Below are 144,179 nucleotides of genomic sequence, written 5' to 3'. Positions count from 1 at the left end.
TTAACCATTCTTTCTTAATAACACAATTAAAATATCTAAGTGTGACAACGAAAACATTAATTACCAAAAGAGGGAAAATCAAAAAAAGATCATCTGATGGCAACTACATACTCTAATTATGTTTACTAATAAGTGCAGTCATTCGTATTTCAAATCCATGTCAACTACTAAACTGAACATTTACTATCTTGTACAAACCATTAAAATACTTAAATATAATTGTCATTTACAAGCTAAAATAGCTAGCATAATCAAAAGAGACCTTGGACTCTCAAACCTGCTCTTGGATCGCCATGTTTTTGCCCTCGTCCTTTGATTGTATGTCTATACATGGTAATGGGGTATGAGCTACACTAGCCAATGAATATTGTAAAATAATCATACTACATACTATCATATCACATGCATATTTTCAAAATAAATCTCCTTACAAATAGTAGTTAATGCAATTTCATAATAAAACAATTAGTCTCATAATATATGATCTAGAAAACCTTTCTAAAAATAAAATATTTGAACTATTTCAAAAAAAAAAAAAAAAAAATTCATTACATCCATAAGCACAGATCCATAGAGGATATACATCTCTCTAAACCACTAAAGTGGCTACCCCACCAAAGTGTGTCATTATCTAGGCATATGGCCATGTACATTCTCATAGTCTACTATCATTGGCTTGGACGCAGTTTCCACTTTGACTCCGGCCACAATGCCTAACAGGACTTACAAAGGTAGTGCTTGTCATACATTATATCTTGTATTCTATTTCAATCCTGCATTTATTAAACTTAGCATTTAAATTTAAAATGCAAGAATAATGAATAATCCATAATTAAAGAAATCCATTGGGTTATTTAATCATAACAAAAATCATAAAACTTATGCACATCTCATGCATAGAATAATTATATGTTGAATCAGTTGTTTACTCAATAAAATAATATTATATATGTCATCATGCATCAAAGTACATAAATCCATAAAATGAGTCATGAAGTTAAAAAAATACAATAAAATTGTACATAGCATGGATTGAGTTATAATACTCACAAATATGCCCATTTGTTTGTCTTTTTTTCAACCAAATGCTTCCCTTTACCAAATCCCCATTTTACCCCTACATCACCAAACATGCCAAAACCTAATCTATTCACAATAAGACATGTACAATTCACAATGGAGGGTCACTCTGTATGGTACCATATGCAACTGACCTTGACCGGCCAGATTCCATACTTACTAGTACTTCATCGGCTGTTTTGACCACTTTTAGTTCAGATCTAGGGTTTCTCACACACATAAGAAATGTACGTCTTTGAGTCCTCTTTCCAATTCCTCTTTAATCTCTTGATTTTGATGTGAAACAGAGAAATTACGATCAATTTTGTATGCAAAGGCAAGTATTTCAAAAGGCAGAATTGGCCGAACCAAACAACAACCCGGTTCCTAGTTAGGGATTCCCAATTCCACATACTAATCAAGTTACTAGGGAATTAAGAAACCATAAATTTGAGCAATCTAGGTTTAGAGAAATTTTACCTGCTGGGTGCCTGTTTTGGTATGAATAGGTCCCTAAATCTAAGTACAAAGACAATTCAGTATTTCTATAACCACTTTACAATTCAATATTTCTATAACCACTTTTGTAATTTTCACCTCTCTCTCTCCAAGGGCACGGGTATCCTTTTTCCATTCACCCCACCCCCTTATTTGTGGGTGAAGATATAAAATATTAAATTATTTTTACTAATGTATTTATAATTTTGTTTAACGAACTAATGACACATCACTATTTATTCTCCTCCAATTAACTATCTTTCTTCCACGTTACTCTTAATTAAATAATTAGTAGAATAAGCTTATGGGCTCACAGGCTCTCTTCAAATTTTCAATCCCACATAGGTAGGGGTGTAAATGGATAACCAAAATCCGCTTCCAAATTCGCATTGCATCTGTTTAGCAGTATCCGAATCCGCCTGATTATTAATAGGATGCAAAGGTGGTATACCCTTTCTTACCAATTCTTTTCCATCCGATTAAATTATCCGATTACGTTACTTATTTGGATTTATTTTTCTTATTTTTATAATTTTTACTTGAGATATATGACTATTTTTCTAGATTTTCTATTAAAATAATTACCAAAATTGTTAAATTCTTAAATTTTGAACCTAGCATTCACAAATAAAATGGTAAAGATGTCAACAGATAGTCGAAAACTTGTATCTAATCTGTATTCATGCCCATTTAGAAGAATCTATTTAAGAAAATAACTATCCGATTATCATCCGAATCTAACTAAATCTGTCTAAAGATCGATAGGATATTATCCGAATCCATCCAAATATAATAGGATGCGGATATGGTATTACCACTATCTGATCAAAATCCGATTCGTTTACACCCCTACACACAGGGATCTAACCATTAGTACCTCCAAGTACAGATAATTACTCTGGTCATTTCGTTGTCTTTGATTCAATCTAGTTCCACTGTATGAGAGACCGGAGGATAGAAATGCATTACGACTCGATTATGGATCAGTGATCCAAACGTCACTAATTATTTAATCAATCTAGGGTATTACGGTATACCAATACAATATTAAAATAATAACATAATGAGATGTGAAGCATCATATGAATACCTTATAGCTACTGAAAGCATGATGTCATAAAAAGATGTATAAAAAATAAAATACAACAAAAAGAAAATTCCAAGTACAAGAACATATCTTTTTCATATGGCATGTTCTTTGCACATAAATTTGCTATGGAATACATTGGAGTGCCAAGGTCTGCAACTAACCCAAGGGATCTAATGGTCAAGCTATTTCAGTTATCTTTGCATTGGCATATTGAGGAGTTTAATGCTTTTTGGGAGAAAGCAACAAAAACTCGTGGGGCTCTTTTGATGGTGAACATGTACCATGCTACACTATTGCTATTACGTCTAAGGAAAAAGAAGAACAACTGCTCTAAGGATAAAAGAAAAGATAAGTGTAATGTTGTTGTCATGTTTATTATGTGTCATTCTTCTTACGTTCTTCTCCTTAAATAGTCACAAAGGTGGTAAGTTACTACCATAACTCCCTTACAATTTGAATTCGAAAAAGGAAAAACCATCATAACTCCACAACTTCTATAACCAACATATCTTTTCAACCACATGTTGAACCAGGTTCATCTCTGGCCCAATCGGTTAGCCTTTCATGATACAATTAACCGAGGCCAATGTAGAAATGGTTTCGTCCCAAGTTCATTATTGAACCGGGCTATGGTAGGTAATTTTTTGGGAACCAATATTGCCCCTCATGATCGTTTAATTGAAAACGCTAGTTGTCTTGAAATCAAGTGGTCATACACATAATCTCCAAAAAATTGCCTTATCCAAATTTAAGGAGTGTTGGCTAGAGCAGTGCCTCGTGTCATACTATCTTGATGGACTTGTCCTCCAATGAGTGACCAAAGTTTGGTCAGCAAATTGACTAACTGTTCATTATATTGGTCATTTGCTTGTTACTGAATGTTTGTTGTAATAGTAGGTTATGTACCATTAATTGTTTGTTGTAATAGTCATCTATGTACTATTGACCATTTGTTGTTACAATCAATCAATTACTTCTTATGGTTTGTTGTAACAGTCAACCATTTCCAGTAATAGTTAGTTGCTCACTACTGATCGTCTTTTGTAACTGTCAATTCTTCACTGTTGATCATCTTCTATAGTAGTCAATCGAAAGCTATTGACCATTTGTTGTATCGGTCATCTACAAACTTTATGTTGCTTATTTTCCATGTCGATCGTTGGTCACCAATCCACTGTTGAATGAAGAAATCAATGCCACTCATCATAGAAGGGGTATAGCAAATCCTCTTGAATTTATGAGTGGCTTTATCCTAACACAACCATCAAAGATTGGTGGTTGAGAGCCCACTTCTCTCATTGTAGCACTATAACATACAAAAGTATAATTTTGGCCCCCTACTTCAATGATTAGTGGCTTTAAGTTTTATTTGTGTAGCCAACTTTAGATGATACTTTCGCAAGAAAGATTCCACTCTACGAGCTGCTATTCTCTTGGTCCTTATCTCCCGTCATCCCAAAATTTCAGCCTTATGACATGCTCCCATCATTGTCAAAATAGTGGTCAAAAGGCAACTTCCCATCACCACGAAAATGGAAGAATTTGTCATGATAAAAAGCCTTTTTTGCTCATAGCCCATTGAATCTCTATCATATGAAAAATTTGCAGCACTTGCCCCTTATTAAGGCACAAGGTTCTAAGATTTCATTCTAGATTGGGTCCCTCTTAGAAGCTCTTTACTTCTTTGGCATTTAATAATGCTCCTATGGCCATTGTTTTGCTTATCGTTTTCAACATGGCTAAATTTCTTGATTGTTTTCAGCCTAACAGCCACTGTTTTAGGTGGAAGGGCCTTCTTTTGAACACCACTCAATCTTTACAGTGGCATCGTATTAGGACAGCATTCAATGGTATCTATCAATAGAGATAGTCAATGTCGTTTTCCCCTGATTTGTCAGCATTTTGATCAATTAATGGCTGCTGATGCTGACCATTTACAGAATGATTTTTGGCATTTTTGTTGGTCACAAAATCTCGAGGTCCCCATAATGCCATAGTTTGCCAAGTACTCCTATCTTATGTAGATTTTTTGGCTTGTAATGGAACTTATTGATTGCCCCTTGTTAGAGGCTAATCCGTCAGCATTTGGACACTCTAATGACTACTGATGTTGACCGTTCACAGATTGATTGTTGACTTCCATTGATATTTTGCCTTCGACCTTCAACTTCTCCATAAACTTGGGAAGCAAAGTATCTTTTTCAGCCATCCAATCAACCATTTGTTGTGAGCGATCTTCATTAGAACACATTTGTCCCTTACCTCTTGAGCCAAACACTCATAGTTGGTAGAAGGCATTGCAATGCATTCTTCAGCCCTTTTTTTTGGAGAAGAAAACCCATTGATAGCGAGTGTCCCACTGGGTGTGCCAAAAATATGTTTGGGGATAAATTGTCTATGGAACACATTGGCGTGCGAGGGTCTGCAACTAACCAAAGGAATCTGACGATCAAACTATGTGAGTTCTCTCCACCTCAACGTGTTGAGGACTTTTATGCTTTTTAGGAGAAAGAAACAAAAAATCATGGGACTTTTTTAATTGTTAAACTGTACCATGCTACACCACTGCTACAAATAAGAAAGAAGAAGAAAAACTACTCTAAGGATATAGAGGAAAAAAAGGAAAGATCAATCTAATGTTGTTGTCATGTTGACTGTGTGTCTTACGTTCTTCTCATTAAATAGTCCCAAAGGTAGTTAATTACTACCATAACTCCCTTACAATTTGAATTTGAGAAAGGCAAACCACCATAACCTCCACAACTTCTAATAGCTACTCACTTTTATATTATGATGAACCTCCACAACTCCAATTAACTACCACAACTTCTATAACCACCCTATCTTATCAACCACATCCAAAATGTTGAACCGGGTTCATTTTTTGCCCAATTAGTCAACCTTTCATGATACTATTAATTGAGGCCAATATATGATTGGTTCTCATCCCAAGCTCATTGTTGAACCAGTCTACGATTAATTCTGTTGGGAACCAACACATGTACAACCTTCTTCTAGGGAAATTATATCATAGACATTCTTTTTATGATATATGAACAATAATGGGCAGAGTTGAGATGTATTGTCAGTACTTACTTCAAGGTGTTTAAAAGCCCCGATTTGTGCAATTTGGGCTGACCATATGTTTTCACTTCTAAGATCAATCAACCTTTCCATCACATTTAGTGCACTCTGAAATGTGATAGCTAAGGTGTGAAATCCCCTATGATCCTAACCTGAAAATTCATATTGTAGGTTTGAGAATCCAATATGCAAGTAAAAGGCAATTGTGGGCCATCCAGATATAGACCATTATATTGGAACCTGAACCAACGGAGGTGGATGGTGATGATGTTGAAGCTGAAGAGTTGTTGAAGCTCAAAAGAAGATCTAACTCAAACACTGACAGATATGGAAAGTGGATCAAGAATTCATTGACGGCACTTTTGGAAGGTCCTAGAAATCAGGTAATACCCCCAGGTGTAGGCTAAGTGTTGAAGAAGAACCAAGGGGAAAACCACCCTCAAAATTGCTCCTAGAGAAATTCCAAGGGTTTGGGTCTCCTCAGGGGACCCACTAGTGCCCGAGAGTGAAAAATGGCAGTTTTGGTATTTTATTGTTTTAGACCCCTTTTCTAATGATTTCTTCGACCTAAGAATCTCATACTGCCATAAATTTTGTTACAGTGCAAAGATACAACGTGCATGTAAATATACATATATAAACAAAAAATGAAGGCAATACCATTCACAGGTTTTTAGATCACATGATAGTTCCTCCACTTTGAATGCCATGATTTGCACTATTGCCGCTTCCAGATTCCTATGAGGAAGCCCCCTCTTCACCTCCATAAGTTGACTTCACATTTTCTCCCATCAAAGGACTGACAATCTAAGCAACAACCTCATGGAGTCTCTGCAGTCTAGTTTTCACCTTTTCAAAAAGGGTGGTGAATAATGTTGCATCTTCATCCAACCAATCCACCACAAACTAGCTCCAAAGAAGGAATCAACATCATCAATAGATAATACGTGCAAAGTACCTACAACACTTGATGACAAAAGAGGTTGCAAGTACTTACGACACTTGATGACATATTACCATCAATAGAATCTTAAATGCACAAGCTTCAATCAAGATTTTGTTGCAAAAATATTAATTGAACCTCATATACCACATGAAATATACCTTAATAGAAAGACCAAACCTTACCTGAGAGTATATGGTTTCAATCCAAATTACAAAAAAATAATAATGAGTAATAAATAAATAGTTAAATAACATATAGTTGGTGCCTTAATAATATTTAGAAGTCATAAAGCAACACTAATAGAGAAGAAAAAGAAAGCCAAGGACAAGTGAGAAGAGCAAATTGTTTGCAATGCATCAAGATGAGAAAACACTTTATTTTGAACAAAAATCAACAGCCTCAAACGGTAATAATTTGCAATATTAAACAGACCATATGGCATGTGAAAACCATTAGATGCACTTACCATAACTTTTGCACTTCCAATATCAAAAAGCTTCATTTAACACTCTAACTTGGGGATCAACCCACTACCCAAAAAAATCAGTATTAATAGCGGTTTTATCCGCGACTAATAATACCGATGCCGAAAACTGCTATTAATTAAATGGTATAAACTGCCACAAAATGCACCACAGCCATTTATTTCGGTATCGCACATGTAACAGGTAATAATATAAAACCGCCCCCCATTAATAGGAATAAACACCAAGGGGGATTAACTAAGCCTATTTAATGACAATTTTCTGAACCTGCCACTAATTTAGTTCACAGTTGGTGGCAGTGTAATGGGTACCGCCAACAATGAGATTGAATTTTTTTAACAAAAAATAATACTTATATTACTTTTAATGTAGTTAGTTCCACCAATTAGGTTAATTTTTTTTCTAAATCCCCCATATTTGTTTTTATTTCATTTATTTCTAGAAACAATACAAATACATGGATACAAAAAAAAATCCAAGAAATTAAACTAAAAGTATTTAAAGAACAAAATTTAAGGAAAAATAAATACAAAATACATATTAATCAAGTCAACTTGGGTAAGAATATACAAAAGCTACGAGTAGTACACTATTTGATGTTACATTGTTAATCTAAACACCAATAAGAGAGGAAAAAAAGAAGACACAAATTTGACACTCGGACGATCTAAATGTTGTACTCCCTTCTTGCTAACCTGCAAATTAAAACGCACATTATATGTAGAGATGATTTAGAAATAAAAAGAAGAAAATCATATTATGAATAAATATCAACTGAACTAGAGCAACAAGTGCAACCCCATGCCTTTACTTAATTAAATGCCAAAAGCAGAAAAAAAGAAATGAGAAAGCAAGACTGACCTTCTCAGGGTCACCACCTTTGTCAGGATGATTCTTTATGGCAGCTTTCCTATATGCTTTTTTAAGTTCATCTTTTTTTTTTTAAGTTTGTTGAAATTTATTAATTTGATTAATAAATTAAATGCCCAAGGGCAATATTGGAAACTCACTATTAGGGCGGTTACAAAATAGGGTTATATATTTTGGTAACCACCGCATTAGTGAGCAAGAAACTGAGTGATTCATTTGCACGAGCGAATCTCTGAGAAACGGCGGCTCTATTTCTCTCTCCCTCTCTCTTAGAATCGCAGGCTTAGAAATTCTTCTTTCCTAGTATTTGTGTCACACCCCACCCAGCCGGATCCGGTCATACCCGAATACCCGTGGGGGTGATACACCGCAAGATCTAGGTTCAGTGACAAATCCATACAAAACATGATATAGCATAATTAAATGGACAAGAATAAATCAAGTTTATCATACTAAGTTATCAAAACCGAAATAATGGTTACAGTCATCCATTACTTCAAAATAAAAGGTATAACATCAGAGTTTTGAAAAGAAAAGAGAGTAATTTTCAACGCAACGGAAAACTAAACTAGACTAGTTCTCTAATGGAATCCCACCCAAAAGAATAGTCTTGATACTGGCATGAAGCTCCATGTCCGTCCACTTCTTCTTCGATCACTCCTTCAAGAAGACATATTGGTAACGCATCCTCCATTTGGAAGAAGCCAAAGGAAACAATAGAAAAAGACATATAAAGGAGAGAAGGAAGGAGGAAAAAAAACAAAAGACACAAACAAAAAAAAAAAAAGAAAAGACAAGAAGAAGAAGAAGCCAACACGAAGAGGAGAAGGAAGCGGGAACCCGGGAGGGGGGGTGGAAAGGAAGAGGTTGGGATAGGTAAAAAAGAAAGAAGGAGGAAACAGGCCAGAAAGAAGAAAAGGGGAACCGGGGGAAACAGGGAACCCAGAGGAGGGACCAAAAGGAAAAAAGGAGGAGAGCAGGGAGGCAGAAGAGATAGGGGAGAAGAAAAAGAGGAAAGGAAAGGGAGAGAAGAGGAAACAAAACAGAAGCAAAAGAAAAGAAAAAGAGAAGGCAAAGAAAAAGAAAAGGAAAAAAAAAAACAAAGTCAAGGGAGGAACAAACAGTAGAAAAAAAGGTAGAAGAAAAAAAACTCCCAAAAACACCACAAAAACAAAAAGAAAAGCAAGGAGGAAGAAAAAAACAAAAAAGAAAAAAAAAGAAAAAAAAAAAGAAAAAGCAAAGACAAAAGAAAAGAGAACATAACATGTAATATAAAGTAAGAATCCACACAAAGAAAAAAAAATAGTGACAAAGAAATAACTATATGAAAAGAAAAAAAAAATAGAGAATGGGAAAGAACTAAAACTAAAAAAAAGAAACAAGTAAAAGGAGCAACCCACAGTGAAAGAAAAAAGTATAAGAAGAAGAAAACTAAGAAAAAAAGGATAGGGAAAATAAATGAAAAATCAAAAGCCAAAGGAAAAAGGGACGAGAACAAAATATAAAACGCAAGAGGAAAAGCAAAAAAAGGAAAAAAAAAGAAAAAAAGCACAGGACCAATATCCGACAAGAAGAGAAAGAAAAAACGAGAGACAAAAAAAAGGAAAAAAGAAAAAAAGATCAAAGGAAAGAGAAAAAAAAAAGGAGAAGAGAAGATAAAGAAAACAAGGAGAAGAGGAAAGAAGAGAAAGGCCAGCCGCTGGCCTCAAAAAGGAATGAGATAAAAATAAATAGGGTTAAAAAGAATCAAGCCCCAAAGGAAAAAGGTGGGGGGCACAAAGGAAACGCCAGGAAAGAAAGAGACTGGGTGGAAAGGGGAGAAATAGGAAGGACCCAAGACTAAGAATCCAAAAATAAAGAGAAACCTACTAACCAGGAGAGTTTTGAGTCATTATAAGGGTACCAAACAGTAACCAACCGGCAAGAAGGCAAGGAACAAGGGGGCAAAACCAGGAAAGGGAGAAACGGGGAAGAAAAAAAGGGGGAATACCCGGATGGGAAGGAAACTGGGGGAGAGAAGGGAAGAGGAAACAAGTAAGGAAGAACGGGATTTCCAAAAAGAAGAAACGGAGTAAAAGAAGAGGAGATTGTTCCCAGAAGAGGATCCAATGAGGAAGGAAAGAAACCATGGGAGAAGAAGGGGGAAACCTAAGATCGGATAAGTGGAGAGGAACCAAGAAGATGAGAAGATAACCAGGATAAAGAAAAGATGGGATCAGAGGATGATTTTGGGGAAAAAAGTGTTCGTTTGAAAAAAGAAGAAAAAGAAAAGGCGGAAGGGAGGGAGAGGGGCAAAGAGAGAGGAGAGGAGCGGAGGGAGGGGGAGGGAGGGGAGGCAGTGGGCAAAAGGGAGGAAGGGGAGGGTCTGGGAGATGAAGGAATGGGCGATGAATGTGTAACGGACAAAGGAAACGGGAGTTTGGGAGAGGGCCATTGGGGTAGTGGGAGCAATGAGGTAGAAGTGTCGGGAACCACCCAAGCAAAGATTGCATGTTTATTTTAATAAAACTATTTATTATGGGTCACAACATGTTCGCAGAAGAAGCTAGTGTATAAGCAGTGGGTTGCATGAGAATTGATGAATGTTTTTTAGCATCTCTTTGGTTAAGTGCTTATCCAAGGTTGACTATGCTAGTGTGATTTTGTTGCATGAGTTGTGTTTTATGCAGATTTATGAACCATCTGTATGTAATATCTCTAGAAAAAATGGTGCTACAAGAGCAGGGACACTAAAGGAGATAAGTGAATGAGAGGAAAGACCGGCAGAAAGGGAATATCGGAAGAGGGAAGGGAGACCAAAAGAAGAACAGAGGAAGGAAGAAGAGAGGACCGAATATACAATGCTTGGAAGAGGAAAGACGGAGGGGATACAAGAGCTCCATGAGGGATGACCTGATGCTTCGTTATGAGAAGCATAGGATGCAAAGTCTTTGTGGGAGGGGAAGTTCCAGATGGAGGGACTTCCACCACAAGAGGGCCAGCTAGGACTCACTTTGACGGTTATAAGATGCGTCAGGGTCACACCATGAGGCAGCATATAACCATCATGTCTAACATGATTAGTGAGTTGAGCGCATGTGGGCGCCAGAAGACTGATGAGGAGCAAGTCTCCGCAGTCATTAGGTCATTGCCAAAGACTTGGGAGCATATGAAGATCTTCTTGACTCATGCTGATGAGGTCAAGACTTTCGATCAAGCAGCCAAGCACCTTGAGCTTGATGAGGATCGGATGTTGGCCGATACCCCTCAAACTGATGTATTTGCTGCTGAAGCTAGCACTAGTAAGGGTGCAGGCTTCAAGCGCAAGAAGGAGAGAGCTCAACCTCAGTGGTCTAGGCAAAGTAACAGAGGTGGGAACAGAAACAAGAGTGGTTTATGAGACATGGTTTTAGAGTTGTGTTTAAAAACAATTCTTTGGTTTTGTATATGGGTGATACAGTTTATGGTTATGGTTTTCTTGATAATGGTTTCATTGTATTGGATACAATTGATTATTCATTTAATTCTAGTAATGCTTTTGTTTGCCAAAATACTGTGTGTATTGATTCTAATTTGTGGCATGCTAGACTAGGACATATTGGCTTAGATAGGATGAACAGGTTGGCAAGAGAAGGTCTCTTAGGCCAAGGTTCACTATCTGATTTGCCAACCTGTGAGTCATGTCTAGCAGGAAAAGCAACTAGAAAACCATTTAAAAAGGCTTTGAGAGCCTCTCTTCCTTTAGAACTTATCCATTCAGATGTGTGTGGACCCATGAATGTGCATACTAGAAAAGGACAGTCTTATTTCATCACATTCATAGATGACTATACAAGGTATGGTCACATTTATCTAATTTCTCATAAGTCAGAAGCTCTGGAATGTTTTAAGAAATTCATGAGCTTGGTTGAGAATCAGTTAGATAAAAGGATTAAAACTCTTAGAACGGATAGAGGAAGAGAGTATCTCTCCGATATGTTCAAAGGGTTATGTGATGAAAAGGGGATATCTAGACAACTTACTATTCCAAGGACTCCACAGCAAAATGGGGTTGCTGAGAGGAGGAATAGAACCTTGCTAGACATGGTGAGATCCATGATGGCGCAGGCAAATCTACCCATCTCTTATTGGGGAGATGCTTTGCTGACTGCGGCCTATATCCTCAACAGAGTTCCAACCAAATCGGTTCCTTCCACACCATATGAGTTGTGGACCGGAAGGAAGCCAGATTTGAGTTACTTGCGCGCATGGGGATGTGCAGCATATGTTCACTCTACTTCTCACCAATATGGAAAGCTTGGACCCAGAGGAAGAAAGTGTATCTTTGTGAGATATTCTGAACCCTCAAAGGGCCATGTCTTCAATGGACTAGATGAGAATGAGAGGAGAACGGAACTTGAGTCTAGGGATGCAACATTCTTGGAGAATGATTTTCCATCTCTTTCAGGAGTTAACAAAGACTCATCAGAATTCTTTGAGATACAAGGTAGTGGTCTTGTCACTCAAGGGATTCAGATTCTGGATAATGAACCTGGGGTTCGTCCAGAAGATCCTAGTGGGAGTGGGAGTGCAGATGTGATAGCTACCTTAGACAGTGAGCGATTTGACATGCACTTGCGCCGTAGTGGGCGCGGGCTAGTTCCTCGTCGACGTTTCGACATAGAGGATGAAGCCTACATGGTAACTCTTGAAGAGATCGACTGTGAGATGACTTCACTCGATGAGCATGAACCAAAGAGCGTGCAGAAAGCTCTTGCGGGGTCAAGCTCAAATGAATGGTTGAAAGCAATAAAGGAAGAGTTGGAGTCGATGAAAGTTAATCATGTCTGGGACTTGGTTGACTTGCCGCTAGGCCGAAAGGCAATTGGGAACAAGTGGGTCCTCAAGATCAAAAGAAAGGCGGATGGATCTATTGAGAGATTCAAGGCTCGTTTAGTGGCTAAGGGCTACACCCAACGAGAGGGCGTTGATTATGAGGAAACTTTTTCCCCGTGGTTAGGTTTGCCTCAACCCGCCTCATACTAGCCATTGTTGCTCAGTTGGACTTGGAGCTTTATCAGATGGATGTAAAAACTGCTTTTCTCAATGGAGAACTTGAGGAAGAGATCTATATGGATCAACCTCAAGGCTTTGAAGCACATGGACTTGAGCGCAAAGTGTGCAAGCTTAAGAAGTCCATATATGGCTTAAAGCAAGCATCTAGACAGTGGAATGTGCGCTTCCACCAAGCTATGATGGAAAATGGTTTTTCCATGCTTGAGGAAGACCACCGTGTTTACACCAAGAGATCGATAATAATTATGTCATTCGACACCGTACGTAGATGACATGCTTATGGCTAGCAATAGCAAGGAGCTATTGGAAACCATTAAGAAATGGTTGTCCTCCGTATTTGATATGAAAGACATGGGTGAAGCAAGCTATGTGCTTGGTGTCAAGATTGTCAGAAATAGGCAAAAGAGATTCTTGGGTTTATTTCAAGAGACCTATATTGACAATGTCTTGACGAGATACAGATGCACAACTGCAAACCAATTGATACTCCGGTGGAGAAGGGTTTGCATTTGAGCCTGATATGGGTCCCAAGACTCAGAGGAGAAAACCAAGATGGAAAGAGTTCCATATCCGTGCGGTGGGTAGCCTTATGTACGCTATGATGTGTACTAGGCCGGATATTTGTTATGCAGTGGGTTTGGTTAGTCGATACCAATCAAACCCAGGCATAGAGCACTGGAAAGTAGTCAAGAGGATATTGAGATATCTTAGAGGAACGAGTAACTACATGTTGTGTTACCAAGGATCGGATTTGTGGTTAGTTGGCTATAGTGATGCCGACTGGGCTGGAGACATCGATGAGCGCAAATCAACCTCCGGATATGCTTCTTGCGAATGGCGGGGCCATTTCGTGGTGTAGCAAGAAGCAGGCTGTATATCCTCTCACCATGGAAGCAGAGTATGTGGCATGCTCAGCTGCGGTTCAAGAGGCTGTTTGGTTGAGGAGATTCCTTCGACATACTGGATTGTGATGACATCCAAAGAGGCTGCCCTTGTCTACTGTGATAGTACGGCAGCTCTTAGCTATGTCAAGGACCCCAAGTATCATGGGAAGACCAAACATATACAGTTGAGATATCACTTTGTTAGAGACATTACATCAAGAAAGAAAGTTGTACTTAAGCACATATCTACTAGTTTGATGGTAGATGACCCTCTTACCAAACCTATAGCCAAGGATGTTTTTATTCTCATGTAAAATCCTTGGGCTTGCGTAGATTGTGACTTATTTTTGTCCGAGACTTTCTTATTAATGAATAATATGAGTTCATTCCAGCATTTTTTTATTATTCACTTTCTGTGTGATTGTGTTTCTTCTAGCATAAAACAACATATGTCAATAGGCAAGAGAATGGCTCACTCACACGAGCATTCGCCTCCGGCGCCTTGGAGGCGAGCGAGAGATGAGACGGATTGTGAATGACTTTGTGTAGGTCAATTCATAATCATGATGTCGCCTTGATTTGGAATCAAGATGAGTTTCTCTATTGTGAAGAGAATCGACATGAATGTTCCCACTATTCATGTTGCCTATAGGAGCATGCGAGTACTTTATGTGGCGCTAGGGTGGCGACAATAAAGAAACTCGGGTTAGGCGCAAGGGGTTGCGACCGGACTAAGACCTGTATGGTGTTGAGATGGACATACGTTCTATTGTATATAGAATGCTCCACCATAGCACATATATCATACTATGTGTGCAAGCGATCATTGGAAATGAGAGGATGGATCCCTGCTCCTCTCATTGTGTGAGTCCTGGACCTTATGGTCCATTAGTGTTCTTAGTGACTTTCGACGACATCATGAAATGAAGGGTTGATGTGGCTACTTTGGGGTGTTACCTATGGTCATGATTGATTCGACCTAAAGGGGCACTACCGGGAAAGGAGTCAATCCTAAGTGTAGTGATGGTCGGGGCGAAAGGAAAGGTTTGATTCAACCGCACCTAAAAAGTGTTTCCGGCGCCAACTGTATGTGTTACGGTAGTGAACATTTTAAGGACAAGAAGGTGATCTCTCGGAGGGATCGAGATACCTTTAGTCGGTGAGTTTGAATAAACCTAGGACACCGTGTTATACTAATGCTTATTTGATTTGTTTCTATGAGTGATGTGCCATTCGGCCTCGGGAAGGTTTCTAGTTTGGGGCTCACGTGTCGGGTATATCACCGGTCGCACAACCCATTTGCCAGTATGACTTGTGGATATTAGTGTCCGGGACACGGGTGGTCTATGTATCGGGATACATAGTGAAGAGATCAATATATATGTATATCCGGGATATGCATGTGTGTCGGGACACAAGAGGTCTATGTATCGGGATACATAGCGGAGAGATTGAATGTGTATATCGGGATATACAAGTGTGTCTAGGACACATTGAAAGATTAACACTTGCCCTTGTGCAAGTGGGAGCTGTTGGAATTTATTAATTTGATTAATAAATTAAATGCCCAAGGGCAATATTGGAAACTCACTATTAGGGCGGTTACAAAATAGGGTTATATATTTTGGTAACCACCGCATAGTGAGCAAGAAACTGAGTGATTCATTTGCACGAGCGAATCTCTGAGAAACGGCGGCTCTATCTCTCTCTCCCTCTCTCTTAGAATCGCAGGCTTAGAAATTCTTCTTTCCTAGTATTTGATCTTCATTCCATTAATCCACGGCATTTGGGTTGTGGATATTATTCCCTTTCCCTGTGATTGTGGAATCTCGCCGGTAAATCTTTGGTGGTGGAACGAGAACGTGGATCTAGACTTCCGTTGCGAATACTTCAAGTAAGGGAAAGTGAATCCAGGTAAGGATTTTTTTCCCCATCAATTAATTGAACTGAATTACTTTTGGAGTATTACCTACAAAGTTCATCTTGACTTCACTTTTTGAGACACCAAATATCTCATAGTATTTTGTGTTGTCACTCTTCCTTAGAGCACGGCCAAAAGAAAACACAAGATAAGGATGTACAGCTGTTCTACATTCTGCTCCCACTTCAGATCTGAAGAGGCTCTCAACACCACCAAACGATTTTACAGAAACTTGCCTCTGTTGAGTGTGTAGATGAGACCAATAATTTTGCACTTCCTTAGCAACAAAAAGGAAGGAAATAACGCATCATCTTGCTCTTTTACAAGGAGAGGTTGTGACCATCTCATCTTCTCTGGACCGCTTCAACATGCAGCTGCAAGTGAATTGTTTACCTGAGGTGACACTGGATGGGCTATGTTCTCTCTCTTGAGAACCTGAAAATACCCCAAAAGAACGCATTATTATTTAAACAGTGTGAACCAGTGAGGAAAATCTAAGCATCATCAGCTCATTCAATCAATTCAACAAAGCTATCATTAGCAATAGAAAACAAAATTGCAGAACCATGTAAAGTTTGGGTGGCAATAGATTGGACCTAAGTTTGTTTGACCCGTCTTTGTTTGCTTGACTAGATTTACATTCTCTAGCCATGACTTCCTTTTAACACCCAAGGCATTGCTCTTTAACTACTGGATCAACATGTTCCCCTGAAAAAATAACAGAAAATTGCTGATAAGGAAAATGTACAGGAACACTTACACAATTTTTGGGAACATGTACAGGAACACTCTTAAGCAAAGGAATAATACTGCAATCACAAGACGAGGATCCCTCATTAAAATCTCCTCTCCTGAAAGAACAATCCCAAGTTGAGGGGATGTTTTTTCAGCTCCAAAGCTACTAGGTTGATCCATAGCAAAATATCCAACTGCCTTAAGCCTTGATTTTGAGGCAGCAAATATTATAAGGTCCTCAAATTTAAACAAGGAAAAGAGGAGCATGGAGGTAATGCCTTGTTCTCAAAGGATTCCTACCTGTCAATCTCTTATAGAACAGTGTGAGGGAGGAGAGATCTTTTGGACCTTGACACCGCACACTTGTTGTCTGGTTTACAAATAATATTACAGGCAAGTTATGAACTCGACCGGACCCACCCCGCGGGAGCACGAGGCCCCCGACGGGCCCGACCACACAAACGGGGGCCCACGGGTAAAATTTAATTTTTTTTTTTTGGTGTTTTTCCAAAAAGTGTTTTTCACCGTGGGCCCCACTGCTTTGTGTGGTCAGAAACCGTCAGGGGAGCTGATCCAGACTTTGAACTCCATACCTAGAAAATACACTACAAATTCCAAAACAAATGTTTTCAGAGTAATAATAATCCAAACTACATGGCAGTAACAACAATAATAATGAGGGGAAAATATAATTTCCCTTAATTTCCTTGACATCCCAAATGTCAGATGAGAGGCAGTTAAGTGGGTTCCAAAACTCGGTTGAGACGTTTCTGTGTGTAAATCATTTATCAGTCTAGTGAATTCAGCCAAATCAAAATTTTCCACTTCAAGGCATGAAGCTCTAAGGATACTTGCAAATTCATCCTTCCAACTTTAAGGCTATTTTTGTCCAAACATGAAAATAAAGAGTAAAATTCATATCATGGGAGGCCATACAGCAGAGATGGGATGGGAAACTTAATACGTGGTTTGAAGGCTTTACATCCAAACTATCAGAGCTATGACAACAGCAGTGAATATTAAAAGCAGCATAAATCATCAAGTATCCAAGTTTTGGAATCTAAGTGGAGGTTTAACCAACCAACTGTTGGACTCACCATAACAGCCCTACACTGGCTCAGGCTTTGGAAGTACATCAAAATATCTGCCCAGATTAACACCATTATTGATAATGTTGGTAATAACTCCAGTTATCTCAATTCGATTAATTGATGGGAAAGATCCTTACCTGGATTCCCTTTCCTAAATAATGAAGTATACGAAGCGGAAGTAAATCTGGATCCACATTCTCTTTCCACCACCAAAGCTCTACCGGGGTGATTTCACAATTACTAGCATAGGGAATAATTTCCACAACCCAAATGCCGTGTGGAAAGAAGGATGGATGAGTGATCTAAAGCAAAGGAAGGAAACCTCCAATGAGTTTCTCCTTCCTGCATTTCTAGGAGAGGAGAGAGAGATGGAGCCGTCTTTTCTGGAAAAACTTACGTAATGTAATCACCCTCAATTATGCGGTGGTTACCAAAATATATAACCCTATTTTGTAACCGCCCTAATAGTGAGTTTCCAAATTTGCCCTTGGGCATTTAATTTATTAATTATATTAATAAATTCCAACATCTCCCACTTGCACAAGGGCAAGTGTTAATCTCTCAATGTGTCTCACACACATGTATATCCCAGATATACACATTCAATCTCTCTATTATGTATCTCAGATACATAGACCTCTTGTGTCCCAGACACACATGCATATCCCAGATATACATATATATTGATCTCTTTGCTATGTATCCTAGATACATAGACCACCTGTGTCCCAGACACTAACAACCACAAGTCATACTGGAAAAAATGGGTTGTGCGACCGGTGATATACCTACATGCGTGAGCCCCAAACTAGAAACCTTCCCAGAAGGCTAGAATGGCACATCACTCAAAGAAACATATCAAATAAGTATTAGTATACCACAGTGTCCTATGTTTATTCAAACTCACCAGACTAAAGGTAGCTCAATCCCTCTGAGAGATCACCTTCTTGTCCTTAAAATGTTCACTACTGTAACACATACAGTTGGCGCCAGCAAACACTTTTAGGGTGCACTTGAATCAAACATTTCCTTTCGCCCTAGACCATCACTACACTTAGGATTAACTCCTTTCCCGGTAGTGCCCCTTTAGGTCGAATCAATCATGACCATAGGTAACACCCCAAAGTAGCCACACCAACCCTTTGTTTCATGATGTCATCGAAAGTTACTAAGAACACTTACGGACCATAAAGTCCAGGACTCACACAATGAGAGGAGCAGGGATCCATCCTCTCATTTCCAATGATCGCTAAGCACACATAGTATGATATACGTGCTATGGTGGACCATTCTATATACAATAGAACGTATGTCCATCTCAACACCATACAGGTCTTAGTCTAGTCGCAACCTCTTGCGCCTAACCCGAGTTTCTTTATTGTCGCCACCCTAGCGCCACATAAAGTACTCCAACCTGGCTCCTATAGGCAACATGAATAGTGGGAACATTCATGTCGATTCTCTTCACAATAGAGAAACTCATCTTGATTCCAAATCAAGGTGACATCATCATTATGCATTGACCTACACAAAGTCATTCACAATCCGTCTCATCTCCGCTCACCTCCAAGGTGCTAGAGGCGAATGCTCGTGTGAGTGAGCCATTCTCTTGCCTATTGACATATCTTGTTTTATGCTAGAAGAAACACAATTACACAGAAAGTGAATAAAATAAATGCTAGAATGAACTTATATCACTCAATAATAAGAAAGTTTCAGTACAAAAGAAAGTCACAATCTACGCAAGCCCAAGGATTTTACATGAGAAATAAAAACATCCTTGGCTATAGGTTTGGTAAGAGGGTCAGCTACCATCTGACTAGTAGATATGTGCTTAAGTACAACTTTCTTCCTTGATATAATGTCTCTAACAAAGTGATATCTCAACTGTATATGTTTGGTCTTCCCATGATACTTGGGGTCCTTGACATAGCTAAGAGCTTCCGTACTATCACAGTTGACAAGGGCAACCTCTTTGGACATCATCACAATTCCAGTATGTCAAAGGAATCTCCTCAACCAAATAGCCTCTTGAACCGTAACTGAGCATGCCACATACTCTGCTTCCATGGTCGAGAGGGATATACAAGCCTGCTTCTTGCTACACCACAAAATGGCCCCGCCATTCAGCAAGAAAGCATATCTAGATGTTGATTTGCGCTCATCGATGTCTCCAGCCCAGTCGGCATCGCTATAGCCAACTAACCGCAAATCCAATCCTTGGTAACACAGCATGTAGTTACTCGTTCCTCTGAGATATCTCAATATCCTCTTGACTGCTTTTCAGTGCTCTATGCCTGGGTTTGATTGGTATTGACTAACCAAACCCACTGCATAACAAATATCCGGCCTAGTACACATCATAGCGTACATAAGGCTACCCACTGCACTGGAATATGGAGCTCTTTCCATCTTGGTTTTCTCCTCTGGAGTCTTAGGACCCATATCAAGGCTCAAATACAAACCCTTCTCCACTGGAGTATCAATTGGTTTGCAATTGTGCATCTGGTATCTAGTCAAGACATTGTCAATATACGTCTCTTGAAATAAACCCAGTAATCTCTTTTGCCTATTTTTGACAATCTTGACACCAAGCACATAGCTTGCTTCACCCATGTCCTTCATATCAAATACGGAGGACAACCATTTCTTAATGGTTTCCAATAGCTCCTTGCTATTGCTAGCCATAAGTATGTCATCTACGTACAGTGTCAGAATGACATAATTACCATCAGATCTCTTGGTGTAAACACAGTGGTCTTCCTCAAGCATGGAAAAACCATTTTCCATCATAGCTTGGTGGAAGCGCACATTCCACTATCTAGATGCTTGCTTTAAGCCATATATGGACTTCTTAAGCTTGCACACTTTGCGCTCAAGTCCATTTGCTTGAAAGCCTTGAGGTTGATCCATATAGATCTCTTCCTCAAAGTTCTCCATTGAGAAAAGCAGTTTTTACATCCATCTAATAAAGCTCCAAGTCCAACTGAGCAACAATGGCTAGTATGAGACGAATTGAGGCAAACCTAACCACAAGGGAAAAATTTTCCTCATAATCAACGCCCTCTCGTTGGGTGTAGCCCTTAGCCACTAAACGAGTCTTGAATCTCTCAATAGATCCATCCGCCTTTCTCTTGATCTTAAGAACCCACTTGTTCCCAATTGCCTTTCGGCCTGGCGGCAAGTCAACCAAGTCCCAGACATGATTAACTTTCATCGACTCCAACTCTTCCTTTGTTGCTTTCAACCATTCCTTTGAGCTTGACCCCGCAAGAGCTTCCTGCATGCTCTTCGGTTCATGCTCATCGACTGAAGTCACTCACAGTCGATCTCTTCAGGAGTGACCATGTAGGCTTCATCCTCTATGTTGAAACGTCGACGAGGAACTTGCCAGCGCCCACTATGGCGCAAGTGCATGTCAGATTGCTCACCCTCTGAGGTAGCTATCACATCTGCACTCCCACTCCCACTAGGATCTTCTAGATGAACCCCAGGTTCATTATTCAGAATCTGAATCCCTGGAGTGACAAGACCACTATCTTGTATCTCAAAGAATTCCGATGATTCTTTGTTAACTCCTGAAAGAGATGGAAAATCATTCTCCAAGAATGTTGCATCCCTAGACTCAAGTTCCGTTCTCCTCTCACTCTCATCTAGTCCAATAAAGACATGGCCCTTTGAGGGTTCAGAATATCTCACAAAGATACTCTTTCTTCCTTTAGGTCCAAGCTTTCCATATTGGTGAGAAGTAGAGTGAACATATGTTGCACATCCCCATGCGCACAAGTAACTCAAATTTGGCTTCCTTCCGGTCCACAACTCATATGGTGTGGAAGGAACCAATTTGGTTGGAACTCTGTTGAGGATATAAGCCGCAGTCAGCAAAGCATCTCCCCAATAAGAGATGGGTAGATTTCCTGCGCCATCATGGATCTCACCATGTCTAGTAAGGTTCTATTCCTCCTCTCAGCAACTCCATTTTGTTGTGGAGTCCTTGGAATAGTTAGTTGTTTAGATATCCCCTTTTCATCACACAACCCTTTGAACATATCGGAGAGATACTCTCTACCTCTATCCGTTCTAAGAGTTTTAATCCTTTTATCTAACTGATTCTCAACTAAGCTCATGAATTTCTTAAAGCATTCTAGAGCTTCTGACTTATGAGAAATTAGATAAATGTCACCATACCGTGTATAGTCATCTATGAATGTGATGAAATAAGCCTATCCTTTTCTAGTATGCACATTCATGGGTCCACATACATCTGAATGGATAAGTTCTAAAGGAAGAGAGGCTCTCAAAGCCTTTTTAAATGGTTTTCTAGTTGCTTTTCCTACTAGACATGACTCACAGGTTGGCAAATCAGATAGTGAACCTTGGCCTAAGAGACCTTCTCTTGCCAACCTATTCATTCTATCTAAGCCAATATGTCCTAGTCTAGCATGCCACAAATTAGAATCAATACACACAGTATTTTGGCAAAAAAAAGCACTACTAGAATTAAATGAATAATATGTATCCAATACAATGAAACCATTCTAAAGAAAACCATAACCATAAACTGTATCACCTAAATACAAAACCAAAGAATTGTTTTCAAATACAACTCTAAAACCATGTCTCATAAACCACTCTTGTTTATGGTCCCACCTCTATTACTTTTCCTAGACCACTGAGGTTGAGCTCTCTCATTCTTGCGCTCGAAGCCTGCACCCTTACTAGTGCTAGCTTCAGCAGCAAATACTTTAGTTTGAGGGGCATCGGCCAACATCCGATCCTCATCTAGCTCAAGGTGCTTGGCAGCTTGATCAAAAGTCTTGACTTCATCAGCATAAGTCAAGAAGATCTTTATATGCTCCCAAGTCTTTGGCAATGACCTGATGACTACAAAGACTTGCTCCTCATCAGTCTTTTGGCGCCCACATGCGCTCAACTCACTAATCATGTTAGACATGATGATTATATATTGCCTCATGGTGTGACCCTGACGAATTTTATAACCATCAAAGGTGAGTCCAAGCTAGCAGCCTCTTGTGGTGGAAGTTCCCTCCGTACTGGAACTTCACAGCCTCCCACAAAGACTTTGCAGTCCTATGCTTCTCAAACCGAAGCATCAGGTCATCCCTTATGGAGCTTAGGATACTAATCCTAGCTACCCGGTCCTTCCTCTTCCAGGCATTGTAAAGCTCAAGGTCCCTGCGATATTGTGCAGTGGTACCTTCCTCAGGTGGGGACATGGTCTAGTTTATGGTTTCCAACATGTTCTGTTCTTCTAGGAGATACTGCACCTTTCGGTGCCAGAGGTCATAATTCCTCTCATTCAATTTATCTCCTTTCGCGAAGTCAGCAACAATGTTCTTGGTAGCAGTTATTTATTCTAGAGACATTACATACAATGATGAGTTCAACTATTCTAGCATAAAACACAACTCATGCAACAGCAAATCATACTAGCATAGTCAACCTACGGGATAAGCATTTAAACCAAAAGAGATGCTAACAAACATTTAATCAAATTCTCATGCAAACCCACATAGACTTATATACTAGTTTCATTATGTGCAAGAAACATGATTGATAGACCCATAATTAAAAACAGTTTTAATAAAATAAAACATGCAATCATGTTAATGCTATGAGGAGGTTCATGCAAAACACTTCTACCTCATTAGCTCCCACTAGGCCCCATTAGGCCCTCAATGCTCAAACATCACATAGATTGTGAGCCATTGATGTCCAGTAAATAGAAACACATTCAAAACTGGACAAAAAATCAAACGGATTCTGAGACAGCTCTCCGTCTGGGAATCCATCTGGATTTCTGCAACTAGACGGTCGTCCACAATGACCAAAAAATAGCGTTTTTCTGATTTTTTTTCTTGAACAAAATTTTTTCCAAAAACAAGTTTTTTTTTTTTTTCTCCCAAAAAATCATCCAAAAACACATGAAAAAATCCAGCAATTAATCTTAAACAAAATAATTATCTTGGATTATGAATTCATGCAAAACTTCATTAGAGAAATACTTAAGGATCTTCCACTCGGATCCGAACAAAAAATAAGGGTTTCCAAAAATCCTATCAATTCTCCCATTGGTTTCATATTAAACCATGGATTCTCCATGGGTTACTATAAACCCTTGATCCTCCCATTGGATCCATACAATCAAATGAAACAATGGGGAGGAACAAAGAACTATGGAAACCAATGGCTTTGATGCCAATGTTGGTAATAACTCTAGTTATCTCAATTCGATTAATTGATGGGAAAGATCCTTACCTGGATTCGCTTTCCTAAATAATGAAGTATACGCAGCGGAAGTAAATTTGGATCCACGTTCTCATTCCACCACCAAAGCTCTACCGGGGTGATTTCACAATCACTAGGATAGGGAATAATTTCCACAACCCAAATGCCATGTGGAAAGAAAGATGGATGAGTGATCTAAAGCAAAGAAACGAAACCTCCAATGAGTTTCTCCTTCCTGCATTTCTAGGAGAGAAGGAGAGAGAGATGGGAGCCACCGTTTCTAGAAAAACTTACTTAATGTAATCACCCTCAATTATGCGATGGTTATCAAAATATATAACCCTATTTTGTAACCGCCCTAATAGTGAGTTTCCAAATTTGCCATTGGGCATTTAATTTATTAATTATATTAACAAATTCCAACAGATAATATATAAATTACACAAATCATGAAATGTTAGGCTTTGGAGAAGCAACGAAACCAACCGAGAAATCACACATCGTAGTTTAGAGTTTAAGATATCTCAAGTCCAGATATACTCACCAAAAACAGTAACAATATGAACCACAACCATTGAACTTAAGTTCATCAGAGTCAAGCAGTTGGGAAAAGAATCATCACTTCCAACCATTGAACTTAAGTTCAAAGAGCAGATTTATCCAAGGATATCAAAGTAGCATTGACCATTGGAGAAGTTATATATAGCATTGACCATTGGAGACGCAAGTATTTCAAAGAAGTAGAGCATAGGTCAGAGACATTAAGTGCACTTGAATCCACCATATCCTGTTTTAAACAAATGCAACATTACCTTGAATAGATGGATTAGATGAACCTGTGAAGTTCTCAAAACACTCCTGTTTTGGGACAGACAGAACTTTGCATGGTCTAAAGTTGTTGCAAATCACTAAGTGATGAAATCACAACCTCTCATTTAAAGTAGTAAATATTTACTCCCAGAACACACTTTCAAATAACAATAATAAGAAAAATGCAACATTTAGATCAAAAGATTAATTTGTTTAACATAAACATCAAAACAAATAAGGAAAACCCACAAGAGGAAGAATAATAAAAGAAAAGAATGCAAGATTCTCCACGTGAATATTATATCTCCAAAAAGACCCACAAGAACAATAATTCTTTTAAAAATAAAAACCACGTGAAAAGTAATTCATCCCATAATTGTTAATATGGAAGATGGAGCATGTGGCAATGCCAACACCAAAATTTCTGAGCAAGAGATCTATTCCCTGCAATGAAAATGCATCAATTAGTAAAATAAAGCAACTAATAAATTAATTTATGCAAGTTAAATAAGCATAAAAAATAACTATGAATAATGTCTTACCAAACAATAACTGCAAGAACTGTGATTACTTATGTGCAACATACACTCCTATTTAATTTGATTAGCTGTTGGTCAATTACAACATAAATAAAAGTTAATTTTCAAATCAGTTATACTTGCATGGTTCTTAGCTAAATTATACATTGGTCAAATGAAATATAATAGTTTATCATTATCTAATACAGGATTCCTGTCCAATAACAATTTTGTTAATAAGTCCACTTTTTCCTGCAATGCATTATACTTCTAAGCAACTAATTTCCTTTCTTCTTCTCTTTGTCTCTTTTCCTCTTCTCTTCGTTTCTTTTCCTTCTCTTTCTTATTCCACTTGTTAGTGTTTTAGTCAACTTTGAAGTTTGCCATCCAACCATAGTTGTCAAGGCATCGCCTTGGCGTCCTGGCGGTCTTTGTGGAGATGAGGTGACAACCACCTCATATGAAGGCCATAAAGCGGTCGCCTTAGGCTCTGTGGCATCGCCTATGTGTCGCCTCAGACGCATCAGACCCATAGGAGACGCCTTTGTGGGTTTTAAAAACCATCATATTTTTTATTCCAAATCAAAGGTAAAATATGAATTAGAAATTAGATTCCAATTGGAAATCATCTAATGGTTGAGTGCATATATAAGTTTTACATGAGATACATGGGATCATTCTAACAATAAATTATTAACCAAAAAAAAAAAACCATCCCAATTGTTTGCGAGCCTAACTCTCTGCTCTCGTCGTCTCTGTCTCTCGGCCCTCACCCTTTGCTACTCTCTTCATCAACGACGAAGGTCAACAACTCCGATGACAGCTAAAAGTATCACCGGCGACAGCCAGAAGGCCCAGAACTCTCTTCAGCTTTTCATTTCTTGATTTCTTCTATCACGATTCACGCCTGGTACTATCTTCCTCTGCTACTCTCTTCAGTTCCACTCGATCGACAATAGCAGCCAACGACTCCAACGACAACCAGAAATATCACCGGCGACACACTATATTGTCTTTTTCAGTTTCGAAGGTCCAAAATTGATCAACTTCTGCTGCTAGCCTGCTACTCTCTTACTTCTGCTTCTTCTTCTTTCTTTTTCCCTCATAGGCTCATACGAAAGCCACCGTAGTTGCAACGACCAAGTTCCAGCGGCTTCGATCACCATCTCAGGCGACGGTATGTTGCCGGATTTTTTTTTCTGCGTTGTAACAATGTTATAAGTTGCTTTTTCTTTTCTTTTCTTCTGGTTTGGTTTGCATTCTTGAGATATATTACTTGGTGTATGCACTGTGTACATGGGATTCCTTTGAACTGCAATTCTTTTGATATTATGTGCTTTTATTTATTTATCCATTGCATTTCATGGTGCTTGTATCTTGGTTCTTGTTAATGATAGTATGATACTTGAAATTTATTTAGTACCTATTGTGTGGTTTGTAGTATGTTGGATGACTTGAGGTAGGCTAAATGGCTAATATTAGTTTTTTTATTATATATAAGATATGTTTATAATGAATTAGTGTATGAGATGTACACTAAAAAGTAAAAATTTCACTTAAAACGTCTCGACCGCCTCAAAAGCGCCTTGGATGGCGCCTTGTCGACTCATCGCCCCAACTAGCTAAAACCGCCTCATCGCTATGACAAGTATGCATCCAACACCTTGTTTTATTGGGTTTTTGTTAACCCAAAATCCTTTGGATTTACTCCTACTCCTCGCAAACGCACCCGACCATGGGTATCTAGTCCCAAATGAGTAGTGAAGATACTTTCAAGGATTGGAACATCATTTCGATTATCTTCAGGTAAATTGGCCAATTCTTCATTTATCGCACTCTGATCATTAAACATTTCTCAACCAAGTTAGCCCACTAAATACTACAATATCACATCATTCATATATACATTAATCTTATAAATAAATGCATACCATTACTTTAGCAGAAGTAGGATCAACAAGAGTTTCATCATTCCTTGTATGTGTTTCAAAAAACATATCTATCCTTGTAAGGTCCAAACCTTTAGGATGCTCCTTTTTCTAAAGAAATCCAACCCAAAAATAAATAAATAAATAAACCCAAAGAAGAAAATGTTAACTAATAATTTGCATACATGTTCTCAATAATTTAAATAGAGTAACATTTTAGAAACGTGCTTTCATGCGAAAACGTTGTGCATAGCTTCTTTGGCCACAAATATGAGTCATCTTTTGGAGTGTTTTGATGTCGATATTAACATGACGCATTTTCTACATATTAACAAAACAAATAAAAGATTAGCATTATTTAACCTTGACTCTTACTTATAAAATGTATTTTCACAAATAAATAACATTTTACCATGTTCTTTTCACTACTCCATGTCTATTAGATCCTTCAAGTGATTTAATGGAATCACCGCTAGACAATTATTGATTGCCTCATAAATATTATCAACATCATCAAAAAGATTATTTTCTTATATCCGTTTTAAAAGTCTTACATTGCAGCCCCATTTTGACATATACCCATTTCTTACCCAAAACATCAATTTGATATCTCTTCTGCAAGAAAAAAAAATCATTTATCAAAAAAAATATATATATTAGTTGTAAATACTAATGCAACTAAGATTACTAATCATTTTACCTGGATTTTATTTCATAATGCTTCCTTGTATGAGTGGGTACTTTCCTCCAATCGTGATAATTATAAAGAGGTTCACAACCATTTATTACCAATATCCCCAAGTAACATAAACATCATCTCCTTGTCCATATTCATTAACCATCACGTCTTACCTCATTTGGTTTCATCATTTGCGTCTTCAAAGACACATTTCACTACAACAAATAAGGGCCTTTGCCACGAAAAATTATCGTGGCAAAAGCCCAGGTACCGTAGCAAATACTGTGACCGAAGGTAACTTTCCGTCGGAATTCCGTCAGTTAGAAAGCCGTCGTAAACATTTGCAACATAAATTAGCATGGGTCGATTCTATTAGCTTTAGCCACGGTAATTAGTTACCATGACAAAAACTCAAGTATATGCGACGGTATTTACCGTGGCAAATAACTAAGTGTATGTTATGGTAAATACCGTGGCAACTTAGTTCAATATATGCTACGGTATTAAGTTACCATATCAAATATTTTGTTTAGAGGGTCCCACGCCTTTGTCTATTTGTTAGGGAATTTTCCTACCGTTGCAAATACCTTTTTTATTTTTTATTTATTTTTATTTATTTATAATAGTATTCTCATTTTCACATCCTCTCTCTCCTAGACCTAGTAAGATGATATGTCATCTGATGAAAAGTATGTAATAACATTCATAAATTTGAAAATTATCAGATTTTGTCATTAACAGTCTCAGCAGATATCCTTGTGCAATTATACAATAAAAATAATTGTGCATTGTTTTAAAAGACAGGAATCAGATCATTGAATCAGTTGTGCTTGTTCCACATGCTCGATCCACACTCCCAAGTGCTAGAAACTTTTCTGTTTTTGGATCTGCATGCCTGGGGATCCTGAAGGTTAATTCCTTTTACAATTCCACACTGTATCTCTTACACTTACACTTCCTGCTTCCAATAAGACCATGAAGATCCAACAGCAATGAAAGAGAGAGCAAACAGAACAAATTACTAATTTGGTTTGTAGAAACTTATAACAGGAATTATCTCTCTCAAAAAAAAAGGGGGAAAAAAAGAAGAAGCTGTACTAGGAAGAGTAACCAAATATCAGGATGTAAAAAGAATGATGAGAATTAATGCTATTTTGTATAAAGAATATTACATCATTGAAATTCTCTGGGCTGTGGCAGAATATTCAAACCAGTGGCACCATAAAAAACTAAAAGGATCTGTGGCAATATAGTGAATCCAAGACTTATAGTAATATGAATCAGTATCAGGGCTTCACATCAATTCTGAAAAGTCCAAAGTACTCTTTAGTCCTGCCACTCTCCCCACCACCAGAATCGAGGTAATCTCTACACTGGATATCCAGGAGGTAGACTCACATGGCATCTATCTAGGACTTCCTACTACCTTTGGTAAGTCAAAATCTCGTACTTTTTCATTCATTCTAGATAGACTTAGTTCTAAGTTATCTGGTTGGAGGGAGAGACATCTTACCCAAGCAGGGAAAGAAATTCTCATTAAAGCTGTGGCTTGTGCTTTACCCATGTATGCTATGTCATGTTTTTTGATGCCTCAGGATCTTTGTAATAAACTCCATCGGAAAATCAAATAATTTTGGTGGAAAAACAATCGGGGGAAGGGGACATTGGATCAAATGGGAGATATTATGTAAAAGGAAAATGGATGGGGGTTTGGGATTTAGGGACCTTAATTGCTTTAACAAGGCTTTGTTGGCCAAGCAGGCCCGGAGGTTTATTACCACCCCCGACTCCCTCGGGCTAGGGTCATGTCTGCCAAATACCTTAGAAACCAAGATTTTCTAAGAGTGGGACTACCAAGAAGTGGCTCCTGGGGTTGGAAAAGTGTCCTCGGAGGGGAGGGACTTGTTGCTTTCGGGATTGGGAAGGAAAGTGGGTAATGGCACAAATACACTCATTTACCTTGATCCCCGGATTCCCTCCCTTCCTTGTAAAACTATAGTGAGCCATCCCGCCCTAATGGACCAAATTATGTTAGTGAGCTCATAAATTGGAATGAAAATTCATGGAACAAACCTCTTGAATTCCCTCTTCCCCACGGAAGTGGAAGAGATTATGATGCTACCTATACTATCACAATTACCCCCGACTCTTGGTATTGGACAAAGCTAGTACAAGCAAATTCACGGGAGGTCAACTTATTTTCTATGCCTTTCACAGTTCCTAATACTAGTTCTATGGCCTCCCCCCTCATCATCAGTTGGAAGGAGATCCGGAACATCCCCAATCTCCCAAAAATCAAACACTATATGGAGAGCCGCTAGTGAAGCCATTCCCACTAGTGAAAATTTATTTCACAGCAAAGTTGTCTTCTCCTTTATGTCTCTTGTGTGATCAAGCTATTGAATCTACAATGCATGCTCTCATCGTGATTTTCACAACACCGGCATGCTCCCCACTTAGACAGAATATCGGGTCATCTATCATGATTGGATAGCCTTACATGCCAAATTTAAGAACACATATGATTTATCATCTATTGACATATATGGAGTCCCTTGCTGGATTATTTGGAGAGCTCGGAATGAATGCCTATTTGAAGGGAAGCGACCCTCTTTGAAGGCTCCTAAGAGCATTTTGGACTCTCTATAATGATGTGACTTTATATACATCCAATCCTCCCGGAGAGATACTTGATACAACCCCTTCTTCCCTAATCCTCCAATACTGAATTTCATTTCAAGTTTATGTTGATGGAGCTGGGATAAACATAGCGAAAGGGAGGACGAGGATGTATTATTTGGGATTTCATGAAATTTGGCAGCAAAATCATGTCATGGTTTGAACCCTCGGCAATGGTGGAGTTGGAAGCGCGGGATGGTTTGCTACTTGCTAGAGAATTGCAAATTACTAAGTTAGTTCTACATTCGGACTGCAAGAGTGTGATTGATGCCATTAATGGTAGTGACCACTCTTTGGATTGGGCATGTTGTTACTTGATAGATGAAATTCTTAGACTTAAAAACTCCTTTATTTCGGTCTTTTTTAGCTTTGTTAATAGAGATTGTAATATTTATGCTGACTTTTTAGCCCGTGAGACTAAAATGTTTAACTTATTTAGGGTCTGGTGGCACTGTCCACCTTTGTTCATGTTGGATCATAACTTTGTTGGCTTCAAGGTCGTTTCCTTGGAGTATCTAATATAAATCTTCTATTGGACGAAAAAAAGAGTTACAGTAATATCCCGAGGGCAAGGTTTAAACTCAAAAAAGCACATTGTGATAACATGAAACAAGAAAAATTTAAAGCTACAAAACATCTTAAAGCACCCTGAGAAAATCAGAGTTATACTTGAGCAGTTGAGCTACACAGCCTACCCAATTCTGTAATCCTCACGAACTTCAAGAACAGCAAGCAGATGTACATATGTGTTAACATCATTCTGTAACTGACCCTGTGCAATCTGCAGTTTAGCTTTGGTCCGTAGTAAATCTCCCTTATCCAACTCTCCAGTTTCATTCAAACCAGTATCTATGGCCGCTTCAGCATCCGTGTATCTCTTTTGAGCAGAGAATAGTCAAGCCAATAAGATCCATCCTTTGATGTTAGAATTAGCTTCCAAATCCAGAAACTGCATTGCATAGAGAACAGCAGTATATCCCTTCTCCTGGAAAATTTTTAAATTCTGTGACATTTTTCTGGTTTTGGTTGAATGGAACAACCAATGCTAAGTGAAACCATCTTTGTAGGCTGTGTAGTTATAATGCAGCAGGAATCATTGCAAGACTTAATGCTACTGACACTACAACTGCAAAAATCAAGAAACCCAGAAATCAGAAGAGACTTCAACAATGGAGGTTTAGTAGAATATGTTGAATTGAGTAACTTATTACTGACATGGGGTGTAGAACTTTGTACAATCATCTATGAGTCTTTGTGTTCTGGATTTGTTATTTTGGGCCTCTTCTAGCCATCTTGGCTACCACACATTCTTCAGCCAATGTGTGGTTTTCACATTAATGTAACCTACAAAGAATAACAAAAAGGAAAATTTAGAGTCAATTAAATAGTGACAGCAGTGTTGGAACTACATAAAGTATATGGAGACAAGGGGAGGAAAGATGACCATTTAGGTTTATTGTGCCAGCCCAAACATTAGAATCTTTCTGCTTTGAAACTGGAGTTGATTCACCTGTTAATGTCTTCTCGTCCACTTTACACACCCCTTCAACAACGATTCCATTAATAGGAATTACTTCTCCGGCCTTGACCGCGAGGATCATGTTCACCTTCACATCTTTTGCATCAATGATAGCTCCATTATCAGCTAAGGTGGCTTGCTGAGGGGCCATGCTCAACAAAGAGGTCATAGCTGCTGTAGCCTATGACAAAAAGTCATTCTCATAAAGATTATTATTTTTAACCTATGTCTTTGGTATAGGAATGTTACATTTTAATGGAGAGAGAGAGAGAGAGAGAGAGAGAGGACCTTGAAACTGTATAACCCATCAGGACAATGGAGTTCTGGTGGAAGTTTGGTGACAGATTTGGTGGAACTCAACACTCTAATTTCCTTCTCAAAAGCAGCCCTGCATGAAAAGAGAAAATCCAAAATTGCCGAATTAGAAAGACTTCCTACCTCCTCTTAAAACAAACTAGATATTTAGCTGATGTTTTCATATGTAAACTAAGCCCTCATTACAAGCCGTTAAGAGGTCTATTTCAATGATGTAGAAAAACCAACCCTTGGCATATTTTAAGGAAAATAAGCCCATACGGACCGGACCTGCATCACCTCATTTACAAATCGATGGACCTAGGCACCTAAATCACATAGTGGAGATGCATTTCATTAATAAATATGGGACTGAAGGGGAAATTAATACCTGGCTCATTTGACCACTTATAGGGATAGCCCTTAACCCAAGATTTCTGAGAAGCAAAGCCAGAAGCCTAGTTTGCTCACATGTACAAGTAAAAACCATGAATGTACTTCCTCCGTAAGGATATAGATGAGATAACAGTCCTGCAGTCATTGGTGAAACAAGATGTTAACAGACACACAGTCAGACAACATATATTGTGTAAATAAAGACTAACCATAGAATTTTGACATAACATTAAGAAAACAGAGATAAGACATAAACTATAATACATTTTGACATAACATTATATAACACCAAAAATACAAGCAAGCAGCAAATAATATATAAACATCGTAATGAAAACAAGGCATATGTTAAACAAGGTCTATCCAATATGCCATACCAAAAAAACTAAATTTATAGCCTAACAATACACGAAGCGTTAAAGCAAGCTTTGTTTGATCAATCAGAGTGAGCCCAAGAGTCCAGGACTGAAACAATGTAAGTAGTGTATTGGACAAGCTTAACTCCTAGGAAGGGGTAAACCCTCGGTTAAAGGTGTATCAGAGGATGTTTTCAGGTTAGGGGAAGCTTTGTAGTGCCAATTTGCCTTGGTCATTTCACAGTTGCTAAGATTAATTGAAATAGCCACCCATAATGTTCCTTCAACCTCTGTTTATACCAGCCATCGCTGTCTGCGTGTTAGGGTTGTGAACAAGATTGGCTTCAGGGTCTGGAGTGGTTGCCAGAATTGGGGTCTTATGAACGTGGTTTCAGAGCTGTTCTGATCCTAGGGAATGGTTGGAGTAGAGGGGAGGGGAGGGGAGAGTAGATAAGCTTGGAACAATTGTGAGGAATTTGCAGGGGCAGATGTCAGCACATGGAGAAGGAAGAGCAGAGTAACGAAGATTTCCAAAATGATTTATGTGCTTATCTGAAGCACGGGAAAGCAGCGGAAGTGAAATCGCAGTTGCCGGAACTCACTACAGATAGGGCTCCAGGGCAGCTCGAGCCAATGGTAGGGGGCAACCTTTAGAGACGGTTTCTGAGCCAGCAGCTAGATGTCAATGATAATGCATGATTGACAAAGGCACCCAAAGATGAAGCGTAAGGACATTCTATCTATGGAACTTGAACCTAAAGATAATGTTTCAACTAGAGAAAAATCAAAACCAAGAATAGGGATCAAGCAAGGATATTGAAAGTAAGAACCATACTCACCTCAAGTACGTCGTTCTTGCATTAGGAACTCTATGTCAGCCCTGAGCGAAGAGTAGCCACCCTGGAGCGAAGATATCTCTTTAGCCTGACTAGCAATCTCTTTAGCCTGACTAGCTAGCTCTTTAGCCTGACTAGCTATCTCTTCAGCCTGTGCCGATGTTGTTGCCTCTAATGTGTGTATCTTAGCCCGCAATTGTGTATTCTCTTTAACATATGACTTGTTGAGCTCTCTTGCTGTCCCATGTACTTGTGTTCAAGTTATTCCAACTCCACACATTCATACTCCACAATGGACATCTTCACCTACACAATCTCTAAAAACTTCGTCTTGCACGGCAGGGTCCCCTTGCTTTTCTTCAGGCAGTTTATTGAGTTTTTTTTTCCATATTGGCCTACATTGAAACACAAAAATCAGTTACAATATATATGAATTGAAGCTATAAAATGGTAGTACCTCATTTATGATTTTATAACTTACAATGATCACATTAGCAACCTCGTCCGAAGGGTCACGTGTAATCTTGAACATTTCCATACGAGTGGGAGGTTCTTTATCTGGGTGCTCTTGATGCTAAACAATTAAGAAAACAATAAAATATTATAACATGTGAACTTCCATAAACAACATTTATACTTCAAATAACATCATATACCTTCTCCTCTTGAATTACAACAATAGAAGTCTTTCCTATGTTGTGTAAGGATTTTAAATTTTTCCTATTGTCAATATTGCGGGCTGACACAACCTAAAAAAATTTTGAAAACACAAAATTAGATTAGAAATATAATTGCTAACATAATTTACTATTTTGTCACAAAATGAGCTAAATTCTAAGCATCATACCTGACTAGCCTCTTGGCTCCATGTCTCAAGGAGTATATTCCATTGCTCTAATGGAACACGCTTATCTAAATGGGCTAACCTCTCCTCATGTGTTCCGTACTTGTTGAACACATTTACCTTAAGCTCATACTTAAAATCCTTCCATCTTTAATTGAGCTTAATTTCCACCCATCTCCTTAAACCATTAGGGAGATTGAATTTTTCCTACAAATATAATATGGTAACAGTTAGTATAGCTTTAGGCAATATATGAATACAAAAATCTAAATATAGGTAAGAAATATGATTTGGGAAATATATCTTACATATATCTTATTCACCGCGTCATCTTTCAAAGGTTGTGGGATTTTCCTCCAATCAAAATAGGATACAGGAAATAGGTGTGCATCCCTTGCTTTAACTCCAACCCAAGTCATTAACTTTGAAGTTGATTTGCTGATAGGTTGACATTTTCATCAATTAGTACATCAATTTTGACCCCTACGAGTTCTTCAATCGCCTTCCCTCGAGCCAGCCCTCTTCCAGATTTCTTGCCACCTAAAAATATTCAATTCTTGTGAGATACACATATTAACTATTAGTTAAACCAACATAAATTTGCTAAAGATGTTTAATCTCTAACTTGTAGACCCTGAACTCGAAGATGGAGCAGAGAACTCACTGTCACTCATGTTTGGCAACAATCTGCATGAAGTAGCAAAGTTTGAATCAACCAAATGAAAGAAAACTATAACAATAAAACAATTCAGTCTAATACAAGGTTAATCAACATGAAAATCAAATAAATCAATCAATTTTTCTTCATCTAAAGGCATTGTCTGCTGCTTGGTGAACCTGGTCTTCGATTGCAGCACTCAACCAGCATAGGCAAGTCTTTAAAATCTTATCACTATTTACCATCCATTCTCACATTGTGCTGTTAATTTGGTCATCACTGTATTGTAAGTTCGTTCTCATGCTTGGAACTGTAGTAACAATAATTAACAGTCGTGTGTAGTTAAATTTTTTAAACTATTAATGTTTGAAGAAGGTTTACACTACACATTCTTATCAGTAGAGCTCTTTATCCATCAAATACATATTGGCTTGAGAATCATATCTATGTTTTAATACTAATCCCAGCTGACAATTAAGTAGCAGAGTTTCCAAGACTTCTTGTTGTTGCAGCTATCCTTTGGCAGTTTATCTGATTGTTATAATCTTAAAGTTTATCTGAGACCAAATACTGAACCTGGGAATAACCAGTAGCTTCGAGGGCAATAGAGGATTCCCAACTGAGATAGTTTCATTTATGTGTGATAGATGAGAAAACTACTCCAGCTTGGAGACCAAGGAAAAAGGGGATGAAGATGTTAACTAGATCTAAAAAGGCTAAAGTGTTTAGTAAACCGAACTAGAAAATTTTACATGATCATATCACTGCTGTAATTAGTTTCTTATAATTATATGACTGCTGTAGTTCTTTAATTACAGTAGTACTTGTTCTTATTATTCAATTGTTATTTCAGTTATGAATGATTATATGTTGTATTATCAATTGTGCTTGTAAATGATTGATTGGGAATGTGATTGCTTAGGTTGTGATTGGGGAATGGGGAATGCCCTTTTGGTGTTCCTGCCTTTGGACACCAGTGGAGGTAGTATGGGACATTTTCCTATGGTGCCCCTTGGCGCTTTCTCTGATTACTAGTTGACATACCTAAGGCATGTTTAGAAGTGTTTGGCTAGGATGTCCCTGTTATATCAGACCCGATCGGAAAGGGAATTGAGTCCGAGCAACCCGTAGTTGCAATGCTGATTTGTGGATACTTAATAGCGGTGCATAATACCCGTGAGGAGGACATGAATCACATTGTGGACAATCAATACCGATGCGTAATATCTGTGAGAGGCCATTCATTGGTACGGTTGCAGAAGTGGAACGTGGGCCCCTGAAATCAAGACCGATGAAATGATCCATGAGAGGAAACGGGAACTACCCGTTGGCTTGATGTAACTGACCAATAGGGTTGATGAGTCCGTAGTCTGACTTAATGCCTATCATAAAGATACACTGACTCTAGGGAGAAGGATACCAAAAGGCTCACGTGATGGGAAGAATGGAGGTATCCGGATCTATGTTGATATAAAATAAGTAGAAGACTTGCATTTGGCTATGTTTAACCCTAACACGCGCCAATACTCATACCAATGGAGGCGTGAGAGAGTGTTGACCTAAACCCCATCCATGGAATGTCCGTGAGGGATGCCTTAACTCAATTGCCGCGGAGAACCCAATAGACGTGCATCAGAGCCGTGAGGAAAGAGTGACTTAGACAACCCAGAGGAGTATGGTGTTCTATCTTAATGTGTGTCTACCAATAGAGACCAGCATACATAGAGTTAGAAGCATATCTGCATGATCCGTTTCATATCATTTTGCATACTGTATGGTTTGCTTCCATGTGTTATTATGTTATTATGGATTGAACTGTCTTGCTGAGTTCTTTTGAACTCACTCCTTTTTGCAATATCTTCTGTTAGACTTCTCTGTATGTAATATTACTACTGTTGACTATAGTGGTCAGTACTTTGAAGACCAAGTTGATGACTCATACTATACTGACTATGGTGACTATGTTGGCGAAGACTATCAGTACGAGACTGATACTTATCAGGAGTAGTTCGGCTTTAGCACTTGAGTGCTAGCAATGGGATATCGTTCCATCATTCTTTTGACGTTTATTAGCTTCGCTGAGACTTTAGTTGTTCGTTCCCTTTTTCTTTTGGGAACCGTTTGTAACCCTTTTTATCTACTTTTCCGCTGCTGCTGTGGAATGTATTTCCACCTCATTTTACATTTTGATTTATTCTATTGCTATCATTTTCCGCACTGATTGTATTCTTGAATCTTATCTTGACATTTTAATTAATAAAGTTAACATTTGATTTAATCTTGTTCTTGATTATATTATTGTAAATGTGGGAGGATAATTTCTACAAATACTAGATCTTCGGGACTGTGGATCACACACTCGGGTTCCAGATAGGGTACCTGCTGGGTGGATGTGACAGTTGTCTTCTTCAACATTTACCTAATTGTCTACTCTTGAACTCATATTTGCAAATTCTTCCCCATAGAAACACCAAATTGTATAGTTCCATAGAATTCCATCACATATCAAATGTTCAAATATTTCAGCCCGTGTTCTTGGCAATCGATTATTGCAATTTATACATGGACATACAACCTTCTCTAAAGTGGGTACTTGTGAAAATGCAAACTCCAAGAATTGCTTGACACCCTCTTTATATTCCTTTTTTACACGTATCCAAGGTCCCGTGACTGTGTAATCCAATGCCTATCCATTTAATAAAACTAGCATAAAATATGAATATCTCAAAAAAAAGGGCGTACCCAATGTCGAAGCTCCCACACTGTGGGGTCTGGGGAAGGGACTTTCTAGGCAGTCTTACCCCTGCTTTTTGCAGAGAGGCTATAACTTTAAAATATGAATATCTCAAATATGTACAAATAGGAACCTGTACATGTATACTATAACTTTATCATTAAACATTCAATTGTGAAGCATTGAAGTTGACATATAACCAAAAGACCTCAGAGAAAGTATATCTTATATTTATCACATCTAGTTCCTAAAGATAGCATCCCAAATTTAAAGTTGACATATAACCAAGAGATCTCATGCACACTAAAAAACCAAGACACCAACATAACACAACAAGTACATACCAAAAAGTGATGGCTTCTAATGAATTCTAAAGACCCTTCTTCTCCCCGTTTTCCTTCTTATTTTCTTGACGTTCTTAATCTATCTTCAACCTAAAGAGTAGTGACACAACCTTACCTGTCAGGGGAACTAAAATGATAAAAGATCAAAAGAAACATTTAAGACAAATTTGCAGCACACAGTTCATATGTTCCAGACACAAGTCAACTATAACTCTGCACTTTTGCCACTATTCATACTATGACATATATTCTGCTTATTTAAATACATAGATATAAGATGGTTGTTATTACTTCAACTGCTAGAATCATAGATAAATAAATATTATAGCATAAATATCCTGCTATATAAGGGACATGAGTGTATATATAGACTAATATATGTTATCTGCTCCTCCACCTAATATATCTATGATCATCTATAGATCACATCTCCATCTTTAGAATGTTAGGAGCTTCTAAGGTGCCTGCCAAAATCATCAATTAACATATTAGATACACTTTACTCGGATTCTAAGTCTATGCAAATAAAGTTGATATCAATGTTTAATGAGAGGTAATTAATGAATTCATCAATGTTTTCCTCCACTTGCAATAAAACAATCAATACACTACTTTTTTCCTCTCTCTTCTTTCTTTCCAACCCCACTGTCCCTGCTTTTCTCCTTTTAAATGTCCAAGTAAATTGAAAGTTGAGATTCGGATTTGGAAACCTTTACTCAAGCCTTTTCATCTACTTTGTTCTCTTTTTTTCTGCATTTTCTGAACTTACAATTTACCAATACCAACTACTCAAAGTAAACAGCAGACCAACCATGAATGATGAATATATTCACTCAGTTTCCAGTTTGGGTAAACAAACAGGTTCATCTGACACCTATGCAGTAATGTTGAATATTATTTCTTTCTTTCTTTCCCATTGTAAGTATTAATGGGTGAATTCTGGGTCCCTTTCTCTTGCAAAACACCATTGAAGCCCTGTGGTGAAACTGCAAAGCTTGTCTGTTCACCTGACACCTATGCAGTAGAGTGAGTTATTTATTTCTGTTTCTTTTTTTTTCCCCCTACAAGGTTCTAACATTCTATGCTGAATCTTGGGTCACTTTCTCTAGGCACTAAACCAAAAGCTTTAGGTGGGGAACTCTGAAGCTTTTCAATTAATTTCTAAGATAAGAGTAATAGAAAACCTTCAAATTTAATTAATGAGGTGTTTATGAAAGTGGGTGTGTGTAATTATGGTTGCTGCTTCCCTCCCCAGTCGTAGTTTTGCATTGGTTTTGAATAGAGTTAGTGATGTTTTAGTTGTTTTCTGCTTGGTTGGTGGTATTTGCTAAACTACAATAAACCAAACAAAATATCAGTTGGCCACAAAAACACAAGGACCTGTTTTTCTTTTTCCTTTCTCTTTTGGTAGAACATAGAATAAATACCAGTTGACTTTGCCCATGTTTTGCCTTTTCAATCCTGTTACTGTTGCTGTCCATTTAGGATTTGTGCAGGGTGTTGATTGAGTTCCCTTTTGTGATTAAGTTCTGGTTTGGTTACTAGTGGGGGGTTGAGAAGAATTGAATGATGGTGATATTGTTGTTGAATTGGTTTTGTTTCAAGGGTGTGGGACAAGGTTGGCGAGTACAGGCTACAGTGTGGTAGGTATGGACTAGACTATGAAGGGCACAGCAGGTCTATGGGGTCCCGTTGTTACATCAAGAGGTTTGGTGATATGGACTCTGATTGCAGCAACTTCTTCAAGTCTGTGTGTGGTAAGCCAACCCCCCATCAGCCTTTTCTTCTCTTGGAAATATCGATTTAATTTTCTCAGAAAAATATGGATTGAATCGGTTGACTTGGATAAGACCCAAGTTGGCTCAGCCAATTCTCTTCTAATTCAGGATTGGAAGTTGGAACATGTTTCTGATAGTCTAATATTTGTCTTTGATTTTGATGCAAAGGAAGAAGAGCACAGAGGGAAACGGAGATTTTTGTATGGAGAGTCGATGGGGGGAGCGGTGGCACTTCTCCTTCACAAGGACTCAACCTTCTGGCACGGCGCTGTACTCGTGGCAAAAATAAGAAGCAACTAAGAATCATATCTGTGTTTTCCTTTAATATTATCAAGTTCAGCAATGAATCGAGCAAAGCATCACACTCCATTACCATACATCTGGATAAATGAAGAAATTGTGAAAGGAATGATGAACAAATGGACATTAGTGTGTATGATCAAGTTAGAATTTTGGACATAAAACTTGCAAGTGAATAAAGAGATATACAAATGCATCCTAACAACCAAAAACTACTAATAACAAGCATTATAAACAGAATTACGATCACAGGGCTTCACAGCTTGCTCAGGAGTAACTTTAGGCTCCATAGAATCTCGATTATCAATCTATTGAAACCCTTTTCCATATATCACAAGCAATACAAAGAAGAGAAATTGTTAAACACAGAGGGAAAACAGAAACAAGGCAATGGATATTGCAAACAAAAGTTATCACTAAGATGAAATCGCTCCCAAGCCATGGTAAAAAATCAAAATCAAAATCTTACAAAGACCTCTCAACACTAAATATTGTTACTGAGCAACTAGGACCGTTAAAATTCAAATTGAGTTTTTAATATGACCATATTACAACCCCCCCCCCAACACACAAATGGGATAAAATGTCCATAATGCCCACACTATAAATTCCTATTTTCAAAGTTGTACTCAATGCTCAGCCCTCATCCCTCCCAAAGCACATTCAACATAGATGACAACCACCACAACCTTCCCACTCAAAGCTCAGCGGCACCACCAGAAGAGATGCAGCAGCCAACATCTCAGCCAGGATTGGTAGTTCCGGTGCAAATGTCATGGGGGGTGACATTACTGATTTTATTCTTTATTCTATTATATAACACAATAACCCAATGGAAGAAGAAAAAAATCATAATCTGAGAGGGTTGATTTCTACTAATTACTGTTCTATCAAATCATATACTTAAAACAGCTGAAGTCCACTTCCCTCTATGGAGAATGGATGTCAGACCAATAGTCACTACAATAAGATTCTGGTTACCATTACTTAAATAACATTAGCTTCGAGCTTCCACTACAATTTGTGAAAAGAAGTGACAATGAATTGTCTTTTTCCATTAATTGTCTATGAGAACTATACAAAGATATATATAAATAAAATCAAAGACACGTGTCTAACTCAGTGTCCCTAACACCCTTCCGCAAACTTGGCCGGGGGCCGAGGCCAAGTTTGGTACATAAAGAAGTAAACACCCTACGTGCAAGAGGTTTAGTGAACAAATCAGCTAATTGATCACGGGAAGGCAAAAAACAAGTCACAAGATGACCTAGTGCCACTTTCTCACGTACAAAGTGATAGTCAATCTCAATGTGCTTCGTGCGAGCATGAAACACCGGATTAACCGACATGTGAAGAGCACTCAAGTTATCGCAAAACCAAACAACGGGATCAGGCTGAGAAATCCCAAGATCACGTAAAAGATAACCTAACCAAGTGAGTTCAGCAGCGGTGGAAGCCAAGCCCGATACTGGCCCGGGCAGAGGCGAAACAGTAGGCTGCTTCTTGGCACTCCAAGAAATGCAGTTAGCACCAAGAAAAGTGCAAAACCCGGTAGTAGAACGACGAGTCAAGGGACACCCCGCCCAATCAGCATCTGAAAAACCAGGAAGACGAAGAGAGCTATCGCGACGGATACGAATACCATAATCCAAGGTACCCTTGATGTAACGAAGTATACGTTTGACAGGAAGAAAATCAGTCATCTTTGGAGTTTGCATCGATTGACAAACAATATTCACCGCATAATACAAATCAGGACGGGTCATGGTCAAATATTGTAAGCCACCAACAATGCTACGAAATAAGGTAACATCATCAAAAAACCGTGAATCAGACACTACAGGAGCCCGAGATGCCATAGGAGTGGCAATAGGTTTACATTCATCCATCTGAGCACGATGAAGAAGATCAGGAGCATATTTGGATTGAGAAAGAAAAAGACCATAATCGGTAGGAGTGACCTCAATGCCCAAAAAATAATGCAAGGGCCCCAAATCCTTCATAGCAAATGTACGACCCAAAGTGGCAACGAAGGAGTGGAGAAAGGCTTCATTGTTCCCAGTAAGAACAATGTCATCAACATAAAGAAGCAACACTAAGACATAGCAGTCATGACGATAAACAAAGAGAGAGTTGTCAAAAGACACAGAAACCCAAAACCAGAGAAAGCAGAACGACAAACCAAGCACGAGGAGCGGAGACCAAAAAGACGGGAAGGACACACAGGGCGACACACAAAAACCGGCGGGAGCAAAACACAGGAGTGCAAAAACCAGAAGAAAGGCAGACACAAGTGCGAAAGGCCACACACGAGCAAACAAGAACCAACGAAAGAACCCGGGAGAAGGAGAAAGCCAAAGAAACAAACCCGCGGGCCAAACAGGCCCAACAAAAAACCAACACCCACAACACAGCAGGGCGAGAACCAAAGCCAAGAGACACGCCAAGGCACCACCAGGCGCAACCAACCAGGAGATCCAAGGCCAACACCGGCAAGGAAGAGGGAAGCAACAAGGGAAGGGAAGGAGAACCGCGGACAGAACCACCCAGGGCAGCCAAAAGAGGAAGCAACCAGAGAGAACAGCAAAAGGCGACCAACAACCAGAGAACCAACAGGGGAACCAGGACAACAGGGAACCAACCACGGGGGAACCACAACGGGAACCAGAACAAGAGGAGAAAAGGGGCCGAGGGACACAAGGGGGGAGAGAAGAAGGAGAACCAAGAAAACAAAAGCCAGAGGCAAGACCCACAAAAGAGCAAGAGACCAACGAAAGCAAACCGCAACCACAGGAGAGACAGAGACCACCAGAGACAAGCAGGAACAAAGCCCAGCAGAGAAGGACAACAAAGAGCCAACCACCGAGCAGAGAAAAAGACAAACCAGCGAGAGCAACCACACAAGGAGCAAAAAGGCCCAACACAAAGAACAGAGGACAACCAAAGGGGACCGAAGCCACAAACAAAGAAGGGGAACGCAACAGCCACAAAAGAGGAGAACCAAGGAGGCAAGAAGAAAGAGAGAGAAGGAACCCAAAAAGAGGAGACAAGGACAGAAAAGGCCAGCCCCAAAAGAACAACAACAAGACAGCGAACAAGAAGAAGACCCGAGGAAAAGGAAAAACCCCACAAAAAGACACAGAAAGAAACACAGAGAGGAAGACACAACCCAGACGACAACCCCAAAAACACAAGGAAGAGACGGGGACAAACAAGAAAAAGCACGAAGACAGGAAACAGCGGAACCAAAGACAAAAGACCGAAGAGGAAAAACAAAACAGAAAGGAGGCCCAGCAAACAAGGAAACGAAACAAAAAACCAAGAAGAAAGCCACCCAAAACAAAGGAAAAGAAACAAAAGAGCCAAACCAAGCAACCAAAGAGCCCGACAAACAGGGCAGGAGAGGACAGAGAGAGAAAAACAACACAAAGGACAAAACAGCAAGCCAAACCACCACCACCACACAAACACAACCACAAAGCAACAAAGACAAAACGCAAAAAAAAGAAAAAACAGACCGCAAAGGAAAGCCAGAAACGAGAAAGACACAAAAAGAAAAGCAACGAAAAAAGAGCCCCACAAACACAAAAGACAAAGGGCGGCACGGAAAAGAAAAAACAAAGAGACCACTAAGACAAAAACAAAAGACAACAAGAAGAAAAAAAGAACAAAAAAACCCAAAGGAGCCAAGCCCCACCCAAAAGACGCCAAGAAGAAAACAACCAACAGGAGAAACAAAAAGCAGCAAAGCAACACAAAAGACCCCCCACCCCGAGAACCAGGAAGGGACCAACAAAAAACAAGAGAACAAGAAGCACCAAGACACAACAACAACAGAAAAACAAAAACAACAAGAACACCAAGGCAGAAAAACCACAACCAAACCAACCAAAAAAACCCAAGAGCACAACCAACACAGAAAGAAACCACCAAAAGGAACGAGAGGGAAACAAAAAACCACAAAGAGAGAGAGCGAAAAAGAAGAAAAAGAAGCCAAGACCCCAACAAAAACAAACAAACCAAGAAGAGGACAAGGAAGACCAAAAAGAGCGAGAGAAAAAAAAACAAAAAAAAACAAAACAAGAAAAAAGAAAAAAAAAGAAAAAAACACCACAAAAAAAAAAAAAAAAAAAAAAAAAAAACAAAAAACAAAAAAAAAAAAAAAAAAAACAAAAAAAAAAAAAAAAAAAAAAAAAAAAAAGAGAAAAAAAAGAAAAACAAAAAAAAAAAAAGAAAAAAAAAACACCAAAACCAACCAAAAAAGAAAGAAACCAAAAAAAAAACAAAAAAAAAAAAAAAAACCCAAAAAAAAACCAAAAAAAACAAAAAAAAAAACAAAAAGAAGAAGAAGGGAGAGAAAAAAAAAGGAAAGAAAACAGAACAAAAAAAGCGAGGGGAAATGAAATCGGCCCCACAATTCACCATCTGAATTAGCCTTATCTTTTCCCCTGTTCTTCTTAGTAATCAACCTTAAAAAATATTCTGTTCTGAAAATGCAACTCCTATCGTGAGGCATTTATTGGGCATAAACAATTGTCAAAATTGGGTTCTTGTCTGGTAGTAATCGAACTTGGAAGATAAACAAATACTTGATTGCTGAAGTACCAGCCCTCAGCAATGTTGAATGTTGGTTTGCTTAAGAAAGTAATAAATTTCTACGGTTATAAGTGTGAGACAATTGCGTTGGATTGGTAAACAAACCCAAGGGGCAGCAACCACATACCCTAAAGTCTATCCTAAAAAAAATGCACAAAAAACCAGTCTGTTCTTACCTGAAATACAGCGAGCGAGAGGGCCACAGAGCCAAGCAAACTCAGTTTTTCTGTGCTTCTTCTGATCAGCACTATCTTCTAATCTCAGACCAAACGAAACCTATGAACAAAGGTTTCCTTCTGAAAAACGCAGAATAGGGAGCGAGAGAAATACAGAGGGATTGCAAGAGAGAGCAAGCAAGAGAAATACAAAGGGATTACAAGAGAGAGAGAGAGAGAGAGAGAGAGAGAGAGAGAGAGAGAGAGAGAGAGAGAGAGAAATACAGAGGGATTGCGAGAGGAGAACGAGAGAATCGTTTTTGGACTCTTCATCTTCTGAAAAGTGAAAAAAAGGGTGTGGGGTTGGGCAAGAAGAATTAGGGCAAAGGCATCGGTATATTTTCAGAAGATACACAAGCGGTTTCCTAAAACCACCACAACCTAGTGGGATTCGCAGGCGTTCAAGGCAAATCCGCCACTAATAGCATAATCTTTAGTGGCGGATATATAAAAACAGCCACTAAATATATTGACAATTGCTCATGGTTTCAAAAAACCGACACTAAATATGTGCTTTTTTCATGCCCCCTCCACTATCGGGTGTTGGGACGTGGGTTTTTTTATCCACTCATGACACTAAATATATATCATTAGTGGAGATTTATAATAACCCCACAAATTAAAAATTAAAAGGGTCACCAATTCCCCTTTTTCTTGTAGTGACCTATTAAATGTTGAAACAAATTCAACAAAATATGCTATACAAAACAACGGAATATAACATTATTGGAAAGAATATACTAGAGGATTTTGAGGCTTCAAATCCTTGTGGCAAACTCTAAGAACAGTGTGAATATAAGTCAAGCCCCTAAATAATATACAAATCTAAAAGAATCATGTAAATAAGCCTCACAAGGAAACCTGGGCAGCATGTAAATTTGAAAACCATATAACAAAGAGAATACATAAACAATTACCTAAGTTGAACCTTGAGATGGATACACCTGATCATCTATGCTAGACGCTATTAAACCTTGTGAGGTACCTACTCGTTGTATAATCCAACAACATATATAAACAACATTATTGCAATTTAAAAATAAATATTTTTTTTAACCTTAATTTAAAATAAATTATACCTGTAAAAGTGATAAGAAACTAGATTGTGGCATATCTTCATATCCCCATGCAAAGCCAATGTGTGGTATTCCACATGATGTTATGTCGATGGAGCTCTGTCCTTCCACAAACTTTTTCCTTCTATTCTTGTTTCTATATTTTTCATGCTAGGGCCTCTTTCTCGTTGATCCACCTTTTTTAGATTCTTTCTTTTAAATTGTAACTATGTATATGTTTCAGCGGATTCTTTTGAAACATGGTCAATAGGCTCTACAACAAGTACATCTTGGAGCTCCTAACATATCCTATTAGCATAATCATAAAGTATCTTAAAACCAGCTTTAGTATTACAGGCTTCGTTAAGAAGTTTCCAATATGTGGGAGTCATCATCCTATATCGTTGTAAGCGACTTAATTGGCCATTTACTTCAATACCTTCCAGTTCTCACCTCTCATTCAGTGACAATATTCTTATCGCTTTCATCCATCTCATCAGAATATATCTTTTAGAAATGCACTTTATTTGAAGGAAATCTAAGAGTTTTAAGACATGACAACAAAGGATGCCAAGACTCTCAAATTTTCTACAACTACAAGATTGTGTATTCCTTTCCTATATAATGTCCATTCTCATTTGCCATCGAGATCACATATTGACCATATAAATCACTTGTACTGTGGTTTTGACACCATAAGTAAGCATCAACTCATTTTCCGTCATAAACTTCTTAAATATAATTAGATTATATACCCTGAAAGCTTGTTCACTACACCTATCATTGAATATGAACTCCCAAGTTTAGTATTTCGAGCATCAAACTCTTCTTTTAGTTCTTTAGCATGTTTGGCATCCACAACATCTTGAAAGTATTCCATAAATCGTATAAAATCATAACTGGGTTTCAGACATTTATTAAGATCGGCATTGATGCTTTTAGCAAGTTGTGTGCTGCTCACATCTATTGTGAAAACATCATGCATATAACAACATGCAAATTTTTCTTTTAATTTATATGCCTTATCCAACCATTTGGTGTTTTGAACCCCATGATTCTCTCTCAAACTCTTCCATGCATTTTCAAATTCATCAACTTCAGTATAATTTCAAATGCAGTTTTGCAAACTTTTGTTGAATGATGACCCTTCATACATTAAATACCCGTGGTGTTTCTTTGCATTTTGCCAAAGACGCCAAGAGCACAATGCATGTCGGGAAGAACATGAAACCTCTGCTATTGCCCTTGCCATTGCAACATCATGGTCAATAAACAGGGTCTTCAGATTCTTTTGACCATTAATTCTAAAGAAAGTCTCAAATAGTCATTTGAATGATTCAATAATCTCATCATAAAGCAAAGCAACTCCAAAAATAATTGCAGTCTTATGATGGTTGAACCCTACAAAATACACCGAAGGGCAACCATAAACACAATAAAATGTGAGAAAGCATTTCCAAAATTTCAACATTTTATTAGAGTTTGGTGTATCAAATAAAATTTCATTCTTCCATCAACAAATAGCACACAAAAACAACACTATGAAATTCAAATAAAACTCGATGGAATATGACGTCGTGGTACTTTTATGTATCTAAACCTCAATCCAAATCTATCAATGCAAGAAACTGTTAAGCCTCTAATTCTATGATTCATGTCACACTTGGGTTAAGACTTAAATTCCAAAATATCAGTCTCACCTGGTGAGCTTAAGCTAGTATCTAACAACATCCTCCCAACACAAAAATTACCATAAAACACAGCAATAGATCATATATATGACAATAATAAACCACAAAGCACTTCGAGAAAAAGCTGACCTATTATGAGGAAGCAAAAAACAAAATATTCATGTTGGAAACTTAAAACAAGCTCTAAATAACCTTACGCTGGTACATATATGTTTGTGAGCCTCACTGTTGTATATCCATATGATTTGTGAGTCAAAATACTATGTGCAGCGCTGTCTTTGCATTGAACTCAGCTTTCTATGATTTCTTTTAAAATGTCAAAACATTACAATAATAGAAAAATTCTAGTGCTTGAATAATTTCATGTCATTATCCCATCCACAGCCACAAGTATACACCCCCAACTGCCAAATTCATCTCATCAAATTTTTTGGGGTTTAACCAAGGTCCGATATTTTGCCCAATTCACCGGGTTCACTATCTAGCGAATTGGGCGAAATATCGCCAAGATTTCAACGATATTTCGCCCCCCCCAATTTTAGGGGGTATTTTTGGTCAATTTGGGCTAAAATTTGGTGTTTATCCTAATTTGATGCCAATAAACACACTGGAATGGTTGGTTTTGCCTAAAAACTCACCCAAATTGGTGTTCTCGATTGGCATATACTCGACTGTATACCGGTAAAACTGTAATTCTACAACATTATTTTAAACAATTAAACTAACATAAATATGCACAATGATAATAGAGGAATAAACATCATTAAAAAAAACTATTATACTAGTAACAAATATAAGTATACAACTACATACCAATCAATACTCAATACCAAGTACTATGCCTCGGTGGATCCGTCAACTCTGTGTCCCATAATAATGTGGTACAAGGCCCAAAGGCTACAATTTCAAGCCTACGCTCCATATTTTTTTGAAGTCATTCTAAGACATCTCATGCTGATGGTTGTTGACATACAAATAAACCAGAGCTCTGTAATTGGCATCATCTATGGCTGAAAAACTACTCCCATCGGGGGTAATGTGAACGGAGCTCTTCAATTGACATCATATGATCGAAAGGATATCGGTATGTTGTCTCCAATAGAGCAGTTGACTCCGAGCCAAATGGGGGCATAAGTGGGACACTCGATGATGATGACCCCAACCATCATAACCCCCATATGTGTTGTCATCCTACGAACCCAAGCTCATGGAAGATCCATCATTATACCCATGATAGTGCAAACTCCTAAAAGGCAGATATGTATCATCGTGCCCATAAGCGGAAGGGACACCATGCAATAAGCAAGTGCGGAGCCTACAGACTCATCCAAGGTCATAGACCCCATCACTCCCGACAACCTGTCCATCGGATCGAAATGGCCGTATAAGCCATACAATTGAATATCGTCACTATAACCATAGCCATACAGCTCATACCCATGCATGTGTTGCTGCTCCCCCCATGAGCCTCCCCCCTCCCTAGCAAAGTGTAGCTCGTAGGACGACCACGATAAAGCTCACCACCATGATCGTCATCCTGGGTGGCATGCGTGTATTGAGTCTCTCCAGTGTATCTCTGGGGGGATGTTGTGTCTTTGATAATATAACATATAATCGCTCATGTACTCCACCACCACCATCACCAAGACCATCGTCATCATCATCCCTCCGAGTCTAACTAGGGTTGGGAGCAAGGGTGTTATCTGGATCATCCTCTTGCGTGCCAAGCTACACCATCCAATCCTCATCCGCAGATGTGACAGCCGCTTGTACATGTACCTGCCCCTCTCAAGATGCCATGTACTCATCTCATCAACTCCCACAACTTGAGCAATGATTGGATCTAGCCTACCTCCAGGTTGGTCTAACACTGGCTCACCCCTGTCCAACAACCAATCAGTGAGCGGATGCTAATCATCTGCAGTGACCTCGAAGATATCATCAAGCTGGATGTCTCTGTCCGTTTCATGGTTAGCCTTTAAATTGGCATGCTCTAACTTCAACCTCATGTTGTAGTGGCAATACATGAGGTCATTCAGGCGTTGACTTCCCAACATGTTCCTCCTTTGGGAGTGAATCATGCCAAATGTACTCCAGTTCCTCTCACACCCAGAGACAAAGCAAGTATGGGAGAGGATCTTCACTACCACTTTTCGGAGGTTCTCTGCATCATCCCCATACAGAACCCACCACTCAGCTGCATTATCACAAATAAATTAAGTTAATACTTTAATGCTTAACAAAAATCCTACTTATATAGTTATATACTTATATGTAAAATGTAATCATGCATCTAACCTGGATCATAATTTTGTCGGTTATGTACAGCAGCAACAAAACCAAAGGCCCCCAGTGCATCCCTAAACAATTTTATCTGCAATAATTTGTATTGATGGTTAGCTAAATTTTTTCACAAATAAAAAGCAAGTACTAGGTTCTAACTTCTAACCTCCATGCGGCAATTTGACTGGACCACTGGGTTTGGCTCTAACTTCGCGATAACCTCCATAACGGCACCGAGCAGGTCTGACCACAACCCCAAATTTTCACTATACTAATATTTTAGAATTGAGATAATAGGCTGCACAATTCACAAACTCACAGTCAGAGAATTAATATTTACTACAAGTTACAAATTAATAAGTAATAACCCACACTAATTACTTATCCACCATATGCATCGGATGCATTAGATGAGCGGTCCATCTAGCATGCACAATGTTCAGATACGCAGTGCAACCTCTGGGGTTAGCTCTTTGGATTGCTACCTTCATTCGCTCCAGGGCTGCATAGATGTGCGGCATAGTGGGCCCCATAAGGGAGGAATCAACCATACGTAAGACATTTATTATGGGATCTAAGGTTTCCAGTACAATTGTCACATTCCTCCAAAACTCATCAGACGAGATTGTCGTCTGTGCGGTGCGCCCACTACTAGTACTGAATTATCACAAACGCATTAAATAATAAATACTACATATTAGATACTCATAGTATAAATGTATAAGAAGTTAACTTGTTAAATTAAATAGTAGAGAGAGAAAAAAATACATACTTTGATCCAACCCATAAGAACCACTCCTCTAATGCAAACATGGATCTTAAGCCCACCTTCCTTTCCTGAATACTGCTGAGGGCGACGAAATTCATGGCGAATCTCGTAGGACCGGGTCGCACTAACTCACCCTTGCATGCTCACTTCATCATATCCAAAGCAACAGTATGATTGTAGATGAAATTTGTTACCTGTCGGGCCCTCTCCATTGTGCTCTGGATAATACTGATCTTACCGATGTCCTTTAACATGAGGTTAATACAGTGAGCTGCGCAGGGTGTCCAATATAGGTTATATCAAGGTGTATTCATCAATACCTCACCTGCTTTCTTTAAGTTTGAGCCATTGTCGATGACAATCTGCACCACATTATCCTTCCTAACCTCATCAATAACATCCTGCAGGAGTCCAAGAATATACCTGTGGTCTTTTATATTCCCGGTAGCATCCACAGATTTTAAAAAATGGTCTTCCGATCACAATACACCATAAAGTTGATGATAGACTTTCTTGTCAGACCGGTCCATCCATCACACATCATAGTGCATCCATATGACCCCCAAAACAGTCTCAAACTACTGATATACTACTGCAGCTCCTCCTCCTCAATCAGGAAGGTGGTCATCAAATCTTTAGGGGTAGGACCACAATATCCAGGACCTATCTCTACAATAGTGTCAACCATATTCCTATAATAAGGACCTTGTGCCGTATTTGCTGGAACTGAATTGTAGTACATCCACTTCGACACTGCCCTTTTCACTTTCTTAGCCATCTCCTTTCCATGCACCTGTAATCTTGGGCTGCTTGGCCTCTTTCTTTCTGAAAATATCATGATCCTGCTCTAGGATAGGATCTATCCTCTATGGATAGTCACGTGGTCCCCGTACATCAGCCGTAAAAGTGATCCTTTGACTCTATATGATCGGCTTAACAAACCACGTATACCACCCCTACCAATGCTCCAGCCCCTACAAGCCTAGAGGGACCAACTCCTATAAATCTAGCTTTAGCCCTCTCCTCCTAGTTTTGCATCTCCCTTACTCTCAGCCATCGCCCGTTTAACATCCCTCTCTTCCTGCTCTCTGATATCAACGGGATCAACATCCCGATCAAAATCTGAATCAACTATGTGAGATGATGGTGTCCGGACCACCTCATCCAATGCATCATTTACCCTCCTCTTCTCCTGTTTCTTCTTCCCTTTTTCTTTCTCCATCTCTCTAACTGCCTTCACAATATCAGCATACGCCTCAGTGCAGGTGGCCACGTCCTTTGAACTATTAGTGATGTGAGCCTTAAACCTGCTTATGCCACCTGAGTTCAACTCCTCACTACAGAAGTTGCATTTTGTTTTACTTTTGTTGTCATCAATAACAACACAATACTGCCATGCAAGATCAACCCTCCCCCTCGCGGCCCCACTCCCTGTGGTTGTCCCTGTCCCCAGGCCTTGTGAACCTACCCCTCTCCCATTACTAGACATGATATTGTTGCAACAAAAATTATTGCATAAACAATTAAACAATTAAGCAATACCAATATAATATTTTAAACAATATTTAATATTTTTTTCAACAAAAGAAAAGGCTACCATATCAAAACCAACAATGAAACCACACGAGCAACACTTAAAAATAATTATATAGGTATTCCATAATTTTCTCTAATTTTCAAAATCATTTTCCTTATTTGTTCCTAAAAATTTATTTCTCTTTTTTCAAAATTATTTATATTTTATATTAATATTTTAATAAATTTCAAAAAATCAAATAATTATTTATTGGGTCCAAAAATATTCCGACTCCGTGAGTCTATAGATCTGCCCATGGAGATTCACATATGTTTTTTCAATCACGATACAACACATATATCATGCAAAAAGCAAGAATTTAAAATGTAGAAAAATACAATTTTTTACGCCTCGAAAATAAATAAATAAATTACTTAGCGAAAAAATTCCGACTCCGTAAGTTAGTAAGATCAGGCTACTGTATTCAACATATATTAATTTCAAACCCATCCAACAACATTATGGCATGCATTTTTTTAAAAAAAAAAAGTTTACCTCTCAAATGAAAAACTACACAAAACACCCAAATTTGTGTGAAATCTCGTTTGATCGTTGCGAATGATGCTATACCCATCAAGAATAAAGTGAGAACTAAGGTTTTATGTCAAGATCGGACGAAAATATGGCCAAAACACCAAGAACTAGGAGAGATAAGCTCTTGAGAGGTTTATGGGAGGAGAGAGAAAATCAGAGAAAAGTTATGAGGATAAATCGTCGAAATTTGGCAACTAAACCTTTATATCGCGGAATTTTGCGAGAAATTTGGTGATAAATTCTGGGGGGTTTTGTTTCGCTAGGTAGCGATATCGCCGAAATTTGGCGATATTTCCTACCCTGGGTTTAACGCTGAATACATAGAAGGAGAATCACTTCAACTAGTAATCTAGTAACTAAACATGCCTGCTGGCAATTATTGAGGTGCCTCAAAGTGTCACTGGCTCAAAAAAACAACTAATTAATTGTGTAACAACAAAAGAAGAAGAAAAAAATTACATCTATGAAGTAGACACTAAGATCCCCCTTTAAAAATTAAATCTATGAAGTAGACACTTAAAAGCCGCCTTACTTCATACAGACGACACTTCTTACCCACTTAACCACTCTTTTGAAAGCCATACAAACATTAAAGAAGAAAACAACATCTGTAAAATATAAATTTGAGTTCATAACAATTTAAATATGCAAACATATTACCAAAAGTTATGACGATAAAAAATATAAATAAAGTGATGAAAAACTTGGATTAAAAAGAAAGTGAAAACCCAAGAATGTCTTCACATGCTAAACCTATCCAACATACACACACAAAGAAAAAGAAGCTAAGAGAAAATAAAAAATTAAAAAATGGACTCCAAGCATGCTTAACACTTGGACAAATTATCAACAAACCCCCTCTGACTAATGGTGTTAACTTGCTGTTAGTTTTTTCTTAGGTAAAACAGAATTACGTTCTTCTAAAAAAAACATTTCTAAAATTAAATTACAGCTTTTTCCATCATCTTCAACTTAAAATTCCCAAAACTAATTTTCCTCCGAACTGCTGCCCCACCTCCTCTTCCCCTCACCACCCACCCCCACCCCCCAACAACCACCCCCACACAAAAAAAAAAAAACCCTCCACCCCCGGCAGCAGCAGCACCCCTTCCTGTCTGAAGTTAGGGAACAAAAAGCTGAAGAGGAGAGTAGCATACATTTGGACCAAGTCAAGATTGTTTCAAAGAAAGCAGCTCCAATCTTCAGTCTTTTATCAAAGGAAAACTCATTTTCAATTTGTTTATAAAATAAACACAAAGTTACAGTCTGACAAAACAAACACAACCATTCATATGCAATTGAATAATATTTGAGATATAAGTGTCTACTTGAGCCAATCCCCGTGCTGAAACTATGTGTGAATAACAGATTCTAGAGCTATACAACAATGCAGTTGGCTCCTTGTTCTCCTCAACCATGTTTTATTTACTTTGAAGACCCAGACCAATGGAACATGAGCTAGGCCCTATGCCATTTTGTTCTCAGATTTCTCCATTACAAAGATTAAGATACTCATTGGGAGACCAAAACCCAAAAAAATTAAATAAGATAGCATCAAGGTTTGGAACCCATCTCTCTGCGTACGCTCAAGCAAAATGGTTCCTTCATTCACTTCCGTCGAAGCCAAAGGTTGAAGCCAAACTCTCTCTCTCTCTCTCTCTCTTTTGGAACTTTTAAGGTTTGAGAATGAAGAAGACAAAGTTCAGAAAGGTGTAGTTCCTTCTCTTTCACGCAGCTCTCTCTCTCTCTCTCTCTCTCTTTGTTTTCACACAACTCTCTCTCTCTTTCCCTCTTTTGAACAATTTTGAAATCTGCAAACAATTTTGTGCTTGGGTTCGGTCTGGTCGGGTGAAACAAGGGTTCAGTTTGAACCGTTGCACCGTTTGGTCCAACGGTTTTACTTCATTTAAAAACAAAAAAGAGCACATAATGTTAATCAACAGCCATAATTTAATAAGGTGTGCTGGTGAAATCCTGAGTGTTCGCAACTCATTGCTACACATTAATTGCGCAACACTAAAGCAAAATGTGTATTAGAGGTCAGAGATTCATTTGATGATAAGTTGATAACACACACTATGCAGCTACAAATGGACCCTACTTCAGCATGACCGTCAACCAATACATCTTAACCATTGGATCCAAATCTCGGTCTCGACCATTGAGATTCAATGGCCAAGATTGAAATCTTAACCGAAATTTTGGACATTTCGCTTGATGTAAATGCGAATCAAACTTCAGAAGCTACGAGGAGGCACAATTTCCATTAAGTCGGCTACAATTGTCTTTTGTATATATATATATATATATATATATATATATATATAACTAGTAAGGACGCATGTGCAAATGCACGTGTGGTCTATTCACATCGATTTAGTGTTAGAATGGCAGATTCCTTGTGTTGGATTACCCGTTCAATTGAGGTTTAAGAAGGTTTGACATATCCATGGGTTAAAAATTTATGTTAGGAGTATACTTGTTCCCCAGTAAAACACCAATGGCAGCAAAAGAGCCGAAAATTGATGAATGAATAAAGTATAAAACCATGCAAGAACAATAAAAACATTCAGAGAATTTGATGAAAAATTCCTAGAGAGTTTTTTACCTTTTGTGGAGTATTTTGTTGCTTATTTTCACTGAGTCGATGTTGATTGCTCAGTAATCCTATAAACAATTTTTTGATGAATGTGATGAGTAATATGTAGTTATGTTTATAGTAATGTATGTAAAATGCAGTGTTTTATTACCTTTCAATAAGAACTTCTTTGTAGACCACATTCTTTGTGTAATCTTCTAACTTGGATGCTTTGTTTTGCTTTTTGATGCATACTTTTGTTGTTGACATCGAGATTCCTCTTGATAATGCAACGTATAGCTGTCCATGTGAGAATATCGGTTCAGGGAGATAGATACCGACCTTTGGTATTGTTTGGCCTTGTGACTTGTTAATCGTCATTGCAAAGCTGAGTCGAATTGGGAACTGCTCTCTTTTTAGACGAAAGTGATATCCTTCATTTTTTGTTGGGCATAATGGTATTCTTGGAATTGGAACCAAATTTCCCTAGAACTGACCAACTGCAATTTTGGCTAGGATGACATTCTTTTGAAGTTGTCGACAAACCAATCTTGTTCCATTGCATTCTCCTTGTGCAAGATTTAAGTTTCTTAAGAGCATGACAGGGCAATTTTTTTTCAATATCAAACGATGAGGTGGCAATCCATTTGGTGCCAATGAATTGAGAAATTCATCAGGGTATTGTGTGTCTGCATCATCTGTTGCTGAATCATAGCTATAGTATGTCAGACGTTCACCTAGGAATCTATCAATCATTATCTCATTTATATTGTCAATTGTTTCATTTTTAGTTGCTAAAATTGCTCTTTCTATGATCTCCTTTGCTGAATAGAGTTGTTGTTGTTGTTCAAGGGAAAATTTCCTTTATTAATTCTTCTTTTCCTGCTTTATCATCTTCCATTTTGATCAACATTTCCTGTGGTATTTTGATCATATCATCCTCTTTTGTGGGTTCTTCTCCATTTCCCACCCTCAATAAGTATTCACTGAATCTGAAATCATTTATGGCCCTCATATTTGTTGTTAGCTGTAACTTTTGCATGGTTGGCCATAAGTATGATCTGACCAAACTGGATTCCACTATTTGGGCTCTGGTTCCACGAGGTACAACAAGTAATACTTGTCTGAAGTCTCCCCCAAAGACGACAACTTTTCCTCCGAATGCTGATGTATTACCTATTATATCTTGGAATGTTTTGTCAACTGCCTCAATTGCTTGTCTTTTGGCCATTGGTGCTTCATTCCATACAATCAACTTTGCTCTTCAAATCAATTCTGCTGTCACACTTTGCTTGGAGAAATTGCAGATACTTGAATCTTCAATATTAATTGGAATTTTGAATCTTGAATGTGTTGTTCTTCCTCCTGGTAATATTGAAGCTGCAACTCCAGATGTTGTTGTTGCAATAGCAATTCCATTATCTGCTCTTATTTTTGCTAGTATTGCCTTGTATAGAAATGTTTTTCCAGTTCCTCCCGGTCCATCAATAAAGAATGTCCCACCAGTATTGGCTTTAACAGCTTCTAGAATGATGTTGTAGGTCCTTTTTTGTTCACCATTCATTCTAGTTGGTGCTTCATAATCTTCAGTTGGAATTTGGATTGCATATTCATCTTGAATTTCCTTATAACGATTTGCAATCGTTTCATTAATTTGTCCATGAAGCTTTGGGAGGTCATATTGGTCTATATTGTGGCCCATTGATTGTAAGAAGTGATGAACATTTTTCAAGGTTTCATTAGTTTTGTCTCTTATGCATGCAGTTGATGTATTAAAGTCTTTAGATAAGGCTTCAAAATGTTCTTCCCATAGTTTTCGAACATCTGCCGGTTCATAATAAACCAATATTGTTGCAAAAAGTTTTCAGACCATTATTGGCATGTTGAATAATGCCCCATCTCTTAAGCACTCAGAAATTGCATTGTCGCTTTTCAGTAGTCCTATTCTTCTTGCAGCTTCTTGGAAAGTGTTGCATTGTTCTCCATTTACACACATAAGATTTTCAAATGATGTTGCTCCTCTGATGTTATTGAGTAGCATTGTCAAATAGAATCGCTCTCCCTCAATTGGGTTAGCCAAGTTGATTCATCCAATTGCCTCCTTAATTTTTCTTCTTGTCCAGCATTTTGCTTGATTATTCCACACAAAATTCTCTGGGAATTCTTTGTATAAATAATTCTTCGCATCTTCACATATTGTGTTCATTCTAAAGAATTCAGTCAACATTGTTCTTGTTGTATTATTAGATTGAATCACATTAATGAGATCTCTATTCTTCCAGTACCAAACAAGTTGTTTGTTTGGTAGATGCAATTGAAGGTTTATCACATAGGGGAACATCTCATTTAAATTGTATTCAAAGATTCTCCACATTGCTTCTTGTGCTGATACCCATCTTGCATCCCTATATTGCTTTATTTCATCCATGAAATAATCTTAAGTGTTGTATGCTAAGGAAATTGCAACCCGGTCATGCCCCTTATATACATACTTATAGAGATACTTTACTGCTTTCAACCCAGAGCATATCTCTACATTTATATGGCAATCATACCTTGTCAAGAGATATGGGTTATAAGGTACAACCCATCTATCATCCAACAGATGTTTTCTTATCATGACTTTTCTTCCATTATTCCTTCTTCTGTAAATTGGGTATGAATCTTGTCCTTGCATTGTTTTTTCATTATAAGATCTTGGGTAACGATTCTTACAAACCATGTTCCTCATGCAAGCATTATGTCTATTCAGATCTCCGCAAGGTCCATGCATCATATGCTTCACAACCTTCTCATATAATTGTTGTTGTTTTTCTTCATTTGGAATTTCAACAGAAACATACTTGTCAAAAGTATCCGGATTTGTGATTTTTTGTTCTTTTTGAAAAATAACTAACATGTGTGCATGTGGTAATCCCCTTTTTTGGAATTCAATCACATGTACGTGTGCACAAACTTTGCCAAGTATTGATTTCTTAAACAACTGCTCTTTAAGGTCGTGAAGCTTTGCTTTAAAAATCCTTGTAGTAAGATTTGGCCTATCTTGTGCAAGTTGTCCTTCTTGTAATTCTTCTTGAATCTCAATCCAGTTAGGATTACAGGTCATAGTGATGAAGAGATCTGGTTTACCATATTTTTGGACCAAAGCTAATGCATCAAGATATCTTCTACGCATGTCTCTTGGTCCTCCAATAAATGAAGCAGGTAGGACCATTTTTTTCCAACCTGATTTCCCCTTGTTTCTCCAGTTGATATACTATCAACAATTCCTTGATACAATTCAGCTCGGATGTTTGATTGTCTGCAGCGGAAAAAATCCAATCTTGTTGCCTCAATTTTGATGTACATGTCCACAACGAATTGATGTAGCAATCTTCCAGAGTGTAGTAGGATTGAATTATCATCAGCTCTGATTTGTAACTTGTAGCAATAATATGATCTAGGAGATATATTTTTTTTTCCTTTCATCGAAACCTACAGATATAAGAAAAATTATGAATATTTTTTTAGTCGAATATAAATTTTTTGGTTGTATTTTTTATTTAAAATATGTTACCTTCATCATGTTGTCCATCAGCTTGAAAAAGGGCATCTTCCTCTGAAGTAATTCCAATTGGAATTGTTGTTGGGGCCCTCTCTTTTTTAATGTTCCGATGCCAGCCAACTTCTCCATTTGGGTATAACAATGGATATTGCAACGCATCATAGCATCCGTAGTAATGTTTCACTGAGTGTTTTTTTCCTGAATTTCCTTGGATAACTATGTCACATCTTTCTTTGATGTTTGGATTATTTCCTTCAATCCATATGCCTGCTACTTGATCAACTGTAGGCTTGTTATAGACTCTTTGGTCTAAATTGATGTCACTCTTGATTACTATTTCACGAGACTTTAGAGGACCAGCATTTTTCAAGCTTCTGAAGAATCTTGCATATGGATTATTTGAAAGTATTTGCATTATTTTCAACACTATTGGCTCTTTCAATTTCATATCTTGAAGTATCTTCATTCTGTTTTCCAACTCATTATCTGTGTCGAAGATATACAATTGCAAATAGCAAGGGCTTTGTCTTTCTTGAATTATTGGAGGCAGTTCATGATAGATTTGTCCTTGAGCTCTAAATGTGTAAACTCCTCCTTTGGCATTCACTAGTTCTTTATCAACATGTACTCCAAAAGAAGTAAATGAAAAGATACTATTATATGCCCTTATATATCTTCTGAAATCTTGACCCTGTGTTGTCAGTGGTGAAAAGCTCATATAGGTCAGTTGGAATTATTGTTGGTGCTAGTACAACATTTCCATTTGAGTAGCATAATGAAGGAGCTTCGTATTGGAATTTCTTTGCTCCACAGTGTATGCATGGTGGAACTTGTTGTAGTATGTGTATGTTGGAGCATTGTAGTTCCAATTCTGTTGTATTGACATAGTACATTAGTTAAGTATGATAGATATATAGTTTATTTGTGAGATTTATTTGGTACAAAACATCATGATATATCTTACCTTCTGTAATTTCTGTGTCATTCTGAATTTGATTTGAGGAGCTTGAACTGTTGTCATATTGTGTTACTATATGCAACTAATTCCCTGATTTCTGGACTTCTTGTCTTCTTGCCTTCTAAATTCATTGTACTTTTTCCTTTCGTGTCTCGAACGCTTATTTGTTCGTTGCATAGTTGTTTACTATGGGAAAAGATTATGATATACAATTATTTATTGAAAATTTGTGGATGTACGTAAGTAATGGATTATTTACTTAGGAAAATATTTTGCATTAGGTATATATGATGGATTATTATACCTAATTCTTTGGACCCCCTCACCGTGGGTCGAAGATTAATTTTGGTATGATGGAATTTGTACTCAAACAATCCACATATTTGTAAATATGATGGATTATTATACCTAATTCTATGAATACATTCTAGTTTTCACGATATTTGTAAACTGGAAACAAGCAATGGCTAGGGATGATCCCTACCTAGTAACCCACACAACCATCATCATTATATTATAAATATAATACAAAAGAGAGAGAGAGAGAGAGAGAGAGAGAGAGAGTTAGATTATATTGTATTTTCAAGTATATAATATAATTTTAAATTGCAATTATGATACTAATTAAGTATTAATTAAACAAATTTCAAGTTATGTAAAGATACAATTTGGAATTGTATTGCAAAATGTAAATAGTAGTTTGCAGAAGTGAATAATATGTTTATGAATCTTCAATTTTAATCCTCTTCCCCCTTTGGCTCTCGTCCGTTACATCAGTTATCGATTCATTGTCAACGCGGTTTCCTTCTTTGAGTATTTCTGCAACAATACTTCTTCTTGATCTGCCTTGTTCATTTGAGTTGTCTATCTTGAAATAGAAGTTGCAAATCTTTGAGATGTATTTACGTAGGAATTGTTTGTTCTGCAACAAATTATTTTTATTATGTGAGTTTTTTTGAATAATTGAATAGAATAAAGAAATAATTATGAAATTATTTTATGTTTTTTCACCTATGTTAATTTGTCACTGTAATCAGCCACAGCACATTTCAATAGCATTTCTGCTTTGTTGAAAATGGTGATGTTGAATTTTTCATTTCCATTTGACACTTTGAACTTCAGCATGTATCTAGTAGTAGTAAAAACAATTATGTTAGGTATGCATATATATTTATGAAATTGATTATTTTATTTATATTTGGTATGATAATATTACCTCTTGTAGTACGTTATGTTGTCTCCACATTTGGGACATGTCCCTTTTTCTTTTTCGAATTGGATCTTTTTGTTGCACTTGTTGCATGCATTGTACCATGGTTCATCTATATCGACTCCCAATACTATTCCACGGATGAAGTAGTGTTTTTTCTAAAAAAATAAGAAATTATCAATTATTTTATGAGATTATCATTTTTTTTTATAATTTCATTACAGTATAAAACTGCAAAGTTGTAGGTCATGTACCTTGAATGAATGTTGCTCATTTTTCACAAATTCTTTTAAAGTTATTCGTTCAGCATCTTTGTACTTAAAGTACAATGAAGTAAATGGGTCCGTTTTGTCCATTCCAGCTCAAGTTGTAGACCTATCATAACAGAAAAATGAATTTAGTTCAATATGTTTTACAATAATATGTAATGTTGTGATAATAGTTGAGTTACTATCATTACCAGTGCAGTAATTCTTCGGTCTCCGGTATTTCTAGGTTGATTTGAATTGTTGTTGCTCCCGTTGTTGACAGTGATAGTTTTCTGTTGGATTGTATTTTGTTACTAAATGTGAACATACTACTTGATTTGTTTGTACTATATTGAAAAGTAATGTTATTACCTTGATATGATGATATTCTCACTGACATTAATGCTATAACTGTTTTGTGAGACATTGTTTGATATTGTTCTTCTCCTTCCAATGTTGTGTGGTTCCCCCACAATGTTACTGTCATCTCGTCCAACCTATTGGCAATTATAGGAAATAATCATTTTAATAGTATTTGTCTATAGTTTTATAAAAGTAAATTTATAATGTTGTAAACTTACTCTTTGCTGCATATGTGGATGTCTATTTTTAATTTCCGTTCATCCAACTGGATTATCCTCTGACTTTTTTTTATGATTCCAATCACATCTGTATGAATTTGATACAATGTTAATTAGTATAATAATATATTTAAGTAAAAGTATAAATTAATTTAGGGTATATTGTTATGACTGCTTACCAATTGTAAAGTTCTGTTTCTCATACTCAATTTCTATTGAATCAAGTGCTGTGAAATTGTGCTGGAATATATTACGCTTGAGTTGCTCCATGGATTCTTCTATTTTGGAGGCTCTGTTGAATGCAAATTCCAACTCTTGATGAATGTTGTTGAAGTTGGGGTTAACTTTCTTGATCAAGGGGTTTTTGACGATGTATGTCTCATTCTCTTTCAGCATATCTCCGAATCTGTCTATTGTTTCATTGAACATTATGCCTTGTATTGTTGTCCCCTGCGTGACCAATAAGTTGTAAGATTGTAAATATTTTTATAGGGTTTATTTTTATTAAACAATGTGGGTTGATTTTTTTTTTAATTTGTGGTTTGTACTGACCTTTGAATCCATGAATACCAGTTTGAGTATTCTACCCGATCCTTTGTTGTTTTGGTATGCTTTGATCTCTTTTTGTTGTAGCAGAAGTTGTATTTCTACGTCTTCTTCATAAGCTGCTATCTCGTTGATGGAATTCTTTTTCGTCATTTTGGCTACACAGTTAAAATTTCTTAGTACTTTTAAATGTTTTGTTTTTTACTGGTACTTATGTAGTAAAAAAGTATGAACATTTCCAACACATGTAAAAGAAAGGCTTGAGAATCTAATCTAACTAAAATAAAACCAACAATTTTTTTTGGATATTAGTCTTAGGATAAGTCGTAGAACCCTAAATTTTGTATTAAAATTTATAAGATAAGAAGATGATATATGTAATTTTTTAGTAGAATATATATCCACGAGATATGACATCGATGCTTTGAGTGGGTCCATACATAGTGACTTTAAATCAAAATAACTCATCGAGATGGTGTGTCTACTCCTCACTTCCTCACACGTGTTTTTGTCCTTTATTTAATTTGATTATGACTTTGCCACCCAATGTTTCTTCTTCTAGTCTATGCTATCAACTTCTCTAAATCTCCGTCATCTCAAAGTATTTATTTTTTTTTAGCAGATATTTTGCTAGAAATTTCTAGGTATTTCCGTTCACTCTTCATTATTATGATTCCACAGCTCGTTTTGCAGTTTCGTTGTAATTCTGTAAAGGTTAGCTAGTAATTTTCAGCGACTGAGAAATGGGGAAAGCGGCCAGGTGGTTCAAGGGTTATTTACTTGGAAAAAGGAACCGTCGTCTTCGCCGGATTGGAAGTGTGTTGAAGAGAAGAAGAAGAAGAAGAGATGCAGTTTCACCGGATTGGTTTTTATGTGAACCCTAGCGATGGTGGCGAGAGGCACAGCAGATGACGTCCGTCGTTTTTGTCGAATCTGGTTTTGGGGGCATCTGTGGATGCAGTAGGTGAAGAAGGACGTAGGATCCGGTGGTTTATTACCGGAGAATCTAAGTTTTGAATGGGAAAGTGAAGAGAAGAGGTTTTCTGCCAGCGTTCAAGTGTGGAATAGAAGAAGTCTGTGTCGATCCTAATGAAGTCAACGAAACATCATATCTAGCAGATCCTTGTGTTTTCGTTTCAGATCGTTCATCATCACATCAGATCGATGTGAAACGAATTTGAAAGCCCTACCTCTTCTTCTATATTTTGTTTGTGTCCGGGGAGTTCTTTTTTTTTAAGGCTTATTCGGGGGCGGGGAGAGTAGCACCTCTTCTTTCTTTTGCTGCTGATCTCACATCGACTTCATCACCTTGTTCAGGGGCATCAGATGAGAAATCTTCCTCCGACTCCGGAAAATCGCCCAACCGGGAGGCTACACTCAACTCACCTCTTTCTCTTTTAAAAACCCCTCCCAGAGGAGAGCCGAGGGTCTTTAAGAGAGTATGTCCTGGATTCCCGGATTCATTCTCGTCCTGACCCTCTTAGCATTGAGGTAAACTTTGAGCTACTTGTTTCGTTACAATTTTAGTTCTGATTTGAATGGTTTAACCAACTTGTTTTTTTTTTATAGGTAGTGCCTAAGACATGATCTGACAGATGTATTGACCTTTCATTCTTATAAATGTTTTGCAGAAAGATATAAAGAAGTTGTTGGGAGTCTCATAGGATCTGAGCTGCGAAAGGATCTTATTTCAATACAAGGAAGGTAACTGAAAAAATGGAATCCATCATCTAAATGTTGAATGAAAAAATTGAATTTAGTGACCAATGGTTCATATTAATTTTTCTTTCAGGTTAACTGAGATTCAATGGGCGGCTTTTGTTTTGCTATGTGCAAGCTTTACATTCTTCATAAGTGTTGCATTTAGTTTGTCCATATGACTGTTTTGCCCTATGTTAATTTCTAAGATGTAATTTTGTGATTTATAAGGCCAAAATCCTTTAAGGTAGCACACTGATCTAAACAATCATTTCAATATTTGTATAACCTGAACTATGTAGTAATAATTGGTTCTTTGCAATTTTTGCTTGGTACTTTTGTAGCTTTTGTAGTTCGTCTTTTTCCTAAGCTTGCCCTCCAGGTGTTATTCTATTTCATCACTTGGGGACTCCTGATTGATGGTTATATATTCCTTCTTTGTGCTTTATGCTAAGGATGGTACTTTTTGTAGTTCATTTTTTTGCAATACTTGCCCTCCAGGAGTTATCCTGTTTAATCAATTGGGAGTTTCTTATGGATGGTTATATGTTTCTTGTTTGTGCTGTAACCTTGAAAAGTGGAATGTTTGTTTTTCTTCGGATTAAATCGGAAACCTTTTGCTGTAAATATGCTTGGTTTCTCCATTTACAACCATTATGCTTGATTCAGTTCCTTTATTTATTTTGTATGGAAAAGACAGGACTGTGTGACATTTGAGTTTGGCAACAGCCGTTTGAGTTACAAGGGTTTCAGGGTTTTAAAGTCAACCTTTCAATTCTGAGTTATGAGAGGTTTATGCAGATTGGAGAACATAGATTATTTCAATATACAGGACCAGTTATACAAGTTTTGGAGTCGAAACTGTCAAAATCTGTTCCTATGTTGTTGCTTCTAATTTTCTTATTGCCTGTTGTACCTTGATAGGGTGGTTGGAAAGGATTTCCAAGTAGTTTCATCCTTGCCTGTATATATCTTCATTGCGTTCATCTTCCCTGTGCTTTTAAGCAGTTCACCAACCATCTAGATTTCCTAGGCAATTTACTTGGTAGTGGGATTAGAAGAAATTAATCCCTTGCATTTTCAAGTACTATGGCAACTGTTTCTAGGTTCGGCGTCCATCTCTTGATTGTTTGTTAATGGCAATTCAAGGCAATCTCCTCACCTGCTTTCGCTTCATCTCGTACTAAAAGGAGATTCTTTCAACATGATCTCGCCAATATGCAAACTCAGCCTTTTCATCTCCATGACCCCTACAACTTCAGCTTGGTGTCTCCCACCCAAAGATTCCATCACAATGTCCTTATTGAGGATGGGTAAGCCATTATTGTTTATTTTTCCACCACTGTAATCTGATTTTGTTGTCTTCTAGCTATGTATTTTGTCATTTAGGTTTCAATTAGATAGTTCCTTCGTAAAAATTTTTCACTTTTCTCTTGTTCGGCTTCATCCATCTAGCGATTGTGATCCCAAATTGGTTTTTGTTATCTCCTTAACTTAGTTTCTGGTTTTCTTTTAAAATGTGAAGTGTGTGTAGGGATGCTTATGTAATTATGCTTTTTCAGCTTCTTGGTTATCTATCTAAATATTAGAGGTTAGTCTAATTTTTGTTTTATCTGGAGGTTCACTTAAATTTGTAATAATAGTTGAGATCCTTGTTTTGTTTTGGTTAAAGATTTGGTTAGAGGTAATATAATTAAGTTTCCTCTTCTATGGTTCAGCGATTATTTTCTTTTCATGCTTAAATGATTCACCATATCTTCTTTCTAGGTTATATTATAGAGGTTGTATTTGATTTGTAATGTGAGGATCAGAAAATCCAGTGAATGCAATTATGGATCTTGAATTCCAGAGAAATGATAGATTTGCTTTTCTAGGAGAGATTTGCTTTTCTTAATTGGGGATCTACTGCTTTTCACAACATGGTTGTTGTTCCTACAAGATCTGGTGAGGGAGTTTTCTACTCAGAAATATAAATGTATCTAAATATTAGAGGTTAGTCTAATTTTTGCTTTATCTGAAGGTTCACTTAAATCTGTAATAATAGTTGAGATCCTTGTTTTGTTTTGGTTAAAGATTTGGTTAGAGGTAATATAATTAAGTTTCCTCTTCTATGATTCAGTGATTATTTTCTTTTGATGTTTAAATGATTCACCATATCTTCTTTCTAGGTTATATTATAGAGGTTGTATTTGATTTGTAATGTGAGGATCAGAAAATCCAATGAATGCAATTATGGATCTTGAATTCCGGAGGAAGGAGAGATTTGCTTTTCTTAATTGGGGATCTACTGCTTTTCACAACATGGTTGTTGTTCCGACAGGATCTGGTGAGGGAGTTTTCTACTCAAATAGAAATGTTAGCTGAATTAGTAATAGCAATCCTCTTCTCCCTCCGCTCTGCTCCTCAATACTTTCCATTTCTGGTGTTGTGGTTCATTGTACCCTTGAGTGGACTTTTCAGGGTTTCCTACTGGTTTCCAAGGGTCGGAATGGCGATTTCTTGCCTTTTCATTGTTTCTTTCTTCCCCCAACCCCCTCCCCCCTTTTTTTGTTGTCTTGTCGTTACTGTTGTTTACTTCCATCGTTATCCAACTTCCCTGCTCTATAAGTTTCCCCACCCTTGTTGAAGCGTATTTTCTGAGTTCTTAATGATCACATCTTCTGTTATAAGTCATCATTTTGCTCTCAAGTATGATAGTCTATTTCAACTTTGATAGTGTGAATGAATGTTAGTTTCTATTGATTTTGATATTTACTGTTTTTACAACTTCTGCATAACTATCCATCAACCATTTTTCATTCTTCAATAGTTCTGAAAGACTTGAAATTTCAACTTGAATTCTATGTTTTGTTTCTGTTCAGCTTACCATTATTTTTATGGTTATCAACCTCTCTCCCTGTCCAGGTCCATATTCTATCCATTTCTAGTCCGTCTATTTTCTGACTCTAGTTCAGAGTGACTTTAAATCAAATTAACTCATCGAGATGGTGTGTCTTCCTCACTTCCTCACACGTGTTTTTGTACTTTATTCTATTGGGTTTCATTGCATTATTCAGATATAGTCTAGGGTTTACTATGATTTGTTTTATGTATTGGGTTGATTAGGTTTTAGTGTTTTAGTTGTATTGAAGTTTGGATGGTTATGATCAAGTTATGGAAAATGTTGATTTGATGGTTTGGAATCATGGTTTCAAATTGAGGTTCAATGGATCTACGTTTTGGCTGGTCAATATTTCAATGGATTTTGAGTTCAAAATAGGGGGCAGTGTGGGGTGTATTGTGGTTGAAATTTGATTCAGGTACAAGAAAGAATAGAATGCGGGTTGGGGAATCAAATCAAATAGGAATAAAAGTGGAAAGAGAGAAGGGGGAGGCGGTGCTGATACCTAGATTGAAGTGCCTTATATGATGCTTAGTTGAGAGAAGGGGGAGGCGGTAGAATTTAGTATTCCAATTCTACCACTAATTCTAATTCTAATTCTAATCAAGCTGGTTTTTGAGAACAGCAGAATAACATAAACAACCATAAAAGATCCACAAGTTTAATTCCATTTAAATTTTCATACATTTAATTGCTGTTCACAACATGCAAACTAACAATAAAATAACAAACAATTTTCAATCAACATATTTTCTATTGACAATGCCTCAACCATATGCATAATGAAATCTATAGATAATGATAATAAAGTGAATTTTAACAAACCTTTAAAAGTGGTGTAGATGAATCAGCTGAAAACAATTTCTTAGAATGGCAAGAGTTTTAACATACCTTTTGAACTGTTGTAGCTGAAATCAAAGAGGCCATCAATGGCCTTACTTATTTTCACTTTTTGGGATTTATTATAAGCTGAAATCGAAGAGGCCATCAATGGCCGTTTCTTATTTTCAATATATTGTATTATTGAGGCTCACTCATTAGTATTCTCAGATTTTGGTATTCACCCAAAATCGAAGAGGCCATCGCTGATTTTTGTAACTCATTTTTGTTTTAAATATATTGCATGATTGGGGCTCACCCATTTGTATTCATTGATTTTCGTATTCAGCTGGGTTGATTTTTGACAATAAATTAAATGACTTTATTTATTATTTGTTCTTATTTGTATATCATACTCCATTGCTTAGGTGGTAAATGGCATCAAATACCTCTGAGTATCTAATTTGTATCAAGTCATTTGTTTGCTTTAAATATTTAAATATATTGTATTATTGGGGCTCACCCATTTGTATTCTCAGATTTTCGTATTCACCCATTTGTATTCATTGATTTATTTTTGTAGCTTTGATTTCAGGTGGTTGAAATTTTAGATTATGGATTATAATTAAGGTGCTTTAAATATAATGTATTATTTGAGGTTTTTTTTTTGTAATTAATTGTACTTATGGGGAGACTCGTGTTACCAATATGGGGATATATGTTGTATTATTCGGGTTTTCTTTGGTTGCAATGGGTACTCGTGTTACCAGTATGGGGATATGTTATGTATTATTTTAGGTTTTTTTTATCCATAATTCAGGTGCTTTATATATGTTCTATTATTGGGGTTTCTTTGTAATTAATTGGGGATATATAAAGCACCTGAATCTCAAATATTATGTTTTTGATGGGGAGAGGCAGAGGCACTTGAATCTCAAATATTGCTTCATTGGTTGCAATGGGTACTCGTGTTACCAGTATTTATAATTTCTTCTTATTTCAAAGAGGCAGAGCCCAATTCAGTTCAATGATTTATGGTTTAAGGATGTCATTCTCAATGCTGAATTTAGTATTCAGTCACTCTCATTTATTTCGAAGACGCAGAGGCCAATTCAGTTCAATGAATTATGGTTTAAGGATGTCATTCTCAATGCCGAATTTACTATTCAGTCATTCTCATTTATTGATATATGGTTATTTACTATTTGAGATATAATCTATTATTAATAAAATATTTTTGGAATTAATACATAGGGGTAATAGGGGAAAACTAAATGGTTTAAGGGTCTCCATCTTTTCTGAGTTCATTTACTGGACTTTTATTATTTAATATTTTGTTAATAATTTCTAATGACAATTAGGGGAGGCGGGGGAAATATATATATATATATAATACTGAAGCCTTTTCGTACAAGAATGCCAAGTACTTACCATAATAGTTGCCGAGACTACCCACTCCAATAAGGGGACTCTTTACCAAGAACCAACATGGGAGAGCTTGCCCCTTCTCGGTGATTTGGGGGAAGAGATGTTTCCTACGAAACCCAACATAATCATAAATTTCAGCATAAGGAATTTCAGGAATAAAAAAATAAAGGGGCTTCTTGTTTCTATATGCAAAAAGTTAACATCTGAAATAATGGAAATTTCTTAGCCCATGATCTTTGAAGTAACAAAGATTAAGGGCAGGAAAAGAGACGAAGAACCCTGTGATAGGAAGTAGCATTACCAGAAGAAATCCTGGATAAGAATGAAATCTTTATCATTCTCATCGTTGTCGTTGTTGAGGTCAACATTCTCCTGGATTGCAAGAGTAGCACCCTCCATTCGTCTCTGCTTTTCCTTCCTGCTGTTCCTCTTTAGGGTTTTCTATCTCAAGCACATAGTTTTGGGGATCGATCGGATCTGTTAAGCTAGCTGCTGGTATTGCTGACTTCTGGTGTTCTGTGACTATGTTCTTGCTGACTTCTCAAACTGATATTCACTCAGATCGAGTAAGAACGCACAACACCCTCACCGGTGGGTTGTTTTTCACTGAAAGTAAGTTTAGCTACACAGACAGAAAGAGAGAGAGACAGAGAGAGAGAGGGGCAAGGGAAGATGGAGAGAGCAAGCGAAGTGAGGAGGAGAGACCGAGAGAGCAATGGAGTACAGAGGAGTGATGGGAGGAATTCGATACAAGCTGGGTATAAATAGGTAAAGGCGCGTTAGCTAGGCAAGGCCAAGGGATATACATACGTTATACCCAAAAAAAAAAAAAAAAAAAGTATACATACATGCGAAATAATAGGCTGACATTTAAAGCATAGTTTCAAATTTAAAAAGTTCAAAATGAGCTTATAATTTTTTTATTTTTTCAGCCTATTATTTAGCATCTAAATGCACCGTTATGCATAGAATGTTTTCCCAGGAATTACTGATGGAAAAAGGTAAGTTGGTAACTAGGTAAGTTTTACCTAAAATACTTTTTCTCACAATATTTCGGTCGAAATTTTGGCCAGATTTCGACCCCCCGGGGATATTTTAGGTCATTTTGGGCCTAAATTTGGTGTCTAGCCTAATTTGATGCCAATAAACATGCTAGGACTTGGCAAATTTGAATTATTACTATATATTCTTCCATTCAAATTCTCCTCCCTAGGCACATTTGGCACATTACCTTATGAGGGTTGAATCATTAAGACATAATCAGAAAGAGGTTGACCTTGAAGATTCGACTATAAAATCTCTTTCGTAATTAAATTGTTTCGATAAATTTTTCCATGCATATTCTCCTCCCTAACCACATTTGGCACATTGCTTTTTGAGGCCTAAATCATTGGGAAATAATTGATAAGATTGCCTATTGATTTTGAATTATTTGAACTTTCAAGAAATTAGTCCATATAAATTCTCTTAATTACATTTGGCACGTTGCCTTTTGAGGCTTGAATCATTGTGGCAAAATTGGTAAGATTATGTCACAAGAGATTGCCAAATTATCGCAAGAAATCAAGATTTCGTCAATATTGTGGTAAATCAATTTGTTTTGGCAATTTATCAAGATATATCAGCAAAATCTCGTTGATATTGTGTTGACTTTGGTTTCGATCTTACCAAAAATTCGCCTATTGTCTAACCGGGCAAATTCCGCCATTTTTTTGGGAATAATTGACCAAAATGTTCTACCATGGATCATACTATTCCCAACCATGGATGTTTGCACTACCAACCTAAAATGCTGCCAAGGGTGAAAAAATCTAATAATTTTTTAATGTCACATTCTAATTTTGAAATTGTTGCCTTCAATCAATATTTTCAATTTAAGCCATGCCAAAGCGGCTTCTTTTGTTTTTTATGAAAGTTCAAAAACAGTTTTTTTCCTCTTTTTATAGTGAGTGGAGCCCTTTCTCTCTAGAGTCCCAGCATAAATAGTCTTTTAAATTTCCATTTTTATTTGACAGCACACATAGGTAAGGGTGTCAATTCGATACAAGGAAGGGAGGTAGATATTGAAACCTTCGTGCGGTCTAGCTAATAAGTTCAAAGGGAAGGGTTGGGAGAATATGCTCTACTGAAAATCTCGGTGTTATCCTTACCTAGTTAGGATGTTCTATGCAAACCTAACTTTCACTGGGTTGGGGGAAAACTTGAAAGCCACCTCCCATGTAAAAGGAATCCCTATTGAACTAGGTATTGATAACCTAGCTTCCATTCTTGAAGTTTCAAGTGAAGGGCCTTGTATTTTTTTGGAACCTAGAAAGAAATTTCAGCATTTGATTAATGTTGATGCCACCTATAAGGATATTATGGTAAATTATACTAGTGACACCAACATCAAGGAAAAGTAGTTGAAACCTTGACATTATTAGCCACATCATCCAACACAATATCTTTCCATGTAAGGGTCATCATGATTCCATTCATTCTTTTCAAACATATGTGACCTATTGTGTTCATAGTTTGACTCCTCTAAACCTGCCCTACATCATTATTTGGTGGATGCAATATGCTTCAGCTACACACAATTGTGTTCTCCCCTATAGTAAGCTCCTAAGTATCTAGAGTTGATGTTGATGATGATGAGTGTCTCCTGGGGAACGATATTAGTATTTCTTTTAATAATTTTCATTGTGGAGAAGAAGTGCCAGGACTTTAAAACCCTCCTCTAGATGTAGGGCCACATCCTCTAGCAAACGAGGACTCATACATCACATAGTCTAAGATGTTGGCATTTCAACACCATGTGGATGAAAGGTTTGTACATATAGATGATGAGTTGTTAGTTATGCATCAATACATGGAGCAAGTCTCTTGTCACCTGTAGCTTTCGGTGCCCCCCAAGATCTCCATCAACTTTTGAGTAGCAATGTGGTTGATATGCTGTTGATTTTTACATTTTGGTTGACAATGGTTGTTATATGTTGATTTCTATAGTATGAATGATTTGTGCTACACTTTAGTATCTCATATTTTTTGAAACTTTACAATACATCGTGGGAAGCTCTTATGCATAAAATTTTTCACGACTTCTATACACATGGTTAGGTATTTTTTACCTTACAAGTAAGCTCACCTATATTGGCCACCTACAACAATGGACCTTCCCTTGTAGCCATTGATGCTACCAAGGTAACACAAAATGTTACTGCAATGACCCTCATATGGAGTAGGAAATCTATTTTCAAGTATAAAAATAGAGTAAGATAAAGTAAATGGAATCACAAACAGAGCAAAGAAAATGTGCCAATAAAATATACACTTGATAGAGTAATCTAGCTATTAGATATTCTAAACATTGTTAGGTTAAAAAGAACATTACAGAATCCTGAGAATCACTTTGCAACCAAACTTGGACACTATCCTCATCAACATAATATTTCTATAGCTTATGCATATCTAAAGATGAATGTGTGACTTGATTACGAGAACTGCTACATAAAAGTGTGAAAGGATAACGAACATTAGTATGGGATATAAAATCATATTTAATAAGATCCCTTGCCATTGACGAAGAAAAAGATAAAAAAAAATGTGCATTAGATGTGGTAAATGTGTTGACTGGAGTTACATAAGTGAAATGCTAGCATAGGTATACAGACACATGTATACTTACTAAGAACAAAGATGTTTGCTTACTAGTAGCAAATGGAGGAGTTTTTGTGTCCTTAAATCCTGGAAAGATCCATTGCATGGCCAAAGAAAGAAGAACAGAAGGAGAACCAAGTGACCTCAATGTCAAGTACCTTAGAGTTGCAAAACAAAAACCCAATACCTTAGAGGCTCTCATGCTTTTCATTTCTTGAAATGGCATGGTGTTGTTCTATGCACCTACGAAACGGAACCATTTCATTTTACTTCTATTGCTACCAAATTGAAACTGCATGATGCCATTTTGTGCATCTACAAAACGATGCCATGCCATTTCACTTCTGTTGTTGCCAAATTGAAACAACATGGAACCATTTTGTGCATCTACAAAATGACACCATATCATTTCACATCTGTTGTTGCCAAATTAAAACTGCATGGTGTCGTTCTATGCACCTACAGAACAGCATCATGCCGTTTCACCTTTCTTGTTGCCAAATTGAAATGGCATGGTGATGTTCTATGTAGCTATGAAACGACACCATGTCATTTCATTTCTATTGTTGCCAAATTGAAATGGTGCTGCCATTTTATACACACAACGAAATGACATCATTCATTTTCGCTTATGTTTGGTGACCCCAACAAAATTAAAAAGGCATGTTGTTGTTTTATGCACCTATGAAATGGCATCATGCCTTTTCACTTCTGTTGTTGCCAAACTTGAAAAGGCATGGTGCTGTTTATGCACCTGCAAAATGGCATCATGTCTTTTCACTTCTGTTCTAGTGACCCCAACAAAATTAAAAAGGCATGGTGTCATTTTATGCACTTGTGAAACTATATCATGCCTTTTCACTTCCATTATTACCAACTTGAAAAGGCAAGGTGTTGCTTTATGCACCTGCGAAATAGCATCATGCTTTTTCATTTTTGTTATAGTGACCCCAACAAAATTGAAAAGGCATAGTGTCATTTTATGCACCTGTGAAACGACATCATGCATTTTCACTTTTGTTGTTGCCAACTTGAAAAGGCATGGTGTTATTTTGTGCACGTGGGAAACGGCATCATGCCTTTACACTTTTGTTACATGTAATGCCTTCCCAATTGCATGTGCATAAACCTTTCATTTCGAAAATCAGTTGAATCGATTTTTTCCAAAAATGCGTACATGTTCTTCAAAACTTCCAGCTATGATGTTATTTTGGAATATATTAAATGCACTTGTGGACAACTTGTATTAAGAACCAATCCATTCTTTACCCTGTAATGGCTCTAACAAGGCCCTAGTTATAACCAACAAGTATAGGTTGTTTGAAACAATAATTGAAACCTTGTATACCCAGCTCTTTTCCCGTTGTGAGGTGTTTGCAAAATAAAAATAACCGCAAGCGCACGGTATCATGTAGCTAAAGGGTTGATTTCAGGGAGATATATCATTTTAGAATTTAACCTCTTAATGGTAATATGAGAGTGCAATGATTCAAAATTTTTAACTAATTAATTAAATTAAATGAACGGTCCTAACACATACATCTAATGTGATTGAATTGAGACTAAAAATAAAACAAACCTAACCATTCATCATCTAATAAATAAATAAAATACGCATAAATAAAATGCAGGAATAAAAAAATGCATAAAGTAAATAACAAAGCAATAAAAGGAAAATGGAAACCTTAACCAAAGAGAGGCACGACTGTAGACATCTTTAATCAAGGACTCAGGGGGAAAGGAAAACAATAAATAAATATTGAAAAATAAATTCTAAGTTAAGAATATGGAGGGGTAGATAGAAACGGGAATGGAGGGGGAGAGAAGATTATTGACGAAGACTACTTACTTGCATCTTTGAATCTTGAGTGACAAAAATAAACCTTGAAAAATCGATTTGAATCTCAACCAACCCTAACAACCAGATCTAGAGAGATCTGATCTACAATTGCTAGACACAGAGAAAAACGAATCCTCTTGAAAATTGAAAATTGAAACTTGAAACTTGAAACTTGAAGCTTGAACTCAAAATTGAAATTGCATTGCTTAAAAGAAAGGAAATACGCTTACATAAAAATAAACTAAACAACTTCAATATTCCTTACATAGAAAAATTAAACCTTAAACATTCAATCTAGAAACTAAAACCCACCAAGTAATCAAACAACTAGAAAAGACTTAAATAAACTAAAGAAAAAAGAAAAGATAAAATAGATCTAAGAGGGGATGGTATAGTTGTATGAGATGGTGAATGATTTACAAATAAGGAAATAAATTAGAAGAAGAAGAACAACAACAAAAGAATAATGAGGAGTGAAATAAAAAAAATATATAAAATAATAATAACAAAAAGAATAATGAGGAGTGAAATAAAAATATTAAAGAAGAACCTGAATTCGTTAGAAAATCAAAGGAATAAAGAGAGAGAGAGAGAGAGTGAGTGGAGAATAAAAATAATATTACAAACCAATGAACGAAAGTTCGTTCATCTCGCCCGGTTCGCTGCCTAGTGAACCTGGCGAAATGGCGAGATTTCGCCGACTTAAAAGATATGTTTTGTTGAAATATTGGATTAAAAAAATTAAAAATATTAGAAAGGTAAAACTTCTCTCTACAGTCACTCTACACGTGAACACTAATCCATTAACATCAGCTTTCACACAGCCCAAAACCCTCAATTAATGCCTTGCATAGTAATACTCTTCATCCAGCCATTCACGCAACCCTATCTTGTAATTAGGATAAGGTTGCATTGTAATCTTCATCTTCAACTTGAGTTGGGACTGGAGAAAACGAAAAGAAGGCTCTCTTCCACCGCGACGACAAAAACAGCCTTCAGCAAAAGCGTTGTAAGTTAAAAACGAACGAACAACCAACAGCGGGCCGTCCAGAAATCATATTGGCAAGTCTTCGGGTGATGAAGGAGTTGGTCGGGTCTGACTCTTTGTATTTTTCTATTGCTCCACGGTGGTTTTGCAAGTTTCTCTCCTCCTTGGAAAATATCGATTAAAATGTTGCATTTTCCCACTTTTATAGCAGATAACAACTTAATAGAGGTAAAATAGCATGGATCGAAGGAGTTTTGGTATTTCCGGCGATATTCCAGCGGTATGTGGGAAATTCGAATTCGGTATGGATTTCGGTTCACCATCAACCGAAACCACCGAAATTTGGCGATATAATTTTCATGGTACAAACGTGAAGAGGGAAAGTGGAAAGAAAGTGGAGAGAAGGAACGGAGACAAAAAAATATTTAGAAAAGTGTTTTTGGGTTAATTAAGGAAAAAAAAGAGTAAAAGAAATAGAAAGAGGGGAGAGAGAGAAAACTAATTAGAGAAATAAATAAAATCTTTTAGAAAATCCTAATCTTTGACTACTTGTATGCCTCATACATTTTTCAATTACAAGAAAGAAAGATAAAATAAAAATCCTAATCTAATCTCAACCGTAGATCAAAATTGGCTTATTTATTTTTAAAATATTTTGGAGTTGTCCCATAATCGCATCTTTAGCCCATCATGCTCCAAATCAGGCCCTTTTCGCACTTGAAAATTTGAATATACTTCTTAAGTCTTAACGTGTAAAATTACACGTTTCATACCCAAAACTCCAAATATTCGATTAAGTCCTAAAAAATCATAAAATCTGCAAAAACAATATAAAACCCAAGGTAGTTCCACTATAAGTGTGTAAAATGCATGCTTTATGCCCTAAGATTTCACATATAAATATGCTCATCATGAGGCAATCAAAGTTGCCAATCTAAAGATCCATTAAGAAATCAGGGTTCACAACAAAAGTTGTGCAATCTGCTTCAAACTTTTTCATTTGAGAATTCTATGTGCATGCCTTATATTAATTATTGTTTTCCAATCTTCCCATCTAGACAACCCAATCAATAAAATACAATGCAATATCATATTAAACCCCGCCAAATAAAAAAAGCAACACAACAGAGTGTAGGATATATCTATTTTTAATAATAAAGATAAAGGAAAGTTTGGCAATCTCTCCTTTGAACAATCAAAACTAATCCCACAAATTTGGGTGCTTTGAAAAGGTTTGCAACAAAAGAACATTACAATCTCAAGGAATCAAAACTAAGGAACAATGACTTGAAATGCACAACACCAGCCTACCAAATCCAAATCCATTGTTTGGAAACATCACCAATGGAAAATCTAAAACCCAAAACAGAGCAGTTTGAACAAAAAAACTAAGAACCCAGGGAGAAACAAAATTTTGTTTAATACTTGAATAGTTGAGTGGCCTAAGAAGAATTTGGTCTTTAAAAGATTGCCATACTATCATAAATTTTGTTACAGTGCAAAGATACAACGTGCATGTAAGTATACACATTTAAACAAAAAATGAAGGCAATGCCATTCACAGGTTTTTAGATCACATGATAGTTCCTCCACTTTAAATGCCTTGATTTTGCACTGTTGCAACTTTCAGATTCCTACGAGGAAGCTCCCTCTTCCCCTCCATAAGTTGCCTTTACATTTTCACTCGTCATAAGATTGACAATCTGAGCAACAACCACATAGAGTCTCTGTAGTCTAGTTTTCACATTTTCAAAAGGGAATGTGAATAATGTTGCATCTCCATCCAGCCAATCCACCACAAACTAGCTACGAAGAAAGAATCAACATCAGCAACATATAATATATGCAAAGTACCTGCAACACTTGATGACAAAAAGAGGTTGCAAGTACTTGCGACACTTAATGGCATATATTACCATCAATAAAATCTTAAATGCACAAGCTTCAATCAAGATTTTGTTGCAAAAATACTAACTAAACTTGATATACCACATGAAATATACCTTAATAGAAAGAGCTAACCTTTCCTAACAGTATAAGGTTTCTACCCAAATTACCAAAAAAATAAAAATAAATAAATAACGTATGGTTTGTGCCTTAATGATATTTAGAAGTTATAAAGCAACACTAATAGAGAAGAGAAAGAATGTTGAGACAGGAGAGAAGAGAAAATTGTTTGCAAAGTATCAAGATGAGAAGACACTTTTTATTCCAGACCAAAATCAATAGCCTTAAACGGTAATAGTTTGCAAATATTAAATAGACCATATGGTAAGTGAAAACCATTAGATGCATATACCAAAACTTTTGCATTTCCAATATCACAAAGCTTCACTTGACACTGTAGCTTGGGGATCAACCTATTAAACGTCAAAAGAGATTCAACAAAATATGTTATACAAAACAATGGAATATAATATAGTTGGAAAGAACATACCAAAGGATTTTGAAGATTCAAGTCCATGGGGCAAACTCCAAGAAGAATGTGAATATAAGTTAGGCCCCTAAATAAAACACAAGTCTAAAAGAGTCAGATAAACCCAATGTGCTCACTGAAGATGGTATTCTGCATGATATTACGTCGATGGAGCTCTGTCCTTCCATTAGATTTTTCCTTCTATTATTGTTTCTATGTTTTTCATGCCAGAGCCTCTTTCTTGTTGATCCACCTTTTTAAAATAAAAAAAAAAAAAAATTGTAATTGTGTATATGTTTCAACAGATTCTTTTGAAACATGGTCAATAGGCTCTACAACAAGTACATCTTGGAGCTCTTAACGTATCCCATTAACATGATCATAAAGTATCTTAAAACCAACTTCTGTATTATAGGCTTCATTAAGAGGTTTCAAATATGTGGGAACCATCATCCTATGCTATTGTAAGCGACTTAATTGACCATTTACTTCAATACCTTCCAGTTCTCTCCTCTCATTCACTGACAATATTTTTATTGCCTTCATCCATCTCATTAAAATATATATTTTAGGAATGCACTTTATTTGAAGGAAATCCAAGAGTTTCAAGACATGACAACAAAGGATTCCAAAGCTCTCAAATTTTCTACAACTACATGTTATGTTCCCCTCAGTTGGGTTATGCAAGATTCTATCCTATATAATGTCCATATTCATTTGCTATCGAGATCATGTACTGGTCATATAAATCACTTGCACTGTGGCTTTTGACACCATAAGTAAGCATTAACTCATATTCCGTTATAAACTTCTTAAATATATTTGGAGTATATACCCCAAAAGCTTGTTCACCACATCTATCATTGAATGCAAACTCCCAAGTTTTAGTATTTCGTGCATCAAACTCTTCTTTTAGTTCATTGGTACGCTTGACATCCACAACATCTTGAAAGTGTTCCATAAATCGTATAAGAACATAACTGGGTTTGATGCTTTCAGCAAGTTGTGTGCTCCTCACACCTATTGTGAAAACATCATGCATATAACAACATGCCCATTTTTCTTTCAATTTATATGCCTTATCCAACCATTTGGTGTTTTAAACCCCATGATGCTCTCTCAAACTCTTCCATGCATTTTCAAATTCATCAACTTCAGTATAATTCCAAATGTAGTTTTGCAAATTTTTGCTAAATGTGACCCTTCATATTTTAGATACTCATGGTGTTTCTTTGCATTTTTCCAAAGATGCCAAGAGCACAATGCATGTTGGGTACTAGGTAAAACCTCTATTATTGCCTTTGCCATTGTAGCATCATGATTAGTAAACAAAGTCTTCGGCTTCTTCTGACCATTAATTCTAAAGAAAGTCTCAAATAGTCATTTGAATGATTTGACAGTCTCGTCATAAAGCAAAGTAGCTTTAAAAATATTTGCAGTCTTATGATGGTTGAACCCTGCAAATACACCCAAGGGCCTATATTCCCTATTTGTGCAATAAGTAGTGTAAAAAATTACCACATCACTGAACAGTTCATAATCACACTGCATCCCATGATCAGCCTAAAATATGTTTGTTATCTTTTCTTCACTATCCATATGTAAAGAAAACATAAAAACAGTGTTTAACTCCCGTTGTTTCTCTAAATAGAGTATCAAACTCCTAGCATCACCAAAAGCTAAATCACATTGCCGTTTGGTATCAAGATAATTCTGTAAATCTTTTTTGGTTAAGCCATGGTTTTCATTCCCCCCTATTTGTAAACCCAATAACTCAAACGTGAATTTTGTCCACATTCCAATTTTCTTAGCTAAATCTATCTCAATAGCTTGGCTACTAGATATTGCACACTGAAAACACATCAAATCTACGGTATTTGATGTGTGAAGATGATGATTGTCAGGTTGTGTTCTTCAACAAAAACTTTACATTCATATTGTCCATTGGCTTGTAACGACATGCTCATCTTTGCACAACAACTAGTTCTACTCTCTATACTATATATTGTTCTCACTTTTTCTGATTCCTTCCGCTTTCCTTGTTTAATACAATCATAAGTCCATTGCACGATGACATTTGGATCTTCTATGCTCTTATGGCAATGGGTTCTTTTTATACCAAACCCAACATTATACCCATATTTGTTATAAAAATTATAAGCTTCTTCTTCCAATTTAAATCTCATACTAATTTAAGGCTTAGGACAACCAGCCATCACAAGATACTAGCCAATCAACCAGTGAGATGCAACCATAAACACAAGAAAATGTGAGAAAACATCTTCAAAATTCCAACATTTTATTAGAGTTTGATGTATTTAATAAAATTTCATTCTTCCATCAACAAATAGCACACAAACAACACTACGAAATTCAAACAAAACTCAACGGAATAAGACGTGGTGGTACTTCTATGTGTCTAAACCTCAATCCAAATCTAACAATGTCTAATTCACGATTCAGGTCATAATAGGGTTAAGAATTAAATTCCAAAATATCAGTTTCACTCCATGAGCTTTAACTAGTATCTAACATCTTCCCAACACAGGAATTACCATAAAACATAGCAATAGAACCATATATATGACAATAATAAACTACAAAGCACTAGGAGGAAAAACTCACTTATTATGAGGAAGCAGAAAACGAAATATTCATGTTGGAAACTTGGACCAAGCTCTAAATAATCTTATGCTGGTACATATATGTTTGTGAACCTCACTGCTATATATCCATATGATTTGTGAGCCAAAATACCATGAGCAATGTTGTCTTTGCATTGAGCTCAGCTTTCTATGATTTCTTTCAAGATGTTAAGACATTACAATAATAGAAAAATTGTAATGCTTTAATAATTTCATGCCCTTATCCCACCACAACCACAGGTAGCCATACACCCCCAACTACCAAATTCATCTCAAAGAATTTTTTGGGGTCTAACACTGAATACATAGAAGGAGAATCACTTCAACTAGACAATATCATGTAGTAACTGGTAAAACATGCCTGTTGGCAATAACTGAGGTGCCTCAGAGTATCATTGGTTCAAAAACAACTAATTAATTGTGTTACAAGGAAAAAAAAAAAAAAAAAAAATTACATCTATGAAGTAGACACTAAGATCCTCTTTAAAAATTACATCTATGAAGTAGACACTAGGATCCCCCTCACTTCATCCAGAAAACACTTTTTACCCACTTAACCTCTTCTCTGAAAGACATACAAACATTAAAGAAGTAAACAGCACCTGTATAATATAAATTTGAGTTCATAAAAATTTAGATATACAACATATTACCAAAAGTTATGAAGATCAAAAATATAAATAAAATGATGAAAAACTTGGATTAAAAAGAAAGTGAAAACCCAAGAATGTCTCCAAATGCTAAACTTATCCTAACATACACACAAAAAGAGAAGCATGCCCAACACTTGGACGAATTATTAACAAACCCCCTCTGACTAATGGTGTTAACTTGCTGTTCGTTTTTGCTTAGGAAAGACAGAATTACCTTCAGCTAAAGAAAACATTTCTAAAATTAAATTACAGCTCTTTCCATCATCTTCAACTTAAAATTCCCAAAATTAATTTTCCTCCTAACTGCTGCTCCACCTCCTCTTCCCCTCATCACCCACCCCACCCCTCAACAACCACCCCCCCAAAAAAAAAAGAAAAAGAACACTACCTCTTCCACCTCCGGCAGCAGCAGCACCTCTTTCTATAAGAAGTTAGGGAACAAAAAGCTGAAGATGAGAGTAGCATACATTTAGACCAAGTCAAGATTGTTTCAAAGAAAGCAGCTCCAATCTTCAATCTTTTATCAAGGGAAAACTCATTTTCAATTTGTTTATAAGATAAACACACAGTCTGACAAAACAAACACATCAATTCATATGCATTTGAATCATATTTGAGATATAAGTGTCTACTTGAGCCAATACCCATTCGTGCTGAAACCATGTGTGGATAACAAATTTTAGAGCCATACAACAATGCAGTTGGCTCCTTGTTCTCCTCAACTATGTTTTATTTACTTTGAAGACCCAGACCAATGGAACCTGAGCCAGGCCCTGGGCCATTTTGTTCTCAGATTTCTCCATTACACAGATTCAAATACTCATTGGGAGATCAAAACCCAAAAAAAATCGATGAGATGAAGACCTTACAATGTACCTATCAAGGTTGAATTGATTATGAGAGATAGCATCAAGGTTGAGATACCTAGGGAGCACAATGAAAGGGTTGAAGTTGAGAACCCACCTCTTTGCATATGCTCAAGCAAAATGGATTTTCGTTCACTTTCATCGAAGCCAAAAGTTGAAGCCAAACCTACGTTGCCTTCTCCTACGCAGCTTTCTCTATGGATGGAATTTGTAGGGTTTGAGAATGAAGAAGATGAAGCCAAACTCGTTTTGCTTCGCTCTCTCTCTCTCTCTCTCTCTCTCTCTGTTCATAAATGCTGCAATTTCCCTCTTTCTCACGATTTTGAAACTTGCTGGAGATGAAATAGGAAGGCTTTGGTCCAGTCGGGTGGAAATAGGGTTCGGTTCAATGGTTTTACTTCACTTACACAATTAAAAACTCACATGCTGTTAATCAACGACCATACTTTAATGGGATGCGTTGCCAAAATCAGGAGCATTCACAGTTCAGTGCTGCTCATTAATTGCGCAACACTGAAGCAAAATCATTGTCTTTTTCCATGATGTAAAGCCTGTCGTGATATACCGTGATTTCAAAGCATCAAACATCTTAGTAGACATGGTAAGTCTTTGTTCCCCTCGTATCTCTGCTAATTAAGTTTGACTTGTCTTGAGTTTTCTATTTTTCTCTCTTTGGTAATAAAGGAATTCTTGAGATTGTCCTGCGACTTAGGTTCAGGTCCAACTCAAACCCTGGTTATAAAACTTCTCTATCTCATGCATGATGACCAAGCCGAGTTTGGTTACTTCACCCCTTGAGGAGGGAGGAGACAGCTCCATATTGTTGCTATGGAAGGGGTTCCACCTCCAAGACCATGGGTCCTATGTCTTACAGGCAAAAACCCTACCATATCTATAGTGTCCACCTTGTCTCCTTGGTGGTAGTAGATTCGTATTCGAGCCTAGACTATTTAATCTTATCAAATTTATTCCATGGAGAGAAATCAGTAAGACATTAATTGATTCAAATTTTCCCAAATTGTTCTCATTTTTATAGGATTACACAGCGAAGCTCTCTGATTTTGGATTAGAAAAGGATTCCACTAGGATTTGTCTATGAGGTTATACTGCACCTGAGTATGCAATGATGGGTAAAGTACTGATTCTAGCTAATTCCTTCCTCTATTCCAACCAATTCAAGTATTGATTCCTTTCTTTTAAACCCTATTTTGATAAATTTTTCAAAAAAAAAATAAAATAAAATAAAAATTCTAGGTTGTTTGACTGCAATGAGTGATGTTTTCAGCTTTGGAGTTGTCCTATTAGAGATACTGACTGGCAAACAGACTTGGGACAAGAACCAGACAATGAAGGAAAGGAATCTTGTGGTATGGGCCAAGCCTTACCTAAATGATCCCAAGAAGCTTGACCGGTTGATAGAAGACCCTAAGCTAGATGGACAATACTCCTTCAAAGGGGCCCAAAAAGTTGCCCAATTGGCTTGCAAGTGCTTGAATGAGAATCCTAAGTCTAGACCATCCATTAGTCACATAGTCAGACTCCTACAACTCATGCAAAACTGTAATGACATTTTGGTTGGACAATCTATTTACACGGTGGTCCAGACTCCACCAAAGGCTAGGACGGAACCTGAAACGGAAAAGGTTAAGATAGAACATGAACCAGAAAAAGATAATCCAGAACACAAGCTAGAAAAGGATGAGGAAGGCAAGAAAGGTAAAAAGGACATAAAGATATAATAGAGGAAGAAGTTGAACCAGCAAAATTGGAAGACAAGGAAGATGAAGATGAGGAGGTTGAGGAGGAGAAGAGTCGCTGCCATCAATACCATTCGTCAAAATCCCCCGCCCATTCGGAAACTTCACTCTACAAGTACTTCGTCAATGTGGGCCTCAACTCAGCTAAGCTTAGTAACTGAGGAACCAACCCTATATCCCCAGCCCATTTTGATCCCTCACTCTCCAAGTACTTTGCCAGTGGGGCCTGGGACTACTAAGAATGCTAACCCGGAAGAGAAGCTGGAAATAGTAGCTTAGTAGTGCATGTGGAATTTTCTTCTCTTCAAAGGCTTGTACAAATGAATAGCTGCATCAGGTATCATGATTTTGATACATAAGATTGGGTATATGGGTGTTTTACTTCTGGTTTTGTTTTTGATTTGTTCATTGATGGGAGCAACTTTTTGTGACCAAAGTGGTGAAACGGGAAGCTGTAATCTTCTGCCTTGTTGATCCCAAAATTTCTTTAATGCAAGAAAGATCAGGCTTTCAAGTGGATAAGATCTATAAAATTAAAACAATATTTTATTCAGATGAACCATCATCTTCTTTAGTATAACAGTAAACCATCTCTACCAAGCCAATGTCAGGAGCTGAATGGTCAGAACAGTGTACTCTAATTAGGGACATGTCCATCAGAGAGAAGATTCGCACCATGATCGTACCACCTACCCTTCACCTACCACCATTGCTGGTAATGCTCATTTACTCCACTCTGTTAGTTAAAGGTTTCTAACTTGTAAAGTTAAAAATCCCCTTAAAAACCCCCAAACCTCAAAGTTGTGTTGTACCTAAATCTAACTTAACATTTGGAGGCAGCTTGCCAACCCTTTAGTTAGCTTGCAGTCACTTTTCTCTTTTGTGTATAGGTTCCAAAACGAAACCGGTGAGATCGACCATAGTTCACTTGAAGGGTTAAATTTGAGTGCAACATGTCCAAAATTTGGCATGACTAATCAAAGATTGACATGCATCCAAAAAGATTAACCCATGGACTCAACTCAACCCATTTGGTCAAAGGATCAAGACCTCTGTTGAGACTGAGAACCATTAAGGTGGCTTGTTAAAACCTATATAAATTTTGTTATTGTACACCTCTTGATAGAAAAATCTTAATGTATACTTTTCCTTCAAAAGTAAGATATGGATATATCATGATATCCTAAAATTCTCAGTGTCATAAGTGCATTTTCCCTAGCTGAATATAATGTATCTCATTAATACAATTAATTTCGCAACCACACGCGTCACTATACTTTACGGCCGTTTCATAAGAAACTTTTAACAGTCAAAGCTCCCTTGAGGTTGTAATGGAGGATTCTTTCAAGTAAGATATCTTTCTAGTTCTTATGTTGTTTTCCTTTCTTCTTCTTTCTTTTTGCAAGGTTCAATACCTATGTTCTCTAATATTGTTTTCTTCATAACCTATGTCCCTTCCAGTTTATTTTATTTGTAAATCTTTTTGTCATCCACCATTTGTTTAGGTGACTGCACTCCATAAATTTTGTTCAAATGATATATTACATTGCTTAGATTTAAATTTTCGTTCTTGCTTTTTAATATTTGTCAACTTGCATCTCGCGTCAATTTTTATTTTTTACTTTTTGGGGTAGATCTCGCTTCAAAATTTATGTTGAGATAAAGGTTCCCTAGTGATGCAATAATTCAAAAGTTGCCTTGAACAGATTCCACTATGAAAAAAGAGGTATTATCTCTATTTTTTTACAAATTGAACATGTAGGAGCAACACAAGCAAATAACAGGATTACTCTGAAAATAAATAGTAAACATAGCAACAACATAACAGTAATTAGATGAAAATAAGATTTTAATAATTTCATAAGTTCGAACCTAAGAAAGCATTGAAGCTCAAAAAAGACAAACATGCAATCATGTGAGAGAGCATAATCAACCAATTTAGCAAGCTTAGATATCCAAAGCAGCATTTAGAGGCCTTAAAATATCATTTGTTAGCAAAGCACAATATTCTGTTTGATGAGCTATCAACATTTGAGTCTTGTTTTCTTTTTTGGAGAAAAAGGAGCTTATTAGAATTTAAAACTACACTAGAATTTACATTCTAGATTATCTACTAAAAGAGACTAACAAATGAAGAAAGAAGAGGGGGGTGGGGGTGTGGTTTGATTATAAACAAAGTACAGCTGAGTAGAAGCTCCTTGATAAGCTAGATGATCCGCTACACTATTCCCTTCTCCGACAGTGTGGTTGAAATATGATCGGTTGATTTTATATCTACTAATTAATTGATTTTATTTCTATAATTTTGGTACTTATCATATATTTCTTAGCAAATTCTAATTAAGATTTATTATCTGTGCTTGCAGGAAATCAACCAAATTGGTAGGGGTATTATTGGAAAATTCTGCAAAAAGAATCTTAAATAACCAAGCTGGATTTTATTCCATTAAAAAAAAAAATTCACCAAGTTAGAGTAGACTCTAGAAGCTTTCTCAAGTAAAAAATGTGGAGAGAATGATTCTTTGCATACACCAGGGTTTTATTTCTTATTTGGTACTAGATCAAAGAAGGAAGAAGGGAAAAAATCCCGTTTTTGAGTGTCTGTCAAGTTTCGATCAAGTTCTTCATCAGATGATCATCCAGTGTCCGGTCAAGCTGATTTTTGGACAAGAGCTTCATAACTTCTTATTCTTCAAATTCAACAGTGGGATTGTGTATTTGGGTGTTCGAAGTCAATTCAATTTGTACGCCAAATCCTTCCTTGGTTTGAGTCAGATTAGGAAATTAGAATTGTACCAAATTGAGTCAAGGATAAGAAAAATAAGAATAACACCGCAAGAGGACCTTTTGAGAAGGGGAGAAGACAAATTTTGGAGACATTGGTTGGCTTTGGAGACTTGGAGAAGAAGACTTGGAGCTTGAGAATAAGTTTTTCTTCATCTTCTTTCAATGTTCTCAAACTCTTCTGTGATATTTTTTATGTCTAGAATGGACTAATTTAATTTTTCTAGGGATTAGATGTAGTCTAACTTTGAATTTCCACTCTTGAATTCGTCAATATGATTCTAAATATTGTGTTCATTGATTGAATATTTACTCCTATTCTTATTGCTTTTGATTAATTGACCACTAATCAACTGATTCATTAATCATAATGAATTGATAGGGGATTTATGTGTTTAGTAGGTTGGAATAAATGCTATGAATTACATGTACAATAAAAATATACTTACATGACTTGTGTAGTTGTTATATGGAAACCCATAGAACTAATGATCTCTTAGTTGTTTAATCCACATAGAAATATAGTGAGTTAGCAATTGAACGGATTTCTATTAGTACTCGAGAGAGACTAGTAGATAGGGAAGGGAATCTCGACTATCAATTAGAAAAAAATATTTCACATTATAAAGATGAATCAAAGGGGTGGGAAGGATTAGTTAAGGCAAAATCTAAACCCTAGGTTTTTAGCTATTAACATAACTCAATTTAAATTTAAAATTGTAACTTAGTCTAAGATTATTCTCTTTCTTATTATTTGTTCGAATAAAATTGGTATAATTAGTTTGGTGCTTACTCTATAGTCTTCGAGGGAACGATTCTTTCATCATTATATTACTTGTTATGGTAGTGTACACTCGCATTGTTATTTTTCACACCAAAATACATCCAATTAAAGAATGTGGCCAGCATTCTTGCATCATTGATGACATTTCTGTCTCCAGCATGGTTGCCAGCAGTGGTTTTTGAGAAGGTCAATAATATCCCAATTATCCCCTTCAATGATTATGTTTGAGAGATTAAAATCTCTAATGCATATCAATGCCTTTTTAATTGCCATTGCTTCTACCACCATTGCTAATTGATCTCCACATCCTTCATGAAAAGAAAAATCTTACCTTGCTGATTTCTAAGAATTCCACCAAAACCAGCTTGAAAAAGATTATCAGATTTCTGCAATCTGGATCCATCTACATTAAACTTCAGCCACCCTTCCTTTGGAGCTCTTCCCATTTGATCAGTTTTTGCTCTAGAACAGTAGAGTCCTGTTTTGAATCTTGAAGATAATCTTCTGTGAATTGCTTTGCAAACTGACAGATAACATCTAGCTTTGGAGAAGATTTTCCATGAATGACATCATTGAAATTGATCCACAGAGCCCATGAACAATTAGGATGAAGCAGAAGGTTGTACCTATGCTGTCTTGTATTTTCTTGATCAGTTAAAAGCTTTTTAATCAACCTGAGATTGGAGAGATGTGTTTGTTGTTCATAACAGAGTTGGGGGAAAACTTCCACAGCTGGATGCTGACATTGCATTCTAAAACAGAAGGTCAACATTCTGTTGTAAGAAAGAAACATGAATCATTGATGTTACAACCTTTCTTCTTTGAAAGATCCGCTGTAGAGAGTCGACCCAGCAAGATATTCCACACGCAAAGAAATATCTTAGGGGCCAGCTGTAAGTGCCATATTTTTAACCAAAACTTGGAATTCACAGTGTCATGATCAGGTAATCCCTGCCTGTACGTAAACATCTGTAGTCTATACAACAAAACAATTATATAACACCAACAGAATGCACTATCCTAATTGGAAAAACCATTAACAGGAAATCACCTGAATCAAGTTTTTGCCCACAGTAGCACTGTTTCTCACAGCACCATTGAACAATTAGCCTTACAATTAAGGATGGGTTAAGTAGTCCTCACAGCTACAGTTTCAGTGACATGTAAAAATCCAGTTGCATCACAAGTTTCCAAAAGGGAGAATGATGTACTACTTATGGCCTGTTCCTTATTCCTTTGATAGAGATTTGAAATCTATCTACATCATGAACTCATGTAAATTTGGCATGTAGATTGGAGACAAACAAACTAAAATCTGACTATAAGATCATGCATCATTGTCGGTCATCTTCCTCTAAACTTTGTAGAACAAAACATTCTTGTCTTCAGAACTTACCTGGAAAACTGATATTACAAATTTTTCTCTGAAATCACCTTCAGTAGTTGACACTGCAAGAGATGAACCCTCATTGAGATGTGTATTCACTAATAATAAGCTCCTCATCATTGAACATGGAGGAAATGAAACCCAGGAACAAACAAGTTTGACATCATGATTTCCCTAAACTGCCAATCACATTTGTTAAATTGACTGGTCCACACCAGCTTACAAGAGTGGAAGTCAAGTCAGCATGTAATTTCAGTTTATTATTTTCATAAGAGGTTGTGCAGGCTGACCCTTTTCTGATACAATTGAAAGAACAACAAAGTTTTCAAAAGGAATTTCTAGAACGATACAGGAAAACTTTGTACATTGAAAGACCTGTTACTCTTGGAATTAAAAAACATTTTGGAGGATTAAACATAGAAGCAAAAGCGGAGGAAAAGCAATAACAGAAATTAAGCACCAGACAGATACAGAAAAAGAAAAAGGAAATGAAAGAGGGTTTCATGAAAAGAATGCAATTTACTATTTTAACCCCATCTATACATATTAGAAGCATGTCTCTTAAAGACCACCGCAATAAACAGATGAAATTAGTTTTCATAGAAAACTTTTAAAAAAAAGGTCTCAACTTGTTTTTGGTTTTTGTAATTTTTTCAGCATTTTTTAAATAGAAATCAGCTATAAACTGTACCAAACAGCTACCATTTGTATTTATATTTTGGATAAAAATCAAAAAGAAAAATTATGCCAAAGATTACCTAAGAAAAAGTCAAAATTTTCAAATAATGACAAGATTTGTCCAGCCAACAGCAAAGAGACCTTTGATCCATCCCTAAACAGATCTGGTATGGTTAGCACAAAAACCAAGAATAAACTGTAGATTATTTATGGAGTTTTTCACTGGTGGCCACCTTAAGTGGGGTTGAAACTCTATGCTCCCCCTTTTGACAAAACTCAATATTACTTGTTACCTAGTGTTACTCATTCTAATAACCAATTCAAATTTTGAAATGAAATGACATTTTGCCTATAAAGAGGTGTTATGACTAAATTACCTCTCTCATACCCAACCCTTATTTGGGTGAAGGGAGACTTCTACCTACACCTTGCCTATCAGAAAACACCTCCCACCGCCGGCTCCTTGTAGAAATCACCCACCGTCATCCCCAACCAGAAATCTCTCTGTCTCTAGTTGCTAGGGTTGCAGATCAGCTTTTTTCTCTTATACTGATGATTTGAGATCTACAAAATTGCTTTGTTTATCTGTATTTTTCTTGACCCCTTTTAGTTGCCCTCCATATAGGGTTCCCTGGTTTTGCAAGTGATCAGGCTTCAGTGCTTTTTCTTTGAAGGGTCTCACATCCTTGATGTGTATTTGATTTGCAGATTTATGGCTAGCTACGGAAAATTAAAAGTCAAGGCTATTCTTCCATCCAATATGTCATCCAAGATTAAATCGGGAAACATTTAGAACCTAGGGCTTATTCTAATTCTGTTTCTATGAAATCGATCAGTCTAATCTTTTGGCATGTCATTCAACATATTCTGAGATTGATAACAACCCTTAATTGCTGAAGGAAGCCAAACAGTGATAAAAAATCCTAAAGACTACTTAAGTAAAACTTGAAATTTTCAAATAATGACAAGATCTGTCCAGCCATCGGCAAAGATAACTTTGATCCATCCCTAAACAAATCTGGTATGTTTTGCAAGAAAACCATGAAGAAACTTTAGATTATTTCTAGAGTTTTTTACCGACGGCCACCTTAAGTGGGGGCGAAACTCTAAGCTCCCCCCCCTGAAAAATTATTGTGACCCACTTTTGACAAAACCCAATATTACTCATTATTCACTGTTACTCATTCTGTTAACCGATTCAAACTTTGAAATGAAATGACCATTTTGCCCATAAGGGGAGTTTCATGACCAAATTATGCTCCCACACCCAACCCTTAGGGGGGGGTGAAGGGAGAATCCCTTCATTCATCTTCTACCTACACCTTACCTGCCAAAAAGCACCTACCACCTCCAGCCCCCTGCCAGAAATCACCCACAATCACCCACCTGTCTGTTTCTGCATACTCTTCTCGTTGAATTACAACTATAATATCAGCAAGACTCTTTCTCAACCCCTTTCCGTCCACCACTTTTCCTAAAATAATGTTCCATGCAGATAAGTACATTTTCTAAACTTGAATGTCAAATGGAAAATTCAAAAATATAGTTCCATATGCAGATGGTCATCCGTCTGTACTTCTTAATCTTATAGATTAGGCTTCCAGAAACAGCATTTCCATAGCACCAGCCAGTGTTTGGTTCTCACAAATGATGCTAATTTTCATATGAGTTCACGTCTAGATGCATGATCTTACGCAGATTACGTGAAACTGAAATAGCTTACCTATTTTATGCAACTATGGATGTATGACTAATCTTGCCAGTTACACCTGTAGAGGTTTGAATTTGGTGATCAAAGTCAGTATCAAATTCAGTATCAACATGTGTACTTCTACAACGAGGAGGAAAATATTCTTTATAATCTAAGCTAATTAGAAGCTTCATTCCAGTGGACTGTATTTACAAACAATTAACATCCGGAGATATATTCATCCAAAAAAAAAAAAATCCCGAGATATGATCTTTATAAGGTTGTACACACAAGAATTGAAGATTGGGATTGGAGAATATTCTGCTTTTAACTCATAAAAGAAACCATTGATCCCCCCCTGCAAGTTAGGGAGTGGAGATCATAAACCAACATACCAGAGACCTTGCTGAAGGCATCCACAAGTTGAAACTTTATGTAAGCAATTCTAATACAGCCAATTGAATCTTGTGATGGATGGGGTGAGAATCTATCTTGTTGTTCATCATTCTCTCAGGAAAGAAGGGATTGAAAGCAATCTGAAGTGCAACCTGCTCATCAGAGCGTAACATAGGGTGCCCATAGTTTCAACTCAAGCAACTTGAAGGAATTGTTGTGACTCGTCCTGAACAACAAGATGCATGACTCCTGAGAGGGCACTGGATCCATGAGTAGGATCTGGCTGTGACTTGGTGCAAAAAATTATCACTTAATCCTGTGAGGAACAGCATCAATTTCTAGTTTTAGTGCAGGTGCAACATTGTTCACATGTACAAGAAAAATGAGCTTTTCCAAAGCATTATAATACTTTGCAACAGAGTCAAAGTTGTGTTGCCTGTAGTAATGGTGCTCTAAAGGGCAGCAATTCAAGAACCACTTAATGATAAAACTGCTGCGGTTGAATCAGCATGAAAGACGGAGAATGCCAAGTCTTGATTGATGGAGTTCAGTAGCCAAATTAGAACAATGTTGTTGATACTAAGCCAGGTGGCAGAGGATGGATCCATTCGAAGAGGTTTGAAATTTGTTGCATCAATAAAACCCATCTAGTTCTTGGCTGTCAATGCTGTGATCATAGTCTGATGCAGGTGGTGCAGTTGTCGCCAGTTAATGGGTGATTGCAAAGATTTGTTCCTGGGTTTTCAGACGGATGTAGAAAGATTGGGTTGACAATGCTACTGGTGGAGATGATGGAGTTGGATTCAGTGGAAGCCTCTGTTGAATCAACAGAACTCATGTTAGGATGAATCCTGAAAACCTTGATTGGGATGAAGAGGAAACGTAGGAATGTAAGGGATGGCTATGGATGCCAATTTGGCACTAATACTGAGGTCAATATCGAATTCACTAACAATGTATATATTTGTACAAAGAGAAGGAGAAGATTTCACCTTGATCTCATAATTGAATCTTCAATTCAAGGGAACCATATTTACAGGCAATTAACAGCTAGAGATAAGGTTGTACATGCATGAAGGGATAAGGCCAAGGGGTTGAAAAATTTATAGCTGGACACCTAACACAAGATACAGTTCATAAGATCATCCATGAGCATTATCCCTAGAAATCTGTTGTTGATAGAGGATCCTCACTCTTCATTTTTTTCTTTTTTCTTCCTCTTTTTTGGAAAAGCTGTTGTCTGGCCATGAAGTATTTGGAATTCTGGTTTTATTTAGTCCAATCCTTTCATTCATAATATGGTATATTGTCATGTTTTTTGTTTTAGTGAACAATTCAGAAGCTGGAATTAATATTTTTGCCCTTGTTTGAAGTCCAATGAACTGTTGCCTTTGTTTATCTAATGCTTCTGAATCACTGGATTTATTGTAATCATCACTTTCTTTGTGCTTCAGTTCTGCAGCCAAGATAACGAGTGAAGTTCTTTCTCCCTTCTGTACAGTTTGGATGTTCTTCCATCTGGCTTTCATTGCCAGTGAGGGGAGAACGGAGGGGGAAAAGAAACCGAAGGGGGGGGGGAGGGGGGGATGAGAGGATTTGGGTGGACACCCCCCCCCCAAAAAAAAAAAAAAAAAAAAAAAAAGAGTGAGGAGAGAACGGGTGCAGATTAGGGTGTCAACGGGCCGAGTTGAGCAGGGACACCCTTGAACCCTAGCCCGACCCTAGAGAATGAAATTGGAACCCAAGCCCGGCCCAACCTTGTTAGGGTTTTCAAATTCCTAACCCGACAGGGCCTGGCTTGGCCTTGATTCTACTTTTTAATTAAAGAATTAAAAGAAACATTTTGTTAGGAAGGAGAATCAAACCCAAGATCTCCAAAGTTGATAAACACTAGTTTACCATCTAACCAACATTACACTAACAAATAAATCATGCTTCCAATAAATATATGTCCACGTATACTCTTAATAATTAAACTTACATAGGGTCGGGTTGGGCTGGCCCAAGGGTTGAACCCAAGCCCGTCAAGTATTTTGTAATCCTAACCTCGCCCTCCGGGTTGAATCGGGCCAGGCTCAGGGCAGGTTAGGACCAGGCCGGGTCAAGCGTGCTTTATTGACACCCCTAGTGCAGATGATGGAGTTGGATTCAGTGGTAGCCTGTTTTGAATCCACAAGAAATGTTAGGATGAAACATGAAAACCTTGATTGGATATTAGAGAAAATGTAGGAACTCAATAGATGACTATGGATGTCGATTTGGCACTAATACCGAAGTCAATATCAGATTCACTAACAATGTGTATATTTGTACATAGAGAAGAAGAAAATTCACATTGATCTCACAATTGGATCTTCGATTCAAAGGAAACCATATTTACAGACAATTAAAGCTAAAGATAAGGTTGTACACACATGAAAGGATAAAGATTTCGGGATTGAAAATTTACAGCTGCATACCTAATACAAGATAGGGTTCATAAGATCAACCATGAACATTATCCCTAGAACTCTGTTGTTGATAGAGGATTCTCACATTTTTTTTCTTAGAAAGGCTACCGTCTGGCCATGAAGTATTTAGAGTTCGGGTTTTATTTAATCGAATCTTTCTTTCATACAAATATGGAAAATTGTCATGTTTTTGTTATTATGAAGTATTTGGAGTTCTGGTTTCTAGACAGCATCCTCACCCTTGAATTGAAGGGCTCTAGGGAGGAGCTATTTTCGGTGGAATTCTTAAGAGATATTTTATGCTCACAGTTGCATAATTTTCCCTCTCCTGTAGTAATCTTGCATTTTAGTCGCGGATAAATGTCATTCCAATGTTTATTCCACTTCTGCTTGGGAATCAAGATGCAGGAACCAATGTCCCATGAAACCCTTGATGGAAACAGGCTCTAGATAGCTTTCAAAATTCAAACACAAATTGATAAATGATTAATCGATACATCAAAAACAGAACTGAAAGCAAAAACATAAATGAAGAACAGAGTGAGATGAAGATAACCAAGACACTTATCCTGGAAAGTTACATCAGAACCCTAACTTTGGAAAACTCTATTAGAGAATCCCCGATGGTGAACAGAAAACAGAAACAAAAAGAGAAGCAAAGCATAAACGAATAACACGAAGAACAAAGGAAAAAGAGTGATATAAAAAATTACCGATCGATTTTCTGAGAAAGCTCACCATATCTTACTTGTGAATCACCGAAAATGAAAAGAAAACAGAGAGGCAAACATGTAAAGAGAATTAAGCAGGGAAAAAATACCAAAAAAATTTGGACCATTTCTCGATTTGTGCGTGTCATCCTTGCGCAGGGGCCATGCTAATCTTCTCTGTATCGTTCCAATTTTATCGGATGTCTCCGAAGAGACAACCAGTGAAGGCGTCTGCAACTTTATCAAGCCGAAGAGAGCTTTGAAGCTGAACCGTATGGTACTATCTTATCGCCAGTAGTCTCTATTCTTTAGGCTTAGATTGCAAAACCACATTGTTTTTTGAGATGCGTGTCTTCTGGGATGGGATGGGCTGGGCTGCACTTGAAATTAGTTAATGGGCTTATTTATACATCGAGAGACGAAAATTATAGATGTGTGCCATGTGTGTCCCAACATCACATCAATCATTTTGTAAATTTTTACCGAGATTTCACTTCGTTGGTATCGATTTTGTAAATTCATACGGAGATCAACAGACAGGTCTTCTAGGTTGATGACAGGTATGAAGGGCACAAATCAAATGGCAGTGAAAAGTTCTAATTTCTCTATAGAACTTTTTAATGGGCATAATGATTTCACTTTGTGGCAACAACGGGTGAAGAACATCTTTATGTGGGAAGGAATTGTTAAGGCTCTCAAAAAAAAATTAGAAAAGCCAGAGGCGATGAAAGAAGACGAGTGGCAAGAGTTGAGGGATCTAGCAAATAGTATGATCTAGTTGTATCTTGCGAATAATGTTTTTCATGAAGTCATCGGGTTGGCAGATCCAGAGGAAGTCTGGGCGGAAGAGCAAGTACAAGTCCAAGTCATTGACAAATCCGTTGTTCTGAAAGAAACATTTATATGGCCTTCGGTTGTTAGAGGGAGCAAATTTTGACAAGCACTTGAATGAGTTCAACAGATTTTGACCAGAGTTGTCGGCTCTTGACAAGGAGAACAAGGAGGAAGACAATGCGTTACTCTTGTTGGCATTATTGCCTTAGTTATTTGATCACATTGTGACCACATTACTTTTTGGTAAGGACATTTTGAAACTTGACGATGTTATTACTGCATTGCTGATGAATTAAACACGGTGGAAAAATAGCGGTGATAGGAAGTCAAATGAAAGTATTGCCTTGGTTGTAAGGGGTGGCCATAGTAGAGGAAGATCAAGTGGGGGAATGGATGGGTTTGGAAAGTCAAGGGGTCACTCAAAGTCTACTGGTCACAAAGTAGCTTGTTACTATTGCAAAGAGGAAGGTCATATGAGGAAGGATTGTCCAAGGCGTAAGGAGGATAGGAAAAGGAAAGACGGGGAGAGTGATGAATCATCTATTGTTGTCTTATGGAGCGATGATGGAAGAGATGATGTCCTTCTGAGTTCATCATCAGGTCTGAATACCTCAAATTGGATTTGCTACATATCATGCATGTGAGGGTGGTACTGTTAAGATGGAAAATAATGCGGAAAGCAGGGTTGTCGGACTTGGGATTGTGTGGATTCGCATGTTTGATGGGATTGTGTGAACTTTAACTAGGGCTAGACATGTGCCAGATCTAAGGAAGAATTTGATTGCATTGAGTACTCTGGATTCTAAAGGTTTCTGATGATCATCTGAAGGTGGAGTTCTCAAGGTTTTAATAGGATCCATGGTTGTGATGCAAGGAAAGATGGTTAGTAAGTTGTACAAGCTTGCAGGGAGTGTTGAAACAGGTGGAGCTCCAGTCGACACTTGCGCAAGGGGTATAGGTAGGCTGAATTTGTAGGTAGTTCATGCGCAAAATAAGCGCAAATTTGGAAAGAAGCAGGTGACTTTCGCTTTGGATTTGGTGAGTGGCGGTTATCTCTCGGAGCCGGCTGTGACAGAAGGAGAGTTGGAGCCACGTCACGTCTTACAGCGATGATGAGTTGTACAGGACACCTCGGGTGGGGGGGTGTTCCATGTTGGTTTAGTGATGGTGGTCAGGAAAACATCCCTAGAGGGGATGTGGGCCATGCGGTGAGGTGTGGTGGATACATAGAGATGGGTGATTGCAGAGAGACATCATCAAAGATTTTCTTTAAGGTGGTTTGCAGAAATCAAGGTGGAGATTGTTGGGTTTGGGTGTCTTGAATTTTGTGGTCCATGGAATTATAGTTTTAGTTGTATTTGTAACTGAAATAGAGTTTGGGCCCATTACTAGTACTTGATTGAAATTATAATTATATTGGGATTAAGGTTTTATGTTTCTTTATTAATAGTCTCTGTGAGATAACCTAGGTAACAATGTAAGCAAAGGGTAGCACTTTGTGGGTGTAAGAGTGGTGTGAGATTTTCTGAAATAGTGAAACTTCTTTTTTCTCTGGAGGACGTAGGTATATTTTGCCAAACCACGTTAAATTCCTCTTCTGTGTTTTGCTTGTGTTCTTTTCTGTTCATTGTTATGCACCCGTTATCCCCAACAAGATAGACAACCACTGGTTTTTCATTTCCTAAGAGCCATTGGTTTATTCCTTTATTGTTTTAGTTTATTCACACATTTGCCCCCATCCCCTTTTATCAGCTAAATAACACTCATCTATGTTTGGTTTTAGTTGCCTTCGCCTAGTTTGAGTTACATAATGGAGAACAACATTCCCATAGACATTCTCATTTACATAGGGTCTAAGCTATTGGGTTTTAAAGCTCTATATGTTCCTAAGGCAACCCAACATTGGGGTGGATCACCTAGCTAGAATGATCTTATCGATTTCAACCTTGACAGATGGGCAAGTTTCTCTTCGTGGTTATTAGAGCTTTGTTTGACCTCCTTTGGCCTCGTTTTCAACTCGTCCTAAATAAATTTGATTAATACAGAAGAAAAGACAAAAAATTCAAAGACACATGATCACAAAAAATAATGAACGAATCATTAGCTAAGCAAGAACCTTAATTGTTGCTTCTCCTCCTAATAATGGCTCTTCCTCTATCAAACACATTAAATATACCCTCTTAAATACTAGTAGAGTGCAATTGGATTCTATCAAGCAAACTGTTATTTGATGGTTCGAAGAACAAAGTCATGAAGGAAAGGGGGGGTGTCTACGAAATCACAAGACACAGAGAGGGAGCACGAGGATTCACATCCTCCAGAATTCCTCTCCCTACAATTATTGTAATCCCTTTATAAGATTTTGACATGTGGCATCAAATTATCCTACTATCACAATTAGATGCCTAGTTCAAACGAAATTTGAAAAGTCCCTAAAATCTCTCTATATTTTCCTCTCTCCTCATGAAATTGAAAAAATCCCAAGAGTAGGTTTATCCTGCAACTCTTCCTCTACATCTCATCTTGCAACTCTTCCATTACATCTTTCCATGCCTCCCAAGGGTGGATTCATCTTGTAAGAGGAAGAAGATGGTTACTTATTGTCCTAGGCTCAAGGAGAGTCTCATCTATACATGAGCACATAAGCCGAACGTGCTTGAATGGTTTCCCTCAACAAGAAAATCACCCAAGAGTAGTATGTTTGCCTCTAAGCCATCTATAGAAAACAAGTGATAAGACACCCTACAATAGACAAATAATCTAAGTATCACAGACAAGTAGGGATAAAAGAAGAGAGAAAGAGAGATTAGAAGCCTAAAAGATCAATAGAATAAGGTAACCTTTAAGATATCTGGTATGGCAATCACAAACATCGATTAGTTGATCTTTAAGTGTCACACCCCACCCAGCCGGATTTGGTCATACACGAATTCCCGTGGGGGTGATACACTGCAAGACCTAGGTTTAGTGACAATTTCATACAACATATGATATAATAAAATCAAATGGATAAGGATAAATCAAGTTTCTCATATGAAGTTATCAAAACTGAAATAATGGTTACAATCATCCATTACTTCAAAAACTAAAGTATAACATCAGAGTTTTGAAAAGAAAAAGGATAATTTTCATTGCAACGGAAAACTAAACTAAACTAATTCTCTAATAAAATCCAATCCCATAAGGACAGTCTTAACACTGACACGAAGCTCCATTCGCGTCCACTTTTTCTTCGGTCACTCCTTCAAGAAGATATGTTGGCAATGAATTCTCCATTTGGAAGAAATCCTCATAACCTGCAGTATAATCTAATAGAAAAAGACATATAAAAGGAAAACAGAACTTTGTGAGATCAACTCAACATCATATCATGCATTCATTCACAAGATTCTACACCACATATATAACATAAATATCGATAATGTAATTAATGACAATGATATGATATGAATGATTATGCACCTAACTCTATCATGAAGTCTCTATGGTAGACACACATTAAGTCATACACCAATCTTCTTTCGACGGTCTCATCACTCTTCCCTCATGGCACTCAAGCACATCTATTGGGTTAGTCACTCTTCCCTCACGGCACTCAAGCACATTTGTTGGGCTAGTCACTCTTCCTTCACGGCACTCAAGCACGTCTGTTGGGTTCTCCGTGATTGTTGGGTAAAGTCCTGTCAAGCCATGGTTGGGGATTAGGTCACCACTCTCTCACATCACCATTGGTATAAGATCTGGCGCGTGTCAAGGATAATCCTAGGCCCGATGCAAAGTCATACGGTCTCGTACTACATATGGTCCGAATATCTCCCCTCACGCCTAGTGCTCTGTTGGTTCAATACCTTCCCACCTATAAATGAAATCCTCAATGGGAGGCATCTGTTGGATCCCATTCCTTAACCCAGCGGTCATCCACATATAATGGATATGATGCTCTCCATGTCCTCTCAAAGGTTGGTTACCGGTCTTGAGCGCCCAGGAGCCCTTATTTATTATATGCAACCCTACCTCTCTATGATGATAGTGGGCCTGCTTGACACACAGGACCCAACCACTAACATCACAGGTTATCCGGCTTCAATACCCCTGCTGAAAGGGTAGTAGTACTCATGAGGTCACCTAACCCAACATTTCTAGACATGCCCTAGGTATGTCAATAAGTAATCAGGGAAAACGCCAAGGGCACCATAGGAATGCGTCTCATACCACATCCACTGGTGTCCAATGACAGAAACGCCAAAAGGGCATTCCTCATTCCCCAATCACAATCTAAGCAATCACATAATGTCACTAGGGCAATGGGTGAACCCACAACCCTAGTATGCAACATAAAATAAAAGGAGTAATTTAATTCAACGTCATCGATTTTTGGCTTGTTGGAAAGGTCTTTCGACGGTCTTTGATTTGATACCTTATTCGCATCAATCGGATTCTCCATTGCCGATCTATGGACGTTCCAAAATCACCCATTTTACACCATTGTGATTAATATTCTCTCTTCACTTAAACTCTAGGAGAGTTGCTGAGTCATCACAAGGGTCATCCACCAACATTGGTTCCATTTCCAATCCTTTGAGCTTGACTTGAGTGGTCCACACTTGTTGCCAAATCGAGGCCCAGGTTCTTGGTCTTGAAACCACAGGTTAAAGGGGTAGAAATTTGGGGGATTTCACATTAAGAATATCAAATTTCTCTGGAGTTAGGTTGTCCAAAATAATACAACAATAAATAGGATAGGTAAATTAATAGTTTGTCGTCAAAATCAGGCATCCAAGTAATTGGAAGATAAATAAAACAATACTCAGTACACCACAGAGATGCAATTGTTTCATATTACCACCTAGAATTGATCCATTACCAGCTGGTTCTCTAAATCTAGGAGGACAAAAAAGTGGTATTCATGACATATCCTTTCTCTGTCTTTAAGACATGCTTTTCAATAGTTAGACTTTGTCTTCAAACTGACCATGGCACTTCAGCTTTGATGAGAACTAGAGCAGAACTTGTATGCATCAGGTAAGATTTCACAAAGTTTAGAAATAATGCCACAAGGCAATGAGATGAGCGAAAATCCATCTAAATTGCTAGGAATGATGAGTATGAAAGCCTACTAGACCCAGTAACCCTACAGTAAGTAGGCCTACACATTTGGGTACAACATTTCCACATTGATAGCTAAAGCACCAGATAACTCCACAAGTTCATTGACATGATTGCATTCTATAAGATAATGTAGGAAATGAAAACAAGAAACATAAACATTACACACGGTTCTTTAAAAAAAAAAAAATCAAAATCTAAGTCATGCCCCTGTTAGAAGAGTTTTGATCCCTTGCATATTGAGAATTTAGTTTATCAGACTTCTCCTCCCTAGTTGCATGTAATTGTGAGGACTATCCACTCCAATCATGGTTGTTTGGCTCAAAATATCGATTGTGGGGTTGGGATTGCAGCTGCCGCCAACATACAAAGCCTTAAGGAAGATACCAAATTCCTAATGGAGCATAAATAGATTTCCCAATTCTTACAGGACAATGACAAACCAGTAGCTTATTACAATGGGAATGAGTATATCAATATGTTATACCAGTACAAATAGACGTCAACAAGTTTACTATTGTCATATCCACTCAGCCGGTATCCATCTACCCGAATACCCGAGGGAGTGACCCACAGTCACAAGATGCGGTTTCATATCACATCACACACCATTCCACATAATAACATAATCATGAGCAAAAATAAATCAATAATATAGGAATCTCCTTAATGAGATGATGTCAAATCCTTATTATTGTTTGATTCTTGCCACTGATAATTTGGTTCATTTATATTATCGGTGCAATTCTTAAACTATGATGCCTTTATTATCACCTTTTTCTCTTTATGAGCAAGAATAAACAACGAGATGCATCAAGAAGCTTGGTGTTGTGCAACCAAGCTAATCTATGTATGTGGAATACTATTTCCATACTTAAAGTTATGATAAATTAGTGGCATGGAATAACTCATGATGAACCATTATTGATTTTTTTTCATTTTAAAATGTTTTGGCTTCATTGGATGAAAATCCATTGATTTGAGACATTTTACCTTACATTGATGAAGTGATGATTAACCTAGTTCAGCAACTTGAGCACCATGATTATGGCATATAATGCAGTGGTTTAAAAAAAATGCTGCTACTATTGTTGCATCATCTTCTCAATTAACATCATTTTGATTATAATTTATGCTTGGTTGTTTATTCTATATTGGGTGAGACCAAGGTCAAAATTTGAAATCCAAGATTCGAAAAGAATCATCATGATTTTAATAGCACAATAAAATCTTTTAGGAGTATGAGTAGTATCATACTCCTCCAGATAATCATATTCAGTCTCAGTGGAGCAGTATGCCCGGTAAGGGAGGCATCTTTCGGTTAGCCTTTACTTTGATTTCTTTCAATCCAAATTTGAATATGGCAGTGCATTGTATATGGCAAATTATGGCTGCAAACCTCAAAGGTGAGCAAACAAGGTAGTAATGCATGAAGCTTTTTGTCTATTATTCTCAAGCTACTACATGAGATTTGTCATTTTCTTTCCCTTGGTTGGGTAGAGCTTAGAGTATTAATACATTTATTCTTGGCATTTGATTTGCTGTTAGCATTATCTTACAATCGAATATTTGATTTTGATTCCAAGCTTGATAAAAATCTCAGCTTCAGACTATATTATGATATTATTCTATTTCATGAATCATGATTAATTTTTGTTTAAAAAATAAAAAATCCCTGGTAAGGGGATGGTATGTCTCTTTGACAGTGGGTCAATCAACCACATTCATATGTTTCCACCATTCTAGCAATGGTGGTGACACATCTTTCATGACGAACCTGTACAACTTAAAAGGTTCAAGTGATTACTGACAAAGTGCAGGGTAAACAAACCTAGAGGTTATGCTTTCATCAAAGTCAGGCGCACACGGGAAAAAAGCTTCTTATATACCGTGATAGAACCTACTATTCATCCGGCTGTGATATGATGAGCTGAATCTTCAACAACTTTTATAGATGCTGGATTGGTGAGGTTATTGACCCGTACACTTCAAGTTCCAGAAACCAAACCTCTTTTGAATGAGGGGCCATATGAAGGGTATAGCAGTGGGTGTAGCAGTAAAGCACAATCAATTCAAAAGGCTTTGGTTTTGACCGATTGAGTACTTCTAATGAAGCATCGGTTCAACCCGAATGAGACTTCTAAAGATGAGGCTTCGGCTATGCCCGAGTGAGACCTCCCAGCGAAGCATCGGTTCAGCACGAACAAGACTTCCAAAGATGATGATGAGGCATTGGGAGACGAACCCGAATGAGTCCTTCGAAACCTGATGAATTCTACGGAATTCCTCTAAGTAAGTTTATGATGAGGTAAATAAGAGCAAAGGGAAAGCTATTGCAACTCTTTCTAAGGAGCATGAAGTCAATAAGCAGGAACATTCTGCATCTCTTGCAAAGATTGTGTTCTTTTTAAAGCTATTAACTGAGATAATGTAGACATTCTTAGTTTGTTCATATCCTTCTCCGAAGAGATGCTGAGGAAGGAAAAGAAAGTAGATGGTGATTGAAGGAGTTACTTACTTTAGTAAGAAACAAGGAAGCTGAGATTGCACAGAATAATTCTAATATCCATGCGGTTGAGAAAAGAATTGCTAAAGCCATGTCAGGGTTTCATGACATGCTATTGAGCACAGATGTGAATTATAATAACTTGAAGTCTACACTTTCCAGGATTGAGTCATCATGTGGAGCTTTATCCACAAAAAAGAAGGAAATTGATGATTTTCTCTCCTAGGAAGAAAAGAGGGTTGCAATGCTCAGGGAACTTGCTATTTCTTCTACAACCGAAGTAAAAGCTTGCCAAGACTAAGGAGATAATTCTGGAGGATGTTCAACACCTCAAACAAGAAGTTTTTGCTGCAAGAGCTTCTCTACAATTATAGGGCATTCAATATTTCTGCAACCAATTTGCTGGAATTGAATCTAATGGCCTCTGATGAGCCCGTCTATATCATGTTCTCTCAAACATAAGAAGAGGACAAGAAAAATCAGCAATCAAAGCCAAGGTTGAATGTTCGAACGAGAGCAAACTAGTAGCAAGCGAGGTAAAGAGACCTCAAAGCTTCCGAAGATATTCTACAATGTGATGCATCCCTCGTGGCGAATTTGTACAACTTAAAAGATTAAGGAACGAGGAGAAAGAATACAACAGAGATCGCAATGTTCGTGAATGTAATTGTGATCAAGATCATCATCGGGAACGGAAAAAGGACTAAGATCGTCGGTTGCATGATCATGCTGAACGTGAATGTTATTATGACCAAGAACATCAATGATCGAGTGGATCAAGAATTTACAATGATCAAAGTGGATCGGGAATTTATTACCTTCAAGAACTTACGACGATCGAGAATTTATTAAGATCAGAAGATACATGAAAAGGGGCAAAGATCAAAGGTGCCAATCGGTGATCGATGTAGGAAACAACGCTCAGGATGGAGGCAACGTTCGCCCGATCATGTGGATTATTTACACCACTATAATACCCAAGTAAAGCATCGACAATTTTGATCAAGGGATTTTACCCTCAAAAGCACTTTGGCATCGGATCCGCGTCACCAAAAGAATTTGGATTCTTCATGAGAAGGGCCATATATGATAATCAAACTAGCTGGTTCGGGAGCATATAAGCTGAAGAACTTAGCTGCCGATCGTGAATTGGACTGATCGTAAAATGCAAGACATCTCAAAAAGCCTCAACGCAAGTCAAGCTTTAGACACCAAATCTCTTTCTAATAGAGGCATGACAGGATAGGGAGCATGGATGGCATTGATTAAATCAAGAGGCTTCGGCTATGCCCGAGTGAGACCTCCTAAAGAAGCATCAACCTTGCCCGAGTGAGACTTCCAAAGAAGAAGCATTGGCCTTGCCCAAGTGAGACTCAAAAGACAAAGCATCGACCTTCCCCAAGTGAAACTTCCAAAGAAGAAGCGTCGGCCTTGCCCGAGTGAGACTTCCAAAGAAGAGGCATTGGTTTAAAACCTGAGTGGGACCTCCGAAAGCTTAGAAGAATTCTCAAGAATCTCTAAGTAGAGGCATCGGTTTAAAACCCGAGTGGGACCTCCGAAAGCTTAGAAGAATTCTCAGGAATCTCTAACTAGAGGCATTGATTTAAAACCCGAGTGGGACCTCCGAAAGCTTAGAAGAATTTTTAGGATTCTTTAAGTAAAGGCTTCGGTTCCGACCGAGTAAGACCTTCCAAAGCAAAGGCTTCGGTTCCGACCGACTAAGACCTTCCAAAGCAAAGGCTTCGGTTCTAACCGACTAAGGCCCTCCAAAGCAAAGGATCTAGCGTTCGACCGTGAATTAAACCGATCGTGGAACGTGAAGCATTTGAAGAAATATTTTTCTTGATCTAGTTGATCTATAATTACTCAATGTAGAATACTGGTTTTTACTTCCAAATCTTTTGATTGGGGGTCGTATATAGCAGAGTACATTTAGAATCAAAAGGCTTCAAGTAACACCGTATGAGACCTTCGATCAAAAGGCATCGAGTAAAACCGATTGGGACCTTTGAAAGCCGAAAATTTTCAAGTCTAAGGCATCGAGTAAAACCGAGTCGGACCTTTGAAAGCCTTGATGAAAATTCTTCAGAATTTTCTAAGGTAAAGGGCATCGGATAAATTCCGAACAGAACCTTAAAAAGCCTAGGAAGTTTTTACTTCCTAAGGTAAAGGCATCGGGTAGCACTGAGTGGGACCTTTAAAAACCGAAAAAATTCTAAGGAAAATTTTCAGGTAAAGGCATCGGGTAAAACCGAGTGGGACCTTCGAAAATCACAAAAGTTATAAGGAATTTTTTGGGGTCGGGTATATCGGATGTACATCGAGTATAACTATCGAACCCTTAGAAAGAATCCCTTAGGTGGCGTTTGGTTCCACAATTCCCTGAAATTCGCTTATGTGGGAGTCATGAGTCTGTAGGAATTAGGTTCTATAGAATCATATTCATAAAAAAAAATTGTTTGGTTACCCTGATTTTGGAAAGTGAATCTGTCTGAAAAACCATTTGGTTACCCTGATTCTGAAAGTGAATCTATCTGAAAAATTGTTTGGTTACCTTGATTCTGAAAGTGAATCTATCTAAAAAACTGTTTGGTTACCCTGATTCTGAAAGTGAATCTGCTTTGTTATTTGATTTGATTAATGACTGAGCATAACAATTATTTACAAAATTCAATAAATCAACCATGAAGAAGAGGAAGGAAGGCCAGTAGCCTAACACATAGTCACTCCCAAATTGCATCCACCAGTTCCCTTCTTTTGGGTCCTGCATTGCCATAGGAGATAAATGAACTTATAGATTCAAGGCAAAAAATTATAGCAACTGCATACCATCCATGTATACCATGCAGCTCATCTTGACAAGAATTCAAAATGGGAATGAATGGGGTTCCATGAATCCCTACCAGAATCAATCGGTCCCAAAATCCATAGGATCAGCAGTGACTGAACCCAACCTGGATAGCCAAATAACCAACTTTATAGGCATAAGTGAGGTTGTACATTATTTGAGTCTAGTGCCAAGTATGACCTCAGATGAGGCCTATTGGAGGGCTAGTATACATATCATTGGCACCATGTAGCTGAGACTTCCCTGATTTCACTGGGGCTATTCTCTTCCCTCTTACCTTCACTTTCAATTCTCATTTTTCATTTATCACCATTTATTCTTTCTATCCTTCCTCATGTTTTCTATCTAAGGTAGTGTACACCGCATAATATAGGTGGGGCAGAGGGGATCAAACATAGTAGGACATGTGGGGAATAAGTGAACAAGAGGACATAAGGACAGATGGCAAGGTCTTAATCAAGGGGGGGGGTGTTTGTAGCCACATTTACGTTGGGATTTTGGCAGGAGAAATGTTGTAGAAAAAATAAAGAGAAACTCTCAATTATTTTTAGCTATATTTATGATGAAACTCTCAATTATTTTTCATACTGGGACTAGGAATGTCAAGCAATAGGATCTCTTCGTTTTTGTTGGAAACAAATGATTTTATATGCATTGTTGGTAAGGACCATTCACATATACCACATGTTAGAATTGATCGCTAATTTCTTTGCTAAAAGTCGTCAGTCATTACCAACTTAACCAACGTTTGATGGTCAAACAGTGCAATTTTATCAGGCCTTCACCCACAAGGTTATCAGTTTAATTGGATTAAGAGTTTCTTAAATACAGTTGTATATGTAGAAAATACAAGGAACTGGATTCTAAATCTGGCAAATGAACTTGAGGTTGGACTCATTTTGTGTTCTAAGTCTCAAGTCAAGTTCAGAACAAAGCCTAAACTAAGCTAAAAGGGTTCTGGGATTGAACTAGGGTTTCAAAAAAGCCTTCAATGTTTCAGCCAAGCATTTCATGGAATAAAAGAGGGGGTATAAAATCAGTTTACTATTTCACTCAAGCCAGAAAACCAATCCTACATTGTTCTCATATCCATTCCCGATCTTAGTTGACCTTGATACATCAGTGAAAACTCAAGGCCAAAAGAAAAGAAAAAAACCTCAACCATAAACCAAACCACTCTGTGCTGCCCCATTCAAAGTGTTGCTCACCAAACGGCTCTGATGAAGGCCGAATCAGACTCAACAAACTAAATTTAGTAGTGCCTTGAACGAGAATAATGATTATCATTGGGGTTCCTCTTTCCACTGAAGACTGCTAATGCTTTCCTTATGGGAGGCTGCAAAGGAGCTCTTTTATCAAAAGTGTGGGAAAATATATCATCCGAAATGAATAAGTCATCTCCCTGTGGAAGAAAGGTAAGTCTTTGAGTTATAATCAGATAAATAAAGGACTACATACAAATTGTTGAAATTAGCATGAGGGGATGAGTAGACCTGCTTGTTGGCTTTCTTTTTGTTCTTAGGTTACAACACTTTGTGTGGTAGTTGATCTTCACAGAGAACAAGATTCTTGGTGATGGCATCTCTTCCACCTTGAGGTAAAGGAAGCAAAAACTACAGGTGGCTAAACATCAGCATATGCAATCTAAGACAGAACTCATGAGTAAAAATGGCAAACTTAGTGACCTAAGCTTTAACCCAAAATGATAAGTTGTGATTTAAATGCATACTGTGTATACGCTCTTTGTTTTGCCACCTAACCAACTCTGTTTGAGAGGAAACTTGGCATGTGAGCAGGGACCTTAGTATATCTTCTTAAAATTTCCAACACACTCTGATCTGCAACATGGCAGGCGTATGCATCCAACAGGGTTTGGTTATGACTGCAACACCAGCAAGCATCTCTCTCAATTATTCAATAGATTCAAGCAAATGAAGTTCCAATTAAAATTAGCTCTTCTTTTGTATTGCCAAAAAAAGGGTCTTTTCCTTTGAGCACTTCCAACTTAACGACCTACATTCCACCATTTCCCCTCCCCTCTTACATATTTCTTGTAAGAAGACAAAAAAAAATGGTATAGTTCGGGGAAACAAGAAGCAGGAGCGAGCTAGTTTGAATGCCAGTAAAGTTAGCTAAAGAAGAAGAGATTCTTGAAGGATTACTTATTACAATCTTGAACACTAGCCCCAAGCCAAAACCAAAACCGATATCGAATTTTGTCCAAGTGTTGCCTATAATCAAATTCAGAATGCGAGAATACCAAGCCAAGAGTAAAATGAAGATAGAGAATAAAAAACCCCAACACAAAACTAATCCAAACAGGGAAAATAAAGACTATGCAGAGACTTACCGCCTATTTTGATGCCAAAGTCAAAAACACCAAGAAAAATTTGGGAACGCTAGAGTTGTAGAGTAGAGAAGCTAGGGTTCTTCTTCCAGATTTGCCAAAAACACCATGCTAAAGTGAATCTGTGATAGGGATCCTTCTTCGTAGGGTTGGTGGTGTTCGTCGCCTTCTTGAGATCAAGAAATGGCTCGCCTTCTCAGCAGCGGAAGTGCTTCAAGTTCTCTACAGCAGGAGTGAGGAGTGCAGAAGTCATGAGTTGGGAGTGATTGTAACTTCTTATCAGCAAGAGTGAACGGATCTTTGAGTTCAGCAACAGGAGTGAGGAGAGCTTCGTCTTTTGTCGAGTGTCAAGCATTCGTTCGATGAAAGTGAGTTTGGGCGAGTCACACTCATTTTCTCCTTTTTATACCGAGCCTAGAATTGGGTGACTCGATTTGGAAAATGTGGATTCCTAGAGATTCATGACTCACCAAGAAACCGATTCAATTTGTAACCAAACGCCCATTTTTTGTTGGAGTCATGATTCCCTGGAATCTGATTCCGCAGAATTGTGGAACCAAACGCCACTTTAGAAACTCTTATGGATCCAAGGCTTCGGACAAACTGAACACCACCTTCAAATGCTGATCGGGCAAGTCAGATATGATTTAGTTCGACCCCAAGCTAAGTCCCCGGCGATAAAGAAGTGTTGCAATCAGACAATGATTAACATAAAAAGGGCTTTTCATTCATTCAAAGGCCGACGGGGGCCAACCTATACAAGAATTCCGGAAAAACATCTACAAACCTACAAGAGGATCAAGGACTTGGTCAACAGCGGCTTCAGGAGTCAGCTCTTCGGGAGCTTGATTTTGAACGTTCGGTTGGGCATTGTTCTCCGCCACAACTTCCCATTTAGGAAACATCGGAGGCTCATCGATCAAGTATCCATTAATGGTCGGATTAGCAGGCAGCGGATTGTTCTTCTCCACAACCCAACTCGGAGTAGGCTGTGGCAACTCCTCAAAAGTCCCTTCATAAATAAGATCTTTATGCTATTTGATTGGGAAGGAAGGATCCATCGTCAGAATGCTCTTCCAAAACATCATTAACGCTAGCTCGGCAAGCTACCAGGTTGTACAAATTGAGCAAATCACCGAATGGTTGACCGTTCAGATATTTATAGACACTGTTTCTCAGCTCTCCCAGCTCCCTTTTCATCTCCTCCATTTGGGACTTGGCTACAAAAAGTTCCCCCGTGGAGGTACGAAGTCGAGCAATCTCCTCCTTCGACATGGAGATTTCTCCCAGCCGTCAGTTTCTTAGGAGCTTTCCTCTTCTTTGAGGAAGCCCTTTCAGTTTCAGGAGCATTGTTAGGAGGATCTCTAGGGCTAGCAGGGGCAGAATGTAACCAGTGTTCGGTCACCCTATGGTCCCGATCACCAGAAAGTTCAACAGAAGCTGAAGAAGTTCTTTGCTCGGTAGATTCCTCACCCTCAACCATACGGTCAAAGGAATCATCATTCGAAGTCCTATCACTATCCATTCTCACAAAGAGAAAGTACTGGACAAGGGGGGTTTGAGCGAAAAAGGAAGACTAGCAGGGACAAAGAAGAGTGTTTGAATGCAAAAGAAAAAACAAGAAAGAAAGATGCAACAGAAGTAAGGAAAGTAGACTTACTTGTGAAGAATTAGAAGAATGAAGCTTGAATCACACAGGCCGAAACTGGAATCTTGTAAGAACACAAGCATAAAAGCTTCAAAGTGAGAGTAATCTCTGGAGCAAAAGCAAAGACTCGGAGAGGGGCACCCACCGATTCGAGGGAAAAAGATTGAACGACATAGATTACAAACCATCAACGATCGATAATCACTGAAGGTTCAAAAACCTTCGCTATGATGATAAAAACTCGAGACACGACGGTTTAAATGACAAGATGTGATGTACACGCCTCCCCGATAGCCACATGGCCTGTTACGCACAAGCAATGAGGCGTTAGAACGGTTTGACGTCACCTTGCTAGAATTAAATGTCTGGGGCATTAAATCCAAAGATTTTTTTTAACTTGAAAAGACATTTCATCTTCGCTAAGATCGATGAAGATACTAATCCAGACCAAGCATTCCACGGTGTTGGTCGAACGCTTGGCCTATGGGGCAAATGATAAGAGGAAAATTGCACTGAACAACAACTTCAGACAAGGGAAATGGAAGGCCGACAGATCCAAATTGAGATGGGTTTTCTCCTACAAGTAAATCAACAAGTCTAGATTATAGAAATACCTTCGGAACGAGATCAGAAACCCATCACGCACTCCAACTAGGCTTCCACCTTTCTAGGTGCAGTTTCTCACTGAACACTGACAGTGCATCCAAGTAAGGGGCATCACTGTCAATATCCATAGGCTCTGAGTCATACACCAAATCTTCAACTATGAGGGCCCACAAGTGTAAAATCCAGCCCAAACCTAGCCCGGACACCCTTTTTATTTTGGGATAAAGAAAGACTTGTTTGATATTAGACCTTAAAGTTGGACTTTAGTTTCAATATTATTATCTTTGAAAACCTTAGGAAGCCATGTCAAACCTTTCCCTTAGGGTAGATTTGTAATGTTTGGCCTTATCCTACCTTGACCCGGCCCGAGACCTATTATGTTTGTAGGTCCGAAAACCCAAAGTGGGGGAAATGAGACTTGTGGACCCTTTTGGTTGATGTTTTTGTGTCGGAACCCAAGCCCTTGGACATTGATGATGATGCCCCTCACTTGAGAGCATTGTCAGTGTTAGTTTTGAATCTGCGCACCGAAGAGGGGTGAATTAGTTGAAATACCAAATGAACTCATGTGCTCAATCCGAATATATTTCCTGAAACTATACTTCTTGATGGAATTGTAGGAGAAAACCCCACTCCATTTGACCCCATATAGCCCTCCAAATCCCTGTCCGAAGTTGCTGAACTATGTCTGGCAAATCCTGCTTGCGCATCGAAGAAGGTGAGCTTAGTTGGTGGACCTAATGACCTTCCATGCTTGATCCAAAGGTATTTCTGGAAACTAGACTTCTTGTTGAATTGTGGAAGAAAACCTCACTCAATTTGACCTTATATAGCCTTTCAAATCCCTACTTGAAGTTGCTGTTCTAAACCTGAGTTTTCTGCTGAAATCATTTTTGTTGATCATTTTGGTCGATACCATCGACCAAAAGCATCGACCAAAATGTCCCAGTCTGCCAAGTTAATGATTCCATGGAATATTCCTTTTCTATTTAATATGACCTCGAGCCTTGAGCCTTTTGCAATCATTTTTCTCACTTGGGAACGTGGGGAGAGCTTCCCAAAGCAGCTCCTTGGTTAGTGTGAAGGGTATCTCATCAAAGACACTTAGTTTATCATTGATTCTTGCCTTCATCTTCTACACTAAGGTAAGACTCTTCATTCCACTCTCTACCCTACCATTTTCTACTCCTTTCTATTGTCATCTTGCTGATGGGACATTTGGAATGGTGCTGCAACCTTGCAACCACCACTCCAAGTGCCTACTCATGCTCAATCCATGATTCCCTTAGCCATTCATTGATGCTAATGCTTATATCTCATGCCTAGCATATGTATTCCATGCTTTACCTATTAACATCATACCATTTGATATCAAACTGAGCTATAAAGTGTATTATGTTCATGTTTAACATTGCCATATGATTCCAATCGAATTCCTATTAGTTCCTCTAGCTATTGCATGCTATTCCTCATCAATGCAATCAATTCCAACTCATGCCATGATGTTTATCACTTGAACTTGATAGCTCAAATTGGGGCTTTTTAATTAGACCATTGGATTGGGTTAATTCCTTGATTTATAGTGTCCTACTACTGTTGTTAAGTATGCCTCCAAGTTCCAGATTAATCCGAACACCGGAAGACTCATTTCGGACCAAAATCCCCAAAATCCTCTATTCTGTCCCGAAGACAATTTTGGTCGATCCTTCATCGATACCAAGACCCCATCGACCAAACTTGTTGCTTGTGAGCAACCTTAGCCGCTTTTGATCCAATTGACATCCAATCTTCCCGATTCCTTCTCTAACTTATTATTGATGTTTGTTTAGGGCCTTAACAATTATTTTGGACTATTTCTTGGTACTCTCAATTCATCATCAACTCAACCTAAGGTAAGGATGGTTATCTCCATAAACATATAGATCATCAACTTATGATTTATGTTCTTATTTATAAATAGAATCCCTTGATTTCTTTTAATCGTTATAAGACTGTGATATACGTGTTAGAACAGTAGTATTGAAATCTTTATACTCTTGTCATGTTACATTACTATTCTTGTTTACTTATGTCTATGATGATTCATTTCAATATCATGATTTAACTTGTATTATGAAGATATATTGGATGCATGAGAAGTGATGAACTTGAATATGTGATTGTCTAGGTATAACTTGGGATTGGGGAGTGTCCTATTGACACTTCTGTCCTTGGACACCGGAGGGAATAGTATGGGATGTTCTCCGATGGTGCCTATCGACTCTTTCCCGGGTTATTGGATGACATACATAGGATTGTCTAGTTGTTTGGCTAGGATGTCCCTGTCGTATCAGACCCGAATCGGAAGGGCATTGAGACCGAACGACCCATGGTAGCAATGGGGATTTGTGGGCACTCAAGACCGGTAACCAATCCGTGAGAGGTCATAAATCTCATTGTGGGGGCCATTTATTGGTAGGGTTGCATATGGATAAACTTGGGCTCACGGATGCTCAAGACCGGTAACCAACCCGTGAGAGGACGTGAGAGCTTCCCGTTTACTATATGTGGATGACCAATAGGGTTGATGAGTCCGTAATCCGGGATTACGCTGACTCTAGTGTGAAGGATACCGGAAAGGATAGTCGGGGGCGAGGAATGGACATATCTGGAACCGAGATGATATGACCGAGTAGATGACTTGCATTGGGCTAGGCTTTACTTGTGACATGCGCCGATACTTGACCAAATGGTGATGTGAGAGAGCGGTGACCGATCCCCTTACCACGGCTTTTTTGATGACTTTACCGATCTTCCCCGGGCATTCCCAAAATATGGAAATGGGAGAGTGACTGACGACCCAGAGAAGTATGGTGCTATGACTTAAAGCATGTCTACCTTAGAGACCAGCATTCATAGAGTTAGAACCATACTTGCATCATGTGTTCCATATCATATTGCATCATGTTATGGCTTGTATCATATGGTTTATATTTTATGGAATGACTACCTTGCTGAGTTCTTTCGAACTCACTCCTTTTTGCAACATATTTTGTTAGACTTTCCTGCAGGTACTACCACTGTTGACTGTGGCAGTCAACCCTCTGGAGGCCGAGTTGAAGACTTGTATCATACTGGTGGCGATGAACCAGTTGATAAAAACGAGTAGACCGAGATCGGGACTTGTTTGTAGCAGTTCAGTTTTATATTTGTGTGTTAGGGATGGGATGTCGCCTCATTCCCTTTTTAACCTTTGATTTGAATTGTCGGGACTATAGTTTAGTTGTTTAACTTGTTATTTGGTGAACCGGTTGTAATCTTTAAATTTTAGTCGAACCATCTTCCGCTATTTTTATAGGATGGGTTTCCTCCCTCCTTTTTACACTTGATTGTTTATACTAATGAAATCCTTTCCGCACTCTGATGTTATTTGTGAATCCTTCTGAGGTACTTTCTCGACTTTTATTATTGAATTATTTGGAAATAAGGAATTGTTCTTGCTTTTGATTATATTATTGTGCTAAGTGATTATGATCGTTCCTAAACTTGATCGGCGGGACAGTAATTCACTCCCCGGGTAATCCAGATAGGGTATCCCCTTGGTGGATTTAGGGCGGGATGTGACAACAAGTCTCTTCTTCCACTACTCCGGGTCTTCGGACCTACAAACAACAAAGGATCCGGGTCGGGTCAGGGTTAGGAAAGGGCTGGATTTCACACCATGTATAGGAAATAGTAGAGTCCATATCGATTTCTAACACCATCCTTGGGCTTCTTGTTCGGTCAGGAGTCTATGAAGAGTGAGAGAGTTAGTTAATTGAACTCTACCTATGTTTGCTAATGTGCACGTTATGGATCTTGGTTCATCCGTCGTCCAACCAAGACTTTGTTAAGTCGCATCAAACCTTGACCATGTGATCCATTTCCCAACACTTGTTGACCATCAGATGTAAGGCTAATAGTAATTGAGTTTGACTGGACTCCTTAACTAGTTCGAACTCTAACATAAATTGAGTTCGACCTAGACTCTTTAACCAGTTCGAACTCCAGTAGTAATTGAGTTTGAACTGAACTCCTTGATTCATCTAGCATCCTTATCCCGAACATTAAGGAGATTTGTAATAGATTAAATGGTGTACTTTGCTTAGTGCACACACTATATGATTTAGTTTGTTCTTGGTCTGACCAAGATCTGGTCAATCCAGTTTATCCTTGGTTGACCCTAGTCGGGTCCGTTCATAGAAAAAATCCAGTCAAAACTTGCGAAATTTCCATTGAAATTTTCCATTTTGGGAACCTCGAAACTAAAAAACTAGGGGACCAAAAAATCCGAAGTCTCAATCGAAACCATTGAAATTTCATTGAAACTTGTCGAAACCTTGAAACCTGTCGAAACCTTGAAACCTGTCGAAACTTGGTTCAACCCAGCTAGGCCAGCTGGTTCATAAGAAGGAAAAAAAAAATTCACAAATTTTGTGGGAAACATGGAAAATTTCGTGGAAACCTAAGCCTTTTTCCTACAAGTTTCGTAGCCTTCACAAATTTTTAATTTTTTTTTTTTTCTTTCATGTTTTCCCAAATATCAAGACAAATACCCCCTCCATCAGGACTTCCCTATCCATCATACATGGGTCCTACATGATAGATTCCATCATAAATTTCACTTTTGTTTTATTTATATAATTTAAGACATGTTGTTTCCAAACATAATTTTTTTTCTTTCACTTTAACAAGGTCAACATGTAAATTTTTATTAATTGAAAAATAATCTACTACGTATTTATTTTTATGATGAACATTAAAAAATCACAAAAATCTACATCTATAACGAGGAAAGAGGAAAAAAATTAACTTTTTATACAATTATAGATCTTATTGGTGATACGGAATCCTACTCATCCTTCCCTGTCAAGTTCTTGCAAAACACGTGCTCGACCTTGGGGGGTCGAGGTACGTCTCCGACGAGCAAGTCAGTACCAATGAGATATGATCACAGCCACTCAATAGAGAATCAAGTAATTGATCCCCCAGAATATGAATACTTACTTCCTTACGCCTGCTTAAGGCTTTTATATAATGTAAGATATTAGAGTTAGATTTGGAGTATAACTCTAGGAGGAGTTGTGTACCTGACTCCTTTCTTTAGATAGTTGATATATAGTAGAAGACTACTTTGATTGAGTTTCCTTGACAGATGATCGAACCGACGCTAGACCGGATGGTTAGACCAAGTTATAAAAACTAATGGTCGGACCGTATAAACCTAAGGGTTAGACCGGCTAGGATAGAATGACCATTTTAGTCATTAACATAAGCCCCCCAATCCATTGGAGTCGTGAGTTGTGTGTTCGACCCAAGGGATTAAATTGCTCCTGTGCGTGATGTATTTGGTCAGTCCGATCAAGACTCCTTTTTTTGAAAAATGTAATGTTTCACTTATGAGTAATCGTCATTCGTATGCACATATTGATGCATGTTGTCTCTGTGTTTGGTTCTTTTGGGATTACTACCCCCGAACACGACGTTGTTTGAAGTAAATAAACCTTGTGTTTGGTTATTCCCCGAACATGACGTTAATTGAAGTAAATAGATCTTTGTGTTCGCTTCTTCCTCAAACACGATGTGAATTGAAGTAAATAGATCTTTGTGTTCGGCTATTCCCCAAACACGACATTAATTGAAGTAAACAACTATCTTTGTTCGGTCATATGAAGTAATCATACCAACTTGCAAGGCATACTGCTCGGTAAATAGTTGTTCGGTCATGTGAAGTAATTGTTCGTCATTGCCAGACATGTTGCTCAGTGAAGAGTTTTTTCGGTTATATGTAGTGACTGTTCATTATCCAAGACATGTTGTTCTGTCATATGACCAAGTAATTGTTCGTCAACAATTGCTCGGTTATAACCAACTATCCCCCCGGTCATGGTAACTTGGTATGATGAAAATTCATTGATTTTTTTATGCCTAAGTTGCTTAAGGCTTTTTTCATGCCTAAGGGACTCGGGGCTTTTCTTGCCTAAGGAACTTAGGGCTTTTCTGCCTGAGGAACTTAGGTCTTTTCTACCTGAGGAACTTAGGGCTTTTCTGCCTAAGGAATTTAGGTCTTTTTTGCCTAAGGAACTTAGGCCTTTTCTGCCTAAGGAATTTAGGTCTTTTCTTGCCTAAGGAACTTTGGGCTTTTCTGCCTAAGGACTTTAGGTCTTTTTTGGGGCTTTTCTGCCTAAGGAACTTAGGGCTTTTCTTGTCTAAGGAACTTAGGGCTTTTCTGCCTAACAAACTTAGGTCTTTTCTGCCTAAGGAATTTAGGTCTTTTCTACCTGAGGAACTTATGTCTTTTCTGCCTGAGAAACTTAGGGCTTTTCTGCCTGAGGAACTTAGGGCTTTTCTGCCTAAGGAATTTAGGTCTTTTCTGCCTAAGGAACTTAGGGCTTTTCTGCCTAAGGAATTTAGGTATTTTCTTGCCTAAGGAACTCAGGGCTTTTCTGCCTAAGGAACTTAGGTCTTTTCTTGCCTAAGGAACTTAGGTCTTTTCTTGCCTAAGGAACTTTGGGCTTTTCTGCCTAAGGACTTTAGGTCTTTTCTGCCTAAGGAACTTAGGGCTTTTCTGCCTAAGAAACTTAGGTCTTTTCTGCTTAAGGAACTTAGGGCTTTTCTGCCTAAGGAATTTAGGGCTTTTCTTGCCTAAGGAACTTAGGGCTTTTCGTGCTTAAGAAACTTAGGGCTTTTTCCATGCCTCAGAGGCTTATGGTTTTTTCCATGCCTTAGGGGTTTATGGCTTTTTCATGCCTAAAGAACTTAGGGCTTTTTCTTTTTGACGCTTAGTTTCATAGGTCTTACTCAAGAAGCCCGAAGACTTTAATGGGTCTTACTCATTTGTGAAGTCCATTTTCTTCCCAATGCTGGTCGAGTAGAGTTATTAGTTTGGTCGAGCAGCATCCTTCCAATGTTGGTCGAGTAGAGTTATTGATCTGATCGAGCAGCATCCTTCTAATGTTGGTCGAGCAGAGTGATTGTGGTCGACTCATAGGTTTCTGGTATAATAGTCTTTTAGACTTGTATATCTAGACCTCTTTCGTCGAGCATGGCTACTTGTCACTTTTCAAGCCTTTTATGCTTTGTGTATGAGGAGATCGAGATGTGAGATGTTTATATCTCTCTCTACTCCACCGAGCATGATAGGTCAAGTTTTTGTTGAGCTGTTATGCTTCATCCAGCTGAGAACTTTTTCTTGTTTGTAGAACTCCTTTCTCCCGATCAGGTATGGTCAAGCTATATCTTGAGCTCCCATACTTGTAATTTTGATGACATTTTGCTCTCCATGAGCTGAAAGGCTTTGAAAATATTGTATATAAATCTTTTGTTGTAGAAGGTAAACACATTGTTGCTGCTAAATCCATGCTACCTCACTTAAGAATAATATTGCTTCATGTTTCATATCCAATTCTAGGTTGTCTATGACGAATACTCCCGATACTGCCTCGAAACCACAATCTATCGTGATTCAAGGAGTTTGGGCGGAAAATTTGGAGTTAGAGTTCGAATTGATCCGTGATGTAATCGCTTAGTATCAATTCATCTCGATTCCAATTGAATCTTATATTCTGCAATTTCTGATATAGGCGAACCCGTAGACACCACACAGAAGTGAATTAAGTATTGAGAGGTAATTTTTTCTCTTCTAGAAAATCTATCATGTATCGGCTTCTGATTCAAGAGATATGTCGATCATCAAAATTGGATTTTTGGCCATTTTAGATCAGTTCTCCTTTCAGTCCTAGTTCCCAAGAATCGCTGGTGTCGAAGACGAACCAATAGTCAGAGAGCCAAGATTGTGAACCAAACGCTAAGAGAGCTTCTCAACAACTTGACAAAATTAAAAGAAATTTGTTTTTATTAGAAGATCCAACAAGAACGGGAGACCGCTGGAACCGCTTATGGTGATGAATTTTTGAACGATACTTTTCTTTAGGAAGAGGGCTGGAAAACTAGAGTTTGATCATGCTCTAGTGAATTGTGGTCAGATCCGGTAAGGCAAGCTCCAATCGCTCCAGTGGTCACCACCAAGCCGACTGGTTATCTTACACATCATAAGCCCCCCAAGCCAAGCGTTCGGAAGAATCCCCCAGATCGAATGCTCGGTTTGCTTCTCAATCTCGATCAGATGAAACGTCCTTTCATTCTCGGCAAGTCTGAGGCCCTGCAATCATCTTTGACGATAAACCGATCGTAGTAGATTCTCAACAGGTACATTATAGGGTCTTATTTGAGAAATCCGAGGCCCTCTTTCTTAGGTTTCATTTGGGAAGACCAAAGCCTTTTGAATTGATTGTGTTGTACTGCTATACCCTTCATATGGCCCCTCATTCAAAAGAGGTTTGGTTTCTAGAACTTGATCTTCATTTGAAACTTTTTGAGATGTCTTGCCTTCCATGATCGGTCTAGTTCGCAATCGGTAGCGAAGTTCTTTAGCTTGTGTACTCCCAAACCATCCGGTTTGACTATCACATATGGCCCTTCTCATGAAGGATCCTTCGAAATCTTCTAATTGAATGTGATGCTTTCGTCCACATTTGATCTTCTTCTTCTTTTTTCTTTTTTTTTTTTTTTTTTTGAGACTGAGGAGCTTCGGCTTGATGATCCCTTCTTTTTTCAGCAGCTGCTCTTCTTTTCCGATCAATGTGCAACGTCTGAACGCTGTCTCGCCCGAACCATCATTGTTCAACTTCGATCTTTGGCCCTTTTCTCGATCCACTAGATCGTTGTAAATTCCCGATTGTAGCCACGTTCATGTTCTCAGTCATAATAACCTTCACGTTCAACGGGATCATGCAACCCACGATCTTAGCCTTTTTTCTGCTCTCGAGGACAATCATGACCAGGATTACGATCACGAACATCGCGATCTCTGTTGTATTCTTTCTCCTTGTTCCTTAACCATTTAAGTTGTACATATTTGCCACAGGGGATGCATCAGCATTTCAGAATGTCTTCTGAAGCTTTGAGATCTCTTAACTTTTCTTGCTGCTAGTTTGCTCGCGTTCGAATTTTTGGACATGGCTTTGATTGCTGATTACTCTTGTTCTCTTCTTATGGTTGGTCGGCAACATTATTTTTCAGCTTTTCTAGAGTTGAGAAAGACGCAGCGGCAGGCGATGAAGTGGAGGACTCTCCACCTTTCATCAGTCTTTCGGAATATCACTCCCAAGATTTAGTTTCTGGAAAAGAAATGGTCCACTACTCAGGAAATATTCTGAAGGTGGGACAAAGCTCCATGTTTCTGTTTATGTTGTGCACACCCACCTGCACCATTGAGAAGACGATGCAACAGCAGTAGCAGTTTCGCAAATTAATCATGAAATAAAATAATACCAAGATATCCTCTGAAACTGAGGAGATTTTTGAAAAGCTTTAAGGCCAGGTAAATTGTTCTTTGGTGATCTGCTTGTCATGTGTTCAGATTTGAACTTCGTTGTGATCAGCCGTGTAAAATGAATAGAAGAGCTCCCTCGTTGCTCCACGGATTTCTTTGATTTCCTCTGCTTCTATTTATTGGGCAACAAAGATGGCGATGGTGATATGGAAAGCATTGGATCTTCCTGTTACATTTGGGTACATATGCTCTCCAACGCATTCAATCGATGGAGCCATGGAGGAAGAAGAAGCTCTGTGGAAACCTGCAAAAATCCAAAGTAGGGCCGGTTCTTTTGGAGGAGCATCCTTCTTCAGGCTTAATTATTCAATCAGCTGGAATTCGAGTTCAAGGAATGCCATCCCAGATGGACCCAGTTTCACCTCCTCTGTAATAGCCATCTTTGAGTCTCTTTAACAAAAGACCAAAATTATATTCAGGGAAAAGCTTCCCCTCATATGCCGCATTTGCAATCTATTTGTAAAGAAAAGAACGAGGAGAAAGTTCTTGACGAACAAGATTGCTCATAGGAATGTGAGGGACTTGCAGAAGCTTGGAGAGCTTTCCCGCATAGACGTGCTTCTTGGAGCCAGGGCTGCCAATGAAAACCCACTGCACAGCCCTTCCCTCTATCGAGTAGTCGAAAACGACCACCGAAAAGCTCGTTATCATCATCGTCTAAAAAGTTGTAACAATTTTGCAGCTCAACTGCAATGGCAGCTCTGAAGGATTGGACGATTGGATTAAGTACTAGTCCAATTCGATGTTTCAGATAGGTCGCTGCACTTGTCACGCGGAAGATTCCGACTATGGCGTTGGAATACAGTGAAGTTTCATCATCTATGGTGAATGTTCAAACCACGAATTCAAATCCTCTATACTGTCTATTCTTGTGATTCCTGTACAACCAAATTGTGATAAAATCTTTGCATTCGTCATAGGGTCAAATGAGAATGATGAGAGTAAAACAGGTAATTATTACAGCTGGTGGTGTATTTCTAAGTGATTATTTTTTGTTTTATGAGGATGAATGGAAGACACATTTTTTTTTTTGTAAGAAATTACAAATGCATATTCCAAAATCAATACGTATTCCCTTCAATGCCTTGGTTGTGATGCATGGCTTTTCAAAACATGAAGAGTCAATAGAGAAAGCACAGAAAATATTGAAGCTTCAATTGGCAAAGATCGTCTCTGAAGTCTTCAACTCCTCTACTCCGTAAAAGGTTTTCGTAATTCACTTCTCTGGATCGGTCTCAGTGGATAACGGTTTTGGAAAACTCAACGTTTGCTTCTCCAGTGCCGGAGGAGTTCACCGTCGGAACTGTTGGGTTTAGTGATGAAAATCACTTTATCTTTGTTTGAATTCAAATTTGAATTTGGTGGGTCCCACTTAGTGTTAAACATGGGTAGGTGTTTGGTATCATTAAGAGGGCCTTGGGAGAGGTAAATGGAGAGAGAAAAAGTGAGTTTCTAGTGACTTCTAAAAGTGGGTTTTGTCCAAAAACGGGATTAGCTTTTTGGAGGTCTTCTTCTTCTTGTGGTTTTGCAAGAAAAGGGGTTTCTTCTCTCTTGTGTTCTTCTCCATTGCAACTCCATTGAAGCTTAAGCTTGGATTGAAGGGTTTTCTTCAAGAGCTTAAGGTGGAAGGGTATTCTAAGGAGCTTTGAGAGGTTATGTGACCGGTTGAGGTAACATTGTATCACACTCAAATCTTGTACTATTTTGAAGATTAAAATAGTGAAATCCCTCCCCATGGATGTAGCTAATCTCGAATATTTCGGATTAGTGAACCACGTAAAATTCTTGTGTGTTGTTTGCATTTCATTTTCATTCTTGTGGTGGTTTGTTGTTTATTTGCTTTGTGATTGTCTTTCAATTTATATTGCACAAGATCCTTGCATTTATTTTGTTCATTTGGGTGATTTGTTTTATCATCCGGTTCCGTGGATAAGGTCTTATCTTCTACAATTGGCATCAGAGCATAGGTTTTGTGCATTTATTTTGACGACAATGAGTGCTCATACATTTAGGGTGGAGCCATTTGATGGAAAGACAAATTTTGAATTATGGAAAATGAAGATGAAAGATTTGTTGATTCAAAATGGTTGTCACAAAGCATTGTTGGGAAAAGATAAGAAACCGGAGGGAATGAAAGATGATGATTGGGAAGAGATGGATCTCAAAGCCATGTCCACTATTCGGTTGAGCTTGTCCAATGAAGTTTTATTTAATATTGCACATGAAAAATCGGCGGCAGGTTTGTGGTCAAAGTTGGAAAGCATCTACCAAACAAAGTCTCTCAATTTTCTTGAAGAGAAAATTATTTTCTAGTAGAATGAAGGATGGTTCAAATATTTCTAATCATTTGAATGAGTTCAACAATATACTTTGTCAATTGGAAAGTGTTGAAGAAAAGATGAAGGATGAAGACAAGGCGGTGATTTTACTTTGCACTCTACCGAAATCTTATGATCATTTATTAACGACCCTATGTTGTAGTAAGGGGGATTCTCTTGACTTTGATTCGGTTTGTAGTACATTACTGTCGATGAACTCCAAAAAAGGCCTTGGAAGTTCTATGGAGGTGGGTTGAAGCTAATATGACAAGGGGTAGAAGCAAAGAACGCCATGATTCTTCAAAGGGTTCTTCAAGAAGCAAGTCAAGACATCCTCTAAATCCAAGGGCATGATGCAAGTATAATTGTTGGTTTGTGGAGAGAGTGGACATCTTAAAAAGAATTGTTTCAAAAGAAAGAAAAATGGTTTAATTCGGAAATGAGAAAGGTAAAGAGATTGTTGGTGAACATTCTAAGGAGGCAAACAAGTTGAGCACCACATCTAGTGTTATTGAAGATGAAGTGTTGATAGTGGGTTGCAACGAATTTCACCAAAATTGGGTTCTTGACACGGTGCACACATCATATGTGCCCACACAAATCTTGGTTTAGCACATATGAGCCATGTGAAGGAGGATTGGTTAAGATGGGAATAACTCATCTAGTAGAACACTTGGCATTGGATCGGTACACTTGAAGATGTTTGATGGTATTGTTCGCACACTTAAAAATGTTAGACATGTTCCAGATATGACAAAATGTTTGATTTCTTATCTACTTTGAGAAGGAAGGTTGTAAATTTCTGGAGGAGATGGAGTACCAAAGTTCAAGAGGTGCTCTTGTTATCATGAAGGGAATCCGGGTTGGTATCTTGTACAAGTTATTGGGTAGTTCCATTGTAGATGATGTTGCAAATGTGGCGATTGACAAAGGAGATGTTTCTCTTAGGTTGTGGCATCGAAGACTTGGGCACATGAGTGAAAAAGGTATGAAAGTTTTGATGGAAAAGAAACTTATCCCAAATCTGAATTTTAGAGAAAGAATTTTGTGGGCATGTGTCTATGGAAGCATCATAGAAGGGCTAAAGCGGGTATCACACAAGTAAAGGGATTGTTAATTATATCACTCGGATGTTTGGGGTCCATCACCGGATATGTCTTATAGTGGTGCTCAATACTTTGTTACTTTCATTGATGATTTTTCAAGGAAAGTATGGGTGACAATTCTCAAGTCAAAGAGTGATGTGTTAATGGCATTCAAGAACTTCAAGGTTAGGTGAGAAAACAACCGGTAGGTGCATCAAAGTTTTGAGGACGGATAATGGAATGTAATATGCAAAGAATGAATTTGGTAATTTTGCAAGGAAGTAGGTATGCATCATACGGTGTGCATACTCCACAACAAAATGGAGTGGCGGAACGCATGAATAGAACATTGATGGAGAGGGTTCGGCTATGCTTAGCAATGCAAACTTGGAGAAAGAATTGTGGGCCAAGCGTGTTACGCATGCTATCTTGTGAATAGGTCTCCTTCAATGACTTTGGGTGGAAAGACTCCAAATGAGGTATGGCATGAACTCCTGTGATTATTCGGATTTGAAAATTTTTGGATGTGATGCATATGCTTTGATTCCAAGTTGTCAAAGGAACAAACTTGATCCAAAATCCAAGAAGTGCATTTGTAGGATATGCTAAGAATGTGAAAGGGTATCGGTATGGATCCAAGTACCCATAAGATCAGTATAAGTCGTGATGTACATTTTGATGAATCCTCTATATTGATTAAGGGGTGAAAAGAAATGTGATGAAGAAAAATCAATTGTTGAGGATACCCATGAATTTCACATCCAACCTACAAGTTCTCAAATGAGGATGCCCATGATGAAGATGTTATAAATCTTAATAATCAAGATGTACAAGGAGAAATTCAAGAAGAAACACCGGTTGGTGTTGAAGAAGAAATTGTGGTACCTTTGGGAGGAAGGCCAACAAGACAAACTCGTTCCGGAAAGGTACAAGGATTGTGTTGATCCAAATACTCTTAGAGCTTTGTGGCTTAAATGAAGAACCAAGTACATTTCTTGACCCATCAATCGGATGATGCAAAGCATTGAATGATGCAATGAATGAAGAGTTTCAAGCACTTCAAAAGAACAAGACATGGGATTTGGTGGAATTGCCAAAAGGAAGAAAAGCCATTGGTTGTAAATGGGTGTACAAACTCAAGAGAGGGGTGGATGGCAAGGTGGAAAGGTATAGGCAATGCTTTTGCCCAAGACTTTGCACAAAAAGAAGGTATAGATTCTTTGAAGTCTTTCCCCGGTTGTGAAGTTGGTGACATTAGATTGGTACTTGGACTTGTTGCTATGCATGACTTGGAGCTGAACAAATGGATGTAAAAACAGCTTTACATGGTGATCTCTTGAAGAGGTGTACATGAGGCAACCGGAAGGATTTGTTGAGAAAGGCAAAGGAAGCTCGTGTGCAAGTTGAGAAGTCCATATGGACTTAAACAAGCTTCAAGACAATGGTACAAAACTTTACTCCTTTATTTTAAGTCTTTGTTACAAAAGAAGTGAATATGACCATTGTTTATACATTAAGTTCTTTGATGATGGTTCATGTGTGATTTTAGTTTTATATGTGGATGACATGCTCTTGGTGTCCAAGGATAAAGCTAAAATTGAAGAGCTCAAAAGATGTTTGAGCAAGAGGTTTGAAATGAAAGATCTTGGTCAAGCCAAACAAATTCTTGGAGTTGAAATTCAAAGAGATAGAATGAATGGGACTTTATCACTTCACAAAAGTCTTGTGAAGAAAATCTTGAGAAGTTTGGCAAGTGTAAAGAAAAGGCGGTTCAACTCCATTGGTATCACATTTCAAATTATCTTCCAATGATAGCCCAAATACGGAAGATGAAAAGACCAAGGTGTCAAGATACCCTTATGCAAGTTTAGTTGGGAGCTTGATGTTTTTAATGGTGTGCACTAGGCCGGATATTGCTCATGCGGTTGGTGTGTTGAGTAGGTTTATGGCAAATCCCGGAAAGAAGCATTGGGAAGCGGCAAAATGGGTGCTTAGATATTTGAGAGGCACAAGTGATTACTCTATCACATTTAGCAAAGGTGGAGAGCAAATTCAAGGCTATGTGGATGCTAGTTATTGTGATGATCGTGATAAGGGCGATCTACAATGGGGTATGTTTCAAGTATGGAAATGGTCCAATAAGTTGATGTCTAAGCTCAAGCGACGGTGGCATTATCAACTACCAAGCGGAATACATGCGCAACCAAGCTGAAAGAAGCGGTGTGGCTCAAGGTTTGATGGGTGAGATTGGCATTGAATCAAAAGGTATGCATTTGTTTTGTGATAATATGAGTGCAATTTACTGGCCAAGAATCCGGACATCACAAGAGGACAAAGCATATATTGGTACAAATCATTACATTCAGAAGTCATTGAAGACGGAAGGATCAATTGTTAAAAGTTGGAACCAATGAGAATGTCGGATATGCTACCAAGGTTGTCCAAGGAGAGAAGTTGAATTGGTCTCTATCTTCTATTGGTTTCAAGAAACATGATTCGACAAGTAAGTGATTTCCATCAAGGTGGAGATTGTTGGGTTTAGTGATGAAAATCACTTTATCTTTGTTTGAATTCAAATTTGAATTTGGTGGGTCCCACTTAGTGTTAAACATGGGTAGGTGTTTGGTATCATTAAGAGGGCCTTGGGAGAGGTAAATGGAGAGAGAAAAAGTGAGTTTCTAGTGACTCTAAAAGTGGGTTTTGTCCAAAAACGGGATTAGCTTTTGGAGGTCTCTCTTCTTGTAGTTTTCAAGAAAAGGGGTTTCTCTGTGCCTCCATTGCAACTCCATGAAGCAAGCTGGATTGAAGGGTTCTCAAGAGCAAGGTGAAGGTATCAAGGAGCTTTAGAGGTTATGTGACCGGTTGAGAACATTATCACACTCAAATCTTGTACTATTTTGAAGATTAAAATAGTAAATCCTCCCCATGGATGAGCTAACGAATATTGGATTAGTGAACCACGAAAATCTTGTGTGTTGTTGCATTTCATTTCATTCTTGTGATGGTTTGTTGTTTATTTGCTTTGTGATTGTCTTTCAATTTATATTGCAAAAGATCCTTGCATTTATTTTGTTCATTTGGGTGATTTGTTTTATCATCCGGATCCGTGGATAAGGTCTTGTCTTCTACAGGAACAACATGGCTTTTGTGATTTTAGAGCCTCTGGATGAAGGGCTAGGTCACACTCCTCCGTCCAGATGTCTCACTCTTCTCTTCATCTAAAGTTCATTCTGAAGAGACCACAACTTCCATCTACGTTCTCTATACTGCTATACATAAGGAGCTCAAAGGTTTGTTATGGGATCACAAGCATGGTAACGTGAGTGCTCCTGTTGTGGATTCTTGCCGGGCGAATGAGAAGCCGGAGATTTCAAATCAGGCAGATCAGTATGATCACCTTAGGACCACAAATCTGAACTGTGCTGATGATAGTTGTTCTCAATGTGTCTAGCCTGAAACTAGTCCTTCGAGAGGTAGAGATGTTAACGCCAATTTGAATTTCTGGAGGATCTGGGAGTACTACTCGATGAACTCATTCGTGCTTTCATGGAGAATTTCATTCCTTCTTGCTTTAGGAGTGCGATGTACTAAGACATTGAAATTAGATGCATGAACAAATCAACCACCATCTGATAAGCAGAACTTGTCGTTAGAGAAATGATCAAGAAATCCATGGAAAGGGAGTCAAGAAGTGCTGCTTCTATCATGCGATTGCAATTCCATGACTGCTTTGTTAGTTGTGACGCTTCTCTGTTGTTCAAATTCTAGAGACAGGGTCTCACAACGCCAAATAGAATATGTTTCAACATAAATAATAATTTATTCATAAATCTAAATCGTAACTATTTATGTAACCGTATTTGATCAAAAGCAAACATAAAGAATAATTTATTTACGCTGACAATCACACTATCAACGAAGTAATCATGCAAATTTAACTCTTTCCTTCTTTAAATCCGAAAGTCTGTAATATAATTTTACCAAATCGAGGCACTCAACAAATGATTGGATCTTAGTAAATTAAGCAAGTTAGAATTGGTTTTGCAACCTTGATTTGAGAATACTCTTCAAATCAATGAAAAATAATTATTATTTTAAAAAGAAGAGAGACTGCACGACATACCATATGGTTGAATTACTCAAAAGGGAATTTAAAGGCAATATTACCTCACAAGGGAATTTGATCATCTCATTATTATTTGGAGGGTTGATTTGGTATTCCTGATTGATTTAGCATTCCTGATCTGATTTGCACTATGGTTTTTTTTTTTATCAAGATTCTCACAGACGACACCAATTGTTGATACGGAATCCTACTTGTCCTTCCCTGTCAAGTTCCTGCAAAACACGTGTTCGACCTTGGGGGTTAAGATACGTCTCCAATGAACAAGTCAGTAACAATGAAATATGATCACAACTACTCAATAGAGAATTCAAGTAATTGATCCCTCAGAATATGAATACTTACTTCCTTACGCCTCAGGCGTTTATATAATGTAAGATATTAGAGTTAGATTTGGAGTATTGTTGGATTTTTGCTTTAAATTAAATAATATTATAATATAATATACTATTTAGATAAGTTTCAAAACACTAAAACTCTATCTCCCTAGTTTTGTTTTAGGACTCTTGTTTATTCTTACTCTATAAGACTCTTCTGGATGTATAGATTTCAATCAAAGGGTTTTGGCAATTCGGCATATATATTAGGTAGATTACCATATGTGTTTAATCCCACATCGGATGGAGCTAATGATTATATGATTTATATATACCTATATAGCTCCTAAGTGGATTGTATGCCGGTAGAGAGCTAAGTGTGGATCACGCGCATGCACCGAGCTAGACCAAGTCGAACGTGGTTGAGGTAGTCTACCCGTAGACCCTAGTCTAATCAAGCCATGCGGCACTATAATATTATATAAATAATATTAAGTGTCTATGATGGGACTTGGGACTTGGGACTTGTGGATCCAGAAAACCTGGTTTTGGGTTTTGCAGTAGGGAGGTGGCTGATCATACTGTCACAACTCTCTGAAGGTGACCTTACGTACATATGTAGCTCTCTAAAGGTGTTCATACAAGCCTATAAATAGAGGTGAAGCTCTGAACAAAGTGTCACTCGGTTTCTTTTGTGAAAAACAGAAATTCGAATTCTAGAGTTAGAAATTTTCCATTTTGTTTTCTTCATTCCTGTGCTGTGTATTACCTTCGTATCTCCTTTGCAAGTAGACTCTGTTGGAGTGCTGCCTTCAGATCTAGGAGTTGTTGTATCTTGGAGGTGAGAACGTCAAGGACAAACCTAGTCGGCATAAAAGGGAGCGTTCAAGTACCTTAAGGAAAAGTACTGTACATACACCTCAACTCACCCTGTTCGAGTTCGTGATGATTTTCCTTCGTTTCTTCTACAACATTGGGCTAAGTGATTCTGACATAAAGTATACTTTAAATATTGGTTTCTCCTTGATTCTGTTATTGGTCTGTCTATACTATGCCTCTGGTCTTCTGGTTCTAACAAGTATAACTCTAAGAGGAGTTGTATACCTGACTCCTTTTTCTAGATAGTTGACAAAAAGTAGAAGACTACTTTGATTGAGTTTCCTTAACAGATGATCGGACCGACCCTAGACCGGATGGTTGGACCAAATTACAAAACTAATGGTTGAACCGTATAAACCTAAGGGTCAAACCAGCCAAGATAGAATGACCATTTTAGTCGTTAACACTTATTTATAGAAGATCGTATTTATAGATCTTAGGAGAGGTTAATTACCTTAACTGTACAATAATGAAGTTCGAATGGAACTTTGTAGTTGTTGTTAACTTACTGGGAAGAGGAATCTTATCCGCCAAGAAAGTATTACTTGGATTGTAATTGTGGAGTCCCATCTAGACTCTAAGAGCAATTCGAACTACTCGACTTGATCGGAATCCTTAATCGGAATCCTTATCCCTATCTTTAAGGAGGTCGGTTACGCTTAGACGCTTAGTGCATACATTTCATATGTTATCTTGTTTATGAAGAGTTCAAAGTATGATACACTCAGATGTCTTTAGGTCGATCATGGTAATTGGGCCGTTCAACCAATAGTTTTCAGATGTCTTTAGGTTGATCATGGTTGGACCGTTCAACCAATAGTTTTTGAACCATCACATATAGGCCGACCTTAACAGAAGGCATGGAGAGAACTTGATGAACAAAGCTGATGTTAAGCAAGCGTTATGCTAGAAATACATATAACCGAACTTGAACTTCAACTTGAATTAAACCCTAAACCAAGCCCTACCAGTGTCAGACCATAAAAATATAACTATTACTATTGAAGAATAAATTTACAAATTAAATTGACCCAATACATTATACGTTTGTTACAAAACGCCCTAGGAAAAATATTAGTAAAAATATTTATTTTTATCTCTAATTCGAGATGGATAACTAAAATCAAGTAATCAACAAATGTCCACCCAACTTGCTTGGTGATTAAGAAACCATGGAGCAACAATATCAGGTTTAGTCGATTCCTCCAAGTCCAAGCCATGGTCTTTGCTGATAATCCATGCACTTAGGCCCGGCAAGATTGAATTGTCATGGTAGATTAAATTGTAGTCGTAGTATACTAATTTCTTCACCGTCTTCGACATTAATCCACCAGGGAATAATTTTCTTGTAAAACCGGCATACTGTGTTACTCCGATGAACCAAGCTCTATCCTGAAGGAGGGGGTCGTCCTCTTTTAGCTTCTTCCAACTAATTAGTTTGTTGTTGTGGTTGTTGTTGAGGTCCAACTTGAAAAACCCAACACCGCTGTTGGGCAAATCATCATAATGACACCTCTCCAAACGCACATTTACGATTTCCCCATCGCATTCCATGATGTGATCTTCACGCCTATCATAAAGAGGCTCGATTCTCCTGCCCTCTCTCCACTCAAGGCTTGCCAAATCAAAAACAAGCATCCCAAGAAATTCGTAGTCGAAGTAGTATAGTAAACTACCCACGATGAAAAAACCAACACAACCAAACATGAATCTAACACCCAGCCAGCCAAATTTCGGGGAATACTTACGCCAGCACATTTCAGAGGTATTGGTTATGAAGAAACTTGGAATACTATCTTCACCTCCAGGGATTTCCACAAAAACTACATAGCTAGGAATTCCGTCGTTGACGGAGAACGTTCCACTCATCTCCAAGTAAGGCAGTTTTGGCATCTCAATTTCAGAGGAAGTTTGAGGATCCAGTAGGAACGGAGAATAGGTCATCTTCTCATCTTCATCCGAGAGCGACTCGACTAGAAGTAGCAGCCAGCCTTCTTTCGAGTAAACCACCTTGCTTCCATCTAATTCTGGGTGTTTAAAGGTGTACTTCTTTTTTCCGTACCAAGGATCTATGAATCCTAATTTGTCATCTCCCTTATAATCCATGAACCATGGCATTGAGAACTGGTACCGGGCGTTTGTAATTGATCTAGGGCAACTCAAAGACGCCCTCTTCCAATCCTTACAAACGTTAGCCATGTACAAGTTTTGAACAAAATTTAACCGTTCTTTGATCTTCCATAAAAGATTATCTGGGAGAACAGACCAAGTCTCTTTTTTTTCTTCTTCTTTCTTCGACTTCTTATCAATACTCGTCATGTTGGAAACCCTACACTGATGTGGTGAATCTTCGCTTCTTCTTTTCTGGGTAACTCTGGTGAATCTCCACTTCACTTGCTAGGGAAGGAAATGAAAATTTCTGATGAGATCTAGATCTCCTTTACAAAGGTAATAGTGTAGAAGAAGAGTACTCGAAGGAGACGATATGAGGTTTGCTACTGAAGCGATAATGGTTGGAAAACAGAAACCCTAATTACCTAATGAGTGTATTTATCAGCTCCCTTTTCCTAAAAAAAGGAAACTAATAACCTGACCAGAATGGTCATATTTGTTATCGTAATTAGTTATTTCTATGTATTATATTATTTTTTTAAAGTGTAGCTGAACGGAATTTTCATCCCCGCTTGTGCCAGACTTTGTCTTCTGTTTTTTTTCAATTCTTAACAACTTCATGCCTCACTTTTCTCTTTCTTGTTTAGGATGTTTGTTGTCTTCCCAATCGTTCGTTAAAATTTTAGATTTTTCTTATTACTTATAGGTAATTTTCATCACCGCTCGCCAGACTTTCTTTTTTATTTTCTTCCAACTCTTAACCATTTCATCCATTACTTTTCTCTCTCCTGTCTCGGGTGTTTGCTTGTCTCCCTTTCCACTTCCGGCAACACGGATTCACTACGGTCACCGGCAACACCAAGCCCCAATAATTCACGAGCAAGAAAATGCGTGGTGCCCCAATAATTCATAGAGCAAGAAAATGCGTGGTGGAACCAACAGATCAAGAGTTAACAGTAAGATAGCTTCTAAATAGATAAGTTGTATTAATTGAAGATGCAGGGAAAGTAAGGAAGAAGATGATTGGTGAGAAGGAGGAGGAGGACATAGTGGAATAACAAAATAGGGAGAGACATGCCAGGCAGGGGCGGACCCACTAAGGGCCCCCGGATTTTTCAAAATTTTTAATAATTCCTTTAATTTTGGATTTTTATATTAATTTCCTTCATTTTCCCACTTTTTTCTCTTCTCACATGTGAAATATCACTATTTCCCCCCCCCCATATTGAGAATAATGTTTAAATGTAAAATAATGGATATAAAAGTCAGCTCTAGTTAAAAACTAACTTCTCAATCCCTTTATATTCTCCCTACTCTTTTCTCTCACATCTTTTCTTCCTATTTATTTTCATCTCTATCTATAAACATGGATTAAATGAAATTTTTGAAAAAAAAAACTTATTAGATATTCAAAATTCATGATTTCCAATTAGAAACTAACTCCTTTTCTTCCTATTTATTGTCTTCTGTTTCTTTCTTCCTATTTGTTCTTCCCTTTCTATAAGTATAGGTTAAGGAAAATTTGGGAAAAAATCTTCCTCAATTTTTGTTATTTGATTTGTTTTATATATATATATATATATATATATATATATATATATATATATATATATATATATATATATATATATATATATATATATATATATATACTAGCAAAGTAAGACACGTGCAAATGCAGGTGGCCATATGAGAAAAGATATCGAGTCAAAAAAAATTTATATTAAGAAAGAAGACAATTGAAATAAACAATCAAGTTTTGGGGTGAGGAAATAATCAGTGAAACTTTTGAGAGGGAGAATAAGTACATAGAAAATAAGTGCAGGAAATAGTATTCAAAAATTTAAAAACAAAAAGAGATAAAGAGGATTGGTATTAAAACAAATATGTGAATTTTGCACATAAATAGGAATTGAATTATTGTTTTTATTAGTTTTATGTTTTTTCTTTCCCCTAAACTATGTTATGCAGTAAATGCCAATTTCTTTTGATTTGGAATACCTTTAGCATCAAGGTTTTATACACAAATATTCATTTTCTGCAATTTTTAATTTAGTTGTTTTATTATTTATGTCCTTATCAACTTTTATTCTTTTATTTTTGGGTCATTATCAACCAATTATAGTGACCGAGTGCCCATAGGTTCTCTCGGGGGGAAGGGAAAGATGTGGTAGGGGCTGAAGTTTGAACTCATGACATTTTAGGACTTTCTATCTCTACAAAGGAGGTCGCAACCATTGTCAAGTTTTATACATGTTAAAAGCTCATTTAATTTCTTTTGATGGTTTCTTGTTATTGTTATTTTAGACATTTAATTGACTCTTTGTACAACTTAAATCATTAGTTGAAATGAAAATTTTTGATAAAGATAATATTAAATTGGGATAATTATTGTTGCCCCACTGTAGTTTGATTTTATTACTAAAAATCTATGTTCTTTACGAAATTACTGTTGCCCCCCTTCCTTATAACGGTGTTAAGTTGCCGTTAAGTTTGAATATGTAATGTCTAATTTGCACTTCATTAAAATTAAGACATCAAAAAACGATGCTACCCCATTTATAAAACCAGATTAAATGTCAATTTTACCCTAAACTTCATTTATTTTGAATTAATGAAATCGGCAAAATCCAAATCCGATTTGGTTTCCCACCTTCACAAAACTTCATCTATTTTGAATTAAAGAATGAGCAAAATCCAAATCCGATTTGGTTTCCCCCTTCACTAAACTTCATTTATTTTGAATTAAAGAAATGGGCAAAATCCAAATCCGATTTGGTTTCCCACCCTCAAACTTTATTTATTTTGAAAAAATTTTAGGTGATATTCAATTTCCAATTTGAGTTGAATTCGATTTTCCTTCCTCTTCGGTTTCAATTTGAGTTTTTTTTTTTTTTTTTTGAGAATAAAACGGATTATAGTTATTTTTTTTGTCCACAGTTAATTAAGGGTACTATTGTAACTTGACAAAAGGGTAAATAAGTGAACAGATAAGTATAAGGGTATTTTGGGGTTTTTAAGAAAATATAAAGATGCCACATCATCAGTTAACTAATTGAACTTAACGGTAGGGGGGCAATAGTAATTATAGACAAAGTTGAAGGTTGGATTAGTAATTTTGAAAAGTACAAGGGATACAATAGTAATAAAATCAAAGTACAGGGGGCCAACAATAATTATCCTTATTAAATTCTTTTCAAATTTGATCTCATAAATAAAATTTTAAAGTATACAAAAAATGGTCTCTGATTGGTGGGTTAAAATAATCAACAAAATGAGCAGAAAGCTGTCATTCTTTTCAAATTTGATCTCATAAATCTATGGTTGTTATGATGCAATACAATTATCCTTTTACTCTTCAGTCCTATTTCTAGTAGGAATCCTCAATAACTCCAAATTTAAAAACCTGCTTTAGTTGAAACTTCGCAACCTAGGCTTGCAGTTATTTCTCTCTGTAAAAGCATTTATGGGAACTTTCATGATCCCCATAAAAGAAACATTGAGGATATGGAAACATTAGTTAACAGACCAGGTGTTAGTCAAACTGAAGATAGGTTTCTTCTGAGTTCCCTTGACTTTTAAAGGAAGAATCAGAGACAGTAAAAACACCCTCTGAAAGCTTGTTTTATGGCAAGATCTCTACTTAACGCATGTCTGTGGAACTGTCTTCGGAGATTACTATGCTAAGTTGCCCTGTCTTAGCAGCAAAATTTTACGGCTACTTGAATCATCCCGTGGTACACTCCAACTAATATGCTGTTTAGATAAATCTCCATATGGCCAAGAAAACTCCTCACAGAATGATTTGAATGTATTTATCATTAGTACAAACTCACGCAAGCACGCATTGTTTCATTATCCGACGATTGAACCTCGGCGTCAATCAAAGCTTAGTATCCGACTTCATTGTGTTGTGTGTTCATGAACTTACTCAGCACCACTTCGTTGAAACCCTAAAAGTAATTCCCCTATCTGAAGACCAGCAGAAATAGAACAACAACTACATTCTAAGTATTTATTCCCTAAAACCCAAACGAAAAGAGGTCGTCACGAACCAGTTGCAGCCAGATAGAGCAACAGAACCAGGGTTAACTTTTTGAAATTTTGTCCCACAAACCATAACCAATAAAAACCCTCCGAGCCTTATATCCCCAGTAAAAACCATTCAAATTCACAGAGCCTCCCCACATTAACCCAAAATACTCAATTCACTCGGCTGCCTCACCAAACCATCATAAAACATAAGTCCCCTACTTCATCCTGAACTCTCACAGGTAAGTTGCTACCTTAAAAACTTCTTCAGCTATTCTTCTTTTGTTCTAGAAGTCATATTCAAAGTGTTTCTCATGAGAGTTCTGTCTAGTCACGACTAATCATTAAAATCTTCTAAAACTTTGACTGAAACTTTTCCTAATCCTAAGGGGAGACTATATCAAAATTGCATACCCATCCACATAGGGTAATTGCCTGCAATTATCCTTTTACTCTTCAGTCCTATTTCTAATAGGAATCCTCAATAACTCCAAATTTAAAAACCTGCTTTAATTGAAACTTCTCAACCTAGGCTTGTAGTTGCAGAGTTGAACGACTCCATTAATTGGATTGCTTGCTGAATTGAAAGATAAAGTGAAGGAAAATTTACACATCTCAATTCTTCTATACAGTTGTAATTCTGCTATACTCTTAATAAGATTTTGATTTTGAATTAATCTCTCAAGAAAAGTAATCGAATCCAACCGGTAGCTGGTGAACACAAATTTAACTCATGAATTGACGTTGACTTTTTTATCAAGCTCATACCTGCGAAATCCCATCTTCAACTTCTTCTGACGCTTTATCATAAACAAAATTTTGCTTCATCAGGAATCGCAAACCTTATTGTCCCACACATATCTAAATCCCCTCACAAGAATTACAATTTCAATCACAAGCCTGATAATAATAGTTTGCAAAGATAAGGATTTAAAAAACCCTAAGGATCATGGTTACCGATTATACCTGCTTCAAAATTCAAACTTCAGGCGCTTGCCATTCATATTGGAGTAGCAGGCTTTAGCTTCTTCTCTATTCTTACTGAGAAGGAAACCCTAGAATATGGAGAATTTTCTGATCAGACGATCTGAAACTTAACAAAGAAAAAAGCAAACAAATAAAATATATATAGAGAGAGACTGAGATTGAGAGAATTAAAATATGGTCTACAATATTATAAATTTGCAATCCTAGATCTCACACATTCGTACTCTATAAGTTTCTAATCCTGATTTCCAAAAACCTGAGCTTATTATACGACAAAAAGAGGAGAATTATTAACAAAGATAACTAAATAGAAGAGATTGGTTTCCGCCTACCTCTTGTAGATACCAACTGGAAACCCTAAGAAATCGATCATTCCGATCTTCTGAGATCGATTATCGATCCATCTTCCTTCTTCCCCCGTCGTCCTTCTTCTCATCATCGTTCGGCCTTTTCTGCAATGAGATAACAAATACATAGATTCAGAGAGATCGAGAGGGATTCAGAGCGAGTCGAGAGGGAGAGGGATATAGAGAGCGAGAGACTAAGATTGAGAGAGGTTGTGAGAGATAGTGGTGATTTAGAGAGAGAGATTCAGAGAGAGTTCGAGAGGCAGAGGGATAGAGCGACAGAGATTGAGAGAGATTGAAAGAGGTCACGAGAGAAATCAGGATTAAAATTAAGGATAAATTCATAATAATTCATGATACAATGTCCAAATTATCCTTTCAAAAATAACTAAAGAAATAACAAATAGTACAACATTATTGGTATTTAGAAAAATTCTAAGGACAACAAAGGACAGAAAAAGATTTGCGAAAAAGGAAGAGTACATGCTTTATATATATATATATATATATATTTATTTATTTTGGTATTGGTGCTCTTTTAATTATGGAATTGAAATGCCATCCCGCAAGGGTCGAACCCAATACCTCTCCATTGAGAAGTACGGATCTTTACCCCTCAACCAACACTGCATTGGCTATTTGATTTTATATTGTTAAACTAACTCCTTTTCTTCCATGTAATGATCTACCCAGAACTACTACCTACAACTCTTCCCCATTGGGCTTTAAGTAATGCAATGTTAGATAGACAACCACTAGTTTTCATTTTAATTTTGCTCACAATGATTCCTGAGAGTTGTTGTCTTATTCCTTTACTATATCAGTTTATTCACACATCTGCCCCATCCCTTTCTATCCACTAAATAGGATTCTCTCTCTATTTGGTTTTAGTCTTGCCTTTGCCCAATTTGAGTTGCAAAATGGAAAACAACATTGCCATAGACATTCCCATTTACATAAGGACTAAGTTATAAGTTTTAAAGCTTCATATGTTTGTAGGCAATCTAACATTGTGGCAGATCACCTAGCTCGAATTAGACCTTGAACGGATAGGATTTTGCTTGGATACACCAGTATCCGATTAGCAAACCAAATCCGTATCCAAATCCGAATCCAGTGAAAATTTAGTAAAGGCATCCGAATTTGAATCCGGAACTTTACTGGATATTCAATTCGATAAACTATCCGATTATTCATTAGTGATTTTTATTTTTTTGTTTTTTATTTTCAATTTTGATTCCGATTACGATTCACTGGTTTCCGAATCCAATTACCTGCCCTTTTTAAGTGAAAAGAATGTCTAATACTTCACTATAACTAGGTAATTTTGATTTCTAATTATTTGATTATTGATTACCGGTTTCCGAATCCGATTAATCTCTTTTCAGAAAAAAGATATTGAATACTTTACTATATCCGGATATTATCCAATCCTGTAAGTAATTATCCGAATCCGAATTTAATTGCTTATCGGACAGATATGAATATTTTCTAGTATAAAAAATTTCAGATATGGACACCTTATATGAATACGAATGCGAATTCGGAGGCAAATTTCGGTTATTCATTTATAGGTCTAGCTAAAATGATCTTCTCAATTTTGACCTTGATAGAATAACCAAGTTTCTCTTCATGGCTATTAGAGCTTTGTTCGGCCTCATTTTCAAAAAAAAAAAAAAAAAAATCAAGAACACATGATTACAAGAAATAATAAATTAAGTCATGAGATAAGCATGAACCTCAATTGTTGCTTCTCCTCCAAATAATCGCTGGTCCTCTGTCAAACATACTAAATAGATTCTCTTAAATACTAGTAGTGCAAATGGATTCTATCAGGTCAGCTATTCTTTGATGATTCAAAAAATTCAACTAAGCACAAAGGAAAGGGTTATTTGTGAAATCACATGACAAAAAGAGAGGGAGCTAGGATTTGATCAAGTGTAGGCTTAATGACATCTAATGTTCAAATTAAGTAGCCAAACTTCCACCCAACCCCCTTTGGTGTATATCTAATGACGATGAAGTAGAATTTGAAAAAAAAGTTGATAACTTTGTCTAAGGGAAACTTCGAGGGTTGCTCAGTTGGTAAGACCATGGAACTTAATTTCGGCGAAATTCGGCTCCAGGGGGCTAAACGAGATTTGCAGTATATCGCCGGAGTCGATTTTCCGGCGATTCAGCAAAAAGTGTTGAAACATCACCGGAAAATATCCAATTGTCTAGCGAATCAAAAGAAAATGGCCGGAATCTGATGAAAGAAAGAAGAAGAAGAAAGAAAGAAAGAAAGAGAAAGAAATCCGGTAGTCCCATTATATCTCCGATCGTCGAAATATGATGACCCGTGTTCTCTGTTCTGCAAGTAGAAAGATGGTTGAGTAACCCATAAACTTCGCCGAAGCCATCGTCCCAAAACACTGAACTTCATCCCTATCCCTGCAACCCATCGTCCCAAAACACTGAACTTCATCCTGGTCCCTGCAACAAAATGAAGAAGATACAAAAACTTCAAAAATGGGTTTTGCCTATTTCTTCCATCACACGCAAGTGTCTTTTCAATTTTCATCCCTCAAGTATTAAATGCAGTTTCAACTTTCAAACTTTCATCTATTCATTTGTGTTGTTGCGTAGTTCAAGTGTTAGTTTTAGATTTAATTTTTAATGTATAAAAAACTTGGGAGCCGGACATTTATGATTTCAAATATTTAATAGAAAAACTGACTTGGGACTTGGAGCCGAACTGGATAATATTAACTTCACATCAACCGAACTTAGCGACTTCTATAGGCGAAATATCGCTGATATATCGGTGATATTTCGCCATTTCGCCCCGTTCGTTGGGTAGCGAGGCAGGCGAAACCAACGAAAGTTCGTTCATTGGGTAAAACTAATGCCACATAACTATTAAGTTAATGGCTCACAGCCCTCTAAGCATCCCCTCTAAGCTGGCTTAGAGAAACCTTAGTTCCAACCAACCAAAAAAAGAAAGAAAACAAAAGTGTGATAAATTAACTTCAAATTTAATTAGATAATTATTTATTTGCAAATCTCATAAAACTCCTTACCTAAATCTGCCTTCCATGTTAAAAATGGCATCCTACATTTGTCTCTCTTATGGTATCGATGAAAAACATCAATAACTCATCATTATTTAAATGACCAAAATGACTTCAACTTCATATCTCCAACTAGTGGCATATTCAATTAAAAGATTACTCTAATACCAAATTGTTAGTGCTTCATATCTCCAACAATATGTCTTTACTAGCTTTTTAGAATATCACAACAAGAGGCAAATGCAAAATATTATTCTCTGGACTAAAAATAACTTAAATAAAATATCAGAAAATCCAAATGAAAACTACTCAAATTTTATCGGGTAATTTTCATCTGGACCCCCCGAGGTTTGGTCCATGTCACTTTTAGTCCAATTTAAGTTTCCTTTTGCATATGGCTCCCCTATAGTTTTAAGACATGATTAAATAAGGACAAGCTTAACAGAAACTGTTAGTTTAATAAAATTTCTGACAAAAATACCCTTATGAAAGTTTAATAAATTTTAAGTAGAATTCAAAGGCATATATCTCCTGCAATGACCCAATTTTTTAATCATTTAAGATTTCTAAGAATCAACCAACAAACGTAATGATGGAATACAATTTTAGTTTAATAAACTGTTCTTCGATAGAGGCCCCTGTCGAAGAGCAATTCTTCATTTTTCTTTGAGTAATTTTCATTTGGACCCCCTGAGGTTTGATCTATGTCATTTTTAGTCCAAATAAATGGATACTTTGCATCTACCTCCCCTGAGGTATCCAATAAGGTCAATTAAGGACAAATTGTAATTTTTATGACCAAAATACCCTTGTCTCTATTCTACCGTAAGATTTGCATCATATCTTCACAATTAAATCCAACGGTGAAAATAAAAAAAAAAAAGGTATTTGCATCTTATAAATTTATGAATTATTAAATCTTTGAATATAAAAATATTTTAAATTTTTTACATTTTAACGATTTATGGTTTCTTAAATTTTCTTCCAAATTTCTATATCTTCTTCATCTTCTTTGATCTCTATTTTTCTTTGTTTCCATAGCCTACAGATCTTTAAACCCTAAGTGCTCAGCTTCAACCATGAACTTAACTGCCATCCCCACCACTACAACCACCCACCGCCACTGTCACCGCCACCTCCAAAGCCCAGGAAGCAGAATCAGATTATACACCACCACCACTACTACCACCGCCACTGCCCGTGCCGCTGACCCAACTACCAAGCCCGATTTACACTGCGGATTTCAGTTCAAATTGACAAGAATTTCTAGTAACTTTAGCCGCGAAGTGTTAGGGGGACCAGGGGATCAGGGTTGAGCTGGACAAGTGAAAACATTTGAGAAATTGTAAATAGCAGGCGATTATACTTGTACAACCAAACTGTAGTTCATACTCTGCTTCAGGTTTCTTTCCACTGGACTTGACAAAGGCCTCGTCCATCATTCTGGGTTTATCCTCATGAATGTTATTCCTTATTATTCTCTATCTAGCTTTATTTCAGCTATATCATAAGTCTTTAATTTTAATCTTTCTACCATGCCCTCCATCTGCTTGGCCTCTTTTCACTTTTAATAGTGTCTTAAGCTTACATAACTTGGATGTTTTTCCAACCATCGTCATTGTTTCTTGCTGTGAATGGTCCAAGCTGCTTCAGTCGATTTCCCCTTATATTGATTGCCTATAGGGTTTATGACTAATTTCCAAAGAATGCATTCATTTCTTGATTTGTCATTCTCGTAACGCGTTTTGGTTTGGCATGATTACAAAGGCGATGTCTCCACAGTTCAAGTGGAACGATTCTTCACGAAGTTCATTGAGAAAGAGATGAGCCGATGTGCAAATCCGATTGACAAAGGGTTTCTGTTGGTGTATTGGTTTTCATAGAGTTTTTTTTTCTTTCTCCCACATTAATGGTTGCGGTCGGATCTTGGAGAAGCTGGGTAGGAAGATGCAGAAAGTGACAAATAGTTGATCGAAGATTTCTGCAATGAGATTGGAGTTGAGAAGGGCGTTTTGAAGATGTCGATGCATAATAACAAGCATAGCCCTGCCAAGAAAGAGAATGCTAGCAACAACAATGGCAGTAGAAGTGGCTTAGTTGGGTCGGCGGCGCTGGCAGTGGCAGTGGTAGTAGTGGTGGTGGTGGTGGTGTATAATTTGATGCTACTTCCTGGGCTTTGGAGGTGGCGGTGACTGTGGTTGGGGATGGCTGTAGTGGTGGGGATGGGAGTTAAATTCATGGTTGAAGCAAACATTTAGGGTTTAAAGATATGTAGGCTATGGAAACAGAGAGAACAGAGATCAAAGAAGATGAAGAAGATGTAGGAATTTGGAAGAATAATTTAAGAAACTTTAAATCGTTAAAATGTACAATTTAAAATATTTTTATATTCAAAGATTTAATAGTTCATAAATTTATAAGATGCAAATACCCTTTTTTTTTATTCTCACCGTTGGATTTAATTGTGAAGATATGATGCAAATTTTACGGTAGAATAGAGACAAGGGTATTTTGGTCATAAAAATTACAATTTGTCCTTAATTGACTTTATTGGATACCTCAGGGGAGGCAGATGCAAAATATCCATTTATTTGGACTACAAATGACATAGATCAAACCCCGGGGGGCCAAAAAAAAAAAACCCCCCTTTTCTTTTTAAAGTTTCTGTGTATTACTTTTCCGAACAGAGTGACGATGTCGAAACCTCCGTTGACATTAAAGGTTCTGCAACTACGAAAGTTTCTCTTCGTCGTGTAGAACTCATGAGCTCCCTCAACCTCCATCTTCCCCTTCTTTGCTTCTGCGCTCTTCCTTCTCTTCCCTGCTTGGGCAACCATTGTCAAGAGAAATTAATGGTTATCTGCTACCCACCTTCTTTACTTCCTTAAGAACCTTCGCACCATAAGAGCAAAGTGATTCGGAATGAAGATCAGATCGCCCAAGCAATATCACAAGAGATTCTCAAAGATCCTAACGCAGAGTCTCTCTCTCTGAACCAGAGACTCGATCTCCATTTCTCTCATTTCAAACTCTGCTGTTTTGGGGCGGAAAATAGTTTGGTAAGACTTTTTATTTATTTATTTTAGTATCTATTTTAATAAATTAAAATTAAAATAATAAAAAAAAAATTCAAAAGACACAAGGGTTTTTGTCACAAAGTTTATTAAACTAACAGTTTCTATTAAACTTGTCCTTATTTAATCATTTCTTAAAACCACGGAGAAGCAATATGCGAAAGAAATCTTAAATTGGACTAAAAGTGACATGGACCAAACCTCAGGAGGTCCATATGAAAATTACCCAAATTTATCTCATATAAGAAAAATAAATACATCAAGCATTCCATCATAAAATAAATTAGATCCAAATGACCCAAACTGAATTTGATAAACACATAGCCAGCACACCAACACCAAAATCAGTATAGATGAACGAAATCAGTCTAATGGTATCTTCCCCTCGGACTACAAGAAAATTTCATATTTGAGACCTATAGTGCTTTTCTAAAAAAAAAAATAATAACGAAATAGCCGTTGCCACTGAACTTGGTGCTAAATCACTGACTTCCCGTGGAGCATCTATCTTGGGAATAAGAGTAATAAAAGTAGCATTGTGCGATAAAGAAAATGTACCTGAATGATAGAACTGATGGACCATAGCAGTAACATCAAGTTAAGCAACTCCCAATCATGTTGATAAAAAAGACCTGGGAAACCATCAGGCCCTGGGGACTTCAAACCATTGGAGCCGAACACTACCGCATAAATTTTGTCACATCCCGCCCTAAATCCACCAAGGGGATACCCTATCTGGATTATCCGGGGAGTAAATTACTGTCCCGCCGATCAAGTTTAGGAACGATCATAATCACTTAGCACAATAATATAATCAAAAGCAAGAACAATTCCTTATTTCCAAATAATTCAATAATAAAAGTCTAGAAAAGATCTTAGAAGGTTTCACAATTAACATCAGAGTGCGGAAAGGATTTCATTAGTATAAACAATCAAGTGTAAAAAGGAGGGAGGAAACCCATCCTATAATATCAGCGGAAGATGAAACGACTAAAGTAAAGGTTACAACCGATTCACCAAATAACAAGTGAAA

At 37.5% G+C, this 144,179-nt stretch overlaps 1 protein-coding gene, 1 long non-coding RNA gene, 1 other non-coding gene and 1 pseudogene across 12 annotated transcripts; all 4 read right to left on the bottom strand.

Annotated features, from left to right (window-relative positions):
- Positions 1-30,842: 30,842 nt before the first annotated feature.
- LOC149022783 (replication protein A 70 kDa DNA-binding subunit B-like) lies at positions 30,843-70,544 on the bottom strand. Of its 8 annotated transcripts, XR_016172461.1 has the most exons (13): positions 50,626-52,180; positions 48,990-50,536; positions 35,431-35,492; positions 35,114-35,345; positions 34,809-35,012; positions 34,618-34,710; positions 34,443-34,535; positions 33,965-34,356; positions 32,765-32,904; positions 32,368-32,467; positions 32,005-32,260; positions 31,776-31,904; positions 30,846-31,686 (listed from the first exon to the last, which is right to left on the bottom strand). XR_016172461.1 is itself a non-coding variant. In XM_089150716.1 (8 exons), exons 1-6 carry the CDS (start codon positions 70,226-70,228, stop codon positions 62,085-62,087), a joined length of 1,002 nt encoding a protein of 333 aa, XP_089006842.1. In that variant the 5' UTR covers positions 70,229-70,544; the 3' UTR covers positions 61,431-61,547; positions 61,635-61,786; positions 61,883-62,084. The 8 variants fall into 8 exon arrangements, 4 of the variants coding, with proteins under 4 accessions (XP_089006842.1, XP_089006844.1, XP_089006841.1 ...); XR_016172458.1 differs by lacking the exons at positions 48,990-50,536; positions 50,626-52,180 and adding an exon at positions 69,833-70,223 and having other exon boundaries at positions 30,843-31,686; positions 35,431-38,631; XR_016172459.1 differs by lacking the exons at positions 48,990-50,536; positions 50,626-52,180 and adding an exon at positions 69,833-70,223 and having other exon boundaries at positions 30,851-31,686.
- An 18,533-nt stretch (positions 70,545-89,077) lies between these two features.
- LOC149022781 (uncharacterized) lies at positions 89,078-95,865 on the bottom strand. 3 transcript variants are annotated; one of them, XR_016172455.1, is made up of 4 exons: positions 95,623-95,865; positions 94,334-94,511; positions 91,990-92,035; positions 89,078-89,650 (listed from the first exon to the last, which is right to left on the bottom strand). It is a non-coding gene; the product is annotated as an uncharacterized LOC149022781 (long non-coding RNA). The 3 variants fall into 3 exon arrangements; XR_016172456.1 differs by lacking the exon at positions 91,990-92,035; XR_016172457.1 differs by lacking the exons at positions 91,990-92,035; positions 94,334-94,511.
- Positions 95,626-95,728, bottom strand: LOC149022782 (U6 spliceosomal RNA). Its single transcript, XR_016172542.1, has one exon. It is a non-coding gene; the product is annotated as a U6 spliceosomal RNA (small nuclear RNA).
- A 25,260-nt stretch (positions 95,866-121,125) lies between the features above and the next one.
- Positions 121,126-121,737, bottom strand: LOC149022780 (putative adenylate kinase 7, mitochondrial; annotated as a pseudogene).
- Between the last annotated feature and the right edge of the window lie 22,442 nt (positions 121,738-144,179).

This window comes from Hakea prostrata, chromosome 3, assembly GCF_041222555.1.
Source record: "Hakea prostrata isolate BN-2017 chromosome 3, UWA_Hpros_2, whole genome shotgun sequence".
NCBI classification, from domain to species: domain Eukaryota; kingdom Viridiplantae; phylum Streptophyta; class Magnoliopsida; order Proteales; family Proteaceae; genus Hakea; species Hakea prostrata.
Note: the sequence above shows the minus strand (reverse complement) of the source record. Positions and strands in the feature narration are given on the sequence as shown.

Excerpts from the sequence above, each read along its gene's own strand:
- LOC149022783 (XM_089150717.1), bottom strand. The coding sequence starts at position 70,228 with ATGGAGGGTGCTACTCTTGCAATCCAGGAGAATGTTGACCTCAACAAC. Across the intron at positions 63,162-69,832 it reads TAGTCTCGGCAACTATTATG|CCAAAATGACGAAAAAGAAT; the intron begins GTAAGTACTTGG and ends TTAACTGTGTAG. Across the intron at positions 62,374-62,457 it reads ATCCACATATGCAGCAAAGA|GTTGGACGAGATGACAGTAA; the intron begins GTAAGTTTACAA and ends AATTGCCAATAG.